Source organism: Hyperoodon ampullatus (assembly GCF_949752795.1).
Source record: "Hyperoodon ampullatus genome assembly, chromosome: 10".
Taxonomy (NCBI): domain Eukaryota; kingdom Metazoa; phylum Chordata; class Mammalia; order Artiodactyla; family Ziphiidae; genus Hyperoodon; species Hyperoodon ampullatus.
This window is the reverse complement of record NC_136923.1, coordinates 56,902,936-57,047,114: the sequence shown is the minus strand read 5'-3', so window position 1 is coordinate 57,047,114 and position 144,179 is coordinate 56,902,936. Positions and strand designations below refer to the sequence as shown.

General features: G+C 38.4%; 1 protein-coding gene across 2 annotated transcripts; it reads left to right on the top strand.

Moving 5' to 3' along the window:
* Positions 1-32,210: 32,210 nt before the first annotated feature.
* Positions 32,211-124,741, top strand: ZCWPW2 (zinc finger CW-type and PWWP domain containing 2; the record flags this gene model as incomplete). Of its 2 annotated transcripts, XM_079713518.1 has the most annotated exons (8): positions 32,211-32,551; positions 46,497-46,656; positions 65,458-65,572; positions 102,584-102,630; positions 112,878-112,936; positions 114,016-114,083; positions 120,731-120,855; positions 124,580-124,741. In XM_079713518.1, 8 exons carry the CDS (start codon positions 32,211-32,213, stop codon positions 124,739-124,741), a joined length of 1,077 nt encoding a protein of 358 aa, XP_079569644.1. The 2 variants fall into 2 exon arrangements, with proteins under 2 accessions (XP_079569644.1, XP_079569645.1); XM_079713519.1 differs by lacking the exons at positions 65,458-65,572; positions 114,016-114,083 and having other exon boundaries at positions 32,253-32,551.
* Positions 124,742-144,179: the final 19,438 nt, after the last annotated feature.

Here is a 144,179-nt window from a genome sequence, read left to right as displayed (position 1 = left end):
GACAGGACGGGTTTAAAGGAGCCGCTGATTCGGGGGCTCTGGCTCACTCAGGCAGAGGGGAGGGAGGGGCGCGCAGTGTGGGGCTGGCCTGCGGCGGCAGAGGCCGGCGTGACGTTGCACCAGACCGAGGCGCTCCGTGCGCTTTCCTGGGAAAGCCGTCCCCGGGTCCCGGGACCCCGGCAGTGGCGGGGTGCACAGGCCCCCCGGAAGGCGGGGCGGACGGTGACCCGCGCTCGCACACAGGCCCCGCGGCGGCAGCGGCAGCAGCAGCCCCAGCGTCCCACGCCCGTCTCCGGGTCCCGCGCCTTTAGCCGCGGCTCGCGCCTGTCTCCGGTGCTTCCCCAAGCAGCCCTCTTAATGCCCTCTCCTGGCGCACCAGGAAACAAAAGGGAAGAAAAAGTCTCTTGCCTCTTCGGCAGCTCCAGACCCTTTCCCCGGACTCCCTCCGGGCTAGCCGTGGTGCACTAACCCCTTCAGGCTCTCTTCCTGCCGCCAGCCCCAGTCCTCTCCCTGCACGCTCCGACTGAAACCCGATACCCGAGCCTCAGCTCCCAGCCCCGCCCGCCCCGGCGGCCGAGCAGACAAGCCTCTCGGGCTGGTGTGTGCCTGAGGGCACTGATCCTCTGTGCGGGAATCTCTCCGCTTTGCCCTCCACACCCCTGTTGCTGTGCTCTCCTCCGCTACTCCGAAGCTTTCCCCCTCCGCCACCCGCAGTCTCCGCCCGCGAAGGGGCTTGTAGTGTGTGGAAACCTTTCCTCCTTCACGGCTCCCTCCCACTGGTGCAGGTCCCGTCCCTATCCTTTTGTCTCTGTTTATTCTTTTTTCTTTTGCTCTACCCAGGTATGTGGGGAGTTTCTTGCCTTTTGGGGGGTCTGAGGTCTTCTGTCAGCGTTCAGTAGGTGTTCTGTAGGAGTTGTTCCACGTGTAGATGAATTTCTGATGTGTCTGGCTTAGTTCCACAGGGACAGTTTCAGGAGGCAGTTGAGGGGTAAGATCTTGGACTGACGTATGAACGAGGTAATTATCAGCATACAAGTGGTAGTTGAAGGCAGACGGGTGGATGATGTCACCTGGGCAAAGCCTACCACTCTCTGCAAGGCTGTCAGCTCCGTGTCCGATGCTGGAACTGGAAGTCCTCAGGGGAGGCGGCTGGCCCAGGGTCCGAGAGGCTGGAGGAGGGTCCACGCTGGTGCGGTGGCAGGACTCGGGCTGCCTCACAGCAGCGCGGCAGCCAGCAAACTGGCGAGCATGCGTAGGAGCTGCAAACGCGCCGGCCTCCCGCGCAGGAAAACCAATAATTTACAGTTTTAAAAAATATAAATATCAACTTTATATTCTCATTATTATAAGCCTCTAGATCCTATAGATTCTTATTGCAATATAAATTTTTTTATAACTTTTCCATTTCATTTTTGAGTGTTCATTTGCCTATCAGAATGTTCAATGTTTGAAAATGCAAGAAACATGTTTCAAAAATTTTCTTCTTCAATAATGTATCTAGTCAAACTACAAGTAAATGCTTTTGTTGACATTTTTGTGCTGCTTCCTTTTCTAGAATTCAACTTTTACTTTAGTCATGTCAAGTTAAAAGCTGCAAGCCTTTTTTGTGTGTCACATTTTCTTTTGACTTACCAGAAATAATTTATATTAAAAAAATTAGTTCTCAATTGTTGCAGTTCATTATCCAGTAGTAGGTTATTGTTGCTGTAGACTTTGAAATAACACCTGGCTCGTTTTCTTTTAAGAAAAAGTTATAGTTTTGAACATAGAGACTATTCAGTTCTTATAGAACAATATTTAGAATAGTTCTAAATTTACATAACACTAATTATGGCCATTAGTAATTATAAGAATGCCAGTTAAATCATATCTAGAATTGTAAAGAGGTATTTAAAATTGCATATTGTATTATTATTTTATATATTAATCTTCCTATTTCTGTTAACTTACCATATTATGAACATATTAACAGGATACATATTCTAACAATACATTACCTATGATGTTAAGTTTTTAAAGTTAAGACTCACAAACATTAAATAGCCACAATACTAGTAAAGTTTAGTCTACTGTAATTTTTTTTATTAATCAAACTATTTTAAAATTTGTATCTTTAATGCCAGGTTCAGATAATTGTATAATATACATGATAAATAGATTTCAAGTATATTTTGCACGTAAGAGCAGAAGACTCTCTGATAGCTTGTCATTGTGATGGCATTATACAGAATATTGGAAAATACAGCACAGGAAGTATAATAAAAGGAAGATGAACAGTTCTGTTTTCACCACAAGAGGCTTAAATTTGTATATCTTAGCATTGACCTAGCCTGTGAGCTAAGCTCAAATCTTTGTGCGTGTGTATGTTTGTGTGCTTATGATTGATCCTAGATGAAAACAATAATTGAATGCATGGAAATATTTCCTATCTGGGGTCATTTGCTAAGGTGGGGAGGCAGAAGAGTGTGTTTTCAAGACAGAAATTGTCTGGGTGAGTGGGAAAGTAAACTTAAAGGGAATTGTGGTAGGATTATGGAGAAGTGTTGAGTATCCTTTTGAGGTTTGTCATCATAGAATTTAAAATCAAATCAGTCTGCCTTGATACCAAAACCAGACATAAAAAGAAAAAATAATAGACCATTATCTTTTATAAATGTAGACACAAAAATCCTCCACAAAATACTAGCAAACTGAATCCAGCAGCATATAAAAGACATTATACATAATGACTAAAGAAATTTGTCCTAGGAATTTAAAGTTAAACATCTGAAAATTAAGTAAAGTAGTATATCAATACAATAAAGAAAACCACATGATCATTTCAATAGATCCAGAAAAAGCATTTGACAAAATCCGACACATTTTCCTGATTTAAAAAGAAATTCAACAAACTAGGAATAGAAGGGAACTTCCTCAGTCTGAAAGGGCACCTACACGAAGCTCACAGATAATACCATACTTAATAATGAAAGAATGAGAGTGTTTCCTTTAAAATAAGAAACAAAACAAGAATGTCCACTCTTCCCAGTTGTATTCAACATTGTACTGAAGGGTCTAACAAGGGCAGTTAGGCAAGAAAGTGAAATTGAAAGTATTTAGATGGGAAATGGAAAAGTAAAATTATCTCTTGTTTGCAGATGACATGATTTTGTAAATAGAAAATCCTGAGGAATCCAGTAAAAAACTATTAGATGAAGATGAAGCCATATGTTTAATCTTTATTTCCTTATCCTATATGTCCCACCAAGTGTCCAGAATGCATTTAGATACTAAACATTCTTCAGCACCTTGTAATGCCAGTTACCTCCTCCACAACCATGGATTCTGCCCCTTCCTTGCTTTTGAAGCTCTGCTGTGTGCTGCTTCTTTGTTAGAAGCAAAACCAAAGACTCTCATGGAGAACCAGCTGCAGAAGACAGTCTCCCTAGATAAGGCAGTTGAGGAGGGAGGGCCTGGATGTGCGGTCGGGAATGTCCTGGTGTACACGCCACACCTTAGGAACGTTAACTGAGGATGGAATGGCAGCTTTTGGAAGACTGTTTCTAGAAGAAAAGATGTTGACTTTTACAAGCCAAAGATGTACTGAAGTATAGAAGGCTGCCATATTTGCAGAGCTAGGTTCTTCGGTTCTCACTTTAGTGACAGTAAATGCTGGAAGGACTTCTAGAGCTATTTGCAATTCCAGGAGACTCCTTCAGAGCACTTCTGCAGTGGCTGAGTGCTACTTGTGAAAAGACAGGAAAAGCTGCCAGCAGGATAGAAAACAAACTAGAGTCATGTGGTAGGTAAAAGGGCAGTCCCCAGTCTAGACTCTATCTTGAAGCCAAAGAAAGTGGAAACTGTATCTGGAAAGGGATAAAGAAGCCACCAGCTCAGTAAACGGCAGGAAGAACCTCAGTCTGTCGACTCTGATGCCCACAGCCCCACATCAAGCACTTCTCCAGCCCTTCCTTTTCGTGCGGTTACCACTCAAGATGACAGCTCTGATATGGATATGGCTTCTGGTTTTGACAAGACAACTGTCTTTCCCTTTCAATCTCACGTGTGGGAAAAGGCAGAAAATATGTTGTGGGTTTATCTCTAAAGGCATTTTGGGGAAGTCTTCCTTAACGCCCATCTGTTTAAGCCTTACTGCAACAATAAGAAAGCAGCATCTGAGAAGCTGGAGGAGCGGGGCCAGAGCCTCCACCCATTTCCACTGAGGGGTGATGACTGAGGCTTATAGAGAAGGGGAACAAAAATCTATTTAAATTTTGGAAAGACAGAAGTGGCTGTGTTTGTTTTCTGGAGCTGCCATAACAAAGTATTACAGACTAAGTGCCTTAAACAACAGAAACTTATTTTCTCACAGTTCTGGAAGCTAGAAGTCTGAAATCAAGGTGTTGGCAGGGTTGGCTCCTTCTGAGATCCTGGAGGTCAGGTTCTGCTCCTCGGTTTCTAGATGTTTGTCTTCTCCCTCTGTCTTCACATTGTCTTCCCTCTGTGCTTGTCTGTGTCCCAATTTCCTCTTGTGATAAGGACAGCATTCAGACTGGATGAAGACCCACCCTAATGACTTCATTTTAATTTAATTACCTCGTTAAAGACCCTGTCTCTAAATACAGTTTTATTCTGAGGTACTGGAGTTTAGGACTTCAACATGTAAATTGGGGGTCGGGGGAGACAATTTAGCCCCTAACAGTTCCTATCCTGTTTTTGATTTGGATAATTTGCTATTCTGCCAAAAGACAATTTCTAGGATGGTATTGAATTGGTTCTTCTTTTCTCCATTTCCACAAGCTCTAAAGCCAGTATCGAGTTTACTAAAAGAGAAAAAAGTATACATAATATTTAAAATAATGAGTATTTCATAGGAAGCTGAATGCTGCTATAAAGTGCTCTTAAAAGTCTTTAAACCCCCTTCTAATGAATGAAATTAGGGAAATATCAGGGGACAGAGATAGGGTTAATTATGTAGTTTTATCCTTCTATATTGAGAAGCAGTGGTTGAGGCATCTTTGAAAGATGATTGTTTTCCCTCATAATAATAAACTTGTAATAATTTCTTAGGCTTGTCACTAGAAGTATTTGTTAACAATTTTGAATTCAGGTTTTGCCAAGGTTCTGATCACTCAGACTTTTACCACTGAAATATTAATCAAGCCACACTAAGCTTTCTAGTGTAAATACCTTGAAGGAGAATGTAATAAATATACAGAGAGGTGACTTGCATCCTGTGTCACCTTCCTCTGTGTTACTATTTGATAGGGTGTTTAATTTATATGAGACTTCTAAAGCAGGAAGAAGAAAGAGGAGAAGAGGAGAAGAAAGCTCCTTTTTGGGAAAACTCACATCTTTTAAGATAAGGGATCCTGTACGAATAGTACCAAAGCATTAACCCCCAGTAGCTAATGAATTCTATTGAAATGTTACACTATATGAAAAAATAAAATGTGCATGTCTTCAAGATGGCACAAAATACAGGTTACTGCTTCTTGGGGTACATTTCTTAGAGGGCTTACTAAATATGTAAATAGTTGACTTTTGTTAGTATTGTATGACTGATGACTTCACTGAGAACCTGCACAATTCAGGCTTAGCTCTGGATTCAGTTGACTTTGTGAAGTATTTACCCATGCAGAGTGGGCATTTGGCTTGTTTTAACCTATTAGGATTTTATTTTCATTTTATATTAAAGAAATTCTATTAGAAGAAAAGAGGTATGTATTAATCCTGAGTGGGCTGGTTTGGGGATGACTTCTTTTAGTGAGGCTTTCTAAACATTGAGATTAGAAATTAGGTAATTAGTGAATCCTGAAAGTCTAGCTCTTCAATTCTAAAATCTTCATTTAAAGCCTCTCATTTCAGCTTTTCTAAAAGTTCAAGGAAAAAAGGTCTCCAGACTTCTTCTGATAAAGGAAGAACATTTTGCCTACCTTATAAAAATGTGACTCAGTGCTTAAATTTAAAACTAGATTTAAAAATTAGTACAAATAACAAGCAGTGAGCCATTTTTATGGGTATACTATAATTGTATAATTATTAATCTAAAATTAAAATTTTATACTTTGTCCTTCTGAAAAACCTACATACTACATGTCACAGTACACACAAACTACAAGGTGAAGTTGGGTGGGTGCTCCCGTAACCTTTGAGATATAGTATAGGAATCTTAGCCATTATCTTCTCTCTCCTGAGTAATATTTGGGTTTTATTTTGTATATTTTGGCTGGTCTTGGTATTGGTAGAATATACTCTAATGTGGATCATCTCTATTTCTGTATTTATTTGTTACTAGACGCAACCACGGTCTTCTTTTCCCCTTTCTACCTCTCTTGACTTGTGGAATGCACTATATATGGTCATACAATTTGTAATCATATATTAGAAATCACAAATCTGTTTTGTGCTTTTTATGTTGTTAGATACTGATACTTAGACTTTTACTAGGATATTAAATGCATTTAGTCTTACTACAAAATTTTAAAAACAGTATAAACAGAAAAGCACCCTTGAGGCTTCCCTGTTTTCATGAAGCTCTTCTACCAGGTACATTCACTTCATACTGTATGTATTCTGAATATTAATCCCTATGTCTGTGTATTGAAAATATTTCATCCTTGTTTTTTTCTTGCCTTTCAACTTATTTTATGGTTTTAACTTTTTTTTTACTTTTAGTTACACAGAACATTTAATCTCAACATGTTCAAGATTATCAATCTTTTATGACTTTTTTGTGTTTTATATACAAATATAAATATAATATACAAATGCATTTTTACTTCAATGCTATATATGTTGTTTGATACTTTTTACCTTAGTGTTTAGTCAGTCTGGAATTTATTTTTATAAATGGTGCTGGGTGGAGATTGAACTTTATTTTTTATTGTAAAAATCATGAGTGACTGTTAAATTTCTCACATGCTTTTGGGATCATCTTAAATATTAAGATGATCATAATGGTTTTCCTTCTCTAATCTGTAATGTGACATGTGCAAACAATGCAAGTGGCCAAGCAGCCCACATATCAGACTTGCCAGAGCAGTGTTTACTAGAGAACGCTCACGTGGATAGAGTCAGTAACTTAATGGTGAACCTCCATTGCCTCATTCCACTCTGAAGCAGAGCATAGCACAGTCTATTCAGGCCATAGGGCAGATGCCATTAGAGGGCCCTTTACCATTGAACTATGGAGCTTTTAATGAATAATTGGAGAAGCACCATGATTTCCCCTGGCATGATCAGGGACCAGACTATAGTAGTGATAAGATGTGGCAGAACTTTGATTCTAGCACTGTCCTGACAGCATGGCATTCAAGGTTGAAGGGAAATCTAAGACTGGTGGTTACATTTGTAAGATGCTGCAAGTTAGCCATAGGATTGCCATGCCTAACTCACAGTAGGCCACACCAGTATATACGACTGGGTTAGCACCATCCCCTTCCCTGGCATGAAGGGGGTTCAAGGTGGCACTGGGGTCCACATACTGTGGTTGACCAGTATTGATTGCCTTAGGCTCTGGGCCATTGCCAGTTTCATGGAGCTTTGAAAGATGCCACATTTTGGGGACACCAGCTTGGAGGGGACCAGTGTTAGACTAATTAACTCTGACTTCTCATTGCCTGTTTGGCCATGATCCATTTTTCTCTTAATATTCCAGCATATCTGATTTACTTTACAGATTTGATCTGCTTTAGCTAGGATTTTAAAAATCTACTTTCCTAAATGAGATTAAGATAGACTTTTCTTTTATTATACTCCCCCTATCTGACTTTAAAATTTCCTTTTATGTTAAATATGTATAAAGGTATCCTCTAGGAACTTGTAAATTTTTCTATAGTTCTACAGTTGTGTTTCTAATATGATTTATTTCTGAATTTTCTCCTTTTAAAGACCCAGCTTTGGTTTTATTGATTGTTATGGAGTGAATGTTTGTGTGCCCCCCAAACTCATATGTTGAAGCCCCAGTCTCCAGTGTGGCTGTATTTGGAGATGGGGTCTCTAAGGAAGTAGTTAAGGTTAAATGAGGTCATAAAAGTAGGGGCCTGATCTGATAGGATTAGTGACTTTATAGAAGAGCCACTAGAAAGCTCTTTCTCTTTCTCTCACTCTCCCTAGCTCTCTGCTCATGCACCAAGGAAAGGCTATGTGAGAGGGAACATAGTGAGAAGGTAACCGTCTACAATCCAGAAAGAGGGCTCTCAGCAGGTCAGCCAGAACCTTTATCTTGGACTTCCAACCTCCAAAATCAAGAGAAAATAAATTTTTGTTCTGTTCTTTAAGACTGTTGTTTAAGCCACCCAGTTTATCGGTTGTTTGTTTGTTTTAATGGCAGTCCATGATGATCAACTCTATTGCTTATTTATGTGTTAGATTTTCCCTTGCTTGTTTCCTAGCTTATTTGTTTCTCTTACACATAATTTTTTTTAATTAATTAATTAATTAATTTTATTTTTGGCTGTGTTGGGTCTTCATTGCTGCCCGCGGGCTTTCTCTAGTTGCGGCAAGCGGGGGCTACTCTTCGTTGCGGTGCGCGGGCTTCTCATTGTGGTGGCTTCTCTCATTGCTGAGCATGGGCTTTAGACGCGTAGTTGTGGCTTAGTTCTCTGCAGCATGTGGGATCTTCCCAGACCAGGGCTCGAACCTGTGTCCCCTGCACTGGCAGGCGGATTCTTAACCGTTGTGCCACCAGGGAAGTCCCTTACACATCATTTTTAAAGAATGGGTTGCATTCTTTGAAAAACCCTTGGCTCAATCTTATAGTTCATTTATTTTTATTTCGACCATTTTGATAGTGTATCAATTGATTTTTTAAAATTTCAGTTGTCAAAATTTAAATTTCCATGATATTCTGTTGATTCTTTTAAGAAATGAATATTCTTTCATATCTTTCTGAAGTTAGTGGATATTCTAAAATGCCATCCTATTTAATTTATTAAACTTGTGTTTTATAGGTAATGAATTTTTCCTTTTGTTAGGTTTGTTTCCTCTCTCTCATTATTGGATTTTGTCTTTGATTATTGTGATTGAGTGCTCAACTGCGTACTTGAGATTGTTTATGAATTTTGTTTGCTTTAGCTTTTTTCCAAATATGGAAGGAAGAGTGGTTAAGACAAAGCTCCTGGATGGGGTGAGCCAGTGGCTTCTTCTGGGTAGTGAGAACTCTCTATTTTTCCTGGGTGTTGCTAGCCTCCTGAAGCTTCTGTTTTACCCCTTCACCCCAGGATTAGCTATCTCCGCTCTCCCTGACGATAGATGTGTCTATTGCTTAAAGCCTGGCCCAAAGAGAGGTGACCCTGTATGCTCTACTTTAGTATTCCAGCCAGTCACTCTCTTAGTTTTCCCAGACCCCTCATGCATTCATTATCTTAGCACAGCCTTGGACCAGCTCCCATCTTTGTGGGAGTTTTTTTTCTGTGGGTGTTTGGGGCTGTGGTTTCCTTCTCTTCATTCCCATCTATTTTCTTTCATGAAAGGCTTCCTCATAGTTTCTGGAGACCTGGGGGTACTGCTTGCTTTTTTTTTAACTACATCTTTTAGGATATATACTCTTCTGAAATTTCCTGGCACCTGGGGTGGCATGAGAAAACTCTGGCATGTATTCAGTCTTCCATCTTGAACCAGTCTCCAAGGTAGCTACATTTTAAAAACCATTTTATTTTTATTTAATTTCAGACTCATAGAAAATTTTCAAGAATATAAGAAAGAATTTCCAGTTGCGTTACAGCAGATATCCCAAATATTCTCAATGTTAACATTTGAAAATAATGATTTGGGAATATATATTCAATATATATTTCGAAATATATATCGAATCATTTAAGAGTAAGTTGTGGTGATGTTACTGAAAATGGCACTAAAGCAGTGATTAAACTGGAAAAAACTGTTAGAATTAACTTTTTTGGATCTCTGGAATCTAATTTTGGAGTCTGATAAAAACTTGACAACACCCAGAAGAGTGCTTACTAAAGAAAGCAGCTGCTAAATTTCAGTAAGTGAGTTATGTGATGTTTTTACTTTCCCATGTGTTAGGGTAATTCTGGAGGAACAGAACCAACAGGATGTGTGTGTGTGTGTGTGTGTGTGTGTGTGTGTGTGTGTGTGTACAGAGAGAGAGAGAAAGAGAGATTTATTTTAAGGAGCTGGCTCATATGATTGTGGTATCTTAATAAGACCAAAATCTGATGGGGTAGGCCAGCAGGCTGGAGACTCAGGGGAGAGTTGCGTTTCAAGTCCAAAGGCAGTTCTGCTGGCAAAATTCCTTCTTGCTTGGAGGAGGTCAGTTTTTTTCTATTAAGGTCTTTGATAGATGAGACTCATCCACATTGTGAAGGTTAATCTGCTTTACTCAAAGCCCATCAATTTAAATGTTAATCTCATTTAAAAAACACTCCTTCACAGCAACATCCAGAATAATATTTGACCAAATATCTAGGTACCCTGACCCAGCCAAGCTGACACATAAAACTAACGATGGTTAGTTTTAACACCCAGCTACTATCCCCCGTTCCCAGATCACAGGTGCCATAGGAATGGCAGCTTGCATGTGTAGTGTGTTGGTGCCATAGGGGCTGACCACACACAGCAAAGAATACAATCTTTACAAAGAGTAAGTTGCAGACTCGATCTGTCTCTACCACTTGATACTTCAGTATACCAGTTGATATTTCAGTATGCTGTTTCCAAAAACAAGGAATTATTTTTATTATTACATGACTATAATGTAGTTATCCAAATCAGCAATTTACTTTGATGAAATACTGTTACTATATGGATGCATTTTAAAGGCTCTTGTTACATATTTCAAAATTTCCCTCCCAAAGTTTCTACCAATTTACACTTTTGTCAGTAGTATATGAGAATTTCAAATAATTCTTTACCATCTTAAAATTGTAGACTTAAATAGTTTTCAACTTTGCTAGATTGATATATAGTGTCTTCAGATTCATCCCAGTAGAACTCCTATCTTTTTTTGCTATTATGGATCTTAACTTCCTTCTCTGTATTTTGGGTTTTCTTCATGGAATCTTCCTAAGAATGAAAAAGAAAAAATTTACAACTCTGGAAGTACTGGGGGGACTTCCAAACTTGACTGTCCCTAGCACAAAAGCACTTTTGTTACTATCACTGTTCTTTATTACATATACTAATTTAAAAAAATTTAACTTTGTAACCTCTATAAAATAATAATTTTACAGATAAAATTATAAGAGATTAAATGTCTTTCCCAAAGTTATACAAGTAGTAATTGGTAGATTCTGGACTCCTTTTAGACTGCCTGACTTCAGAGCTGATAACATTATATTGGGCTGCTTAGGTGGGAAGGACAGTGAAACACTCTATGCACATTTGCCAAAGGGAATTCATATCTGCCATATTTAATTGTCTTGAAGATAGTGATCAAAGCATCTTTCATGAAAGATGATGGAAGGTATCAGACTGAAGACTCCAGATGGGAATTGAAAGTGATGAAGAGTGTTGGATGTTAATGATGGACAAGAAATACAGCTTTTAGACTAATACGATTGCTAAGTTAAGGGAGATTGTATGTGATCTGAAGACAGAATAAACACTGAAAACCAGCACATACTGCAAAGCTAATAAGGTTTAACAAATCTTCAGAGTTGACAAGACGTAACACAAATATGATGAAAGTGTGGCTGGTGAAATTTGGACTCTGATACATGGCTAAAAAGAATATAGCAGAGGAGCTGATAACCCAGTAAAGAGGAGTAGAGGACTTTCAACGAAGAACAGTCAGAATAGAAAAATCAAGAAATATGAAAGCTTGACAAATTTTTGGAGATCATCTAGCCCTACTCTCTTTACCTTACAGATAAGAACACTGAGGCCCTCTTGAAATTATAGAGCTAGGAAGTTGCATAGTCAAGATTAGAAACTACATTTTTGACTCTTAACTCCTGATCTTTTTCTGCTGTCTCTTGAATATTATGAAATTTTAATCCATAATATTAAAATTATATTATTTTCACTTCAACTTCTTTTTGGAAGTAGGCAGGTTCAGTGTTGTAGTCATTCAATTATTGGTTACAAGTGAGATATTTTCTAGAAATGGGAATGATGAAAATTGAAATTTTAATGCTGAAACACCCCAACTCTGAAGATAGTGATACAGATACTATTACTTTTCACAAACCAAAAAGAGTTGCATCATCTGGGTTAGTCTGTGGTTAAAAATATATGCACTTCCTGTAACAACAATGTTGGAGAACAAAAAAAGAATGGCAAGTTTTTTTTGTTTGAAGGAACAGTCATTATTTTTCTCATTCACATACAATAAAAACAATTTCTATTATAAGTAGCCATTTATCTTCATTCCTATTCTGTATTTGTTTATTCACACTGTCTTATTAAATTCTGAGCTTATTCAGAACTCCTTGGATATGTTGTAATTTTACCATCTGGGATACATCAGTCATAAAGTACATATACACTGTAATAAGTGATGCTTCATAAGAATTCACATTGGCTATACTCCATCTTTAAGACCTTTGTTCTGTTGAACAATGGAACTGTGTAATATTTCAGTTCAAGAAGAATTGATCTTATTTTCTAATTTTTTTCAGACTCTGCTATAACATTCTAAAATAACATTCATGAAATACAGAAATCTTTGGAGAATTTATGTAAAATCCATATTTTCTTTAGCTCATGAATTTCACTTTAATGCTACAAATATCTATAATAATTATACTATATTAAGTTATTTAGAACTGTTTAGTGGGATTCTACAGACCTTGGTGTTCTCTTTAATAAATTCCATTTAACTAGTAATGCATTGTAATGTATTGTTATAGATAAAAAATGGCTCATTAGCCCCTTTTGCATCCGTTAGTATATTTAACCAGTTCCAGATGCTCCACAGACACATAGAAGAAATTGAGGAAAATTAGGAAAGTGATATGAATGATTCCTGCATGTAAAGTACTATTTAGGCATTTGGGGATCAACAGACAGAGAACCATGTTTCCATCATCAACTCATTTATTGCTGTAGATTCAAAAATAAGTATCTCTGTCCTCAGAGAGGTTACAGTCTAGTGGTGGGAATTAGGCAGTAAACTTCATTATATTATGTCACAGTATGTTGTAAATACCAGAAGTTGAGAGGACATGAACGTCAAGCAGGGAGAAATTGCAGCTGGTTGAGGATATCCAGGAAGACTTCTTGAAAGACATGGTATCTGAAGTGGGTCTTGAAAGTAGGTAATTTATAGGTTCGGACAGAGTAAGGAGAATAACAAGAGCAAAGGTATAGAGACAGAATACATTGGATAACTTTGGGAAATATCAAATGATGTAAGTTGATGCTGTTTGGAAGATGAAGAGAAGAAAGTAATGCTAGCAACCATTTAATGAGCACCTACTACATGTGCTTCTTGCCACATACCCTGCATGCATTATTTTATTGAGCTTTCAGAACACTCTGAGATGGTGCTAGTATTATTCCTACTTTTCAGATGAAAAGATATTAAATGATTTGCCCAAGATGATACAGCTATTAAGTTGATGTTCTTAGATCTTAATCTAGGTCTGACTGATAATAAAATCTGTACTCTTAACTACTTCACTATAGAGTTACATTGTGGAGAATTCAAAAACAAAGTGGGGATCTTATTTCCCATTATGTTGGCAATGTCAAACAATATTTTTTTTAGCAAGAGGACCAATTATTGGGAGTTTATAAGATTAATCTGTTATCAATGAGTTGAAAGAATATGGGGAGAGAGAAAGTAGACAGACTGGTTAGTAGGCTGTTTATAGCAGTCTAAGTGAACTGATGAGGAACTGAGCTGGGTTGGTAGCAATAAGATTGGAAAGGTGGGAACACAACACAGAAACCTTTTTAGTTTTGTAACTTGTAACAAAACGACAACCATTTAAATGGAGGGGATGAGGAAGTAGGCAGTGTCAAAGTTGACCCTGGGTGAAATTTGAGTCTAGGTAACAGTATTGGGGAAGAGAAACTGTTTTGAAGGAAAAGAGAACCCAATTTGGCCCAAGTTCACTGTGCTTGAGTAAATCCAGGTGTCAAAATTATTTGAAATGTAGGTGATTGTGAGACTTGAGATGGAGTTCAAGGATGAGATATGGAGATTTGGCAGCTGTTTGCATGGCAGAGAGGGTCGCAGCTATTTGAGTGAAGTCCCCAAGGAAGAGAATGTAAAAAGAGAAGTTTGAAGACAGAACCTTGGAAAGGCCTACATTCAGGGACTAGGGAGAGAAAGAGCAACCAGTAAAGGAATCAGTAGTGGTTAGAGGTTTAAGAATAAGCCTTTGGATTAGGTGATTAGAAAATCTTTGGTCTCCTTTAAGAGAAACATTTGGTAAAAACCAGATGGTCAGGCATTTAAGAATTGAATAGATGCCTAGGGTTTCTTGTACCCAGTTTATACTCTGACTTTCTATTTGTGTGATTCTAAAATTTTTCTCTAGAGGAATAGACCCATATTTCATATTGCCTATTTAGCAGACTCACAAGTATTTTAAACTCAAGACTAAAAAGAACATATTATTTCTGTTCCCCAAACCCCAAACTTGCTCTGTATTTATGTCCCCTACTTGGTTATTAACTCCACTGTTCACTCATTTGCCCAGAATGGAAATCTAAAATTGATCTGCCACCATCTCCCCTTACCACTAAGAACCTTCCCCTCTCTTTCAAAACCAACATGTGTTTGATTGATTATTGCTATAGACTGAATGTTTGTGTCCCCCTAAAATGTGATGGTATTAAGAGGTGGAACCTTTGGGAGATGATTATGTAGTGAGGGCAGAGCTCTCATGAATGGAATTAATACACTTATAAGAGAGAGCCCGGGAAGTACCTTGCCCCTTCCTCCGAGTGAGGTTACCACAAAAAGGCGGCCATCTATGAACCAGCACGTGCATTCTTACCAGACACCAAATATGTCAGTGCCTTGATCTTGGACTTCCCAGCCTCCAGACCTGTGAGAAATAAATTTCTGTTGTTTATAAGTCACCTTGTTTATATGTCACCTGGTCTGGTATTTTTGTTATAGCAGCCCAAACAGACAAAGATAGAGATTGGTACTGGGAAGTGAGGGTTCTGCTGTAATAAATACCTAAAAATGTGGAAGTGGCTTTGGAACTGGGTGATGGGTAGAGGCTGGAAGAGTCTTGAGCTTCATGCTAGAAAAAGCCTACATTGCCACGAATGGATGGACCATTAAGGGCAATTCTGATGAGAGGCCAGAAAGAAAAGGCGAGAAATGTAGAAAAGCTTCAGTTTTCTTGGAGAATACCTAAGTAATCTTGAACAGAATTTTGGTAGAAATGTGGATGCAAAGGGGGCATTCTGATAAGGTCTCGTATGGAAATGAGGAACATGTTATTGAACAGTGGAGAAAAGGTGATCCTTGTTATAAAGTGACAAAAACTTGGCTGATTTGTGTTCATGTTTAGTGTTTTGTGGAAGGTAGAACTTGTAATGAAAGTGGATATTTGGCTGAGGAAATATCTAAGCAAAGATTTGAAGGTACAGCTTAGCCTCTCTTGACTAAGTAAAGTAAGTTTTCTTGACTTATCTCCATTGCCCAGTGGAGCTGTGGGTTGGAGCCGCCCTCATGACCCCAGGCCAGTAAAGCCCAGCTGAGCCACAGGCACCTGACTCTAACCTGTGAGAGCTACTGTGTGGGCTGCTCAAAGCCAAGGGGTAAGGCCACCTATAGCCTATGAGGCCCAGCCCCTACCTGGCAAAACTGTGGGGGTGGAACCCAAGCCCCAGTGGGTCTGGAAGGGGTCCACAGCCCATTGTGCCTAGAGGGCAGAGCACAGAGCCAAAGAAGGTTATTACCCAGCATTAATGTTTAGACTTGCTCAAGACCTGTCACTCCTTTCTTTCTTATTTCTCCCTGTGGAAGGGGAATGAGTATCCTGTGCCTGTCCCACCGTTGTATTTTGGAAGCATGGAACACATTTGATTTCACAGGTTCACAGCAGGAGAGGAATTTGCCTCAGGATGAACCCTGCCTTCAGTCTCTCTCATATCTGATTTAGGTGATATTTAGATAAGACTTTGGACTTCAGATTTTTGAGTTGATATTGGAAGGAGTTAAGACTTTTGGGAGTTGTTGGGAATGGAATAAATGTATTTTTCATGTGAGAGGAACATGAATTGTGGGGGGCCAGAGATGGAATGCTGTAGACTGAATATTTGTGTCCCCTCAAATTCTTACTGAAACCTAACACCCGGTGTGATGGCATTAGGAGGTAGAGCCATTAGGTGGTGATTAAATCATAAAGTCCGAGCCTTTATGAATAAGATTAGTATCCTTATAAAAGAGGTTCCAGAGTGGTAGTACTCTTATTATCCCCAGAGAAGCAGTTAACTAATTTGTGAAGTAAAAAATGGTAGTGCTGTCTGAATGTGTAGCCTGAACTTTTGGCTGTATGATTTTGAATAAACATTCAATGTTTTCTATTTTCCAAATGTAATTTTTAAATTTTCTTCTGAATTCTATAGCTTAATATGTTAGCTAAGTTATGAAATAAAAAATTAAAAACAGATGTTGATTAAAGCAAGTTTACTTAGCACAGCTTTGCTTTTGTCAATATCTTTATAAACTGAAGTGTGGGGCTTCCTTGGTGGCGCAGTGGTTGAGAGTCCGCCTGCCGATGCAGGGGACACGGGTTTGTGCCCCGGTCCAGGAAGATCCCATATGCCGCAGAGCGGCTGGGCCCGTGAGCCATGGCCACTGAGCCTGCGCGTCCGGAGCCTGTGCTCCGCAACGGGAGAGGCCACAGCAGTGAGAGGCCTGCCTACCGCAAAAAAAAAAAAAAAAACTGAAGTGTGGACTACTTAGGCATGATTGTATAGGGACCCCCCTCAAAGATTCTAGCACTCTCCTGACCACATTCTCTTTCTCCTCTTCATTTGCACCTTTTGGATGTGGCAGTAATTTTGAAAACCAACCAAGTGTTGGAGAAAAGGTAAAAGAAATAATGAGAATCTGGTTTGAAAAGACTAAGTATTTTATAATCTGTATTATAAATTCTATTAGCCTGGATAAACTGTGTCAAATCTAAAATACCAAGAGGTTTAAGTTCGATACAATTGAAAATGAGTATCACTATTTAAGTAATAATGACATTTTCTTGGTGTTACTTTATCTTCTCAGTATTATCCACTGTGAGACCTAACTTCCTAAGAAAATCTGAAAACGTTATCTACCATTTAAAAGTAATCTTTTAATCCCCTTAACATTTTATAATAGGCTATCATAATGGATTTTCCTAAGCTTTCCACTGATGCAGGTGCCAGTGAACTTAGAGTGCTTTCTCCGATGGTTCCAAGATGGACAGAATCCTAGGCAGTTGAGTAACAGATAGTAATGCTTTGCTTTCTTTTATATCTCTTCTACTTTAATTATTTGTATTATTAGTATTCTCTTCAATATGATGTTTCTTTGTAGAAATATTTTAAAGTGACTTCATTTTGTGGGGAATAGTTAATCTATATAATATAATCCATAAACTTGTTTAACTAGTTAAATATAACTTCAATATGGTAAAAATAAACGGATAAATGAAGGGCACCTCTGTGAAACACTCTGCATTGTGGTACCTCCCACCTTTTGAGCAGGAGGCCTCATGTCCCGTTTAGGACATATGACCTACTTATATGTGGTCTGAGTGAGGATTCTTGTGTCATTTGATATTAAATACTAATAAGGCCTATTTTTCTTATTAAATAATAAATATAAATAGAAGGTTCTTGAATGAACATGTAATGGATAATTTCACTGTTTGTAGAACTGTACCCCAACTCCTTACCCTCAGCTTAGTTGTCCCCAATACCTGCCTTGGACTTAGAATCTCCCTCATCTCTCTTTATATTTGAGTTTGGCCAGTGGTCAACATATCTCCTCCTACTACTACATTGTTTGCAGCGCACAGTGGGGGCTCATGGAGGATGGATGACGGTGTGACAGTGTTCTGGAACATAAAACTAGAGGAAAGCCTTGACAAAGATAACTTTAATTTCTTCCATTTTTGGTGACCAGATCTATGTTTCAGTTTTGTCAAAGTCAGAAGATAAAGATGTCTGCTATTAGTACTGTTGTTTTTCAGTTTTGTCAGAGTCACAAGATAAAGATGTCTGCTATTAGTACTATTGTTTAATATTTTCCTGGAGCTAATTAAAAGTAAAGAAAACAAAATACAAAGGACATCAGCAAGATAGCAGAATATGAGGCTCTGACTTTTCTGCCTCCCACAGATGCACTGAATGAACAGCTACACGCAAATCAATTCCTATGCAGAGAAATATAGAAACTAACTGAGGGACTTCCCTGGTTGCACAGTGGTTAAGAATCTGCCTGCCAATGCAGGGGACACAGATTTGAGCTCTGGTCCGGGAAGATCCCACAGGTCGCGGAGCAACTAAGCCCGCGCGCCACCACTACTGAGTCTGTGCTCTAGAGCCCACGAACCACAACTACCAAGCCCGCATGCCACAACTACTGAAGCCTGCATGCCTAGAGCCTGTGCTCCACAACAAGAGAAGCCACCACAGTGAGAAACCCGCACACTGCAACAAAGAGTAGCCCCCACTTGACGCAACTAGAGAAAGCATGTGTGCAGCAATGAAGACCCAATGCAGCCAAAAATAAATAAATAAAATAAATTAAAAAAAAAAAACTAATTGAGTTACTCTACACATTGGGTGACTGAGAAAATAACCTGCATTGAAACGAGTAGGAAAGCTAAGATACATTCATGCTGTAAACCTTCTTCTTGCAATCAGGAGGGAACCCCTAACTAGCAGCTTCTCCCTGAGGAGTAGAGGGTTTGGACCACATGGCTAGCTCCTCAACTTTTGTGGCTGCTACCTCAGGAACTGGCTCCCAAATTACCTAGCTCTGAGAGCCAGTGGGGATCAGCATTTGTGAGTCCCCCAGGACCACATTAAACAAACAGGTGGTTTTAAACAGAAGTGTAAGTACTTACCATGGCTATACCCCTGGGCTCAACACAGAGGGAACAGGATAAAGCACAAGGTTATTAGTTTCTCCCTGATACTCTCAGTATGAGTTTGACTGCATACTTTTCTAGTTGCTGCCCAAGGATTGAGAGTTTCTAATCAGCTTGTGTCTGGAAGCTGATTGTGCTCCTCCAGGAGCCTGAAAGTGCTGTGGGCACTTCCCTCCCTGTCTCTGCCCTCACCCACTCCAATGATAAAAGTGAGTGTCCAGCTTCTTCCTGGAAGGAGCTTGTCCATGCATCTAGCACCCCGACTTTTATGACTGCCACTCAAAGGACTGGCTCCCAAATCACCTAGCTTAGAGAGGCAAAAGGGCTTGGCACTCACAAGTCCCCATTCACCACAGAAAACTAGTAGGCAATTTCCAACAGATGTGTGAGCACTTCCTGCCATTGTCTCCCCAGGCTTATCACAGAGGGAGCAGGCAAAAACACAAGTCTCAGTTTCTACCTGGAAGGGATTTAAATATATACTTTTTTAGCTGCTGCCTAATGGTTCTGATTAGCCTGCATCTGGGAGCTCTTGGAGCACATAATTAAAAGTTCTGTGGGACCCTGAATGGACGTGTGGAAACTTCCTGTGCCTTCTTCTCCTGACTTACCCCAGTGATAAAAGCAAAGGAGATAAGTGATTTACATGTCAGGTAATTCAAAATGCTTGTCATCAAGATGCTCACTGAGATCAAGAGAGCAATGCATGAGCAAAGTGAGAATTTTAACCGAAAGAGGAAATATAAAAATACTAAAGAGAAATTGTAGAGCTGAAGAATAAGTGAAGTGAAAAACTCAAAAGAGCGGTTCAACAATAGACTTGATCAAACAGAAGAAAGGATCAATGAGCTTGAAGATAACTCACTGGAAGTCATCCAATCAGAGGAGGAAAAAGCAAAAAGAACAAAAAAGAGTGAAAATATGGAGTGGGATGATACATTCAAAGTTCTAAAAGAACTTATGAAAGAAAGAAAACTACCAACCAAGAATACTTTTCTGGCAAAGTTGTCCTTCAGAATTGAAGGGGAAATAAAGATATTCTTAAACAAACAAAAGCTGAAGGAATTCATCCCCAGTAAACCTGCATTACAAGAAATGCTAAAGGAGTTCTTAAGCTGAAATGAAAGGATGCTAATTAGGAATATGAAAACATAAAAGTATAAAGCTCTCTGGTAAAGGTAAATATAAAGTTGTATTCAAAATACCTAATAATGGTGGTGTGTAAGTCACATATAAATCTGGTATAAAGGTTAAAAGAAAAAAGTATTAAAAATCTCTATAGCTCCAATACTTTTTTAATGGACACATAATAGAAAAAGATGGAATTGTGACATCAAAAACATAAAATGTGGGAACAGAGTAAATGTGTGGAGATTTTGTATGTTATTGAAGTTATCAGCTTAAAATGGAATGTTATAACTATAGGATGTTTTAGGCAAGCCTCAAAGAAAAAATGTATAGTAAAAAGATACTGAGAAAGATAATGAGAAAAGAAGCAAATGGTACCACAGAAAATCATCAAATCATAAAAGGTGAGAGAAAGAGGAGAAAATAGGAACAAAGGATCTATAAAACACCCAGAAAAGAATTAACAGAAGGGCAATAGTAAGTCTTTACTTGTCAAAAATTACTTTAGATGTAAATGGACTAATTCTTTAGTTGTAGACTGAAAGTGAAGGGATGGGAAAATATATTCCACACAAGTGGAAAGCAAAAGAGAGCAGCAATAGCTATTCTTGTATCAGACAAAATAGAATTGAAGTAAAAAAACTGTAAAAAGAGTCAAGGTTGTTATATCATGAGAAAGGGGTCAGTTCATCAAGAGAATTTAACAGTTGAAAATATTTATGCACTCAATATTGGAGCATCTAAATTTATAAAGCAAATATTAACAGATTTGAAGGGAGAAATAGACAGCAATACAATAATAATAAGGGATCTCGGTAGTCCACTTTGAACAATGAATAGATCATCCAGACAGAAAATAAGGAAACACTGGACTTAAATTATACGTTAGATGAAAAGAATCTCACATACATATACAGAACATCCATCTAACAGCAGCAGAGTGCACATTCTTCTCAAATGTACATGGAACATCTTCCAGGATAGATCATATGTTAGACCACAAAACTAGTCTTCACAAATATAAGAAGATTGAAATCATATCAAGCATCTTTTCTGACAGTAATGGTATGAAACTGGAAATCAATTACAGGAGAAAAATTGGAAAATTCACAATATGTGGAGATTAAACAGCATGCTCCTGAACAAACAGTTGGTCAAAGAAGAAATCAAAAGAGAAGTCAAAAAATATTTTGAGACAAATGAAAATGAAATGCAACATAATAAAATTATGGGATATAGCAAAAGTGATTCTAAGAGGGAAGTTTATAGTGATAAATGTCTACATTAAGAAGAAAGATCTCAAACAAACTAACTTTACCCCAGAAAAAACTAGAAAAAGGAGAACTACTAAGCCTAAATTTAGTAGAAGGAGGAAATAGCACAGATCAGAGCAGAAATAAATAAGAGACTAGAAAGATAATAGAAAAGATCAGTGAAACTAAGAGTTGGTTTTTTTGAAAAGATAAACAAAATTGACAAACCTTTAACTAGACTTAACAGAAAAAAAGAAGACTCAAAATCAGAAATGAAAGAGGAAAATTTACAACTGATTAAAACTGATGCCTCAGAAATACAAAGGATCATAAGAGACTACTGTGAACAATTATATGCCAAAAAATTGGGTAACATAGAAGGTTGGAGAAATTGCTACTAGAAACATACAACCTTCCAAGACTGAATTGTGAAGAAATAGAAAATTTGAACAGACCAATAACAAGTAAGGTGATTGAATCAGTAATCAAAAATTCTCCCAACAAAGAAAAGTCTAGGACCAGATGGCTTTACTGATGAATTCTCCCAAGCATTTAAAGAATAATTAGTGGTAATTCCTTCTTAAACTCTTTCAAAAAGCTGAAGAGGAGGGAACAATTCCAAACTCATTTTACAAGCCCAGGATTACCTGATACGAAGATCAGAAAAGAACATTACTAGAAAAGAAAAGTACAGGCCAATATCCCTGATGAACATATATGCAAAAATCCTCAACAAAAATACTAGCAAACAGAATCAACAGCACATTAAAAAGGATCATATACCAGGATCAAGTGGAATTTATTCACAAGATTCATGGATAGTTTAACATAAACCATCCATTGATTTGACATTTATAGTCAAATCAGTAAACATGATACACCATAATGAAGGGGAAAATAATCATGTTATATCATCTCAATAGGTGCAAGAGAAAGAATTTGACAAAAGGCAGTACCCTTTGAGGACAAAAGCTCTTGACAAATGGGGTATGGAAGGAATGTAGGTCAACAAAATGATAGGCATGTATAACAAGCTCACAGTTAACATGCTCACTAGTGAAAACTGAAAGCTTTTCATCCAGGATCAGGAATAAGACAAGGGTAGCCGCTATCACCACTTTTTTTTTGTTTGTTTTGTTTTTTTTATTAGTTTCTGCTTTATAACAAAGTGAATCAGTCATACATATACATCTGTTCCCACATCCCTTCCCTCTTGCGTCTCCCTCCCTCCCACCCTCCCTATCCCACCCCTCCAGGCGGTCACAAAGCACCGAGCTGATCTCCCTGTGCTATGCGGCTGCTTCCCACTATCTATCTACCTTACGTTTGGTACTGTATATATGTCCATGCCTCTCTTTCGCTTTGTCACAGCTTACCCTCCCCCCTCCCCATATCCTCAAGTCCATTCTCAAGTAGGTCTGTGTCTTTATTCCTGTTTTAGCCCTAGGTTCTTCATGACATTTTTTTTTCTTAAATTCCATATATATGTGTTAGCATACGGTATTTGTCTTTCTCTTTCTGACTTACTTCACTCTGTATGACAGGCTCTAGGTCTATCCACCTCATTACAAATAGCTCAGTTTCATTTCTTTTTATGGCTGAGTAATATTCCATTGTATATATGTGCCACATCTTCTTTATCCATTCATCCGATGATGGACACTTAGGTTGTTTCCATCTCCGGGCTATTGTGAATAGAGCTGCAATGAACATTTTGGTACATGTCTCTTTTTGAATTATGGTTTTCTCAGGGTATATGCCTAGTAGTGGGATTGCTGGGTCATATGGTAGTTCTATTTGTAGTTTTTTAAGGAACCTCCATACTGTTCTCCATAGTGGCTGTACCAATTCACATTCCCACCAGCAGTGCAAGAGTGTTCCCTTTTCTCCACACCCTCTCCAGCATTTATTGTTTCTAGATTTCTTGATGATGGCCATTCTGACTGGTATCACCACTTTTATTCAACATAGTACTGGAAGTTCTAACCAGGGCAATTAGGCAAGGAAGATAAATAAAAGCATCCATATCAGAAACGAAGAAGTAAAATTGTCTCTGCAGAATACATGATCTCATATATAGAAAATCCTGAGAATGCCATCAAAAAATTGTTAAAACTAATAAATGAACTCAGTAAAGTTGCAAGATACAAAATCAACAAACAGAAATGAGTTGCATTTCTATACATTGACTACAAACTCTCTGGAAAAGAAATTAAGAAAACAATCTAATTTACAGTTGTGTTAAAAAAGAATAAAATCCTATGTAATAAATTTAACCTAGGAGGTGAAAGATCTGTAAACTTAAAACTATAAAATATTGATGAAAGGAACTGAAGAAGACACAAGTAAATGGAAAGATATTCCATGTTCATGGATTAGAATTAATATTGTTAAAATATCCATACAAACCAAAATAATCTGTAGATTCAATGCAATCCCTATGAAAATTCCAATGGCATTTTTCACAGAAATAGAAAAAATAATCCTAAAATTTATGTGGAATCATATGAAACCCCAAAGAGCTAAGCAGTCTTGAGCAAGAAGAGCAAAGTTGGAGGCATTCTACTTCCTGATTTCAAACTATCTTACAAAACTATAGTGATCAAAATGGTATGGTATTGACATAAAAGCAGACACAGATCAATGGAACAGAATAAGGAGACCAGAAATGAACCTACATATATATGGGTCAACTAATCTTAAACAAGGCATCAAGAATATACAATGCGGAAAGGATAGTCTCTTCAGTAAATTGTCTTGGAGAACTAGATGTCCACATGCAAAAGAATGAAATTGGATCCTTAACTCACACCATACACAAAAATCAACTCAAAATGGATTAAAGACTTAAATGTAAGACCTGAAACTAAAACTTCTGGAAGAAATCATAGAGGAAAACTTCCTTAAGACTGATCTTGTCAATGATTTTTTTTGGATCTGACACCAAAAGCAGAGGCAACAAAAATAAAAAATTAAGAAGTAGGGCTACATCAAACTGAATTGTTTCTGCATAACAAGGGAGACAATCAGTAAAATGAAAGGCAGCCTACAGAATGGGAGAAAATATTTGTAAACATAGATCCAATAAGGGGTTAATGTCCAAAATATGTAAGGAACTCTTACAAGTAACAGCCAAAGAAAAGGTTTAAGTTAAAAATGTGAAGTTTTTCTAAAGAAAATGTGTGGCCATCGGATATATGAAAAGATCCTTCACCTCACTAATCATCAGGGAAATTGTAAATCAAAACCACAGTTAACTATGTATCACTTCACACCTGTTAGGATGGCTCTTATCAAAAATTCAAAAGATAATAGATGTTGGTGAGGATGTAGATACCCTGGAAACTTGTACACTGTAGGTGGGAATGCAAAATGATGCAGCTGCTATGGGAAACAGTATGGAGGTTCTTCAAAAAATAAAAATAGAACCACCATATGATTCAGCCATCCCGCTTGTGGGTATTTATCCAAGAGAACTGAAATCAGGATCTCAAAGACACATTAGTACTCCTAGGTTTATAGCAGCACTATTCACAATACCCAAGGTATGGAAACAACATGTGTCCATTGATGGATGAATAGATAAATAAAATGTATAATGGAATACTATTCAGCCTTAAATAAAAAGGAAGTTCTGCAGTATGCAACAACATGGATGAACCTGGGGGACATTATGCTAAGTGAAAGAAGCCAGTCACAGAAAGACAAATACTATGTGATTCCACTTATATGTGGCATCTACAGTAGTCAAATTCATAGCATCAAAGAATGGAATGGTTTCCAGGGGCAAGGGAAATGGTGAAGTGGGGAGTTATAAATTAGCTGGCATAAAGTTTTAATGAAGAAAGATGAGTAAATAATAGAGATCTGCTCTACAACATTATACCTATAATCAACAATACTCTATTATGTACTTTAAAAAATTGTCAAGAGGGTAGATCTCATGTTAAGTATTCTTACCACAATATAAAAAAATTAATAAAGTTTTTTTTAAAAAAAAAGACTGAAAATGGACTTCCCTGGTGGCACAATGGTTAAGAATCCGCCTGCCAACACAGGGGACATGGGTTCAAGCCCTGGTCCGGGAAGATCCCACATGCTGTGGAGCAACTAAACCCATGCACCACAACTACTGAGCCTGTGCTCTAGGGCCTGTGAGCCACAACTACTGAGCCCGTGTGCCACAACTACTGAAGCCCGCGTGCCTAGAGCTTGTGCTCCACAGCAAGAGATGCCACCATTATGAGAAGCCCGCGCACTGCAACAAAGAGTAGCCTCCACTCTCTGCATCTAGAGGAAGCCTGCACACGGCAATGGAGACCCAACACAGCCAAAAAAAGACTGAAAATGAATTAACTAAGCATCAACTCAAGAAGAGAAAGATTAGCTCAACAAAGAATGCCCAAAGAAAGTAGAAGAAAGGAAAGATTAAAGTGCAGCTATCAATTATACAGAATTCAAAAGAATAAAAGAGAAGACTCAAGCTCTGGTTGTTTAAAAAACCCTGACAAGATAAATGAGGGGGAAAAGGCATGAACAAATAAAGAGTGAAAGAAACATAATGAGAAATATAGTAGATGCACTAGAATTCTTTTTTTTTTGTATTCTCACTTTTATTATTTACAAATTTGAAATTTATTACAAGAAACATTCTAAGTTTGTTTCATGATGAATTGTAGAAAATAAGCAACAAATTTGTATTTGTGCAAAACTTATATAGAATGCTTCTACATGATTCATAATTTTCTATCAATTTTACTAATTTATGTTTTTGTTAAATAATATTTTCAATTTTTGTTTTTTAATTATGAGAAATTTCCAACTTAGAGAAAAAATGAAATACCTATATACTCATTGCCTGGACTTAGTGGACATTAACATTTTATTCTATTTGCTTCTGGTTGCTTAATTTTTTTAAGAACTACAGTTGATTTACAATATTTTATTAGTTTTAGGTATACAACATAGTGATTCAGTATTTTTATAGATAACAGTCCTTTTAAATTACTATAAAATATTAGCTATATTCCATGTGCTGTATAATATATCCTTGTGGCTTATTTACTTTACACATTGTAGTTTGTGCCTCTTTAGAATTCTTAAATATTTGATAAAATTGGAAAATCCTCCCTTAAGCAAACTTTCCAAAAAAGGAGCACATTCTATATTTCGCTTTATGAGGCTGTTTTAATCTTGATGTCAAAAACAAAGACAAAACTAGAAATGAAAGTTGTAGAGCAATCTCATCTGTAAACACATATATGAACCAATCTTAACTAATTATTAATAAACTGATTGCAACAACATATGTTAAAGAAAAAGATGTTATGATGTGAACCCAGAATGCAAATATGGTTTATCATTAATTAAATCCATTAATACAACCTACTCATTCACATATTTAAAAAGAAAAACCTTGTGTTCACCTCAGTATACAGAAAAGCCTTTGATAAAATTCAACACCACTTCAGGTTTAACAACAACAACAAGAAAAATTCTCTTCATTAACTGGTAACTGAAGGAAAACAATTTTTTGTTACCTTTCAATGGTCTCTACCAAAAAAATTGCATATATGTTTGACTTTGTAGTCAAATAGTAGAATCATTCTCTTTAAAATTAGAAAAAAAAGTCAGGATAATGGCTTCTATTCAATATTATACCTGTCCTAGCCAGTGTAATAAAAGAAGACATAAGGATTGGAAATAGAGAAAGAAAAAGCTGTCATACACACACACACACAAACACGAGGAAGTACACCACATGTGAAGTGAAATGCAAAACAATGCCTTGCCCAAGGATATAGAGCTGGTGAGGAGCAGAGCCAGGAATTCACATTTCATTTGGTTCCAAAGTCTGGAGTCAACAGCTTCTAATCTACTGTCCAGTGACCCACTTCAACTGTAATATAAAATGCAGTATTATTCCTCATAAATTTCCTTGCCAAAGTATTAGCCAAATTAATATATATGTGTGTGTGTATATATATATATATATATATATCAGCAACATTTCATAATCTTCCTTTAGATTTTGTTTTCCCTGTTTTTAGATTTTTTCCACTCTTTCAATATGATAAACAGTGCACAGTGAATATTGTTGGTCTTTGTATGTATAAGTTAGTCACTTAAAAATTTTTTTTTAGTTTTTATATTTTATAATTAATTTTTATTGGAGTACAGATGTTTTACAATGTTGTATTAGTTTCTACTGTGTAGCAAAGTGAATCAGCTATACATATACATATATCCCCTCTTTTTTGGATTTCCTTCCCGTTTAGGTCACCACAGACCACTGAGTAGAGTTCCCTGAGCTATACAGTATGTTCTCACCAGTTATCTATTTTATACATAGTATCAATAGTGTGTATATGTCAATCCCAATCACCCAATTCATTCCACCCCCACTTCCCCCCTTGGTGTCCATACATTTGTTCTCTATGTCTGTGTCTCTATTTCAGTCCTGCAAATAAGATCATATATACCATTTTTCTAGATTCCACATATATGCGTTAATATATGATATTTGTTTTTCTCTTTCTGACTTAGTTCACTCTGTATGACACCCTCTAGGTCCATCCACATCTCTACAAATGACCCAATTTCATTCCTTTTTGTGGCTGAGTAATATTCCATTTTATATATGTACCACATCTTCTTTATCTATTCCTCTGTTGATGGACATTTAGGTTGCTTCCATGTCCTAGCTATTGTGAATAGTGCTGCAGTGAACACTGTGGTACATGACTTTTTTTTTTTTTTTTTGTGGTACACGGACCTCTCACTGTTGTGGCCTCTCCCGTTGCAGAGCACAGGCTCCAGACGCGCAGGCTCAGCGGCCATGGCTCACGGGCCCAGCCGCTCCGCAGCACATGGGATCCTCCCAGACCGGGGCACGGACCCGTGTCCCCTGCATCGGCAGGTGGACTCTCAACCACTGCACCACCAGGGAAGCCCTACATGACTTTGAATTACGGTTTTCTCTGGGTATATACCAAGTAGTAGGATTGCTGGGTCGTATGGTAGCTCTATTTTTAGTTTTTTAAGGAACCTCCATACTGTGCTCCATAGTGGCTGTATCAATTTACATTCCCACCAACAGCATAGGAGGGTTCTCTTTTCCCCACACCCTCTCCAGCATTTATTGTTTGTAGACTTTTTAATGATGTCCATTCTGACTGGTGCGAGGTGATACCTGGTTGTAGTTTTGATTTTCATTTCTATAATAATTAGTAATTTTGAGCATTTTTTCATGTATTTGTTGGCCATCTGTATGTCTTCTTTGGAAAAATGTCTATTAAGGTCTTCCGCCCATTATTTGATTGAGCTGCTTGTATATTTTGGAGATAATTCTTTGTCAATTGCTTCATTTGCAAATATTTTCTCCCATTCTGAGGGTAGTCTTTTCGTCTTGCTTATGGTTTCCTTTGCTGTGCACAGCTTTTAATTAGGTCCCATTTGTTTATTTTTGGTTTTGTTTTCATTATTCCAGGAGGTGGATCGAAGAAGATCTTACTGCGATTTATGTCAAAGAGTGTTGTGCCTATGTTCTCCTCTAAGAATTTTATAGTGTCTGGCCTTACATTTAGGTCTTTAATCCATTTTGAGTTTATTTTTGTATATGGTGTTAGGGAGTGTTCTAATTTCATTCTTTAACGTGTAGCTGTCCAGTTTTCTGAGCATCATTTATTGAAGAGGCTGTTTTTTCTCCATTGTATATTCTTGCCTCCTTTGTCATAGCTTAGGTGACCATAGGTGCCTGGGTTTATCTCTGGGCTTTCTATCCTGTTCCATTGATCTATATTTCTGTTTTTGTGCCAGTACCATGCTGTCTTGATTACTGTAGCTTTGTAGTATAGTCTGAAGTCAGGGGGCCTGATTCCTCCGGCTCTGTTTTTCTTTCTTAAGATTACTTTGGCTATTCAGGATCTTTTGCGTTTCCATAAATATCGTAAAATTTTCTGTTCTAGTTCTGTGGAAAATGCCGTTGGTAATTTGATAGGGATTGCATTGAATCTGTAGATTGCTTTGGGTAGTATGGTCATTTTCACAATATTGATTCTTCCAATCCAAGAACATGGTATATCTCTCCATCTGTTTCTGTCATCTTTGATTTCTTTCATCAGTATCTTATAATTTTCTGAGTACAGGTCTTTTGCCTCCTCAGGTAGGTTTATTCCTAGGTATTTTATCCTTTTTGTTGCAGTCGTAAATAGGATTGTTTTCTTAATTTCTCTTTCTGATCTTTCATTGTTAGTGTGCGGGAATGCAATAAATTTTTTTTTTTTTTGCAGTACGCGGGCCTCTCACTGTTGTGGCGTCTCCCATTGCGGAGCACAGGCTCCGGACGCTCTGGCCCAGCAGCCATGGCTCACGGGCCCAGCCACTCTGCAGCATGTGGGATCTTCCCGGACCAGGGCACGAACCCATGTCCCCTGCATTGGCAGGCGGACTCTCAACCACTGCGCCACCAGGGAAGCCCTGCAATAGATTTTTGTGTACTAATTTGGTATCCTGCAACTTTACTAAATTTATTGATTAGCTCTCATAGTTTTCTGTTAGCATCTTCAGGATTCTCTATGTATAGTATCATGTCATCTGCAAACAGAGACAGTTGTACTTCTTCTTTTCCAATTTGGATTCCTTTTATTTCTTTTTCTTTTTTGATTGCCGTGGCTAGCACTTCCAAGACTGTTGAATAATAGTCATGAAAGTGGACACCCTTGTCTTGTTCCTGATCTTAGAGGAAATGCTTTCAGTTTTTCACCATTGAGAATAACGTTTGCTGTGGGTTTTCCATATGTGGCCTTTATTATGTTGAGCTAGGTTCCCTCTCTGCCTACTTTCTGGAGAGTTTTTATCATATATCAGTGTTGAATTTTGTTAAAAAGCTTTTTCTGCATCTATTGAGATGATCATGTGGTTTTTATTCTTCAATTTGTTAATATGGTGTATCACATTGATTGATTTGCATATATTGAAGCATCCTTGCATCCCTGGGATAAATCCCACTTGATCATGGTGTATAATCCTTTTAATGTGTTGTTGGATTCTGTTTGCTAGTATTTTGTTGAGGGTTTTTGCGTCTATGTTCATCAGTGATATTGGCCTGCAGTTTTCCTTTTTGTGATATCTTTGTCTCATTTTGGTATCAGGGTGATGGTGGCGTCATAGAATGAGTTTGGGAGTGTTGCACCCTCTGCAATTGTTTGGAGGAGTTTGAGCAGGATAGGCATTAGCTCTTCTCTAAATGATTGATAGAATTCGCCTGGAAAGCCATCTGGTCCTGGACTTCATTTGTTGGAAGATTTTTAATTACAGTATCAATTTCATTACTTCTGATTGGTCAGTTCATATTTTCTGTTTCTTCTTAATTCAGTGTTCAAGGTTGTACTTTTCTAAGAATTTGTCCATTTCTTCCAGGTTGTCCATTTTACTGGCATATAGTTGCTTGTAGAAGTCTCTTATAATACCTTGTATTTCTGTGATGTCAGTTGTAACATCTCCTTTTTCATTTCTAATTTTTTTGATTTGAGTCCTCTCCCTTCTTGATGAGTCTGGCTAAAGGTTTATCAGTTTTGTTTAACTTCTCAAAGAACCAGCTTTTAGTTTTATTCATCTTTGCTATTGTTTTCCTCATTAGGTTAGTCTCTTTTAAGTTTATTTTCTTTGTATACATTCAAATGAGTGGGATTAATAGGTCAAAAATTGTGGCTATGGCTATTGAAATATATTGGCAGATTTTATTCTAAAGCGATTTGTAGTGATCATGGAAAGGTATATGATTATAAGTGTGTTTCTAATTATACAATTAACTCATGGATTAAGAGCTTCTTTAAATGGTGCTTATATTGGATAGTGGTTGTTATACTCATTTATTAATATGATATATGTAAGTCTTTTTTTAAAAAGTAGGTTTTATATTACAAAATAAGTTGCTGATAGTTTTTCTTGTATTTTAGCTATATTACTTATTTTTTAGTATACACGTAACTATTATTATTGATGCTAGAAGTCAGGGGCTAACTCATAATTCTAACGTTTTATATGTTTAAAATTTTCATAATAAAGAACCTCTGAGAAATTTTTTTCAAATCACATGAATTAATAATGGATAAAAGGCAAAGCTATATAAGCAAAAGAATCCTTTAATTTTTTTAAAATAAATTTCAAATTTTCACATGGTGAAATATTTTGCTACCTTTGGTTTTCCTCAGAATTAGAAAAGGGGATCAAGTCACACTATGTCCACCATATACCTAAGAGGCAGTACAGCCTAGTGGATAAGACCACACAATTAGGGAGAAAACTGCCTGCATTTAAATCCCAACTCTGTCACATAGTAGCTCTGGGACTTTAAATAAATTACTTTACTTTTCTAAGCTTTCCTTTTCTCTCTAAAAGTGCTCATACTGAGGTTGCTGGGAAGACTTTATAAGCTGTGTGCATAAGGCACTTAGAATAGTATTTGGCTCATAGTCAGCACTGAATAAGGCTTAGCTCTTATTATGGCAAAAGTACTGGATATATATCAGATATGTACTGACTGGTAATAGAATAGATATTATAGTAAACCTCTACTCCACTTCTGCTCCATCATACTTTTCTTATTTTTAATTTTGGAGGATTTTATGACCAGAGTGATTGATGCTTCTGTTTTGTTCCTTTGTTTCTGGGTAGGTGGAAACATAGCATGTTCAGCATGTACATAGAGAAGGTGGGCAAAAAAGATATAAAAGAGCTACTTCTCGGATTTTGGCTTAAACTTTCTCTCCTTTTACCCTCAAATCTTATTATTTTATTTTCCTGTTATTTATTTTCCAGATTAAATGCATTTATGGAAAAAGGAAAATTGAATAGTAAGATGATAGCAGAATATTGTAATACAGCAATGGATTCCTCAGTGGAAAACAACATGTATGTAAACAAAGTGTGGGTTCAGTGTGAGAATGAAAGTTGTTTGAAATGGAGATTGTTGTCAAGTGAGGACGCAGCCAAAGTTGATCACAATGAATCATGGTACTGCTTCATGAACACTGATTTAAGGTACAATAAGTGCTCTGTTTCTGAAGAAGACTTTCCTGAAGAGTCTCAGCTTCATCAAAGTGGATTTAAGATTGTCTATTCACAGCTCCCTCTTGGAAGCCTGGTTTTGGTAAAATTAAAGAATTGGCCAAGGTAAGATTTTTGTTGCTGTTTTATAGTAAACTATTGAGGTATAGTCTTGCTAAGTTTATTAACTTTCAAAACTTTTCAAAGAATCAGCTTCTTCCCTATTGTTGTCTAACTTCTTATTTATTATTTTTTGATCTCATTGTTATTCTTTCCCTGACTTCTTTGGGTTTAATTCTTCTTTTTCTAGTTTCTTAAACTGGAAACTTAGATAACTGACTCATATCTGTTTCCCTCCTTAATATGAGCAATTAAAGCTACAAATTTCTCTTATTAAGTACTACTTCAGTTATATCTCACTAATTTTAATATGTTGTATTTTATTACTATTCAGTTTGTGATTTTTTTCTTTGAAATGAGTTATTGGAAGTGTGTTTTTAAATTATAAAATATGCAGGGTTCTAAAATGTCTTATTTTTATTGATTCCTAATTTAACTGTTGTAGTCTGTTTCATTGAATCTTGATTTATGGCACAGCATGACCTATCCTGAAAAAAATTTATATTCTGTAACTGTTGCCTACATGCCTAAAAGGTTTTTTTCTTTTTCTTTAGGTATTTGTATATTTACTACTGTATGGCTCAGTTTTTCCTGTTCTGAGTTTATTTCCCAAGTATGCAATGTGCCTTTTCAGTGTATGGTTTCAAATCTTTTTATTTCAATAACATTTTTTAAAAATTTTAAGCAGTTTATTCAGTTGCATTGCTTTGATTTTATTTTGGGACTTCTGTAGTACTGATAGTGAATCTCCTTTGGTTAGATTTGGTATTACTTTTTTCTTAAACTGTTATCATCTTTTCATTTTTTTAATTTAAATGTTTCCCTTTCCATCTTTTATTTTTCTGAAGGAGTTACAAATTGAACTTATTTTTTCTGTGTTCCTTCCAGTATAGTCCTTATTGAAAACTTTATAATTTCTTTCATGAGTTTTGCTGCCTCTCTTTTTTATTTTTTTTAGTTTTTAAATTTTTTAAACATCTTTACTGGAGTATAATTGCTTTACAATGTTGTGTTAGTTTCGGCTGTATAACAAAGTAAATCAGCTCTATGTATACATATATCCCCATATGCGCTCCCTCTCGTGTCTCCCTCCCACCCTCCATATCCCACCCATCTAGGTGCTAACAAAGCATCAGGGTGATCTCCCTGTGCTGTGCGGCTGCTTACCACTAGCTATCTATTTTACATTTGGTAGAGTATATATGTCAGTGCCACTCTCTCACTTCTTCCTGGCTTACCCTTCCCCCTCCCCATGTCCTCAAGTCCATTCTCTATGTCTGCATCTTTATTCCTGTCCTGCCCTTAGATTGTTCAGAACCATTTTTTTTTTTTAGATTCCGTATATATGTGTTAGCATGCGATATTTGTTTTTCTCTTTCTCACTTACTTCATTCTGTATGACAGGCTCTAGGTCCATCCACCTCACTACAAATAACTCAATTTTGTTTCTTTTTATGGCTGAGTAATATTCCATTGTATATATGTGCCACATCTTCTTTATCCATTCATCTGTCAATAGACACTTAGGTTGCTTCCGTGTCTTGCCTATTGTAAATAGTGCTGCAATGAACATCGTGGTATATGACTCTTTTTGAATTATGGTTTCCTCAGGGTATATCCCCAGTACTGGAATTGCTGGGTCGTATGGTACTTCTATTTTTAGTTTTTTAAGGAACCTCCATACTGTTCTCCATAGTGGCTATTTCAATTTACATTCCTACCAACAATGCAAGAGGGTTTCCTTTTCTCCACACCCTCTTCAGCATTTGTTGTTTGTAGATTTTCTGATGATGCCTATTCTAACTGGTGTGAGGTGATACCTCATTGTAGTTTTGATTTGCATTTCTCTAATAATTAGTGATGTTGAGCAGCTTTTCATGTGCTTCTTGGCCATCTGTATGTCTTCTTTCGAGAAATGTCTATTTAGGTCTTCTGCCCATTTTTGTATTGGGTTGTTTGTTTTTTGATATTGAGCTGGATGAGCTGCTTGTAAATTTTGGAGACTAATCCTTTGTCAGTTGCTTCGTTTGCAAATATTTTCTCCCATTCTGAGGGTTGTATTTTAATCTTGTTTATGGTTTCCTTTGCTGTGCAAAAGTTTTTAAGTCTCATAAGGTCCCATTTCTTTATTTTTGTTTTTATTTCCATTTCTTTAGGAGGTGGGTCAAAACGGATGTTGCTGTGATTTATATCAAAGTGTGTTCTGCCTATGTTTTCCTCTAAGAGTTTTATAGTGTTTAGCCTTACACTTACGTCTTTAATCCATTTAGAGTTTATTTTTGTGTATGGTGTTAGGGAGTGTTCTATTTTCATTCTTTTCCATGTAGCTGTCCAGTTTTTCCAGCACCATTACTGAAAGCACTGTCTTTTCTCCATTGTGTATTCTTGCCTCCTTTCTCAAACATAAGGTGGCCATATGTGCATGGGTTTATTTCTGGGCTTTCTATCCTATTCCATGGATCTATATTTCTGTTTTTGTGCCAGTACCATACTGTCTTGATTACTGTAGCTTTGTAGTATAGTCTGAAGTTAGGAAGCCTGATTCCTCCAGCTCCATTTTTCTTTCTCAAGATTGCTTTGGCTATTTGGGGTTTTTTCTGTTTCCATATAAATTGTGAAATTTTCTGTTCTAGTTCTGTGAAAAATGCCATTGGTAATTTGATAGGGATTGCATTGAATCTGTAGATTGCTTTGGGTAGTATAGTCATTTTCACATTATGGATTCTTCCAATCGAAGAACATGGTATATCTCTACATCTGTTTGTATCATCTTTAATATCTTTCATCAGTGCCTTATAATTTTCTGCATACAGGTCTTTTGTCTCCTTAGGTAGGTTTATTCCTAGGTATTTTATTCTTTTTTTTACAGTGGTAAAAAGGAGTGTTTCCTTAATTTCTAGTTCAGATTTTTCATCATTAGTGTACAGGAATGCAAGAGATTTCTGTGCATCAATTTGTACCCTGCTACTTTACCAGATTCATTGATTAGCTCTAGTAGTTTTCTGGTAGCATCTTTAGGATTCTCTATGCATATTACCACGTCATCTGCACACAGTGACAGCTTTACTTCTTCTTTTCCTTTTTGGATTCCTTTTATTTCTTTTTCTTCTCTGATTGCTGTGGCTAAAACTTCCAAAACTATGTTGAATAATAGTGGTGAGAGTGGGAAACCTCGTATTGTTCCTTATCTTAGTGGATATGGTTTCAGTTTTTCACCATTGAGAACGATGTTGGCTGTGGGTTTTGTCATATATGACCTGTATTAGTATTAGGTTGATGTAAGTCCCCTGTATTCCTACTTTCTGCAGGGTTTTTATCATAAATAGGTTTAAGCTTTTGTTGAAGCTTTTTCAGCATCTATTGAGCGTTTCATATGGTTTTTGTTCTTCAGTTTGTTAACATGGTGTATCACATTGATTGATTTGCATATATTGAGTAATACTTTCATTCCTGAGACAAACCCCACTTGATCATATTGTATGATCCTTTTAATGTGCTGTTGGAATCTGTTCGCTAGTATTTTGTTGAGAATTTTTGCATCTATGCTCATCAGTGATATTGGCCTGTGTTTTCTTTTTTTGTGTGACATCTTTGTCTGGTTTTGGTATCAGGGTGATGGTGGCCTCGTAGAATGAGTTTGGGAGTGTTCCTGCCTCTGCTATATTTTGGAAGACTTTGAGAAGGATCAGTGTTAGCTCTTCTCTAAATGTTTGATAGATTTCACCTGGGAAGCCATCTTGTCCTGGGCTTTTGTTTGTTGGAAGATTTTTAATCACAGTCTCAATTTTAGTGCTTTTGATTGGTCAGTTTATATTTTCTATTTCTTCCTGGTTCAGTCTCAGAAGGTTGTGCTTTTCTAAGAATTTATCCATTTCTTCCCGGTTGTCTATTTTTTTGGCATATTGTTGCTTGTAGTAATCCCTTAACGATCCTTTGTATTTCTGCAGTGTCAGTTGTTACTTCTCCTTTTTCATTTCTAATTCTGTTGATTTGAGTCTTCTCCCTTTTTTTCTTGATGAGTCAGGCTAATGGTTTATCAATTTTGTTTATCTTCTCAAAGAACCAGCTTTTAGTTTTATTGATCTTTGCTATCATTTCCTTCATTTCTTTTTTATTTATTTCTGATCTGATTTCTATGATTTTTCTCCTTCTGCTAACTTTAGGGTTTTCTTGTTCTTTTTTCTCTAATTGCTTTAGGTGCAAAGTTAGGTTGTTTATTTGAGATGTTTCTTGTTTCTTGAGGTAGGATTGTATTGCTATAAACTTCCCTCTTAGAACTGCTTTTGCTGCATCTCATAGGTTTTAGGTCGTCGTGTTTTCATTGTCATTTGTTTCTGGGTATTTTTTGCTTTCCTCTTTGATTTCTTCAGTGATCTCTTAGTTATTTAATAGCATATTGTTTACCTTCTATGTGTTTGTATGTTTTACATTTTTTTTCTGTAATTGATTTCTAGTCTCTTTGCGTTTTGGTTGGAAAAGATACTTGATACAATTTCAATTTTCTTAAATTTACCAAGGCTTGATTTGTTGCCCAAGATATGATCTATCCTAAAGAATGTTCCACGAGCACTTGAGAAGAAAGATTATTTTGTTGTTTTGTATGGAATGTCCTATAGTTATCAATTAAGTCCATCTTGTTTAATGTATCATTTAAAGCTTGTGTTTCCTTATTTATTTTCATTTTGGATGATCTGTCCATTGGTGAAAGTGGGGTGTTAAAGTCCCCTACTATCATTGTCTTACTGTCGATTTCCCCTTTTATGGCTGTTAGGATTTGCCTTATGTATTGAGGTGCTCCTATTTTCGGTTAATAAATATTTACACTTGTTACATCTTCTTGGATTGAACCCTTGATCATTATATAGTGTCCTTCTTTGTCTCTTGTAATAGTCTTTATTTTAAAGTCTGTTTTGTCTGATATGAGAGTTGCTCCTCCAGCTTTCATTTGATTTCCATTTGCATGGAATATCTTTTTCCATCCTCTCACTTTCAGTCTGTATGTGTTCCTAGGTCTGAAATGGATCTCTTGTAGACAGCATATATATGGGTCTTTTTTTTGTATCCATTCATCCAGTCTGTTCCTTTTGGTTGGAGCATTTCATCTATTTACATTTAAAGTAATTATCGATATGCATGTTCCTATAACCATATTCTTAATTGTTTTGGGCTTGTTATTGTTGGTGTTTTCCTTCTCTTTTCTTTCCTGCCTAGAGAAGTTCCTTTAGCATTTGTTGTAAAGCTGGTTTGGTGGTGCTGAATTCTCTTAGCTTTTGCTTGTTTGTATAGCTTTTAATTTCTCCATCGAATCTGAATGACATCTGTGCTGAGTATAGTAGTCTTGGTTGTAGGTTTTTCCCTTTCTTTAGATGTGTCATGCCGCTCCCTTCTGGCTTGCAGAGTTTCTGCTGAAAGATCAGCTCTTAACCTTATGGCAGTTCCCTTGTATGTTATTCGTTGCTTTTCCCTTGCTGCTTTTAATATTTTTTTTTGTATTTAATTTTTGATGGTTTGGTTAATATGTGTCTTGGCATGTTTCTCCTTGGATTTATCCTGTATGGGACTCTCTGTGCTTCCTGGACTTTATTGACTATATTCTTTTCCATACTAGGGAAGTTTTTAAGGATAATCTCTTCAAATATTTTCTCAGTCCCTTTCTTATTTCTTCTTCTTCCTGGAACCCTATAATTTTTCTTTTCTTTTTTTTTTTTTTGAGGTACGCAGGCCTCTCACTGTTGTGGCCTCTCCCGTTGCGGAGCACAGGCTCCGGACGCGCAGGCTCAGCGGCCATGGCTCACGGGCCCAGCCACTCCACGGCATGTGGGATCTTCCCAGACCGGGGCACGAACCCGTGTGCCCTGCATCGGCAGGCGGACTCTCAACCACTGCGCCACCAGGGAAGCCCTGGAACCCTATAATTTGAATGTTGATGCATTTAATGTTGTCCCAGAGGTCTCTGGGACTATCCTCCATTCTTCTCATTCTTTTTTCTTTAGCCTGCTCTGCAGTAGTTATTTCCACTATTTTATCTTCCAGGTCTCTTATCAGTTATGCTGCTATTGATGCCTTGTAGAGAATTTTTAATTTCATTTATTGTGTTCTTCATCATTGTTTATTTGCTCTTTCATGCTTCTAGGTCTTTGTTAAACGTTTTATGTATTTTCTCCATTCTATTTCCAAAATTTTGGATCATCTTTACTATCATTACTCTGAATTCTTTTTTTTGTTTGTTTTTTTTGTGGTACGCGGGCCTCTCACTGTTGTGGCCTCTCCCGTTGCAGAGCACAGGCTCTGGATGCGCAGGCTCAGCAGCCATGGTTCATGGGCCTAGCGGCTCCACGGCATGTGGGATCTTCCCGGACTGGGGCACTGTGCTACCAGGGAAGCCCTGAATTCTTTTTCATGTAGCTATTTCCTTTCCATTTCTTTGGTCTGGTGGGATTTTACTTTGCTCCTTCATCTGCTGCGTATTTCTCTGTCTTCTCATTTTGCTTAACTTACTGTGTTTGGCATCTCCTTTTCGCAGCCCGCAGGTTCACAGTTCCCGTTGTTTTTTGTGTGTGCCCCCAGTGGGTAAAGTTGGTTCAGTGGGTTGTGTAGGCTTCCTGGTTGAGGGGACTGGTGCCTGTGTTCTGGTGGATGAGGCTGGATCTTGTCTTTCTGGAGGGCAGGATCGTGTCCGATTGTGTGTTTTGGGGTGTCTGTGGAGTTAGTATGATTTTAGGCAGCCTCTCTGCTAATGAGTGGGGTTGTGTTCCTGTCTTGTTAGTTGTTTGGCATGGGCCGTCCAGCACTGGAGCTTGCTGGTCGTTGAGTGGAGCTGGGTCTTAGCATTGAGACTGAGATCTCTGGGAGAGCTCTCACTGATTGATATTACATGGAGCCAGGAGGTCTCCAGTGGTCCGATGTACTGAACTCGGCTTTCCCACCTCAGAGGCTCAGTACTGACACCCAGCTGGAGCACCAAGACCCTGTCAGCCACATGGTTCAGAAGATAAGAGAGAAAAAAAAGAAAAAAAGAAAAGTAAAATACAGTAAATAAGTTATTAAAGTAAAAGATAAAAACAATATTATTAAAATAAAAACATAAAAAAGTAATAAAAAAGAGTAGAGCAACCAAAGCAATAAACAAATCCACCAATGATAACAAGTGCTAAAAACTATACTAAGATATACATGAATTTCAGAAACTTATCAGTCACATACAGCAAACCCCAAGTCTACAGTTGCTCCCAATGTCCACAGCCTCAATTTTGGGATGATTTGTTGTCTATTCAGGTATTCCACAGATGCAGGGTTCATCAAGTTGATTTTGGAGATTTAATCCGCTGCTCCTGTGACTACACGGAGAAATTTCCCTTTCTCTTCTTTGTTCGCACAGCTCCTGGTGTTCAGCTTTGTATTTGGCCCCGCCTCTGTGTGTAGGTCACCCTCTGGCATCTGTTCTTCGCCCAGACAGGATGGGGTTAGAGGAGTGGCTGTTTAAGGGGCACTGGCTCACTCAGGCCAGGGGGAGGGAGGGTATGGAATGCAGGGCAAGCCTGCGGTGGCAGAGGCTGGGGTAATGTTGCAACAGCCTGAGGCGTGCCGTGTGTTCCCCTGGGGAAGCTGTCCCTGGATCACAGGACCCTGGCAGTGGTGGGCTGCACATGCTCCTGGGAGGGGAGGTGTGGATAGTGACCTATGCTTGCACACAGGCTTCTTGGTGGCTGCAGCAGCAGTGTTACCATTTCATTCCTGTCTCTAGTGTTCGCGCTGATAGCTGCGGTTCACGCCCTTCCCTGAAGCTCGTTTAGGCGGTGTTCTGTATCTCCTCTCCTCGCGCACCCCCAAACAGTAGTCTCTTGCCTCTTAGGAAGGTCCAGACTTTTTCCAGGACTACCTCCTGGCCAGCTGTGGCGCTCTAGCCCCCTTAAGGCTGTGTTCACGCCGCCAACCCCAGTCCTCTCCCTGCGATCCGACCGAAGCCCGAGCCTCAGCTCCCAGCCCCCGCCCGCCCCGGCAGGTGAGCAGACAAGCCTTTTTGGGCTGGTCGGCACCGACCCTCAGTGCAGGAATCTCTCCGCTTTGCCCTCTGCACCCCTGTTGCTGCGCTCTCCTCTTTGGCTCTGAAGCTTCCCCGCACCCCCACCCCCCGAGCCTCTGTCTCCACCAGTGAAGGAGCTTCCTAGTGTGTAGAAACTTTTCCTCCTTCACAGCTCCCTCCCACTGGTGCAGGTCCCGTCCCTTTTCTTTTGTCTTTGTTTTTTCTTTTTTCTTTTGCCCTACCGAGGTACGTGGGGATTTTCTTGCCTTTTGGGAGGTCTGAGGTCTTCTGCCAGCATCAGTAGGTGTTCTGTAGGAGTTGTTCCACATGTAGATGTATTTCTGATGTATTTGTGGAGAGGAAGTTGATCTCCACGTCTTACTCCTCTGCCGTCTTGAAGGTCCTCTCCCTCCTCTTCCTTTTCTCCCGTCATCTTGTTTTCATTTATATTCATCTATTCTCCATGAAAAATATCAGATGTTTGCTTTCATTGGGAGACTGTGATGGGCTCATGTAACACACACACAGAACACACATGAGAGGCCTTCAAGTCAGTGCCTAGATTTGTGCTCTTGCTCTGTCACTTACCGTTGTGGGCTGAATTGTGTTCCCCCAAAGGTCATAAGTTAAAATTCTAACCTCAGAATGTGACTGTATTTGGACTAAGGGCCTTTAAAGGGGTGATTAAGTTAAAAGAGGCCATTAGAGTGAGCCCTAATCCAATCTGACTGGTGTTCTTATAAGAAGAGAAAATTTGGATACACAGAGAGACTCCAGGGGTGCATGTGCACAGAGTAAAGGCCATGCAAAGACAGAGCACGAGGGCAGCAGTCTGCTGCCCAGGGAGAGACCTCAAGAGAAACCAGACCTGCTGACCTTGTTCTTGGACTTCTAGCCTTTAAAACTGTGAGAAAATAAGTTCCTGTTGTTCAAGCCACCCAATCTGTGGTATTTTCCTATGGCAGCCTTAGCAAACCAATACATTTAATATCTTTGCAGAGAGATTCAACCAATACACTTAATATCTACCTCATAGAGATTTCCACATCTCAGAGAGATTTGGAATGTTACACATCAGCTCTGAGTAACTTTTTGTTACTGAGAGTTTTTCTAAGGATCAAATATGAAATGTTGTAAAAAGATATATATATTAATTGACTTCTGTGTAACTAGGATGGGCATGAAGAGGAACTAGATGGTTATGTATATGAACACTCATTTTTGAAGTTATTTATGAAGGTATTTGTAGTCTCATTGTCATTTTTCATATCTCTAACATTTTGAAAGCAGAGTGTTTGTATTTTCTACTGGAAATTCTGAAGTTTCAATAACTCTCATTTAAGAAATGGTTTTGAATCTTGTCACTATATCTGAAATATTATGTTAGAAATTTGATTAGGAATTTCTTTTGCAGTTTTGTACTTATAGCTGAGGGTTAAGATTTGAAATACGAATGAAGCATGTTTTACTCTAGTCCCTAAATTATCTCCAATCTATGATTAGGACTGTCAAAATGCTGCAGAATACAGCTGTAACTACCTTCTTGTTGTTTGGAAAGAGTAGAATGCACTTGGCACGTAGTCACATTTATTTCTTTTTATAAACTAAGTACAAATGAGCACAGACTTAAAATACAGATTAAGAAGCTCAAATCTGTTGCTGTATAGCTTATTCAGTTCCACAAATACAATAGAAAGATGATAACAAGATAAATTGCAGTAGTAGAATATAAAGCTGAATTAGCCTACTAAAAGCAGCCAAACATCAATTTTTTTTTTTTTTTTTCGGTACGCAGGCCTCTCACTGTTGTGGCCTCTCCCGTTGTGGAGCACAGGCCCCAGATGCACAGGCTCAGCGGCCATGGCTCACGGGCCTAGCCGCTCCGCGGCATGTGGGATCTTCCCGGACCGGGGCACGAACCCGTGTCCCCTGCATCGGCAGGCGGATTCTCAACCACTGCGCCACCAGGGAAGCCCCAAACATCAATTCTTAATTAAGAAATGTTATAGACCCTGAAATTTCAAGTGGGAAGACCAGTCAGCTGGCTACAGAGACACTTAATGGTGTAGCATTATCTGGGTCAATTCTTATTAGCCCGTGTCCTTACACGAAGCTTTTGAAGGCTCAGAAATTCGATCTTATCAACATCTCAGTTATTCTTTCTCAGAAGAGTTCATACTTTCCAATAAAGCTAAAAAGCTAAAGAGAGACTGATACAGAGTCACGAAATGCCTGCTTAATCTTTGTATAATAAAAATAAATAATAGTTAAGAGAATATCATTTTCTTTGTCTATGGTCAAGCTCCATGGAAAATCAAATTATAATAGTTATATTTATCACCACATCATAAGATAGCACACACCTACATACTTATAAAATACTTATGCAGCCTCTTGCCTTTGAGTAGTGCCTATGTGAGCTTGAGGGTGGGGCTGTCTGCATCACTAGGAAGAGAAAAACTATCTCTACAATGTTTAAGAAGTCTTGATTTTTAAAGATTGATCAAATACATTGTATTTAGCTAGAAAGAGCAAAGAAATTAAAAGTAAAAATTAACAGTGCATCTCTACTTAGTATAGGAAAATATAGTATCAAGCAGAAACTAGGCATATTTACCAGACATTTTACAATGATTTCTCATAAGTATGAAAATTAATTTATACAGAATATATTTGCATTCTAAATACTGTAGTCTAAACAGTTTAGTAATCAAATATGCCTTTAAGTTAACTAACCAATCCAGTGATACTTTTTAGGTATAGTATATACATTTATAAATTGTGGTTTCTACTAGATCCTTTCAGTATTATAAAATAGTATTTGATTACTTCTCATTTGCATACTTTTGCTTATGGATTTATATGTGTGTGGATGAGAAATTTCCTCTTCCCAGCAGTCCCTGCAGTTAGGTATAGCAAAGAGATTTCTTGGAAAGTATGACATTAAGTTAGTGATGATTCCACCTCATCCATTTTGTTTCCCACAGATTAAGAATGAGGCCCAAGTAAATCTGCTACCTTCTTAAACATCCAGACCACAGTTTGAAAATAAAAGTTATATATTTCTTCTCATTCGGTATAAATACATGGCAGCTGTTATCATGCTTAAGCTTCAACTTATTGAAGGCAGTAGCCAACTCATTAAAGATCGTTTCTGCTGGATAAGGAATGTGTAAGACATCAGTTTCTTTGTAATGTATTTTCACTTTCCTTTGAAGTTTCTTGTCCTGCCAAAATTTCCATTTCCTCCTGCAAGTGGATTTCAACACCTGATGTCTGTTTGACCTTGTTGTGTTTGTACATTTTACCTTCCACCACCCACAGGTTCTGAGATTGACCATACACTTTCCTTGTAATTCTGACACCCTTCCATTGGGTGGCCTATTCTTACTGTCCCTCTCCACCTTTAAGCCCCCACACAACACTCAGAATTTCTCCTCAATATGAAAGTGAGAAATCAGGAAGTAGAAATGCACAATGCACTATCATCATTGACAGTTTGGGAACTCAAATTGAGGTCAGAGTGAGGGCAATAAATGGACATCAACTTCTTTCTTCAATCACAGGAAGTCAGAGGTGATGATGAATGTAGCAGCTGGAGAGAAGTAATCATGTTTTCTACATGTATTGCCTCTGCTCAGCTTTTCCTGTAGTTTGGTACATTCTGTTTTAGCTGATATGTACAGACTAGGAGTCAGACAATTCCTTTGCACAACCTGAAAGTACCCCAGTTACTTGGACATTTCATAATACTTTTCATAATTCATCTTTAAGTCAGTATGCAATACTTTCTGTAATAAACTATGTTTTAAATAATGAACCGAAGCTTTTTTCTTTTTTTGGTATCTAATTCTTTTTAGGAGTCATCTCTTTTTGTTTATATTTTATTGAGTAATAATTTAAATTGAATACTCTGGGACCCAATAGGTTCCACTTAAAAAATAGTTGTATCAGAATTTGTGTCAGAAAAGTAGTAGCTCATCTTACACATAATAACTGTAGAATCTTTCTTTCATGTGTTAAATATCAGAAATCCATTTTGTGAGACTGTTTTACACTGAATGGGGTAGGTACTGCTCATAAATTGGTATTGGGTTGACAGTAATCCTTATTAAAATTGCTGTGAAGTGCAAATCACCTAGTATTAAACATGAGCCCCTTACCTTTTATAAAGAGTTTAAACAAATATAATGTAACAATCGTAGTTTGGTTGTTTTTAAAATAGCTATTGATTATATTGAAGGACCCACTTGTTCCTTGACTTCTGATAAGTTGAGGGTCTCCATTGCAGCTACCACTCATTCTTAGTCATTCATTTGCCTGTTGAAGTCCCCGTCTTTTGAGTGTGTTCCCTCAGCAATGTAGATTTCCATTGTAGATTTAAAAGATAAACTGCACTCAAGTTTAACTCTTAAGCACAGCCCAGTGTAAGAGTCAGCAAATAGCAGTAAGATACCGTGAAGTGAGCCTGATAACAACCAGATGGTCCTCTTCATTTAGGTCCTGAACTTTCACTTGACTTTCCATTATCGTTTCCAATTCTTCTTTGGCTTACAGATTGTCTCACTCAATTTTTAATTTCTCTAGCCCTTATTTTCCCACGGTTCTGGGGGCTAAAATTCTGAGGTCAGTGTGTCAAGCGGGTTGATTTCTTCTCAGGCCTCTCCTTGGCTTGTAGGTGGGTCTCTCTTTTTGTGTCTTCTCGTGGTCTTCCCTCTGTGTGTGTCTGGGTCCTAATCTTCTCTTTTTATAAGGAAACTAGTCATGTTGGATTGGGGCTCACCTTTTAACTTAGTTACTTCCTTAAAGACCCCCTCTCCAAATACAGTCACATTCTGAGATACTGGCGGTCAGGACTTCAACATATGAATGTGGGTTGGTGGGATGACATAATTCAGTCCATAATGATGGCACTTTACAGTATTTTAATTTGCCAGAAACCAAAAATGTGTAAAGCACATGTTTGTTTGAACTTTGAAACAGCGCAGTGAGGAACCAGAGTTATAGTGAGGCCTAGTTACCTGCTTGAGGCCTCCTGTCTGGTAGAAGGCAGAACTAGAGCCTGGGCCTTCTAATTTGAACTTCTCTACCTTTTTCGCTCTGTGGTACTGCAAACTGAATTTGTTAATTGTACAGATAATTGAACTTGATAATTGTACAGATAATTATAATATTATAAATAATAGAACTTGATAATTGTACAGATTTTTGAATGCTTGGGTGTATTAGATATGCATATTTTGGATCTTGATCTGTAAAACTCAGTCAGATTTCTGCTGTACATTCCCCTAAGATTTATTTTTAGTAAAGAATAAACCTTATTTGCAGTATTGAGGATTTGTAACCATTTGGTCACTGCCAGTGGAACAGATGTGGTGGGGGAGGGATAACACAGAACCGCTGACTCTATTTCTACTTTTCTCACAGTTGTTACAAAGTTCAGTGTCAGAACAGCCCGAACCACTTTGGCAGTCCTGGCTCATGAATCGCTAGCTCTCTCCTACCCCATCAGAAGCCCTGTCAGTGGGTTAACATTTTAGTAGTTAATCATTCTGATTGGTGAGAGTTGATTCAAGCCTGCCATGAGTCTGATGACTCTTTTTTCTCTTATCTTTCCTATTAGCAGTGCCTAAATGTCTCTTATAGACCCTGGAAATCATTCTTTAGTCCTATGATTCTTTCTCCTCATATCTTATGAATGTCTTGAGTATGTGACTGTTTCAAAGCTTTCTATATCTACAAAGATACAAATGATCACTTGCATCACTTGAATATCCTGCTTTTAAAAGATACAAATATGACTATGTTTAAAATTTGTAAAGAAGTTATTAAAATTCAAAGGGCAAAGTTTGACAGATGATTGTGACAGATATATTAATGTCTACCTTTTTTAAGCATCAAAATAATAAAAATATTTTCTTTTGAAAGTTGGCCAGGGATACTTTGCCCTGATCCTTTTAAAGGGAAATATGTGACCTATGACCTGGATGGAGACGTTGAACAGTATCACATAGAATTCCTGGGTGATCCCCATTCAAGATCATGGATAGATGCAACGTTTGTTGGACATTGTAGTATCACATTAAAGGTAGGTACAGTAACATCAAGACTTTGTTCCTCTTGCACTTGTTTTTAATTATAGCCATCTTGTCTCAGATCCTAAAAGAGATATAATTTTTTACTTTTACGTTTATATAAACAAAATAGTATGTACTATTTGTTTAAACTCAAATATTTGTATTTTTAAAGCAGTTTTTTCAAAGGAAGTATGGATATAAAAATAGCCATGAGGTAGTTTTAAATTTTATTCCTCTAATGGCAATATAGTATAAATCAACTGAGGACTCTCCATAATTGCCTTTTGAAACAGTTTTACGATTCCATCATTTGGTAATTTTTTAATTCTCTTGAGAAGATTCTAAGTTATAGCCCTAGCTCACAGGGAAGATTAATTACGGAATGCAACCAGATTTTTCAAATTTCAAACAGTATTTCATTATACTAACTCCTTCAGTATTTTTTGATTCTTTTTAAACTTTAAATCACACACTACAATTAATGAATAGATTCAATTCTCAAGTTGATGAGAGTAAGTGAATTGGACCAGTTTTCCTGGGTTTGGTTTAATTGTTATAAATTAATTCAATTATCTGTATCTATATTCTAATATTGAAACTTTTCATCTACAAACCATGCTTTCATTAGAAATCTGATTAAAAAGTAGATGTCAGAAATGTGAATGCCTTTGACTCAATTTGGATGGTTCTTATTTTAGAAGTGAGAAGTATATATATATTCAAATATACATATACATGTATGTACATTTAAGGCATGCCATTTAATCCACAGTATAAGTAAATCTGTGGAAATCTGAGGTACTTGCACATGGACTTCTACTATTTCTCTGGCATAAACAGTACCTTTGTTCCATTCAGCTTGAAAGCAGCTGGAAGGGAAGGCTGTTTCAGTAGAAATATTTAAGTATGGAATAACATCACATACATTCATTTCATGGTAGTTGTGAGCCAGTCATTTTAGTATGAGGCACCTTCTCTGCTCGGACATTTCGGATGTGTCCCTGGGCACTTCTGATGGCAACCACAGAAGATAGGAAGGAGTGTTCTCCCTTATGTGCCCCTCCCCTTTTCTAAAAGATAGGGAAACCTAGCTTCTCATGAGGCAGAAATTAGAATCTTAAATATATGACAGTGTGTTAAAGAGCAGGGCATTCTTAAGAAACTGTATTTGAACATACATAAAAAATCAAAGTGTATTTTTAAGTTGTCTGAAGTAATGTTACTCTCAGGATTTGAGTTCTGTCAGGATAAATTTGAATAGTCTGATTCCATTGAGCATACCATTAATCCCTGGGACAAGGAAAAAATCTGACGCAAAACAAAACTAAACTCAAGAATCAGGAGCCATAAGGTTTTAACCTTCTGAAAACATTAAAACAAACAAATTCTTGCAAAGACCAGGAATCCAGGGCTGCTTAAATTAAATAGGCTCCTAAAGCAAGAATCAGAACAGAAAAAAATAAAGCATTTGTTTCACCTCTTCTGTCCACTACTCCCCCAGCTGGCTGGTTGCTCTGGGTGGATAACTCACTGGGTGACCACAGGCTCTGGGACAGGCTCTCTCCTCTACTGTCATACATGGTGTCTACCTACAGGCTTGTGTCTCTTACTGTCTTCTTGTTTGTATCTTTCTTCACTTCCTCTCTTGGAGCTAATATAATAGGGATGCCTTCTTCTGTGGGTCTCTTCATTCAAGGCTGAAATTTTAGTTCCCCTTTACCTCAGATTCAGCTGGCACATGCCCGGCTGCCCTGCTATGCTCCGATTCCCTACTCCTGGCTATCTAAGAGTCTCCACTTGCCAGGAAGGAAACTCACAGATGATTAAAGCCTCATTGCCCCAATGAGAAGTCAAGAAACAGAAAGCAAAGAGGTCAACTGACAACCAAGATAGAAAAATGGTCAAAATGGTACATATGAGAAATTGTTTGAAAATGAATAATATCAAACTATATCCCTTGGAGATGGAGATAGTATTGACTCCAACGTGCAGTTCAATTGCCTAGACGTCCCAGGAATTTAATCTGTTATGGTCCTCTCTGCACTGGAGCTCCTACTTCCTCAAATACTGTCTCTACACTGTACCAGGTTGATCCAGATATTAAATTCACACCCCTGCCCCCATAAAAATATCACTTACACAAAAATAAATAATGTGTATTAGACAATGTAGACCTTCTTAAAGATTTTTGTAGAAGAGATGGAGAACGGTTGCACATTGCATCTGTTGTCTGAGCTCCTTTTCTAAAAGTAGACAGAATGATAGGCATATACAGCTCTCACGGTTTAAGCTGACTATATCTTACTTCATATATATTATTTCAACATTACTTTCTCCTAATTTGTGTAAGCTTAGTTTAACAAATGATTAAATAATATTTCAGAGTTTTCACTGACTGTGGACTATATTTTGCAGTGTGTGTTTTACTGTGGGAGAGAAATAAGCTCTTCTAGAAAGACATATGCATTTATGAAAAAATAAAATATTTTTTAGTTTTAGATTCTGAAAATGTTAAGTCTTCTCTTTTAGTTCATGTTTGTCTAGTTTTTTCTTTTATTTTTTTTAGTAGTCACTGAAAAATTGATATGTTTATGGGACCAGTGACTTATTAATTTTCTTGTTGACAGCGCAACAGAGCTCTGTCACTGTGGATGAATATGTATATGAATATATAGGTGATAAGCTTTTCCCCAGTAAATAAAATTACTCATCAATATATTGGGATATACTTCAGAAAAAAGTTGAAGGCAATATTTAGATTTTGTATTTGTAATTTATATTAGTTTACTCATACATTTTATTTTTTCATTTACTATAAAATCAGTTGTATAAAGATAGCTGAAATTCCCTTCCCCTTTTAAAGAAACCTTGATTCTCTTATGGTATATATTCAAAATACATGTCACTCTGGTAATTACTTAGAGAAAATAGACATCAACATGTGCTAGATAGCTATTTAAGAGTTGATGCATGGAGTACAATTCTTTCCCCAGTTAGCACAAATGTTGTTTCTTTTATATTTAGTAGGTACATGTCTGCAGAATCCATTATTTGCAAGTTTATTTCTTTGCTTGATAGACTACATGACTTAGTTTAGTATTTCTTAAGCCTGGCTTTGCATTAGAAGGCTTTATAAAGCAATGACAGCAACCAAAACACAACAATGCCTGGGCTGTACTCTACTGGATCAATTAAATCAGAAGCTCTTGGAGTAGGGCCAGGCCTCAGCATTTCTAAGTCCCTCAAGTGAATCTGTTTGTATCCCAGAGAGAGAGAACCACTGACTAAGTTTTCTCAACTTGAGGCGTCAGACTTTTGTTGGTTTAGCTCTACTAGTGCAGTAATGTAACTGTGGTCATGGCTCACTGTTTCACGATGCCTTTCTCCTACTTCCTTTGTTAGTCTTTTACTCTGGTTTGCCTGGAGATGATGCTGACTGCCATAGGTTCACATGTCTAACCCAGAAGTAAGAGTTTCCCTGAACACAGCCTTAAAGTCAATCTTGTCATTCAACATTGTACATAATTTATAGATATTGCTGATAAAGCTGATGTATAATTTAAATGTAATATGTATAGCATGTTTTAGTTGATCATCTATAAGTTATATAGAGTCATTATAATTTTTATTGGACATAAATTGTGTACTCCAACCAGTGATCGCTTGGCCTACAATTTTCTAGTTCTTTATACTGCAAGAAAATGTAAGTAGTTCACCCCTGATGCTAGGAGGCTCCTGTGGTAAAATTTAGGGTTTTTTTCGTCCATGATGTGAGTGGATTTTTTTGTCTATGTATTTTAACAGTCTGCTCACTACTGTATGGAGGATATACCTGTAGATGTGTAAGCATTTCTTTGGGTACCAGATGTCATTTGGGTATTTACCCATTGTATTATGGAGCTGCCTCTGTTTTCCAGGGATATGAAAAGGGAGCAATGCTGTATTGCTAAACTTGAGCTCTGCAATTCCTAGAATTCTGCTTCCTAATTGGGGTGGTCATTAATACTGTTCACCAAAATGTTGCAGGTTACTGCCTTCCTGTTATAAAGTAGAGATGCACATTTGATACTCTTGAGGTGGGGTGAGACCAATGAGTTGTGAGTGAGTGATGAATATCTGAGCATATGACTGTGTCCAGTGCAACATCCTCCAGAGTTCTTTCTTTCTCTGTGGCTCTGTGACTGATAATTGAAATTTTGGTTTGCTACTCTCTCAGCCCAGATCCCTTGATCACTCTTAGCAAAGGCCTCCACTGCCAACAAATAACAGATCTGCAATGTGAAGAAGATATAGGCCTCACTTTAAGCCCCTAGGATTATTCTAACAGATACACTAATGATACTACAGAGGATGTTACAGTTCTTTGTAACCTGTATCTTTAGCAGGACCATTCCTGAAGCTTCAGTACTCTTCAGAATACGGCCAAACGACTGAAATCACATTACTCTTAATTTTTCCAGTCTGTAAGTAGAACTAACACAACCTGTAGTAATTTATCAAATAAGTTGATTTCTTTTATGTATTATGATAAACATATGATAGAAATTACCAGCATTGATGATACATTGAATCTAAATTTGGTCCAGTAAATATCCTCCAGCAAAGGGCTCTGATTGTCAGTATGTACTGCAGTGACTCCAATAACTAAACAAGCCTATAAATAACAATCATGTAATTGAACCCCTGCTACAGGCCAAGGATTGGGTAGATCCTTTTATAATAATATAACACAATAATATATAATATGTATATATAATATAATAAATATAATATTTAAAGTCTCATAGCAACCCCATGAAGATAGGCATCATCACTATTGACATATGGAAGAAACTGTGATTCAGGCTTCATGTCTAGCCCAAGGTCAATCAGCTGCTAAGTGATGGGGCAATGATTAGAATCAGGAAGTCTAACCCCAAGGTCCAATTCTTCTCTTCTATACCTTGCCAATTTACATATACATAAGCAATAGTTTAATTTATTGTTGAATGTTTTACCACATTGAAATGAGGAACATTTTCACCTTTTAATTCTAATATACATGTTGAATGATGGCAGTTTCTGGTAGACTTGTTTTTTATTTACTGCTTGATGTTCCCCTTTGGAGGAGGACTAGTGACCAAGCAGAACTCTTGATGTTTTCAAATTACATTTGCAGCAGTCGTTTGACAAGTGTGTCTGGATTAACATCTATTTGAGCAAGTGTTTTGCTTCTAAGATTTATTAGGATCCAGATTCTAAGAATGTAGTTTATAATAAGGATTAGCAAATTAGCTTATAACTAGATTATCAGGCAACATTTCACTCTTAGAGTAATAAAGTGAAACTGGATACAAATCTATTGAGCCAGCTCTCAGTGGAAAATCACATTTGCCAAAAAGAAAGTGTACATGTGTATATATGTGTGTGTTTTTGTACCATGTTCCTGCTGGAAAATAATCTGTATAGCTACCAACCTCTCAGCAAATTTTTATCATACCAATTCCATATTTGGTATAAAATTTGCTATAATTTTGGTATTATTGGATTAAGATTTTTTTGTTTGTTTGCTTGTTTTCTAAGCATCCTTTAGTTTTGGCCTGGAGAAAGTTTAAGGGAATTAGAACATGTTTTTATAACTGTGAACTATTTGGGATAATCTGCCAAGAAAACTTTTGTAGTAATGTATTAGGAAAAGAGTGAAGTTGTCATAGTGATTTAAAAAGGCAGGCTCTAGAGCCAGGTTCTTTGGGTTTGAAGGTTGGCTGTGCTACTTACTAGACATTTGACCTGAGGGAAGTCACTTACCTGTTACAAATTCCACACACCTCATCTTAAAATGGAGGTTATGATAGTATATGCCTCATAGAGTTGTTACAGGTTTAACTGAGATTATACATGTAAAGCACTTAGCACAGTGCTTGTCGTATAGTAGGCTCTTAATAATAGTAGTAATAGTTCATACTGTCATTGGAAGTACAGGAGAAATACATAGTTACATTACTTATTTCCTCTTCCTAGAAACCCACATCTACAGGAGAGAGTACCAAAAAACAAAAAAAACAAAAAAAAAGAAACCCAATAACAATCAGGTGGATAATAATATATTTTCTTTTGACTAAGATTATGTGTGAAAAATGACATGATTTTAGTGTTTTTTTTATCAGCCAATACATTGCTCCCAGAAATTGAGTGGCCATTGCTGCCCTGCTTTTCTAGTTTAGTGTAAGCAAAAGTGCTAAGACCTTTTGAAAGTAGGAGATAGGTTAGAGCCTTCTTAATCTGAGTACTTGGTGAATGAATAGTCCCTAATATCAGCAATGCCTCAAGATACTTTAAATTTCTTTGATGGAATTTGGAAGAGACTAGGAAATATTATCTTTCAAGTTCTTGGCAACTGAATAAAACCAGCTTTTTCCCATATCTCTCTTATGTCTTTAGGATTTACTTACGATTTCGATTTGTATATGCTGACTTTGCTGCTCCAAATTAATTCTTGAATTTACCTCTGTCATCTCTCGACTTAATCTCTTATGAATTTAGATATCTGAACTTGTATTGAAGTTAAAAGTCCAAATCCAAATAATATGACCAACTTTACTCAGTTGATAAAGGAAGGAACAGGTGGCTACCTTTCCCATCATCAAATGCATGAAAAATGTATTAAGTCAGCTAGATTTCTCATATTGACTCCTCAGTGGAACAACAATAATCTTTCCTAGAAACATTTAGCCTTATATAACCTTCTCAACTTTCTAGAAGTGCTTATTTTCTGTTAAAGAAACCAGAGTCAGATCATTGTCTTTAAGCCAAAATACAAGGCTCACTAAATTGCCTTCAGGGTCATATCCCTTATGAGTAAGGCATCCTTATATAATGAGTCTTCTATGTTGAGGTTCTTAAATTAGTAAACAGTTGCAGAGTAACTTTTTGGTACATTCTTCCATTAGGGAACGATGAAGTCCAAAACTCAGAGCCATATAACTGAAAGTGTACAATTGATAAATTAACTGTTCTTTAATTTCTCCACTTTAAAAAAAAATTTCTTCTAACCAATTACCAGGAACAGTCTGTGATTCAGACAAAACCCTAAACAATGCAGATTGAACTGACTTTGAAAATAAATTCCAGAGTTACCACTTCCTCACCATTTTGTTCAGCTCACAGGATGTGAACTGATTGTGTCACATATTTAACCATCCTCTTCTCCTGGCTCTCCCACCTGCTTGTATGATTCTATTTTTAAACAGAATCCGAGCATCTGTCTGTAATAAATATGACATTTGTTTTCCCATAAACACATATTCCCTAAAAAACAAGCAAATGTGGAGTAGAAAATAGCAGCCAAGTATGTTAACTGTCATTTAGGCTCAGGTCTTGATATCCATTCATACCGTTACTTAAAATCCTTTAAGCCAATCCTGACGTTTTTAAGGCTCAGAGCAAATGAGCACATGGCTGATATAAACCCATCTCCCATTTCTATTTAACATCCGCAGGTGGAGTAGGCAGCCTGGCTAGAGCTGTGGGAGACAGCAGCCCTGGAGATAAGCACGGGCCTTAAAAATTATCTATTGACCCAGTGCTCACTTGCTTCCTGTGCTTTATTTCATCAATATATTACTAATACTTTTACAGAACAATGAAATAATTTCTTGTGGCAGACTTAATGATACATTCAGTTTTGCAAAATAAAAATTCTACAACTTGAAATCAAAATATGTAAAATACTTTAAACTGTACACAATAAATAAAATTAAGTTTTTTTATTTTTTTAATTGTGCTAAAATATATGTAACAAAAAATTTACCATTTTAACTGTATATCCAGTGGTAATTTAAGTTTTTAACGGCTGATTAATAATCCTAGAAAAAATTTTCCTAAGAAATGTAACTATGACCTGGTACAGAAAATGCCAGATGGTAGTTTCTGATCATTTTCAACACAATTTATTTCTTATGATAATGACCTACAAGCTCTTCATAACACCATCTTGGAGATTTGTGCAACAGAATGCCTTTTGGTGAAATATCATTTTATAGTCATTGAGCCCGTGAATTCTGGAGCCAGGTTGCCTGTGTATGAATCCCAGCTCTATCACTTACTGGCTGTATGAACTTGGGCAATGTCTAAACTCAGTGCCTCAGTTTCTTTATGTGTAAAATGAGGATAATCATAGTACCTACCTTGTAAGCTTGTTGGGAAGTAAAAAAAGTTGTTTGTAAAGTGCTTCAAACTGTGCCTGACACTTAGTACTAAATAAGCATTGGATAAATTAGTAAATAAAAATAACAATGGACTCTTTAACAGTAGAATTCCTTTGGACATAAAGTACACACTCAGTCAACTCCTCCCTATTATAGGTAGAGTTTCTGTCTCATTTTCTTGGACTGCAGAGACTAAATGATAAATGTTTATATTCTGATCATTTATGACATTGATAACCAACATTTGAAAATGCTTTACATTTTATAAAGTACCTCTTACATATGCTATCTCATGTGATCTTCATTTATTGTTAAGAAAGTTAGGGCTCAGGTTAAGTGACTTGCCTGAGGTCACATAGCAGCAGAACTGGGACTGAAGCCCAGGTCTTCTGACTGCAAGCCCCAGGCTTTTACATTATATGTCAGCCTGCTTGAGGCTTACATTGGACCATCTGTTTCTAATCTTCATAAGCATACCAAATTCATAATAAGCTCTCATCTATAAACTGGAAAATCACAAAGCCTTTCTTATTGGTCTCCTGCTGTTAATTCAGCCAGCTTGATTAATTAACTTAACCTTTAACCAGGGCTTTTCAAAGTTGGACAAAGACGTGAAAGCTCTCTTCACGTTTAGTGCATTGATTCCCAGCCATAGATTTTGGGCCTCTTCGTGGCTGTCATTAAAACCTAGTATTTATTATTTCATTCCCTTGTAATTCTCTTAGAAGTAATTGGTTACTATTAACGTTGTTAATAGTTAACAACGTTAACTATTGATGCCAGGGTTTGTTTTGTTTTTTTGTTTTACTCTGTTTTTGGTTCCCAAACTTGCTCATCATCACATTCTCCCATAGAGCTCTTTAAAAATATATATTCCTGAACCTGCATACTGGGGAGTGTGCTGAGAATCTCTACAGTTCCTCAGTGAATCTCAAGAACCACTGTATAGCATATTTTCTCACCATAATACCTATTTTCTGGTTTACTAGAATTAGCTAAAAAAGAGATATATGAAACATACATTATTATGTTTACTTTGTGAAATTTATGAATGTATTTATGAGTTTGTGGTGCTAAAGAAGCCACGCAAATCTTTAGCAAAATTGTGATGTTAGATTCCCCTGTCCCTTTAATTAGTGTCTCTCTTTGGTGGTGACTGATTGTCTCCCTGCTGTGATATCTGGAGCCCTCTTTCCTTCTCTCCTTCTCTCAAAATCTGGTTTCAGGTCCACACACTAAATGACAACTGTATTGGTTGTATAAAAATTGTTTTCTAGGGGCTTCCCTGGTGGCGCAGTGGTTGAGAGTCCACCTGCCGATGCAGGGGATGCAGGTTTGTGCCCCGGTCCGGGAAGATCCCACATGCCGTGGAGCGGCTAGGCCCGTGAGCCATGGCTACTGGGCCTGCACATCTGGAGCCTGTGCTCTGCAACGGGAGAGGCCACAACAGTGAGAGGCCCGCGTACCACAAAAAAAAAAAAAAAAAAATTGTGTTCTAAATGATGTCAGTCGAGATAACAGACCAGCCTAAAATGTTAGACTAGGTCTTCTTTAAAATCAACATGCAGTGGCTGTTTATCCATCTTGGTAAGAAAAGAACTTAGATATTCAAAATACTTAGAAAACATATGTTAAAGTCTAGGTTAATAAAGAGCTTATCTAGTAGCCTGTGATTTTTCTGATTTGTCCATTGGGGCTGTTTTACCTAAAACTGCTTGGCTTCCTTCCCCTTCCCCACATCAAGGTTCAGCATATGCTCAGGCCCTGGCATTGGTAATTCCCAGTGTTTCAAGCCAAGTAATGGAATCACACTGTAAAGATTTGACTCTCACATTTTCTTATTCTTTCTTTTCTGCCTAATTTCTCTCCTAGTGCTCATTGCATTCTTGGTATTATCTTTCAAATTGATGTAAAGGATCAGACTAAACAGAGCTAGAACTTTTTTGGGGGGTGGTGGGTGGTCAACTTAACTGGTTCACACTTTCTAGTGGTATAGGAAGTGGGGGACCTAAGTTATTTTGATCTTAAAATCCTGCTGAGTTAGAGTAAGCAAATTCCTATTTATGATTTCAAAAGCATTATTGCTTCGAGTGTTCAATAATTTGAATGAGCTGTCTAAATAATGCAGAACCTGTGTTAAAGACAGCAGGTGAGAAGGGAGACAGGTGTTAGGAAGCCCAGGCGTGTGTGGTTCACAGGGGTGGCTGTGACTATCTTCTAGTTGGCATCAAAGGAATGGGAATGTTCTTACTGTCGAGATTACTGGTTGCTGTTGGAGAAATCCAATTTAAGGAAGACAAGATAGCCTTGTGATTAACTTTCTGTTGGATTGCTTTAAGTGAAAACGATAGCTTTGGCCCGATAGTAAATATTTAGAAGGGTGCGTCATGGGTAGAGCCAGCGAGGTGCACTGGAAGCTTGAATGTATAAATAGCAGCAGTCAACATGAATCCCCAGGCAGAGGACTTTATAATAGGTGGTGGTGTTGATCCTCAAACATTTAGGAGAGATGTATTACAAAGGAAAATTATTCTGTATTTCTTTAGGTTATGAAATCTGTGACTAATCTTCCCATGTTTTTAAAGGCATATTATAACTTAAAGTAATGAAATAACTTAAAGTAATTGTCAATATTTGAAGCCATTTCAATGAATTTATGAAGCCCAATAAAGCAATCTAGGTACTTATGATTCCAGTTTTCCAGATTTTAATAGATGCTCAACATTATGTCTGAAAGATAAATTTTCTGAATTGTAAATACTTTTATTTGCAGCTAACTTTTATGTCTATATAATCAAAATTTGAATTGATAATTTTGGATAGTAAATGCTATATTGTACCTACAGGATTTTAGTGAGGCTCTACTGTCCCCCCAAATAGGTCATATTAAGCGTTCGATTGAACTTAGTTTTAAAATTAAGTACTATTTTTTACATAACATTCAAAGTACTTGAAATTAGGCCCACTTTTTTTTTCAAGAAAAAATGCCTCTAATATCATAGGATAAATCAGTGGCTCATGAAGTACTTTAAAGATCTGCATCCTTATAAAAAATGAAGTTTAATATCATCTTAGTAGTCATATCACCATATTATAATGCTAGATAGTCATCATGCTTATACATTTTTCTTTTACCTTTCTAGGGATAATAACATAATTCAGGATTGTAGCCCAGCCTTTTAGTTTCATCCCCAATTTCCTGTCTGGGCTTTCCCCATGCCACCCTGAATAAAAAATGTCTATTTATAATACCCAAAATATTTACTGAGCTCCTATTATTTCTACCAATTCTAGGCTCTGAAGTGATCAAAACAGACAAAATTTAAATGCTGTCACGAGACTTATAGTGGGATGAGACACATAGTTAACAAGTAAATTTTTTTAAAAAAGATATGGTATGTTAGTTGTTGACGAGTGCCATGGGGAGAAATGAAGGGAGAGCCATAGGCAGGTAGAGTGAAGGAGCAGGGTTCCCAGGGGTGGGGAGGAAAGACTCCACCTGCAGAGTCTGTGCGCTAGGAAATCCTTCCCCACAGCCAGCCAGATACCAGTGGTCGGTTGATAATAATTCTTGTTTTGATTGTATTTTTCCCTTTCACTTATTCCAAAAAGTGGTCAGGCCCCTCATGTTCTCATGTCTCAGGGGCATTTTCTGTTGGGATCTAAAGCAGAGCTTGCCTGTCTTGACCTGAGTTCCCTGAGGGTGGGCAGTAATGGGAACAGGGCAGGCAGGAGCAGCTAGTCAGGGAAGAGATTCCCTCAGACACGGAAGAGGACAGAGGTCTGCCGGTGCCCTGGGGAGTGGAGCACCTTGGAGAAGAAGAGCACGAGGTGCACCAGGAGGTTGAAGCCACGCTGGCAAGGTTCCCAGCCTTGGAAAGGATCCTTTGGACCAGGCATGGCAAGGAAGCTGTTCGATTACCTGACTTCAAGGGACTTGAACAAAGATGTTATTCATGAAAGCCTTAAGGGTTGAGGAGTAATGATCTGTCCTTGCTCTTCGGGCACCATTTATTCCCTTCCAATTTACAGGAACCTAGAGATAGTAAGGGGTGGCCCAAAAATGGGCAAGATCAAATTTCTTATCCTTGTTGGACAACGGCTGTCACATTCAGTTTTATTTAGCAAAAAGAAGGTAATGTGACATTGCTTACACATTTGAGTTTGAGAAGTGAAACTTATCCTGCTACAGCTCCAGATGATTATATCTTGATTAATTTTTATGTGGAGAAGCAATCTTAAAATAGAAAGCAACAGATGATATGAATTTCTGCCAGATTGCAGATTTCTTTTTACTAGCCTTATTGGGTGGACAAATACATAGATATTCTTTTCTTTGAATGTGCCACTTCGTATTAGTATATGGTGATAGCACACAGCATGCTTAGTGAGTTAGAAGTTACTGAGAAGGGACATTCAGCCTCCTCCTCAGACCCTAGGAAATATGAAAATGGTGCTGAGGCTCTCAGTCAGCCAGTGATGCTTGATTGGAACAAGATCACGTAGGAAAGTAGTTTACAAACTTCAGTTTTGGATACAGCTAGGAATTTTCTCAGACATAGGGTACTATCTTTCCCTGCCTAACCATCTGTTTAGTCTCAAACCTCGTCCTTACTCCAAATATTTACATGCTTATTCATCTATCAAGAACACATCTATCAAGAATTATCTTATTTATGCTCATAAATTCACACAAATTTTTAGACTATATGTCTTCCTTCTCTTTCTATGATGATTATTTTCCCCCTCCACCCTAAATTTAATAAAACTGATTGAGAAAATTCAAGTTGCCAAAGCAATGTAAACATAATGAAAGATATGATATTCCCTCTTTTTAAAAAAAATTTTGTTTATTTTATCATTATTTTTTTGGCTGTGTCAGGTCTTAGTTGCGGCATGCAGGATCTTTGCAGCACGCGGGCTCTTCTTTGCAGAGCAGGGGCTCCTCTCTAGTTGTGGTGCGTGGGGTTCTCTCTAGTCGTGAACGCGGGCTCCAGAGCACACGGGCTCATTACTTGGGGTACGCAGGCTCTCTAGTTGTGGCGCGCAGGGTCCAGAGCACGTGGGCTCTCTAGTTGTGGCATGCAGGCTCCAGAGCCCATGGGCTCTGTAGTTGCCACACGCAGGCTTAGTTGCTCTGCAGCATGTGGGATCTTAGTTCCCCGACCGGGGATAGAACAGCGTCCCCTGCATTGCAAGATGGATTCTTAACCACTGGACCACCAGGGAAGTCCCTGATATTCTCTCTTGAGATCAAAGAATTTACTGGAACTTGAAGAATGCCCAGCCCTTCCTGTAGTCTTATCTGAAGTCATTGATCTTAATCCTTGACTTCATAAGCTTTTAGCTCCTTGGAAATCTGTTACAGAGCCGCCTTGAAGATTTCTTTCTTAAACAGGTATATTTAAAAGCTTGTCTGTGTTTTGTTTTGTTATTATTGTTTACCTGGAAAACCTGTAGAACTCAAATGGGAAAACTATTATAAATAAAACTATTATAAACAACAGAAGAACTGTTACAAACAATAGGGAGATTCAGTTATGTGGCAGTTGTAAAATTACTCTAAAGCAGTAACAAATGTGAAAATATGAAGGGATAAATAGCATTTATAATAGCAACAAAGCATATATAATGTACTGGAGTAAGTTTAAGGAGCACATACAAGATCTATATGAATAAAACTTTAAAATACTACCAAGAGACAGAAAATAAAACTTAAGGAAATGGAAAAATATAATCCTCTTCTTGGTTTGGAAGATTTAATATGGGAAGATGTCCATTCTCCCTAAATTAATTTTAATGCAATCTCAATTTTTATTTATTTTTATTTTTTAAATTTTATATTGGAGTATAGTTGATTAACAATGTTGTGTTGTTTCAGGTGTACAGCAGAGTGATTCAGTTATACATATACATGTATCTATTCTTTTTCAAATTCTTTTCCTATTTAAGTTATTACAGAGTATTGAGCAGAGTTCCCTGTGCTATACAGTAGGTCCTTGTTGGTTATTTTATATATAGCAGTGTATACATGTCAATCCCAAACTCCCAATCTGTTATCCCCCGCTTTCCCCAACGAGCAACCATAAGTTTGTTCTCTGAGTCTGTGAGTCTGTTTCTGTTTTATAAATAAGTTCATTTGTATCATTTTTTAAGTTTCTGCATATAAGCAATATCATATGATATTTGTCTTTCTCTGTCTGACTTACTTCACTTAATATGATAATCTCTAGGTCCATTCAGGTTGCTGCGAATGGCATTATTTCATTCTTTTTAATGGTTGAGTAATATTCTATTGTATATATGTACCACATCCATTAAAAAGGACTTAAAAACCCCCCTACAGTTGACCCCATGAACAACCTGGGGGTTAGGGATGCCAACTCCCTTTGCAGTCGAAAATCCACCTGTAACTTTTCAGTAATTTCACAGTGGCCATGAAAGTTCACCTGTTCTGTACCCACAGATTTAACCAACCGTGGATTGTGTAGTACAGCAGTACCTATTTAGTGAAAAACTCCACATATAAATGGAGCTGCAAAGTTTAAACCTGTGTTGTTCAAGGGTCAAATTCTAACATTTGTAAGAAAATAAAACATAGAAGAGGGAGTTAGACCTATAAAATATAAAATTATAGTAATACTCTAGTAGTTAAAGCAATTAGATATTAACAGTTATTTGACAGATTAATAGAACAATATACAGTCCAAAAGTACTTGAAAATAGTTAATGATAAGGTTGTATTCAAATAATTAAGGAAAAGTTGTATTGTTAATAAATTATGTATGTACAAATGGCTAGCTACTTGGGAAAAAATGAAGTAGAAGCTATACCTCACACCTCACATCCAAATTAGTTCTAGAAGGATGAAAAATTTAAATGAACAAAAAAGAAAATACAAACATACTAAAAGATAAACTATTAACAGGAGAAGATATTCTCAATACATATAGCAAAGGGCCATTTTTTAATATACAAAAATCTGTTACAAATCAATGAGAAAACAACCAATATAAATATTAACACAGGATTTGAACAGTCATTCCATAGAAAAGAAAATATAAATGGCTTTTTAAAATATGAAAAATTGATGAATAAGTTCTAGGGAATCTAATGTATAGCACGGTGACTATAGTTAACATTAATTACTGTGTTATATACTTGAAAGTTGCTAAGAGAGTAGATATTAAATGTTCTCACCACACATACAAATAAAGGTTTTAATGTGAGCTAATGGATATGTTAACTAACCCTATATGGTAATCATTTCCCAATGTGTATGTGTATCAAGTCATTGTGTAGTACTCCTTAAGTTTACACAGTTATTTGTCAATTATATCTCAGTAAAGCTGGAAAAAAATATGAAAACTTGCTCATATTACAGAATTCAAAAAATGAAAATGATAATAAAAAGGAAATACCAATCTTTTCCTTAAAAATATTGGCAGAGATCTAGGTTTGGTAACGGAAGTGTTCTCCAGAGTGTGAGGAAGCATTTGTTCATGGCGTTGTAAATTTTGACCACCTCACTCAAGAGTGATTTCACAAAAGCTTCCAAAATTTAAAATATGTATAAACCTGTCATTCAACATCTTAGGAATTTATGCTTCAATACACTTTCACATGGGTAAAGAGACATACAGACAAAAAATTTTTTATTGCAGCATTGTTTCATATTGCAAAATATTTGAAAAAACTTAAATCCATCACAAGGGTGTTTGTAAAATAAATAATGGTACATGCCATACTATGTATTTGGATATATATACATCTATATACTCATTCCCTTGGTTTTCTCATCTAATTTCTTGCCTTTAAATATGGTGTGCGTGTGTGTGTGTGTGTGTGTGTCTGTCTGTCTGTCTATGTTTCCTACATTTTATCTGCAGTTCAGTTCTCTCTCCCGAATTCCCTTACCAAACTGCTACTTGGTATCTTCGCTTGGGTGTCATAATGTGTACTCAGCATATCTGAACTCTTGATCTCCACCCCCCCATTTCACTTCCTTGACAGCCTTCCCCATCTCAGCGGATGGCAAATCACATCCTCCTCTCGCTCAGTCCCAAAGCCTTAGAGTCATCCTCTCTTTTTCTCTCTTAACCAATCTTCAGTTGGTCAAGAAATTATTTTTGCTCTACCTTTAGATTATATCCAGAATCCTACCACTTTTCACCACAGTGGCTGCTATGACCTGATCTATACCACCATTATTTCTTGCCTGGATGATTGCAGTAGCCAGTCATCCACATCTACACTTGCCTTTGTATAATCTGTTCTCATCAAAGCAAGCAGAGTGATTGTTGTAAAATGTTAAATCAAATCAAGTGTTATTCTTCTGCTCAGAACTCTGTAATGGCTCCTGTTTCACTCAGAGTAAAAGCCCAAATCCCTACAATGGCCTGCAAGGACCTCCATGACCTGGCCCCTGTTAATTTATTGGACATCATTCCCTATTACTCACTCACTTGCTCATTCACCCACAACCACCTTCCCTTCTTTGATGCCTCTTGAATAAACTTGTTTTCTCCCATCTTAAAGCCTTTTTTCTCTGCCTGCAGTGCTCTTTCCTTGAACATCTACAGGGCTAACTCCTTGACCTCCTTTAGGTCTTCACTCAGTTGTCACTTTTTCAATGACAGTTACCTTGACCACTTTATTGCCTCATCTTTTCTTTATTACATAGTATTTATAACCTCTTAAACTGTAGCCTTAACTTATTTGTTATGCTTATTGTGGATTGTCTGTTTCACTGGTTAGAATGTAAGCTTTGTCTGTTTTCTTCAGTGATTGATCCCAAGGGTCCAGAATATGTTGAATAAATCCATAGATGAAGCAATCTGAAATACAAATAGAAAAACTCAAAGTATATAACAATTCATAGCAGTCTGTAAAAGCAGATATTTAAATGATGTAAATGCCTGTAGGTACATACGGTGTCTCTGGAAGACTGTGAAAGAAACTGGTAATATTGGGTGTCTTGGGGAGAAACACTCAGTACTAGGGATGGATAGGGAGTCACATTCTACACTTCTAGAATCACTTCAATTAAAGAACAAACTACTTGGAAAAAATGCAATGCATAGCTGAGCCTTATTCTGGAATTCAAAATTCTTTATAAAGTTAAGAGTCTTTAACTTTTTGAGTTCTTTAGAGGATGTTTCATTGTATTACTACCACTAGGTGGCACATGCTTACTGATAAATTCTTAAAGATTCAGAGACACAGGTTTAAAATATGCTTTTTAGTTCCCCAAACTTGCCAGTTTATTTTAGCAATGTATCACATTGGTTTTCCTCAAGAAATTTCCTTAACTTCAGTTGTTTAGTGCTATAACAGCTTACAGGTGATTTTTCACTACCCATTAATTCTTAGCATCATTATAATATTTGAGTTGCAGAAATGTCTTAAATCTGTAAATGTTAGCTTAGATATTCTTAAATTAGTTTAAATTTTCTAATGTTTATTGAATTGTATCCGCCTATCTTTTCTTTTTCCTAAGAAATAATAAATGAAATTTAAATATTCTGTATACAAAACTAGGTTTTTGTTTGATAAGTTTTTTTCATTGCTTTTATGCCAGATAAATTAGTGTCCAGGACCACATGCAGTGTAACACCTGTATTCTTTTTGATGGTGAAGTTTTCAAAAAGAAAATGGTGGCATGTATTTTATAAATTGTAACATTTATAAACATTATAAAAACCTTTTTGGGACAAGCTCTAAAATAACATTGGCAAAATTACTGGGCCAGATAATATGATAAAAATGATCTTATTTACAAAACAGAAACAAATTCACAGACTTAGAGAACGAACTTATGGTTACCAGGGGGAAGGTGGGGGGGAGGGATAGTTAGGGAATTTGGGATTGACATGTACACACTGCTATACTTAAAGTGGATAACCAACAAGGACCAACTGTATAGCACAGGGAACTTTGCTCAATATTCTGTAACAACCTAATTGGGAAAAGAATTTGAAAAAGAATAGATGCATGTATATGTATAACTGAATCACTTTGTTGTACACCTGAAACTAACACAACATTGTTAATCAACTGTACTCCAATATAAAACAAAAAGTTTAAAAAATAAAAGAGAACTAAAAAAAAAACGAAATAAACATTTAGAAAAAGTACCGTATTCAAGTAGAATAACATTTATTGAGCGCTTACTATGCCTGAAAACAGTCATTTATTAGATGTGAATGGAATTAATTTTATTTACTACAATAAAAAACTAGGCTTTTCAGTTTTCATCGCTTCATTATCATTGCTATGTTACTTAAAAGGGAATCAACATTATTCTGATAAAATAGATTAATATTCACTACTTTGTTACACTGGTGGTCTTAACTTTTTGTAACTTTCTAAATATGAGATAAATCATATTAAAATATTATCTTAGTGAATTAAGACTCTGACCCTTTTGGCTATTAACATGCAAAATTTCCACAACTTTGCTATATTCTAAAATACTAATAAAATAATAATTAGATAACAAAATCTAAGGAATATATTGTACAATGCTTAAGATTTAGTTCCAGCTCAACAGCTAAATCAAGTCGATGTTAAAACAAAATTATATGCTTAAACATGAATCTTATTATTTTTTCTGTCTTTCATTAGCCAGAAAAATGTACGAATAAAAAGAAGTGGTATAAAAGTGCACTACAAGAAGCATACATCCTCTATGGATACTCTCATGAGCAAAGACTGGAAAGGTGCTGTCTATCAAAACAGGGTACGTGTGATTTTTTATTCTTTACCACCTCAAAATAAGGATTTATTCAGGTGCATGCTTTCCAAAATATGTTTGCCCATTTTAAAATTTCTCTCTCCTTTTCATAGGAAAATAGTATATCTTTGTCCAGTGAAAAATCATTCTTATATTGGTTCATAGTATGCATTTTTGCCCTCTGAAACTATTTTCCATGACTAAACATGCACTCTACTTAAATGTAGGTGTTTTAATTAGCGCTCTGTCATCTTTGTTCTTAGCCTTTCTACATAGGCCCTCTTGTGTATTTCAAAGCATGTATTTCAAAATTAGAAGCCATGGCTTTAAAATATATTCCTGGATTGAAACTTTTACTTGGATGTGCTATATTATTTCAGAACAAAGTATTTTTCAAAATGTTTTATTTTTAAATAAATTCAAGGCAGAGATAGAAAAGTAATCTTCAACTTTTTTAATTAGGTGAAAAAATATAATATTTCAAGTCGTTTTCAAGGAAAGTTCTCTTGAATCATAAATATTATGGTTTATGGATAGCTTTTTTAATGAATTGATCATAAGACATATAGCAGGTAGAACACATTTTTAACTCTAAAAAGAATGTAATAGTTGCATGGAAATGATTTTTCAATTAGCAAATATATTAAAAAAATTTTCTGCTTAGTGATCATAAGAATTTTTTTATCTTACAAGGCCCCTTCTCATTTTATCCACCTAAAGTTCTAAAACAGATTATTCTATGGGAGGATCTGGTCTTTGGTGCTAACTGAATTTTAAAGTAAGAGTGATATTTTTTATCCTGTGGAAAAGTTTAATATATATATTTTAAAAACTTATATGTAAAAACATTTTACTTGAAAAAAAGTTGGTGTTAACCTAGCCACCTAAGTTTAGATTTTAAAGCATATAAATAGGTTTGAAAAGAGTAGAAAAAGAATGACAAGCAAACTACTCTGGTCAAAAGACATTTCTTACCACAAATGTGATTTTATTCCTTGTGCTGAAAATATAATGTCTCTGTTTATTAGCCGTAAAGGTTGAACTCACTTTACTGTCACAAGTACAATTTTACACTTTGCATGGGCTGTACATTTCTCTTGTGTAACCAGAGTAAACTTTGAAATATTTAGTTTTTTTAAACATTAATATTTTGAAGTAATGTAGTCTGTTACTTTTAAAAGTTATATTACAGCCATTTTACACTAGCAATACCCTGCTTTCTCAGTAAGTTATGGAACTATGCCGTTGCCATTGTTGTGTGTGCCAGGGTGTTTATGTCTGGGTCCTTTGGCATTCTTACTTGTCCAAAGACTCTCGAGCTGGGTTATATCTGATCGGTTTTGCAGGAACAGACCATTTTCTAGCTGAAAGTCTGATGATTTTTGCATGCAGAGTTTGTGTAATTCGGCCTGATTATAGAGAGCCATATGCCTAAGGACTGTCATTTTGTGCCTGAAGTAGCCCAAATTGACAGGCACGAACAGACTTCCAGGAGCTCAGTCTTTGCCATCATGGGCTCACTCATTGCATACTCACTCTTCACCGTCTCCAAAATAAACAGTTTAGTCCCATGCCTGCTTAGCTTCCAGGGTGGATTCTAGGACGTATTCAGCTTCTTACTGTATTCAAAGTAGTTTTGAGAGGTAATTAACCATTATTCAGATATTTTACAAAAGCTTAGTTGCTTAGAGGCAAACCATTTATTTCATTCCAGCAACTTTGAGGATTTCTTTACCCCCAAAATTCATTCTTTCAACCTAGAAATAATTACTACTAATTTTTTTGGCCTAAATTCTTCCTACCCTGCAGAAATTGGCCCACTATTATGTTTGATGCAATTGTTTCATTGTTGAAATCTACAGGGTCAGTCAATGCTACATAAATATAGACCCAGTCATAGTATAACAAAATTCCATGTCCTATACACATGATTTGGTTACCATGTTTTTGTTCTATTAACTATTACTCCAAATCAGTGATTCTTCTGTTGGGTCTAGAAAACTTCTTCTTATATAGGAAATTCATTATTTTTTATTTTCAATTATATTTTTTAAATGAATAGGGTATTACTCATATAGTCTCTTCATAACTCAGCATTAGGATTTTGTATTATTTGTAGGATGAATATTTTTTATATATTCTACATTTTAGAGTAGATGTCCTTATCTCTACCCTTGTTTCTCAGAATTACTTATTTTTAAATATACTAATTTTTTAGAGCACTTTTAGGTTCCTAACGAAATTAAGCAGAAAGTACAGAGTTCCCATATACCCCCTGCCCTACGCACGCACAACATCACTCACTGTCAACATCCTGCACCACAGTGGTTCATTTGTTACAATCTATGGACCAACACTGACACATCATTATAACCCAAAGCCCATAGTTTACATTAGGGTTCACTCTTGGTGTTGGACATTCTATGGGTTTTGACAAATATACACAGTGACATGTATCTACCACTTTATTATCATACAGAATTGTTTCATTGTTCTAAAAATCCCCTGTGTTCCACCTATTTATTCCTCTCCCAGCCCAATCCCTACCCCTCTGATTGGCAACTACTGTCCTTTTTTTTTTCAAATTTATTTTTATTGGAGTATAGTTGCTTTATAATGTGGTGTTAGTTTCTACTGTACAGCAAAATGAATCATCTATGTGTATACATATATCCCCTCTTTTTTGGATTTCCTTCCCATTTAGGTCACCACAGAGCAAAAAGTAGAGTTCCCTTTGCTATACATTAAGTTCTCATTTGTTGTCTATTTTATACATGGTGTCAGTAGTGTATATGATCAATCCCAATCTAACCATTCCTCCCACACACATCACCCTTTCCCCCTCGGTATCCATACATTTGTTCTCTACTTCTGTATCTCTATTTCTGCTTTGCAAATAAGATCATCTATACCATTTTTCTAGATTTCACATATATGTGCTAATACACGATATTTGTTTTTCTCTTTCTGACTTCACTCTGTATGATACTCTCTAGGTCTATCCACATCTCTGCAAATGACCCAATTTCATTCCTTTTTATGGCTGAGTAATATTCTATTTTATATATGTACCACATCTTCTTTATCCATTCCTCTGTTGATGGGCATTTAGGTTGCCTCCATGTCCTGACTGTGGTAGATAGTGCTGCAGTGAACATTGGGTGCATGTGTCTTTTTGAATTATGGTTTTCTCTGGGTATATAATACCCAGTGGTGGGATTGATGGATCATATGGTAGTTCCATTTTTAGTTTTTTAAGGAACCTCCGTACTGTTCACCATAGTGGCTGTATTACATTCCCACAAACAGCATAGGAGGGTTCCCCTTTCTCCACACCCTCTCCAGCATTTATTGTTTGTAGATTTTTTGATGCTGGCCATTCTGACCGGTGTGAGATGATACCTCATTGTAGTTTTGATTTGCATTTCTCTAATAATTAGTGATGTTGAGCATCTTTTCATGTGCTTCTTGGCCATCTGTATGTCTTCTTTGGAGAAATGTCTATTTAGGTCTTCTGCCCGTTTTTGGATTGGGTTGCTTGTTTTTTTGATATTGAGCTCTATGTGCTGCTTGTATATTTTAGAGATTAATCCTTTGTCAGTTGCTTCATTTGCAAACACTTTCTCCCATCCTGAGGGTTATCTTTTTGTCTTGTTCATGGTTTCCTTTGCTGTGCAAAAGTTTTTAAGTTTCATTAGGTCCCATTTGTTTATTTTTGTTTTTATTTTCATTTTTTATTTTCATTACTTTAGGAGGTGGTTCAAAGAAGATCTTGCTGCAATTTATGTCAAAGAATGTTCTCTCTATGTTTTCCTCTAAGAGTTTTATAGTGTCTGGCCTTACATTTAGGTCTTTAATCCATTTTGAGTTTATTTTTGTGTGTGGTGTTGGAGAGTGTTCTAATTTCATTCTTGTACATGTAGCTGTCCAGTTTTCCCAGCACCACTTATTGAAGAGGCTGTCTATTCTCTGTTCTTGCCTCCTTTGTCATACCTTAGGTGACCATAGGTGCATGGGTTTATCTCTGGGCTTTCTATCCTGTTCCATTGATCTTCTGTTTTTGTGCCAGTACCATACTGTCTTGATTACTGTAGCTTTGTAGTATAGTCTAAAGTCAGGGAGCCTGATTCCTCCGTTTTTCTTTCTCAAGATTGCTTTGGCTATTTAGGGTCTTTTGTGTTTCCATACAAATCTTAAAATTTTCTCTTCTAGTTCTGTGAAAAATGCCATGGGTAATTTGGTAGGGATTGCATTGAATTTCGAGATTGCTTTGGGAAGTATAGTCATTTTCACAATATTGATTCTTCTAATTCAAGAACATGGTATAGCTCTCCATCTGTTTGTGTTGCCTTTGGATTCTTTCATCAGTTTCTTATAGTTTTCTGCATACAGGTTTTTGCTTCCTTAGGTAGGTTTATTCCTAGGTATTTTATTCTTTTTGGTGCAGTGGTAAATGGGATTGTTTCCTTAATTTCTCTTTCTGATCTTTTGCTGTTAGTGTATAAGAATGTAAGAAATTTCTGTTTATTAATTTTGTATCCTGCGACTTTACTAAATTCATTGATTAGCTATAGTACTTCTCTGGTGGTATCTTTAGGATTTTCTGTGTATAGTATCATGTCATCTGCAAACAGTGACAGTTGTACTTCTTCTTTTCCAATTTGGATTCCTTTTATTTCTTTTTCTTTTCTGATTGCCATGGCTAGGACTTCCAAAACTGTGTTGAATAATAATGGCGAGAGTGGACACCCTTGTCTTGTTCCTGATCTTAGAGGAAATGCTTTCAGTTTTTCACCATTGAGAATAATGTTTGCTGTGGGTTTATCATATATGGCCTTTATTATGTTGAGCTAGGTTCCCTCTATGCCCACTTTCTGGAGAGTTTTTATCATAAATGTGTGTTGGATTATCTATTGAGATGATCATATGTTTTTATTCTTCAATTTGTTAATATGGAGTATCAGATTGATTGATATGCATATATTGAAGAATCCTTGCATCGCTGGGATAAATCCTACTTGATCATGGTGTATGGTCCTTTTAATGTGTTGTTGGATTCTGTTTGCTAGTATTTTGTTGAGGATTTGTTCATCAGTGATATTGGCTTGTTGTTGCTTTTTTTGTAGTATCTTTGTCTGGTTTTGGTATCAGGATGATGGTGGCTTTGTAGAATGAGTTTGGGAATGTTCTACCCTCTGCAATTTTTTGGAAGAGTTGGAGAAGGATAGGTATTAGCTCTTCTCTAAATGTTTGATAGAATTCACCTGGGAAACTATCTGGTCCTGGACTTTTATTCACTGGAAGATTTTAATCAGTTTCAATTTCATTACTTCTGATTGGTCAGTTCATATTTTCTATTTCTTCCTATTTCAGCCTTGGAAAGTTGTACTTTTCTAAGAATTTGTCCATTTCTTACAGGTTGTCCATTTTATTGGCATATAATTGCTTGTAGTAGTCTCTTATGATCCTTTGTATTTCTGTGATGTCAGTTGTAACTTCTTTTTCATTTCTAATTTTATTGATTTGAGTCCTCTCCCTTTTTTCTTGATGAGTCTGCTAAAGGTTTATCAATTTTGTTTATCTTCTCAGAGAACCAGCTTTTAGTTTTATTGACATTTGCTATTATTTTCTTCATTTCTATTTTCATTTATTTCTGCTCTGACCTTTATGATTTCTTTCCTTCTACTGTCTTTGGGTTTTGTTTGATCATCTTTCTTTAGTTGCTTTAGGTGTGAGGTTAGGTTGTTTATTTGAAATTTTTCTTATGTTTTGAGGTAGGAATGTATTGCTATACACTTCCCTCTTAGAGCTTCTTTTGCTGCATCCCAAAGGTTTTGGGTCATTGTGTTTTCATTGTCATTTGTTTCTAGGTATTTTTTTATTTCCTCTTTGATTTCTTCAGTGATCTCTTGGTTATGTAGTAGTGTATTGCTTAGCCTCCATGTTTTTATATTTTTCACAATTTTTTTCCTGTAATTTAGTTCTAATCTCATAGTGTTATGGTTGGAAAAGATGCTTGATACAATTTCAATTTTCTAAAACTTACCAAGGCTTGATTTGTGACCCATGATGTCCATCTATCCTGGAGAATGTTCCATAAGCACTTGAGAAGAAAGTGTATTCTTCTGCTTTCAGGTGGAATGTCCTATAAATATCAGTTAAGTCTATTTGTTCTATTGCGTCATTTACAGCTTGTGTTACCTTATTTATTTTCTGCCTGGATGACCTGTCCATTGGTGTAAGTGGGGTGTTAAGGTCCCCAACTCTTATTGTGTTACTGTTGATTTCCTCTTTTAAGGCTGTTTGCATTTGTCTTATGTATTCAAGTGCTCCTATGTTAAGGTGCATAAATGTTTACAATTGTGATATCTTCTTCTTGGATTGATCCCTTGATCGTTATGATTGTAATAGTCATATGATCGTTGTCTCTTGTAATAGTCTTTATTTTAAAGTCTATTTGGTCTGATATGCGTATTGCTATTCCAGCTTTCTTTTGATTCCCATTTGCATGGAATATCTTTTTTCATCCCCTCACTTTCAGTCTGCATGTGTCCCTAGGTCTGAAGTGGATCTCTTGTAGACAGCGTATATATTGGTCTTGTTTTTGTATCCATTCAGGTAGTCTGTGTCTTTTGGTTGGAGCATTTAATCCATTGACATTTAAGATTATTATCAATATGTATGTTCCTGTTATCATTTTCTTAATTATTTTTGGTTTGTTCTTGTAGGTCTTTTTCTTCTCTTCTGTTTCCCGGCTAGAGAAGTTCCTTTAGCATTTGTTTTAAAGCTGGTTTGGTGATGCTGAATTCTTTTAGTTCTTGCCTGTCTGTAAAGCTTTTGATTTCTCTGTCAAATCTGAATGAGATCCTTGCTAGGTAGAGTAACCTTGGTTATAGGTTTTTCCCTTTCATCACTTTAAATATGTCCTCCTGCCACTCCTTTCTGGCCTGCAGAGTTTCTGCTGAAAAATCAGCTGATAACCTTATGGGGTTCCCCTTGTAGGTTATTTGTTGATTTTCCCTTGCTGCTTTTAGTATTTTTTTCTGTATATTTAATTTTTTTTTTGTTACCCTTTCCCCTCCCCATATCCTCAAATCCATTCTCTACTAGGTCTGTGTCTTTATTCCTGTCTTACCCCTATGTTCTTCATGACATTTTTTTTTCTTAAATTCCATATATATGTGTCAGCATACAGTATTTGTCTTTCTCTTTCTGACTTACTTCACTCTGTATGACAGACTCTAGGTCAATCCACCTCATTACAAATAGCTCAATTTCATTTCTTTTTATGACTGAGTAATATTCCATTATATATATGTGCCACATCTTCTTTACCCATTCATCCGATGATGGACACTTAGGTTGTTTCCATCTCCGGGCTATTGTAAATAGGGCTGCTATGAACATTTTGGTACATGTCTCTTTTTGAATTATGGTTTTCTCAGGGTATATGCCCAGTAGTGGGATTGCTGGGTCATATGGTAGTTCTATTTGTAGTTTTTTAAGGAACCTCCATATTGTTCTCCATAGTGGCTGTACCAATTCACATTCCCACCAGCAGTGCAAGAGTGTTCCCTTTTCTCCACACCCTCTCCAGCATTTCTTGTTTTTAGATTTTTTGATGATGGCCATTCTGACTGGTGTGAGATGATATCTCATTGTAGTTTTGATTTGCATTTCTCTAATGATTAGTGATGTTGAGCATCCTTTCATGTGTTTGTTGGCAGTCTGTATATCTTCTGTGGAGAAATGTATATTTAGGTCTTCTGCCCATTTTTGGATTGGGTTGTTTATTTTTTTGTTATTGAGCTGCATGAGCTGCTTATAAATTTTGGAGATTAATCCTTTGTCAGTTGCTTCATTTGCAAATATTTTCTCCCATTCTGAGGGTTCTCTTTTGGTCTTGTTTATGGTTTCTTTTGCTGTGCAAAAGCTTTGAAGTTTCATTAGGTCCCATGTGTTTATTTTTGTCTTTATTTCCATTTCTCTAGGAGGTGGGTCAAAAAGGATCTTGCTGTGATTTATGTCATAGAGTGCTCTGCCTATGTTTTCCTCTAAGAGTTTGATAGTGTCTGCCCTTATATTTAGGTCTTTAATCCATTTTGAGCTTATTTTTGTGTATGGTGTTAGGGAGTGATCTAATCTCATACTTTTACATGTCCCTATCCAGTTTTCCCAGCACCATTTATTGAAGAGACTGTCCTTTCTCCACTATACATTCCTGCCTCGTTTATCAAAGATAAGGTGACCATATGTGCGTGGGTTTATCTCTGGGCTTTCTATCCTGTTCCATTGATCTATCTTTCTGTTTTTGTGCCAGTACCATACTGTCTTGATTACTGTAGCTTTGTAGTATAGTCTGAAGTCAGGGAGCCTGATTCTTCCAGCCCCATTTTTCGTTCTCAAGATTGCTTTGGCTATTCGGGGTCTTTTGTGTTTCCATACAAATTGTGAAATTTTTTGTTCTAGTTCTGTGAAAAATGCCAGTGGTAGTTTGATAGGGATTGCATTGAACCTGTAGATTGCTTTGGGTAGTAGAGTCATTTTCACAATGTTGATTCTTCCAATCCAAGAACATGGTACATCTCTCCATCTATTTGTATCATCTTTAATTTCTTTCATCAGTGTCTTATAATTTTCTGCATACAGGTCTTTTGTCTCCTTAGGTAGGTTTATTCTTAGATATTTTATTCTTTTTGTTGCAATGGTAAATGGGAGTGTTTCCTTGATTTCACTTTCATATTTTTCATCATTAGTATATAGAAATGCCAGAGATTTCTGTGCATTAATTTTGTATCCTGGAACTTTACCAAATTCATTGATTAGCTCTAGTAGTTTTCTGGTAGCATCTTTAGGATTCTCTATGTATAGGATCATGTCATCTGCAAACAGTGACAGCTTTACTTCTTCTTTTCCGATTTGGATTCCTTTTATTTCCTTTTCTTCTCTGATTGCTGTGGCTAAAACTTCCAAAACTATGTTGAATAAGAGTGGTGAGAGTGGGCAGCCTTGTCTTGTTCCTGATCTTAGTGGAAATGGTTTCAGTTTTTCACCATTCAGGACGATGCTGACTGTGGGTTTGTCATATATGGCCTTTATTATGTTGAGGAAAGTTCCCTCTATGCCTACTTTCTGCAGGGCTTTTATCATAAATGGGTGTTGAATTTTGTCGAAAGCTTTCTCTGCACCTATTGAAATGATCATATGGTTTTTCTCCTTCAATTTGTTAATATGGTGTATCACGTTGATGGATTTGTGTATATTGAAGAATCCTTGCATTCCTGGAATAAACCCCACTTGATCATGGTGTATGATCCTTTTAATGTGCTGTTGGATTCTGTTTCTTAGTATTTTGTTGAGGATTTTTGCATCTATGTTCATCAGTGATATTGGCCTGTAGTTTTCTTTGTTTGTGACATCCTTGTCTGGTTTTGCTATCAAGGTGATGGTGGCCTCGTAGAATGAGTTTGGGAGTGTTCCTCCCTCTGCTATATTTTGGAAGAGTTTGAGAAGGATAGGTGTTAGTTCTTCTCTAAATGCTTGATAGAATTCGCCTGTGAAGCCATCTGGCCCTGGGCTTTTGTTTGTTGGAAGATTTTTAATCACAGTTTCAATTTCAGTGCTTGTGATTGGTCTGTTCATATTTTCTATTTCTTCCTGATTCAGTCTTGGCAGGTTGTGCATTTCTAAGAATTTGTCCATTTCTTCCAGGTTGTCCATTTTATTGGCATAGAGTTGCTTATAGTAATCTCTCATGATCTTTTGTATTTCTGCAGTGTCAGTTGTTACTTCTCCTTTTTCATTTCTAATTCTATTGATTTGAGTCTTCTCCCTTTTTTTCTTGATGAGTCTGGCTAATGGTTTATCAATTTTGTTTATCTTCTCAAAGAACCAGCTTTTAATTTTATTGATCTTTGCTATTGTTTCCTTCATTTCTTTTTCATTTATTTCCGATCTGATTTTTATGATTTCTTTCCTTGTGCTAACTTTGGGATGTTTTTGTTCTTCTTTCTCTAATTGCTTTAGGTGCAGGGTTAGGTTGTTTATTCGAGATGTTTCCTGTTTCTTAAGGTGGGATTGTATTGCTATAAACTTCCCTCTTAGAACTGCTTTTGCTGCATCCCATCGGTTTTGGGTCGTCGTGTCTCCATTGTCATTTGTTTCTAGGTATTTTTTAATTTCCTCTTTGATTTCTTCAGTGATCACTTCGTTATTAAGTAGTATATTGTTTAGCCTCCATGTGTTTGTATTTTTTACAGCTCTTTTCCTGTAATTGATATCTAGTCTCATAGCATTGTGGTCGCAAAAGATACTTGATACAATTTCAATTTTCTTAAATTTACCAAGGCTTGATTTGTGACCCAAGATATGATCTATCCTAGAGAATGTTCCATGAGCACTTGAGAAAAATGTGTATTCTGTTGTTTTTGGATGGAATGTCCTATAAATATCAATTAAGTCCATCTTGTTTAATGTATCATTTGAAGCTTGTGTTTCCTTATTTATTTTCAATTTGATTGATCTGTCCATTGGTGAAAGTGGGGTGTTAAAGTCCGCTACTATGATTGTGTTACTGTCGATTTCTCCTTTTATGGCTGTTAGTATTTGCCTCATGTATTGAGGTGCTCCTATGTTTGGTGCATAAATATTTACAATTCTTATATCTTCTTCTTGGATCGATCCCTTGATCTTTATGTAGTGTCCTTCTTTGTCTCTTCTAGCAGTCTTTATTTTAAAGTCTATTTTGTCTGATATAAGAATTGCTACTCCAGCTTTCTTTTGGTTTCCATTTGCATGGTATATCTTTTTCCATCCCCTTGCTTTCAGTCTGTATGTGTCTCTAGGTCTGAAGTGGGTCTCTTGTCGACAGCATATATATGGGTCTTGTTTTTGTATCCATTCAGCCAATCTGTGTCTTTTGGTGGGAGCATTTAGTCCATTTACATTTAAGGTAATTATCGATATGTATGTTCCTATTCCCATTTTCTTAATTGCTTTGGGTTCGTTATTGTAGGTCTTTTCCTTCTGTTGTGTTTCTTGCCTAGAGAAGTTCCTTTAGCATTTGTTGTAATGCTGGTTTGGTGGTGCTGAACTCTCTCTGCTTTTGCTTGTCTTTAAACGTTTTAATTTCTCCATCAAATCTGAATGAGATCCTTGCTGGGTAGAGTAATCTTGGTTGTAGGTTTTTCTCCTTCATCACTTTAATTATGTCCTGCCACTCCCTTCTGGCTTGTAGAGTTTCTGCTGAGAGATCAGCTGTTAACCTGATGGGGATTCCCTTGTGTGTTATTTGTTGTTTTTCCCTTGCTGCTTTTAATATGATTTCTTTGTGTTTAATTTTTGACACTTTGATTAATATGTGTCTTGGTGTATTTCTCCTTGGATTTATTCTGTATGGGACTCTCTGTGCCTCCTGGACTTGATTAACTATTTCCTTTCCCATATTAGGGAAGTTTTCAACTATAATCTCTTCAAATATTTTCTCAGTCCCTTTCTTTTTCTCTTCTTCTTCTGGAACCCCTATAATTCGAATGTTGGTGCGTTTAATGTTGACCCAGAGGTCTCTGAGACTGTCCTCTGTGCTTTTCATTCTTTTTTCTTTATTTTGCTCTGCAGCAGTTATTTCCACTATTTTATCTTCCACCTCACTTATCCGTTCTTCTGCCTCAGTTATTCTGATATTGATCCCATCTAGAGTATTTTTTATTTCATTTATTGTGTTTTTAATCGATGCTTGATTCATCTTTAGTTCTTGTAGGTCCTTGTTAACTGTTTCTTGCATTTTGTCTTTTCTATTTCCAAGATTTTGGATCTTGGATCATCTTTACTATCATTATTCTGAATTCTTTTTCAGGTAGACTGCCTATTACCTCTTCATTTGTTAGGTCTGGTGGGTTTTTATCTTGCTCCGTCTCCTGCTGTGTGTTTTTCTGTCTTCTCATTTTGCTTATGTTACTGTGTTTGGGGTCTCCTTTTTGCAGGCTGCAGGTTTGTAGTTCCCGTTGTTTTTGGTGTCTGTCCCCAGTGGCTAAGGTTGGTTTAGTGGGTTGTGTAGGCTTCCTGCTGGAGGGGACTAGTGCCTGTGTTCTGGTGGATGAGGCTGGATCTTGTCTTTCTGGTGGGCAGGTCCACGTCTGGTGGTGTGTTTTGGGGTGTCTGCGGACTTTTTATGATTTTAGGCAGCCTCTCTGCTAACGGGTGGGGTTGTGTTCCTGTCTTGCTAGTTGTTTGACATAGGGTGTCCAGCACTGTAGCTTGCTGGTCTTTGAGTGAAGCTGGGTGCTGGTGTTGAGATGGAGATCTCTGGAAGATTTTCGCCGTTTGATACTATGTGGAGCTGGAGGTCTCTTGTGGACCAGTGTCCTGAAGTTGGCTCTCCCACCTCAGAGGCACAGCACTGACTCCTGGCTCCTCAATTTGGGATGATTTGTTGTCTGTTCATGTATTCCACAGATGCAGGGTACATCAAGTTGATTGTGGAGCTTTAATCTGCTGCTTCTGAGGCTGCTGGGAGAGGTTTCCCTTTCTCTTCTTTGTTCTCACAGCTCCTGGGTCTCAGCTTTGGATTTGGCCCCGCCTCTGCGTGTAGGTCGCCGGAGGGCATCTGTTCTTCGCTCAGACAGGACAGGGTTAAAGGAGCAGCCTCTTCGGGCACTCTGGCTCACTCAGGCCGGGCGGGAGGGAGGGGCACGGAGTGCGGGGTGAGCCTGCAGCGGCAGAGCCCGGCGTGACATTGCACCAGCCCGAGGGGCGCTGTGCGTTCTCCCAGGGAAGCCGCCCCTGGATCCCGGGACCCCGGCAGTGGCGGGCTGCACAGGCTCCCGGAAGGGCGGTGTGGACAGTGACCTGCGCTCGCACACAGGCTTCTTGGCGGCGGCAGCAGCAGCCCCAGCGTCCCACGCCCGTCTCTGGGCTCCGCGCTTTCAGCCGCGACTCGCGCCCGTCTGTGGAGCTCCTATAAGCAGCGCTCTTAATCCCCTCTCCTCGCCTACCAGGAAACCAAGAGGGAAGAAAAAGTCTCTTGCCTCTTCGGCAGCTCCAGAGTTTTCCCGGACTCCTTCCCAGCTAGCTGTGGCACATTAGCCCCCTTCAGGCTGAGTTCTCGCCGCCAGCCCCAGTCCTCTCCCTGCGCTCTGACCGAAGCCCGAGCCTCAACTTCCAGTGCCGCCCGCCCCGGCGGGCGAGCAGACAAGCCTCTCGTGCTGGTGAGTGCCGCTCGGCACCGATCCTCTGTGCGGGAATCTCTCCACTTTGTCCTACCCAGGTACGTGGGGAGTTTCTTGCCTTTTGGGAAGTCTGGGGTCTTCTGCCAGCGTTCAGTAGGTGTTCTGTAGGAGTTGTTCCACGTGTAGCTGTATTTCTGGTGTATATGTGGGGAGGAAGGTGATCTCCGCGTCTTACTCTTCCGCCATCTTCCCCGGAACACACTCTGTATATTTTATTTTTGTTAGTTTGATTAATATATGTCTCGGCATGTTTCTACTTGGGTTTATCCTTTATAGAGCTGTCTGTACCTCCTGGATTTGATTGACTATTTCCTTTCCCATGTTAGGGAAGTTTTCCACTATAATCTCTTCAAATATTTTCCCAGGCCCTTTCCCTTTCTCTTCTTCTTCTGGACCCCTATAATTTGAATGTTGGTGTGTTTAATGTTGTCCCAGAGGTCTCTGTCCTCATTTCTTTTCATTCTTTTTTCTTTATTCTGCTCCTCGGCAGTTATTTCCACCATTCTGTCTTCCAGCTCACTTATCCATTCGTCTGCCTCAGTTATTCTGCCCTTGATTCCTTCTATTGTATTTTTCATTTCAGTTATTGTATTGTATATCACTGATTGTTTGTTCTTTAGTTCTTCTAAGTCCTTGTTAAACATTTCTTGTATTTTCTGGATCCATGCCTCCATTCTGTTTCCAAGATCTTGGATCATCTTTACTTTCATTACCCTGAATTCTTTTTCAGGTATATTGCCTATTTCCTCTTCATTTATTTGGTCTTGTGGGCTTTTACTTTGCTCCTTCATCTGCAACATATTTCTCTGTCATCTCATTATGTCTAACCTACTGTGTTTATGGTCTCCTTTCTGCAGGCTGCAAGGTTATAGTTCCTTTTGCATCTGCTGTCTTTCCCATCATGAGTGAGGCTGATCTGGGGGCTCGTGTAGGCTTCCTGGTGGAAGGGACTGGTGCCTGCACTCTGGTGGTTGAAGCTGAATCTTTTCCGTCTGACGGGCAGGACCGTGTCAGGTGGTATGTTTGGCGTGTTTGTCAGCTTACTATGACTTTAGGCAGCCTGTCTGCTGATGGGTGGGGCTGTGTTCCTGTCTTGCTGGTTGTTTGTTGTGAGGTGTCCAGCACTGAATCCTGCAGGCAGTTGTGTGGGGCCAGCTCTTGGTGTTGATATGCATACCTCCAGTAGTGCACATGCCAATTAATCTTCCCTGGGCCCGGGAATTGTCTGGTGGTCCAGAGGCCTGGACCTGTCACCCCCCCACCAAAAGGCCCAGGCCCAACCCCTGGCCAGTGAACCAAGAGCCCGCAAGCTGCACATTGCAGCCAGAGAGAAAAGAAAGAAAAGAAAAAGAAAGCAAACAGACAAAACCCAAGACAAATACCAAAAACAACAGCAAACAAACAGCGGCAACACGCAGGCACAGAATGAATGAATGAATGAATGAATGAATGAATGAATGAATAAATAAATAAATAAATAAAAAAGAGAACAAACAGCTCAAAAATGAGAACAGTCAATAAGGACTAAACTAACAAAAACAAAAAATGAAAAATGAAACAAAAACAGAAAGCAAACAAACAACAAAAGAAGCAAAGAAAACATAAAATATACACATAAAAACAATCAAAAATAAAGAAAAACCGCGAAACGGCAAAAAAGTGAAGTAAAAATAGAAAAGTAAAAAATATATATATTAAAAAAAGAAAAATAATAAAAAGAAAATATAAAGAAAAATAAAAGCAACAATACCAACAACTGAACAAAACGAAACAAAGAAGAAAAGAATAACGGTAATAATAATATTTCCTGGAGCCTCCTCTGTCAGTGTCCTTGCTCGCACCGTGAGCCAGAGCCATCCCTGACCTGCCCAGGAGGCCTTCCAGTACTTCTAAGTAGGTCTGGACCTGCTTTGAGCACTGTGGGGCCAGCTCAGACTCTGACCTGGCTCAACTCCCACGTGTGCTTGCCCCCAAAGTCCACTGCTGCAAAGGCTAGATTGGTCTCAATTGTGGGAACACTCGTCTATTCAGGTATTCCACAGACGCAGGATTTACCAAGCCATTCTCAGAGATTTAATCTACTTATGTAGCTGCACAGAGAGATTTTCATTCCTCTTCCCTAGTCACACCACCCCTGGGGCTCAGCTTTGGTTTTGGCCCCACCTCTGCATTTGGGCCACCCTCAGGCGTCTGTTCCTTGCCCAAGCAAGAGGGAGCAAAAGAAGTGGCTGCTTGGGGCACACTTACTCACTCAGGCTGGGGAGGGGTACAACAGCTACAATTGGGTTGTGCGTGAGTTGCCTGCAGTGGCGTGGACCAGCAGGCAGTTGCAACAGACTGTGGTGCACACGTTCTGGTGGGAATCCCTCCCAGTGCCCACGGAGGCAGGCACTGATATGTGGGGGTGGTGGCGGCCCTGCCCCCCACATGCCTCTCAACTATGGCACCTCGCTTTCCAGGCAGGCCATACTTCTTCTAGGGGCATTCCTGGCCATGTATCCCCTCACTTCTGTCCCCTCTGCTGTATCTGCACAGCCAACAGTGCTCCTCTCCCCATATCCGTTCTACCAACCCCTCACTTTAGCACTCAGGCCCTGCCAGCATCAGCAGACTGTTGTCCCAGTGGCATGGGTGCCGAGGGCTGATTCCCAAGGAGGCTTTGGGATGGGCAGCGCTCAGGCCCCAAGAACCCACACGGGCAAAGGAGACCCTGGCCCGAGGGGCACGCAGGCCCACTTAGACGGGGGCCCCTCCCAGTGCCCCCAGAGGCTGAAGAAGCCAGTGGGTGGGGAAAGGGGTTGTAATGGCGGCTCTGCCCCTTGCGCACTACTCAACAATACGCCTTGCTTCCGTGGTGTCCCGGGCTTTTTCCACAGACTTTCCTGGTTGTGGAGCTCTTTACTCCTGTCCCTTCTGGCTACCTTTTCACAGCTAACAGCTGTCCCCTCCCTGGGTGCATGCTCCAAATCCCACTTTCCAGCACCCAGCCCCCCTTTGCAACTGGCGACTCATGACTCAGAGTGGAATGCGCAGAGCTGTGGTGTAGATCATGCATGCAGTTCTTACTTTGTCCTGTCTTCCACAAACCATCGACTGCATTCTCCTTTGATCCCCCGAAGTTCCTTTTCTGTCCCAGCTGATTTCCCCACCATGAGGGAGTTTTTCTGAGTGTGGAAACCTCCCCTCACCTTCAGCTTTCCGAAGGGTCTGCTGGTCCCTTTTTTGATTCCTCTTTTCTTTTTTTCTTCTTTCTTTCATGTTACCTGGTTGTTGAGGGGATTTTTCTTGGCCTTTTAGGTGTCTGAAGTCTTCCGCTCATGTTCAGCAGGTGCTGTGTGAGAATTGTTCCATTTGTAGGTGTATTCTTTTTTTTGTTAAGTTGCTCTCAAAGAAATTTTATTTATTTATTTATTTTTTATTAGTTTCTACTCTATACCAAAGTGAGTCAGTTATACATATACATCTGTTCCCACATCCCTTCCCTCTTGCGTCTCCCTCCCTCCCACCCTCCCTATCCCACCCCTCCAGGCGGTCACAAAGCACCGAGCTGATCTCCCTGTGCTATGCGGCTGCTTCCCACTATCTATCTACCTTACGTTTGGTAGTGTATATATGTCCATGCCTCTCTCTCACTTTGTCACAGCTTACCCTTCCCCCTCCCTGTATCCTCAAGTCCATTCTCAAGTAGGTCTGTGTCTTTATTCCTGTTTCACCCCTAGGTTCTTCATGACTTTTTTTTTTTTAATTCCATATATATGTGTTAGCATACGGTATTTGTCTTTCTCTTTCTGACTTACTTCACTCTGTATGACAGGCTCTAGGTCTATCCACCTCATTACAAATAGCTCAGTTTCGTTTCTTTTTATGGCTGAGTAATATTCCATTGTATATATGTGCCACATCTTCTTTATCCATTCATCCGATGATGGACACTTAGGTTGTTTCCATCTCCGGGCTATTGTGAATAGAGCTGCAATGAACATTTTGGTACCTGTCTCTTTGAATTATGGTTTTCTCAGGGTATATGCCGAGTAGTGGGATTGCTGGGTTATATGGTAGTTCTATTTTTAGTTTTTTAAGGAACCTCCATATTGTTCTCCATAGTGGCTGTACCAATTCACATTCCCACCAGCAGTGCAAGAGTGTTCCCTTTTCTCCACACCCTCTCCAGCATTTATTGTTTTTAGATTTTTTGATGATGGCCATTCTGACTGGTGTGAGATGATATCTCATTGTAGTTTTGATTTGCATTTCTCTAATGATTAATGATGTTGAGCATTCTTTCATGTGTTTGTTGGCGGTCTGTTTATCTTCTTTGGAGAAATGTCTATTTACGGCTTCTGCCCATTTTTGGATTGGGCTCTTTGTTTTTTTGCTATTGAGTTGCATGAGCTGCTTATAAATTTTGGAGATTAATCCTTTGTCAGTTGCTTCATTTGCAAATATTTTCTCCCATTCTGAGGGTTCTCTTTTGGTCTTGTTTATGGTTTCCTTTGCTGTGCAAAAGCTTTGAAGTTTCATTAGGTCCCATTTGTGTATTTTGGTTTTTGTTTCCATTTCTCTAGGAGGTGAGTCCAAAAGGATCTTGCTGTGATTTATGTCATAGAGTGTTCTGCTTATGTTTTCCTCTAAGAGTTTGATATTTTCTGGCCTTACATTTAGGTCTTTAATCCATTTTGAGCTTATTTTTTTTTTTTTTTTTTTTTTTTTTTGTGGTACGCGGGCCTCTCACTGCTGTGGCCTCTCCCGTTGCGGAGCACAGGCTCCGGACGCGCAGGCTCAGCAGCCATGGCTCACGGGCCCAGCCGCTCCGCGGCATATGGGATCCTCCCAGACCGGGGCACGAACCCGTATCCCCTGCATCGGCAGGCGGACTCTCAACCACTGCGCCACCAGGGAGGCCCCATTTTGAGCTTATTTTTGTGTATGGTGTTAGGGAGTGATCTAATCTCATACTTTTACATGTCCCTGTCCAGTTTTCCCAGCACCACTTATTGAAGAGGCTGTCCTTTCCCCACTGTACATTCCTGCCTCCGTTATCAAAGATAAGGTGACCATATGTGCGTGGGTTTACCTCTGGGCTTTCTATCCTGTTCCATTGATCTATCTTTCTGTTTCTGTGCCAGTACCACACTGTCTTGATTACTGTAGCTTTGTAGTATAATCTGAAGTCACGGAGCCTGATTCCTCCAGCTCCGTTTTTCGTTCTCCAGATTCTTTGGCTCTTCGGGGTCTTTTGTTTTTCCAAACAAATTTAAAAATTTTTTGTTCTAGTTCTGTGAAAAATGCCAGTGGTAGTTTGATAGGGATTGCATTGAACCTGTAGATTGCTTTGGGTAGTAGAGTCATTTTCACAATATTGATTCTTCCAATCCAGGAACATGGTATATCTCTCCATCTATTTGTATCATCTCTAATTTCTTTCATCAGTGTCTTATAATTTTCTGCATACAGGTCTTTTGTCTCCTTAGGTAGGTTTATTCCTAGATATTTTATTCTTTTTGTTGCAATGGTAAATGGGAGTGTTTTCTTGATTTCACTATCAGATTTTTCATCATTAGTGTACAGGAATGCCAGGGATTTCTGTGCATTAATTTTGTATCCTGCTACTTTACCGAATTCTTTGATTAGCTCTAGTAGTTTTCTGGTAGCATCTTTAGGATTCTCTATGTATAGTATCATGTCATCTGCAAACAGTGACAGCTTTACGTCTTCTTTTCCAATTTGGATTCCTTTTATTTCCTTTTCTTCTCTGATTGCTGTGGCTAAAACTTCCAAAACTAAGTTGAATAAGAGTGGTGAGAGTGGGCAGCCTTGTCTTGTTCCTGATCTTAGTGGAAATGCTTTCAGTTTTTCACCATTGAGGATGATGTTGGCTGTGGGTTTGTCATATATGGCCTTTATTATGTTGAGGAAAGTTCCCTCTGTGCCTACTTTCTGCAGGGTTTTTATCATAAATGGGTGTTGAATTTTGTCAAAAGCTTTTTCTGCATCTATTGAGATGATCATATGGTTTTTCTCCTTCCAATTTGTTAATATGTATCACATTGATTGATTTGCGTATATTGAAGAATCCTTGCATTCCTGGAATAAACCCCACTTGATCATGGTGTATGACCCTTTTAATGTGCTGTTGGATTCTGTTTGCTAGTATTTTGTTGAGGATTTTTGCATCTATATTCATCAGTGATATCGGCCTGTAGTTTTCTTTCTTTATGACATCCTTGTCTGATTTTGCTATCAAGGTGATGGTGGCCTCATAGAATGAGTTTGGGAGTGTTCCTCCCTCTGCTATATTTTGGAAGAGTTTGAGAAGGATAGGTGTTAGTTCTTCTCTAAATGTTTGATAGAATTTGCCTGTGAAGGCATCTGGTTCTGTGCTTTTGTTTGTTGGAAGATTTTTAATCACAGTTTCAATTTCAGTGCTTGTGATTGGTCTGTTCATATTTTCTATTTCTTCCTGATTCAGTCTTGGCAGCTTGTGCATTTCTAAGAACTTGTCCATTTCTTACAGGTTGACCATTTTATTGGCATAGAGTTGCTTGTAGTAATCTCTCATGATCTTTTGTATTTCTGCAGTGTCAGTTGTTACTTCTCCTTTTTCATTTCTAATTCTATTGATTTGAGTCTTCTTCTGTTTTTTCTTGTGAGTCTGGCTAATGGTTTATCAATTTTGTTTATCTTCTCAAAGAACCAGCTTTTAGTTTTATGGATCTTTGCTATCGTTTCCTTCATTTCTTTTTCATTTATTTCTGATCTGATCTTTATGATTTCTTTCCTTCTGCTAACTTTGGGGTTTTTTGTTCTTCTTTCTCTAATTGCTTTAGGTGCAGGGTCAGGTTGTTTACTCGAGATGTTTCCTGTTTCTTAAGGTGGGATTGTATTGCTATATACTTCCCCCTTAGAACTGCTTTTGCTGCATCCCATAGGTTTTGGGTCGTCGTGTCTCCATTGTCATTTGTTTCTAGGTATTTTTTAATTTCCTCTTTGATTTCTTCAGTGATCACTTCGTTATTAGGTAGTGTATTGTTTAGCCTCCATGTGTTTGTATTTTTTACAGATCTTTTCCTGTAATTGATATGTAGTCTCATAGCATTGTGGTCGGATAAGATACTTGGTACAATTTCAATTTTCTTAAATTTACCAAGGCTTGATTTGTGACCCACGATATGATCTATCCTGGAGAATGTTCCATGAGCACTTGAGAAAAATGTGTATTCTGTTGTTTTTGGATGGAATGTCCTATAAATATCAAGTCAGTCTTGTTTAATGTATCATTTAAAGCTTGTGTTTCCTTATTTATTTTCATTTTGGATGATCTGTCCATTGGTGAAAGTGGGGTGTTGAAGTCCCCTACTATGAGTGTGTTACTGTCGATTTCCTCTTTTATGGCTGTTAGTATTTGCCTTATGCATTGAGGTGCTCCTATGTTGGGTGCATAAATATTTACAATTGTTATATCTTCTTCTTGGATCGATCCCTTTATCATTATGTAGTGTCCTTCTTTGTCTCTTCTAGTAGTCTTTATTTTAAAGTCTATTTTGTCTGATATGAGAATTGCTACTGCAGCTTTCTTTTGGTTTCCTTTTGCATGGAATATCTTTTTCCGTCCCCTTACTTTCAATCTGTATGTGTCTGTAGGTCTGAAGTGGGTCTCTTGTAGACAGCATATATATGGCTCTTGTTTTTGTATCCATTCAGCCAATCTGTGTCTTTTGGTGGGAGCATTTACTCCATTTACATTTAAGGTAATTATCGATACGTATGTTCCTATTCCCATTTTCTTAATTGTTCTGGGTCCATTAATGTAGGTCTTTTCCTTCTGTTGTGTTTCTTGCCTAGAGAAGTTCCTTTAGCATTTGTTGTAAAGCTGGTTTGGTTGTGCTGAACTCTCTCAGCTTTTGCTTGTCTGTAAAGATTTTCACTTCTCCAACAAATCTGAATGAGATCCTTGCTGGGTAGAGTAATCTTGGTTGTGGTTTTTTTCTCCTTCATCACTTTGAATATGTTCTGCCACTCCCTTCTGGCTTGTAGAGTTTCTGCTGAGAGATCAGCTGTTAACCTGATGGGGATTCCCTTGTGTGTTATTTGTTGTTTTGCCCTTGCTGCTTTTAATATGTTTTCTTTGTGTTTAATTTTTGACACTTTGATTAATATGTGTCTTGGTGTATTTCTCCTTGGATTTATTCTGTATGGGACTCTCTGTGCCTCCTGGACTTGATTAACTATTTCCTTTCCCATATTAGGGAAGTTTTCAACTATAATCTCTTCAAGTATTTTCTCAGTCCCTTTCTTTTTCTCTTCTTCTTCTGGAACCCCTATGATTCGAATGTTGGTGCGTTTAATGTTGTCCCAGAGGTCTCTGAGACTGTCCTCAGTTCTTTTCATTCTTTTTTCTTTATTCTGCTCTGCAGCAGTTATTTCCACTATTTTGTCTTCCACGTCACTTATCCGTTCTTCTGCCTCAGTTATTCTGCTGTTGATCCCATCTAGAGTATTTTTAATTTCATTTACTGTGTTTCTAATCATTGCTTCATTCATCTTTAGTTCTTCTAGGTCCTTGTTAACTGTTTCTTCCACTTTGTCTATTCTATTTCCAAGATTTTGGATCATCTTTACTATCATTATTCTGAATTCTTTTTTAGGTAGACTGCCTATTTCCTCTTCATTTGTTAGGTCTGGTGGGTTTTATCTTGCTCCTTCACCTGCTGTGTGTTTTTCTGTCTTCTCATTTTGCTTAACTTACTGTATTTGGGGTCTCCTTTTTGCAGGCTGCAGGTTTGTAGTTCCCGTTGTTTTTGGTGTCTGTCCCCAGTGGCTAAGGTTGTTTCAGTGGGTTGTGTAGGCTTCCTGTTGGAGGGGACTGCTGCCTGTGTTCTGGTGGATGAGGCTCGATCTTGTCTTTCTGGTGGACAGCTCCACGTCTGGTGGTGTGTTTTGTGGTGTCTGTGGCCTTATTATATTTTTAGGCAGCCTCCCTAGTATTTGCTCATTTACTCAAGTAAGCTGAAACCTTATGCCCACAAAAAATTCTGCACACGGATGCTTACAGCAGCTTTATTAATAATCGCCAAAACATGGAAGCAACCAGGATATCCTTCAGTGGGTGAATGGATAAATGAACTGTGGTACACACAAACAATAGAATATAATTCAGTGCTTAAAAAAGAGTTATAAAGACATGGGGAAACATAAATGCATATTACTAAATGCATATTGCTAATGGGTGGTTTTGTGTTCCTGTCTTGCTAGTTGCTTGGCATAGGGTGACCAGCACTGTAGCTTGCTGGTCGTTGAGTGAAGCTGGGTGCTGGTGTTGAGATGGAGATCTCTGGGAGATTTTCGCCATTTGATATTATGTGGAGCTGGGAGGTCTCTTGTGGACCAGTGTCCTGAAGGTGGCTCTCCCACCTCAGAGGCACAGCTCTGACTCCTGGCTGCAGCACCAAGAGCCTTTCATTCACCCGGCTCAGAATAAAAGGGAGAAAAAGTAGAAAGAAAGAATTAGTAGAAGAAGAAAGAAGGAAAGAAAAGAAAGAAAGAAAGAAAGAAAAAGAAAGTGGAAGGAAGGAAGGAAGGAAAGAAGGGAGGGATGGAGGGAGGGAGGAAGGAGGGAAGGTAGGAAAAAGAGAAAGAGAGAAGATGAAGTAAATATAATAAAGTATGATAAAATATAATAGCATTATTAAAATTAAAAAAATTTTTTTTAATTTTTTTAAAAATTAAAGAAAAAGTATGGACGGATAGAACCCTGGGACAAATGGTGGAAGCAAAGCTATAGAGACAAAATCTCACACAGAAGCATACACATGCACATTCACAAAAAGAGAAAAAGGGGGAAAAATCGTAAATCTTGCTCTCATAGTCCACCTCCTCAATTTGGGATAATTCGTTGTAAAAAGAGGAAAAGGGGAAAATATCATAAATCTTGTTCTCAAAGTCCACCTCCTCAATTTGGGATGATTCGCTGTCTGTTTATGTATTCCACAGATGCAGGGTACATCAGATTGATTGTGGAGTTTTAATCTGCTGCTCCTGAGACTGCTGGGAGAGATTTCCCTTTCTCTTCTTTATTCTCACAGCTCCCGGGTCTCAGCTTTGGATTTGGCCCCACCTCTGCGTGTAGGTCGCCGGAGGGCGTCTGTTCTTTGCTCAGATAGGACGGGTTTAAAGGAGCAGCTGCTTCGGGGACTCTGGCTCACTCAGGCCGGGGGAAGGGAGGGGTACGGAGTGCGGGACGAGCCTGCGGCGGAAGAGGCCGGCTTGATGTTGCACCAGCCTGAGGTGCGCCATGCTCTCTCCCAGGGAAGCCGTCTCTGGATCCCGGGACCCCAGCAGTGGCAGGCTGCACAGGCTCTCCGGAGGGGGGTCGTGGACAGTGCCCTGTGCTCGCACACAGGCTTCTTGGCGGCGGCAGCAGCAGCCCCAGCAACCCACGCCCGTCTCTGGGCTCCGCGCTGTTAGCCGCGGCTCGCGCCCGTCTCTGGAGCTCCTTTAAGCAGCGCTCTTAATCCCCTCTCCTCGCGCACCAGGAAACAAAGAGGGAAGAAAAAGTCTCTTGCCTCTTCAGCAGGTCCAGACTTTTTCCAGGACTGCCTCCCGGCTAGCCGTGGTACACTAACCCCTTCAGGCTGTGTTCACACCGCCAACCCCAGTCCTCTCCCTGCGCTCCAACCGAAACCCGATACCCAAGCCTCAGCTCCTAGCCCCGCCCGCCCCGGCGGCGGAGCAGACAAGCCTCTGGGGCTGGTGAGTGCCGGTCGGCACCGATCCTCTGTGCGGGGATCTCTCCGCTTTGCCCTCCGCACCCCTGTTGCTGTGCTCTCCTCTGCTACTCCGAAGCTTCCCCCTCCGCCACCCGCAGTCTCCGCCCGCGAAGGGGCTTCTGGTGTGTGGAAACCGTTCCTCCTTCACGGCTCCCTCCCACTGGTGCAGGTCCCGTCCCTATCATTTTGTCTCTGTTTATTCTTTTTTCTTTTGCCCTACCCAGATATGTTGGGAGTTTCTTGCCTTTTGGGAGGTCTGAGGTCTTCTGCCAGCGTTCAGTAGGTGTTCTGTAGGAGTTGTTCCACGTGTAGATGAATTTCTGGTGTATCTGTGGGGAGGAAGGTGATCTCCGTGTCTTACTCTTCCGCCATCTTCCCCCAAGTCCGCCTGTAGGTGTATTCTTGATGTACTTGTGAGGAACGACGAATTCCATGTCCTCGTATTCCACCGTCTTGACTCCTCTACTGTTCTTTTTACTGTCACCATAGTTTTGCCTTTTCTAGAATGTGATATAGTTGGAATCATATGGTATGTAGCTTTTCAAATTGGCTTTTTTCACTTAGTAATATGCATTTATGTTTCCCCATGTCTTTATAACTCTTTTTTAAGCACTGAATTATATTCTATTGTTTGTGTACACCACAGTTCATTTATCCATTCACCCACTGAAGGATATCCTGGTTGCTTCCATGTTTTGGCGATTATTAATAAAGCTGCTGTAAGCATCCGTGTGCAGGATTTTTTGTGGGCATGTTTTCAGCTTACTTGAGTAAATGAGCAAATACTAGGGAGTGCGGTTGCTGGATTACATAGTAAGAATATGTTTAGTGTTGTAAGAAACTGTCAAAGTATCTTCCAAAGTGGCTGTACCATTTTGCATTCCCACCAGGAATAAATGAGAATTCCTGTTGCTCCACATCCTTGATGTGGGTCATTCTAATAGGTGTGTAGAGGTATCTTATTGTTTTAATTGCAGTTCTCTAATGACATGTGATGATGAATATCCTTTCATATACTTATTGGCCATCTTTGAGTCTTCTTTTGTGAGTTGTCTGTTTATTGCTCATTTTGTAATCCAGTTCATTTTCTTATTCCTTTATCAGATATGTATTTTGTAAATATTTTCTCTCACTCTGTGGATTGTCTTATTCTCTTGAGAGTGTTCTTTGTGGAATATAAGTTTTTAATTTTAATGAAATCCAGCTTATCAGTTACTTCTTTCATGCATCTTGCCTTTGGTATTATATCTAAAAAGTTATCAGCATGTCCAAAATCATCTAGATTTTCTCCTATGTTACTCTCTAGGAGTTTTATAGTTTTGCATTTTACATTTAGATGTGTGGTCTATTTTGAGTTAATTTTTGTGAAAGGTGTAAGGTCTGTGTCTAGATTCTTTGTGTATGTGTGTGTGTGTGCACGCCATGTGGATATTTAGTTGTTCCGACATCATTTGTTGAAAACATTAGCTTTTCTCCATTATATTGTCTTTGCTCCTTTGTCAAAGATCAGTTGACTTTATTTGTTGGGTCTGTTTCTGGGCTCTGTATTCTGTTCCATTGGTCTATTTTTATTATTTTCCCAATATTATACTGTCTTGATCATTGTAGCTTTTTAGTAAGTCTTGAAGTCAGGTAGGATCAGTTCTTCAACTTTGCCCTTCAATATTGTGTTAGCTTTTCTGGGTCTTTGTCTCTCCATAAAAACTTTAGAATCAGCTTGATATCTGCAAAATAACTTGTTGAGATTTTGATTGAGATTGCCTTGAATCTATAGATCAAGTTTGGAAGAACAGAGATCTTGACAATATTGAGTTTTCCTATCCATGAACATGGAATCTCTCTCCATTTATTTAGATCTTCTTTCATTTTTTATCAGAGTTTTATAGCTTCCCTGGTATAGATCTTGTCCATATTTTGTTAGATTTATGGCTAAGTATTTCATTTTGGGGGCTGTCTACATAAATGATAATGTGTTTTCAATTTCAAATTCCACTTGTTCATTGCTGGTAAATAGGAAAACAATTGATTTTTGTGTTAATATTAACCTTGTATCCTGCAACTTTGCTCTAATCACTTATTTCTTTCAGGAGTATTTTCCTTGATTCTTTTGGATTTTCTACTTAGATGATCATGTTATGTGCAAACAAAGATAGTTTTATTTATTTCTTCTCAACTTGTATCTTTTATTTCTTTTATTGTCCTATTTCATTAGTTAGGAGTTCCAGTACAATATTGAAAGGAGTGGTGAGGAGGGAATGTCTTTGACTTGCTCCTGATCTTAGTGGGAAAGCTTTGCATTTCTCACCATTAAGGATGATGTTAGCTGTAGATTTTTTGTAGATTCTCCTCAAATTGAGGAAGTTTCCCTCTATTCCTAGTTTGCTGTGAGTTTTTATCATGAATGGGTGTTGTATTTTGTCAAGTGCTTTATCTGCTTCTATTGATACGATCATGTGACTTTTCTTCTTTAGCCTATTGATGTCATGGATTACATTAATTGATTTTGAATGTTGAACCAGCCTCGTATACCTGGAATAAATCTCACTTGATTGTGGTATGTAATTCTTTTTTATACATTGGTGGATTTGGTTTGCTAATAGTTTGTTGAGGATTTTTGCATCTATGTTCATGAGAAATATTGATTGTGGTTTTCATGTAATGTCTTTATTTGGTTTGGGTATTTCAGGTGATACTGGCTTCATTGAATGAATTAGGAAATATTCTGTTCGCTTCTATCTTCTGAAGGAGTTTATAGAGAATGGGTATAGTTCCTTCCTTAAATGTTTGGTAGAATTCACCAGAGAACTCACCTGGGCTTGATGCTTTCTGTTTTGGAAGTTTATTATATTGATTCAATTTTTAAACAGATACATGCTCTTCAGATTGTCTGTTTCTCCTGTGTGACTTTTGGCAGATTGTGTTTTTCAAGGAATTTGTCCATTTCATCTAGGTTATCAAATTTGTGGGCATGGAGTTATTCATAACATTTATTTATTATCCTTTTAAAGTCCATGGGAGCTGTAATGATGCCCTCTCTTTCATTTTTTGTCACTAGTATTTCTGTTTTCTCTTTTCTTAGTTATCCTAGCTAGAGGCTTACTGATTTTATTGATTTTTCAAAGAAACAGCTTTTGGTTTTATTAATATTCTCTATTGACTTCCTATTTCCAATTTCATTTGTTTCTCCTCTAATTTTTATTTCTTTTCTCATGTTTACTTTAGATTTAACTGGCTCTTCTTTTTCTAGCTTCCTAAGGTGGAAGCTTAGCATACTGGTTTTAGATCTCTGGTCTTTCATAATATATGCATTTAATGCTATAAATTCCCCTCTAAACACTGCTTTCATTGTATCTCACAAATTTTGATAAGCCATATTTATTTTTTCATCTCATTCAAAATATTTTAAAATTTCTTTTGAGATTTTTTGTGACCCATATGTTATTTAGAAATGTGTTGTTAAAGCTCCAAGTATTTTGGGATCTTCCAGTTATCCTTCTGTTTTTGATTTCTACTTTTATTCCATTGTGATATGAGAGCAGATTATTGGATTGGTCAAAAAGTTCGTTCAGGTTTTTCCGAAACATCTTACAGAAAAACCCGAGTGAACTTTTTGGCCAACCCTATATGATATCTATTTCTTTAACTTTTTAAGGTATGTTTTGTGGCCCAGAATGTAGTCTATCATGGTGAATGTTCCAAGCAAGCTTGAGAAGAATGTGTATCTGCTGTTGTTAAATGAAGTAGTCTATAGTCTGTTCTGCCTTTTGTAGTGTTAATTGAGCACTTCATATAATTCTGTTTTCTCTCCTTTCTTAGCATATCAATTATTCTTTCTTTTTAATTTTTCTAGTGGTTTTCCTACAGTTTGCAATATTCATTTACAGTTATCCAAGTCCACTTTCAAATAACACTTTATAACTTCATGAGTAATGAATGTACCTTATATTAACAAAAATTTCCTGATTTCTCTTCTGTCCATTGTATCATTGTTGTCATTCATTTCGTACATACACACACACACACACACACACACACACACACATAATATATAATTGAATATATTGTTGCTATCATTTTGAACAAAGTATTTTCTGTTAGATACATTAAGAATGAGAAAAATAAAAGTTTTTACCTTTACTTAGTCATTCTCTGCTGCTTTTCCTTTATGTAGATCCAAATTTCTGGTTTATACCATTTTCTATCTCTTTTATAACTTTTTTAATAGATTTATTTATTTTTATTTATTTATTTTTGGCTGTGTTGGGTCTTCATTTCTGCTCGTGGGCATTCTCTAGTTGTGGTGAGCAGGAGCTACTCTTAGTTGCGGTGCATGGGCTTCTCATTGCAGTGACTTCTCTTGTTGCAGAGCATGGACTCTAGGCACACAGGCTCTAGAGTGCAGGCTCAGTAGTTGTGGTGGATGGGCTTAGTTGCTCCACGGCATGTGAGATCTTCCCAGACCAGGGCTCAAACCCGTGTCCCCTGCATTGGCAGGCAGATTCTTAACCACTGCACCACCAGGGAAGTCCCTCTATCTCTCTTTTAACATTTCTTGTAAGGCAGGACTTCTAGCAATAAATTCCCCCAATTTTTCTTCGTCTCACAATTTGTATATTCCTTTACTTTTTTTTTTGCTGTACGCAGGCCTCTCACTGTTGTGGCCTCTCCCGTTGCGGAGCACAGGCTCCGGGCGCGCAGGCTCAGCAGCCATGGCTCACGGGCCCAGCCACTCCATGGCATGTGGGATCTTCCCGGACCGGGGCACGAACCCGTGTCCCCTGCATCAGCAGGTGGACTCTCAACCACTGCGCCACCAGGGAATCCCTATTTCTTTACTTTTGAAGAATAATTTTACAGGGTAGAGAATTCTAATTTTGTGGGGGGTTTTCCCTCAACACTTTAAATATTTCACTCCACTCTCCTCTCACTTGCACGGTTTCTGAGAGGAATTGGATGAAATTCTTATCTTCCCTCCTTTATAGGTAAGGAGCAAAGATAAGAATTTCCCCTCTCTGGCTTCTTTCAAGAAGTTTCTTTATTTTTGATTTTCTGCAGTTTAAATAGGACATGCCTAAGTGTAGTTTTTATTGGCATTTGTCCTGCTTGGTGTTCTCTGAGCTTCCTGGGGCTATGGTTTGGTGTCTGACATTAATTTGGGGAAATTGTCAGTCATTATTAATTCAAATATTTCTTCTGTCCCTTTCTCTCTCTCTTTTCCTTCTGGTATTCCCATTACACGCATGTTACACTTTTGTAGTTGTCCCATAGAGCTTGGGTATTCTGTTCAGTTTTTTTTTTTTCAGTCTTTTTTCTCTTTGCTTTATCAGTTTTAGAAGTTTCTATTGATGTATCCTCAAGGTCAGAGAGTCTTTTCTCAGCTGTGTCCAGTCTACTGATGAGCCCATCAAAGGCATTCTTCGTTTCTGTTACAGTGTTTTGATCTCTAGTATTTCTTTTTTATTATTTCTTAGAATTTCTATATCTCTGCTTACATTGCACACCTGTTCTTGCAAGTTGTCTGCTTTTAACGTTAGAGCCCTTGGTATATTAACTGTAGTTGTTTTAAATTCACAGTCTGATAATTCCAACATCTATGCCATATCTGGGTCTGCTTACAGTGGTTGCTCTGTCACTTCAAACTGTGATTTCCCTTTTAGTATGCCTTGTAATTTTTTGTGGAAAGGTGAGTATGATGTACTAGGTAAAAAGAATTGTGGTAAAGAGGACTTTACTAGTGCAGTGGTAAGGTGTGTGGGGTTGGGGAGGCATTTTGTAGTCCTGTGATTAGGTCTCAGTCCTGGGCTTTGAGTTTCATGAGTGCTTCTCATTTTTTTTTTTACCGCTTAGGTGGTCCATGATGGCTAAAGGGGGCTGGAGTTGGAATTCCCTTCCCCCACATGGAAGGCTACAGCAGACTGGATTTGGGCATTTCCCTTCCCCCAGACTGATTAGGCTCTGAAAAAAACCCAGTAGGTTAGGTTCTGGTAAAATAGTTTCTCTTGAGGGCAGGTGTTGTTAGAAGAATTGAAAGCTCTGGCATATTTCAGAACCGTTACTTTTTTCCTCCCACTGCCTGAAGCACAGGGAATAATTTTCCCAGTTGGCACTGTGAGAACTTGATGGAGTTCCTGGAGGTAAATTCACCAAAGTACATCTCCCTCCCCCAGGACTGGATCCCTCTGGGGTTTTTCTCTCTCAGGCTTGTTCACACTGAGCCTCCAGCACTTCGTGAATTTCAGTTCCTATTTCCCTCCCAGGCATTGGCTCTTGGTGAGGTTTCAACTCCAGTAAATTGTGGTTCTTTTAATTTGCCAGTAAGCAATTTGTCTCTCCAAATTTGGGGGCAGTGGTTTGCCCTGTGAACTCACTCCCTGAGGGATCTAAGAAGAGTTATTGATTTTCATTCTGTTCATCTTTTTACTTGTTGTTAGGACGGAGTGGTGACTTCTAAGCTCTTTACTGACAGACAAGAAACTGGACTGTCCTTTCTGTTTTTAAGAAAATGCTCTCAGCTGTCATGTTTAAAGAACATACTGACAGTTTTTCTGAGGCCATGAATGGACAAGCTTTAGAAAAATTATTTAAAGAAGAGAAGCCATTGATTTATATTAATATTTGTACCCCTCTCTAATATGGTTGTAAATAAAAATTTTTAACATCTGTTATGAGTCATGAGGCATAACCATCTCTACTCATTTGGAACATTTTCATTTTCTACCTGCAGCTTCTCTTTTATACTTTAAAAATATGATTTGGATGTAGCTCAGAAGAGGCCCTTTTAATTATCCAAATCTACATTTCCTGTTAACTACTTTTCACTCTGTGTGTGAGGGTCCTTACATGCAGAGATTTCTGAAGGGAGGAAATTAAACTTTTCTCACTAGGGAGAATGCAGCTCTTGGAAAGTAGTTAATGCTGCTGAAGTTGAACATGGACCTACTGTTACTATCAGAGAAACCACTAGTTATTGTTTTGTTTTTAAGTATTACATTAAAATTTCCCTTTGGCATTTGAAATTAGAGTGGTTCTCTTGCACTGGAAGATGATTCTGCAACTTTTGAGCATAAAATGTTCCTTGAACAACAGTTTGGATATTTCTGTTCCCAATTCATCTCCCTACTGGAAATTTTACATAAGAATGACTTACGTTCTGAGGAGAAACATAAATTTCTATTCTGTTATCATTAACTCTCAATATATGATCAGGGTCCTTTGGATCCAATTTTAGTTTCTGTGTTTCTTTTTGTGCAGTTTTAGCTATTCGTACAGATTAATATTTCATTGTGATTTTTATTGTTATCAGAGGTCTTCAAAAGGACAGGGAGAAAAAAATTTTTAGATACAACAAAACTTATTCTATCTTGTAACTGCTATCAGGTTTCACTGGGCCACAATCTTATTTTTTCCTCTCTTTTGAAACATTTTGCTACTTTATCATTACTCATCAATTATTCCCAACTATGTTTGAAAGACAAATAATTATTTAAATGGAATAATGATGGAATCACTTAAAAAGAGACAATAGTGAAATATATCATCAATGAACTATTTTTCCTAGTACTACAAGGAGGTCTCTCTCTTTCTCTAACACACATACCAATTAGCTAAATGGAAGAGAACATTTTTGATTATCTAAAATCCACCAGACATTGTTTTAGGAGCTTTATTTATATAGATTATATTATTTAAATCTCACAGTATACCAGTATATTACTCCTGGGTTATCAGTAAAGAAACTGAAGGTCTGAGAACATACAGTGTTTTATATTTTACACTGTCTAGTATAGTAACTTATGCCTTGTAAATATTCTATGTATTTCAATTAATAAATTATACTAATTTGTTCAGGTACAGTATATATTTCAGATCCATATAATATTTTGAATAAAATACATATATATTTAATTAAGTATAAAAAATTGAGCACCTATGCATATGAAAAATGGTCCCTGCCTTGAGGCACATCTTAGCCTTGCAGAGTGCTTACACATATATAGAAGTAACCATAATATCAGTACAAGTTAGAAAGTTCTGTGGCCTAAGGTGACTATGGATTTGCAAAAGAGGTGGGAATTTCTCCTAGTTGAAGAATCATCTGTGTCGGTAGATGGTCTTGTACATTCATCAGTAGGGAAAAAGTGTACTCCAGAAGAAGGGATTATTTCAAGCACACAGCTGAGCACAGGAAAAAGGACAGTTTACATGTGGCCAGCCAGTTGTAGGTATAAATATAATAACCTGCTCCTCTAGATTTCTATGTTTTATGAAAAATAGTTTTTTTACTACAAAATTTGCTTTTAGATAGCAAGCATTTACTTTCTCTTATATTCATGGGTATTTATCCTTTTTGTTTGTTTTACATGTTCATTGTGAATTATAATTCTATATTGATAAATTAAATTTCTATGCATTTTTCTTTAATGTTAAATGTAACCCTAAAACTTTACAATTAATGTCCATAGCTCTTTCCATTTTTCATTACCACAATATTAAGGTTTCTAAAACATATCTATGAATAAATATTTACATATAGTCTATTCAATAATGGAATTCCAGATTGAACATTTTTTAAAAATCCAACAGTTGTGCCAATGATTTTTACTAATATACACACATACATACTTTTGCTCATATCAAAATGATATCTTGAAATAATTTTCTATACAGTTGACCCTTGAACAACATGGGTTGGAACTGTGTGAGTCCACTTACACGCAGATTTCAACGAATTCACTTAATAAATATATGGAAAATTTTGGGAAGATTTGTGACAACTTGAAAAAATTCACAGATGAACTGCATAGCCTAGAAATATTGAAAAAATTAAGAAAAAGGTATGTCATGAATGATTAAAATATATGTAGATACTAGTCTATTTTATCATTTACTACCATGAAATATGCACAAATCTGTTATAAAAAGTTAAAATTTATCAAAATGTATGCAAACACAGGTTGTATGTGGAACCATTCATAGTCGAGAGAAATGTAAACAAGCATAAAAATGCAGTATTAAACCATGATTGCATAAAGATAACTGTGATACACACTGTACTACGGTAATACTTTCCTAGCCATCTCCTGCTGCTGTAGCAGTGAGCCCAAATGTAGTGCACATCTGCTTAAAACGCTGTGACACCAGTCACCTCTGCACGAGCACTTCGTCTTTCCACTAAGTTGCATATCACAGTAGAAAGTTCTTTCTCGTGGTTCTCATGTACTTGGTTGGCCAAAAAGTTCGTTCGGTTTTAAGTAACAATAAAAGACGCGTTTTTCATTTTTACCAAGAATTTTATTGAACAATGTATTCACTAACTGAACGAATTTTTTGGCCAGCCCAATATTTTCCATAATATTTAGTGCAATACCATAAACCCTGAATAACACCATGGGACCCACAAAGTGCCACTCGTGATGTTGGAAGTGCTCCCAAGAAATAAGTCATGCTTGGTGTGTACCATAGATTGAGGTCTGCAGCTGAAGTTGCCACCATTTCAAGATGGATGAATCCAACCATTGTTTAAAAATAAAAAAAGAGAAGGAAAGGAAATTTGTGAAGCCATCACTGTGGTTACACCAGCATGTGCAAAAACCTTGCACTTTTTGTGCAGTACCTTTTTATCTTGAAGTTGTGGCCTTAATGTGGGTGCAGGTTTGCTATCAGAAGGACATACATTAGACTCTAATATGATTCAAGAAAAAGTGAGGTCATTATTTGACAACTTAAAGCAAATGGAAGGTGAAGGATCTAAAGTTGGAGAATTTAATGCCTGCAAAGGATGGTTTGATAATTTTAGAAAGAGGTTTGACTTAAATGTCAAGATAACAGGAGAAGCAGCTTCTGCTGACCAAGAGGCAGGAGACAAGTTCCCAGACACCATTAAATCACTGAGGAGAAAGGATGTCTGCCTGAACAGATTTTTAATGCAAACAAAAGTGCATTCTGGAAAAAAATGCCACGGAGGGTATTTGTTAGTAAGCAAAAGAAGCTAGTATCAGGATTTAAAGCAGGAAGGAATAGGCTAACTGTATGATTTTGTGCAAATGCAGTTGGGTTTATGATCAGGACTGCCCTTATCCATAAAGCTGCAAACCCATAAGACTTGAAGGGAAAAGATAAACAGCAGCTGCCAGTCTTTTGGTTGTACTACAAGAAGAAGGCCTGGATGACAAGAAGCCTTTCCCCCCACCCCCCCGCCCCAGTACGCGGGCCTCTCCCATTGCGGAGCACAGGCTCCGGACGCGCAGGCTCAGCAGCCATGGCTCACGGGCCTAGCTGCTCTGCGGCATGTGGGATCTTCCCGGACCGGGGCACGAACCCATGTCCCCTGCATCGGCAGGCGGACTGTCAACCACTGCGCCAGGGAAGCCCGATAAGAAGCCTTTTTCTGGATTGGTTTCATCTGTGCTTTGTCCCTGAAGTCAGGAAGCACTTTGCCAGGAAGGGACTGCCTTTTAAAGTTCTTCTGATATTAGACAATACCCCTGGCCACCCAAAACCCCATGAGTTCAACACTGAAGGCGTCAAAGTGGCCTACTTGTCCCCCAAACACAACGTCTCTAATTCAGGGGGTCATAAGGACCTTGTAAGGCTCATTACTCACAGTGCTCTATGGAAGGAATTGTCAGCACTGTGGAAGAGAATACTGATAGAACGTCGTGAAAGTCTGGAAGGATTATACCATTGAAGATGCCATTGTTGTTATAGAAAAAGTTGTGAAAGCCATCAAGCCTGAAACAATAAATCCCTGCTGAAGAAGACTGTGACCAGATGTTGTGCATGACTTCACAGGATTTACGATGGAGCCAGTCAAGGAAATCATGAAAGAGATTGTAGATAAGGCAAAAAGGGTGGGGGGCGAAGAGTTTCAAGATATGGATCTTGGAGAAATTCAAGAGCTAAGAGACACCACACCAGAGGAATTAACAGATGAGTGCTTCTGAACCAGGGCTAGATGAGGAAGAGGATGTAGAAGAAGCAGTGCCAGAAAACAAATTGACATCAGACAAGCTGGCAGAAGGTTTCCGAATATTCAAGACGGGTTTTGACTTTTTATGACATGGACTCTTCTATGATATGGGCTAAAGCAAAACAACAGGAACCCTTCTACGATACAGGCACTGAAACTAAAGCAAACGGTGGAAGGGTTGGTACCATATAGAAACATTTTTGGAGAAATGAAAAAGCAAAAAAAGCAGACAGAAATTAATATGTACTTCTGTAAAGCTACACCAAATGTGCCTGCCTCTCCTGTCTCCCCTTCCATCTCCTCCACTTTGTCTGCCTCTGCCACCCCTGAGACAGCAAGTCCAACCCCTCCTTCTCGTCCTTCTCCTCGGCCTAGTCAGCGTGAAGTTGACGAGGCTGAAGACCTTTATGATGATCCACTTCTACTCAATCAATAGTAAATAATCATCTTGACATACAGTTAATAAACTTATCTGTTGTGTATTATGAGAGTATCTTCGTGTGAAAATCGAATACCTGTATGGCAAGTACTGTATGAGACTTTTTGTGTCCTCATCAGCACCCAAGCATTCGTCATGTAGAACATTGTGTGCAAGGTGTGTATTGAAGTGGATAGCCTAACCTTATATAGGCATAAGGTGAGTGATATTTAACATAAAAGTAATAACATGTTAGTTTTCTTACTATCTTATAACTTTGCTTTCAAAGAATTATATTACCATCCAGTATGTCTCACTTTCTCTCTCTCATAATTGGAGATACTGCATATCAACCTATCATCACAGGTAAGGGGTTTTTAACAAAATGTAACAGTGTTTCCCATCCTGTCTTATGAGTATGACTGTACTACTCTATGCCATAAAAATGTGATAACCATTTATTCATTAGTGTATAGGAAAGGCTACTGTGAAACAATCATATCTATTGCACTAGGCAACCATAAGGCAGTCATGTTGCTGTTTCTTTGTTAAACATGAATTTCTTTTTCACATTATCTTTTAATTTTTGATGTCTAGTGTTATTAATACATATGACATCTACAGTGTTTTGTATCATAGAAGACATTATTGCTGTAGGTACCGACAGGCAGATGATTCATCTTGCAAACAGATAACTTACAGCACTGATATATACAGTACAGTACTGTAAATGTTTTTTCTCTTACTATTTGCTTAATAACATTTTCTTTTCTCTGGCTTACTTTATTGTAAGAATACAGTGTATAATACATATAACATACAAAATATGTGTTACTCGACTGTTTATGTTATCACTAAGGCTTCCATTCAACAGTAGGCTATTGTTAAGTTTTAGGGTAGTCAAAAATTATATGTGGATTTTTCACTGTGCAAGGGGTCGGCACTTTTAATCCACATGTTGTTCAAAGGTCATCTGTTCTCTATTTGATTAGACTCTTCATTCTGTCTGAGTCTTTCTCTGATGCACTGTTGGCAGCTCAGGGACCCCAGATGGAGGCAGCAGGCATAAAGCTTAGGGACTTGTAGTTGAATGGATCTGCCCCCACTGCATGACCTCATGCTGTGAAGTGCGGATGGAGTACGCCTCTTTTAAAACTATCACGGGGATTAAATAAGATATTGTCTCTATGAAGTCTTTATTACGTGTCTGGCTGGTAGTATAGGGTTGGCCAAAAAGTTCATTAGAGTTTTTTCAAACTTTTTGGCCAGCCCAATAGATGTACACGTAGAGGTAGCTGGGATTTAATTCCAGATCCTACATACTCTAGAGCACATAAGCTGACCAGAGTCTAGAAATGAGAGACACTAGATGCTAGCTGGTGGACATCCAACCAGCCATCAGATTTAAGGGAGGAGGTTTGTCAAATAAGTATACCAATCCCTGATGTTATTACTTTTGGATTACTTCGTTTTACTCAACTCTGGGAGCTGAGTTTGTTAGCATTTTGATCAAAAGAACCACTGAAAACACATATCATGGTATGAGAAAGTAGAAAATTCTAACTGTGTAATGTTGCATTTATTTGAACAGGAGTGTAGTTCACTTTTTTGAAGCATCCATACCTTATTATCTTACAGGCAAATCCAAAGCAGATGGCAGAGTTGCTGTGGTGGCCAAGAAAAGGGTAAGATCATGTTTTATTAAATCAAATATACAGACTTCAAATTCAATCTGATTAACACTATTTTTAAAAGAAAATTAAATTAATATTTTAAATCAAAATGACATATAATCAAATTTTTCTTCTAAATGTTAATTGACACTAGGAATTTAATATTTATGGTTACTTGTATCAATGTTATAAAATTATCAAATATTAGAATAATGGAAAATATTGTAAGTTAACAAATAAACAATTGCTTTTATTTGTACATACTCTCATATACTAAAATATTTTTAATATGTCATGTTATTATAATGTATGCAATCTTCATAGAAAATTCAAATAATTAAAATTCACAGCTTAATATGGACTTTACCTTAAAGTTAAGTAGAGAACAATATCAGACATCTGTATGAATCCTTTTAATGAAAATTTATAAAGTTAATAGCATTTTAAAAGAATTTTTAAATTTTAACATGTCGTTCTATACATTGTGTGTGGAGATATGTTTAACTCTAGTTACTGTCAAAACTGTGATTGGGGTAGGTTGAGCCTTGACAGTCTTCTTAAGTGACAGTATTCTCGAATAGTAGTTTCTCTCCTTGTGTCCACCACTACCAATGCTTTTCCCACTCCCTTGCCAGCTTTAGATATCACCAATTTTTACATATTTGCCAATATTTGAAAGGAGAAAAATATGCCATTGTTATTTCAATCTGCTGTTATTTATTCTTTTATTTTAGTGAGGTTGAGCATTTTTCATGTATTTATTGGACATATTTCTTCTGAAAACTGCCTATGCATATCCTTGCCCATTTCTTCCATGGGCTTTTTTTTACTTTGATTGATTGATTTATAGGTTGAACTGCTTCTTTGGATCTTCATTTCCTTATGAAGGCTCCCCTGTCACATAAAACTTACCTTAGATAAATCTGTATGCTTTTCTCTTTTTAATCTATCTTTTGTTACAGGGGCCCCAACCGAGAGCTTAGAAGATAGAGGAAAAAGACATTTTTCCTCCCCTACACTAAAACCATTTAAATCCGAATACCGTTTATTGACTAATAAATAATCTTTCCCTTCCTTACTTTACTGTTTTTCTTTTGTTATCTTCTTTATAGTATATAGTATACCTTCTTCATAACATAACATACGGCATTTAACATGTCAAAATATCTGTTTCTATATCACGTATCTAGTCTTAAAAATAATTCTAAATTGCTGTAATTATTGTTTCTCTATCTTTTCTTTAATGTGTGGATTGGTGATCCTTCATTACCCTACTTTTTCAAAAATTGTTTTCATAGTTCTTGCATGTTTAGTTTTTCCGATAGTATGTATGTATGTATATTATGATGAATTGACATTTTAAAAACCCTTTCTGTTTGGGGAGGGACTGTCCCTCCCAAGACTAGCCAGTTCTTCTAGATGGCACAGGGTACATCTTTCATATGCACCAACTAATTCCAAACCCACATCACCCAACTACCTTCTTATCAAATTCTGAAATACCAAGCCAGTATTGCCCCTGCCCTAAATTATCCCAGGCCCAGGTTCCAGCCAATGGAGACCACCCCTCTAGACCAAAGCCTTCCAGAATTATTCAAAGTAGCCAGTCCTAAACTGTTTACCCTACCCTACCTTTCCTTTCCCATGGAAACCTCAATAAAGGCACAATTTAAATAGTTTTAACAACACACAGATGAACTTTAGAAATATTTAGTTAAGTCTCCCAAGAAAAATTCTGTTGAGGTGATGATTGGTATTGTAGAAAATCTGTATTAATTTGGAGAGAAATTACATGTTTATAAAGTGAATGCACACACGTAGAAATGTCTATCATTTTTTCTTTAGTTTTTTTAATGTAGAATTTTACATATTTCTAACTAAGGCCTTCCCACATTATTTGTTACTAATTGGATAAGGATCTCTTTTTTATTTTTTCTAATTAAAAAAATCATTTATGGGGCTTCCCTGGTGGCGCAGTGGTTAAGAGTCCGCCTGCCGATGCAGGGGACATGGGTTCGTGCCCCGGTCCGGGAATATCCCACACGCCGCGGAGCGGCTGGGCCCATGAGCCATGGCCGCTGAGCCTGCGCGTCCGGAGCCTGTGCTCCACAACGGGAGAGGCCACAACAATGAGAGGCCCGCGTACCGCAAAAAAAAAAAAAAAAAAAAATCATTTATTTATTTTTGGTTGCATTGGGTCTTCGTTGCTGTGCATGGGCTTTCTCTAGTTGTGGCGAGTGGGGGCTACTCTTTGTTGCGGTGCGTGGGCTTCTCATTACAGTGGCTTCTCGTTGCAGAGCTTGGGTTCCAGCCGTGCAGGCTTCAGTAGTTGCAGCACGCAGGCTCAGTAGTTGCGGCACATGGGCCCTAGAGTGCAGGCTCAGTAGTTGTGGTGCACGGGCTTAGTTGCTCCATGGCATGTGGGATCTTCCCGGACCAGAGATTGAACCCTTGTCCCCTGCATTGGCAGGTAGATTCTTAACCACTGTGCCACCAGGAAGCCCCCTCTAAATTTTTTTAGTTTATATATAGAAAGTATGTATATATGCATATCTTTTTCTCTAACACTTTATTTTTATTAATGCCAAGAGTTTAACTTATACCTCTTGAAAGACAAAATTAATGACCACTTTCTTGATTTATACATTTATGTATGAGGAATTCAAGCTATTATATTTTCTGATAAAAAAATTTTCCCCCAAATTATTGCAGAAATTCTTAAGCAGGAAAATTTCATTAGCCCAATTGCAGAAGTCGCTTACATTTTATGAGTAGATATCTGGATATTTGTGCTAATTAATAAGCTTGCTTATTAATGTAGAATTCATGTACTGCAACTCACTTGATTCACTTAGCTTTATATGCATCTTTCCACAAAGATAAATATTATAATAGATCTCTACTGCTGGCTTCTAGCACCAGGCAGAGAGATACCTCAGGAAAGAATAGTAAGAAGAGGAACCCCTTGGGAAGAGTCACAGCCAGGTTTCAAATCTCATTTAATTTCCTTTTGGATTTTACTTTTCTTCACCTTTCCATAGACCAGTGTTCCCAAAACTTGAATCATTCAAGTATTCCATCGTCATTTGGCCATTTTCTCTGCTGTTAGTTACTATAGTTTTCTTTCACTTGATTAACCTTTTTAGTAATTTAATTTTTTTATTGAGGCAAAATTTAAACACCGTGAAATGCACAGATCTTAAGGGTGGAGTTTGATGAGTTTTTCTTAAGTGTATACACCCATGTAACTACCATTCCAGATTAAAATAGAGAACATTTTCGTTACCCCAAAAAGTTTCCTAACCAAAATTTTAAGATGTAAATGTACTCTTTTGATGTGAGTTGCATTTTCAAATATATAAATAAATATATATTAATATAGAAAATTGTCCATTTATCACTTTAAATCATCAGAGGAAACCTTCACATAGAAAGTTCTTTTTGTACTAATTTCAGTTTCCCTGTTCTCAAACTCTGTGCCACTCTATGGCAGTATTATGAAACAGCCTTCCAGGGGAATGATTTTTAACAAGATATTCTTTACTAACTTAAAAACTAAACCTGCCTGATTAGGTTGCAAGCTTTACCTCTTTTATCTTGAATTAAAATCTATAGGAATTCTGTAGGATAACTATTAGTAGGAAAGTAGTAAAATTAGGCAAAATGGATTAATTGTTGATAGTCAGAGACTTTTATATACATACCATTTATGAGAACAAGCAAAGACCCCTTGATTTAGAGTACCTCTTTTCTGGTGTGGATGATTATATTTGTTTCTTAAATAGAAAAGTCTACTATGGGACTTATATATTGGCTTAACCCTGTTTTTGACTTGACTTTCAGTTTATGGATCTGACTTCAGCCAAACTGACCTCTGACCTCCTTGTAGTTTTCTTAAGATGGGCAGTGGGAATGGGAGGAGCTGGGATAGAGGGGAAGTGGGCATCGGGGTGAGTATAGCAGGCGTGAAAATCCCTTTGTTTTTCTTCCCTGGAAGTAAAATGACAGCATCCTAGTGTGAGGGCCATGCTGGTCTCCAAGCTCTCAGGTTGTTGTCCAGCAGCCGGCTGATGGCTTGCAAAGGGTAGGTTTTCCACCCACAGGGCTGCGTTTTCATCCTAATTACTAAAAAACAAAATATCATTTTTAAAATGTCACCATTTATAATAATAGAAAATTGTATTAATTTTTGTTTCTCTACGCATTATACCCATTTGAAAATTCACTCAAGGTATTAATTCACTTGGAATTCAAGTTTAGTAATACTTAAAATCTAGTGTCACAGATTCCAGAAATTCAAAACTTTTCAACCATAACTCTCCACGTTTTCTACTCTATATTTTAACTTTGAGCCAGAAGGCAATAAAAAGAATTCTACAAAATGTGATTGCTCTTTTGTTAAGATACAAAAACCTTTTCAACTTGAGTCCTACTAATCACATGAAGAGCAGGTGTTGTCCTTTGTTACTTGGGACTAAAGGTTGTATTATGCAGCTTTCTTCAGTTTTGTTGATTATATTCATTACAAGTATAGTCCTTTCTCTCATCCAGACACACAAATTATGACTCCAACATCAAGCTACACACACAATGAATCTGGGTTTCTTCCAAAGTTTGGGATATTTCTCATTCACCATCACCTTCCTCATCCCATTCCATTAAAACCAAAACCAATCTTACTAATCCATAGAAAAGTGGATATAACATACAAAAGGAATAAAATAATAAAAATAATAAAAATGGATATAACATACAAAAGGAATTTGAATGTAGCTATTGCACTAGATATTAAAAATGATCTTTCTATGTCTAATAGAAATAGCTATTGTTTTCCTGTTTGCAGAGGGAAATTGTTATTATTGGAAAAAATATGCCAGTGAAAATTAGTAGAATTTACATATAACTTATTAGAATGAATCTATAATTTTAAATTTATAAACATTTGGCGTCTGCCCATAATAGCTTCTTCAAACTTTTTATTTATATTAGACAACATAAGCCTATTTCTTTTCTTTGAAGACCTATAAATTATTACTTTTAAATTCTTTAAAATTATAATGACTTTGGGGTGATATTTTTCTTTTTTTTATGTACTAATACCTTTACTTTGCTTCAAAAATAATTTTCTCTGTTATGAAATATGTATATTAGGTACACATCTTAAATCTGTACTCCCCCACATACTGGGAACACAGTCACCCAGATCAAAGGGAGGTGTATCTTGCATCTCCTTCCATGAATCTAGGTTCAAGAATGTCTTTCATTTCAACCTCTGGGATCCTCAGCTGATGTAAAGACTTGGATCCAGATAAAATATTTTAAAGAATAGTCTTTTTTTTTAAAAAAAAATTGTGCTGTTGTGCAGAGTCTGTCTATTCCTATGTAGGGGAGATCATCTTTTGCATGTTGCTGAGGATTAATGTTCAGAATTTGACAGTGATCGTGGGTTAAAGAATCAGGCCAATTATCCTTACTACTCAAGCTGATGGAGAGAAAAGTGGTAAAATAGATAATGAAGGTCTCAAAATTTGTTCTTTAGTCCAGAAAGAATAGTGTAATATGGGTACTATAATCATTGAATATTCTCTGTACATCAGCTTTTTAGAATTTAATTGAAATATGTAGATTCTAGAAAGTCTTCCTGAGAAATCTTACCTTTTCCCAACATTCCTCTTGCTAAAATATCTAGTGACTTAGGAAAAACTATACACAAATAGGAATTGTTTTTAACAGACTTGGATTTTTAGACAGTGTCCAATTGCAAGTCAAATAATCTAACTTACCAGCTTCATTCAATCAGATAAACAACTGATATAAGTTCTGCTTTCTTCTGATTTCCATGGAACTCTTTCCTCTCTGGACACCCTGTTCCTGTTAGTCCTTAGTATTCTGAAGCTCTATATAAATATGAGTATTTAAAAAAAAATAAACTTCCTGAATTTCTGTGTTGTATCACTGGTATAGCTAGATGGTCAAAGACTGTTAAAAAAAAAAATCAAGTGCAAGACTTCAGAATTTATCAGTGAAGTACATAGTCATATAGTTCCTTGAGGTGTCCTATTACTTCTGTCCTCAGCCAAGATTGGGAGGTGTTAATAGAAGGCCTTTTCATGCCTTCTGTTTAAGGTGGTCTAGTGGTCAATTTCTATTTTAGGGGAAAATATTCTCCTGTGTCTCACCTCACTGCTTGACCACACACTCCAGTACTTTTTCTAGTAAGCTCCTCAAAGCAGAGAAATCCACAGTGCTTTAGTGTGAACTTACACATGGCTGAAGAGAGTGCAAGGGACAACTAGATGTTTATAAGTCATGTTGCCAGGGACTGGTCTCTGATTGTCCAAATCTCACAGGAATACCCCTCTACTGAAGATTGACCAGAGTGAAGCATTGGTCATTAGCAGACATCTATGTAAGAAACACTGGATTTGTAGATGATCTGTTGAAATCATGTTTAAATAGGGCTAGAAAATGATCATTTCAACCTTCCCTCCTTTTCAAAGAAGTGTTAAAAACAAATATTATCTGGACCCGAAGACTTAACTTTATTATCGGTACTCTCCAGATACTCAGATTAAGTTATAACCATCTTTTACGATGTTGCATGAAAACAGTTTTCATCCTTTTCCAAGCATATATTTCCCAGCAGATTTACCAAAGGGGAATGAGAATATTGGCTTTTCCTTCTATATGATGACTTTTGACAAGGAGTTTATGTACATTATTCAAGGTACAGATTCATTCTTCTGTCAAAGTAGGCAACTCTTTAGTGATTACTGACTGACAATTATTCTCAAAAGGTTACAAAACATATTTATGTCTTCTGTGAGCATAGAATGCTGATCAAAATTTTACACCCTCAGATTTAGCACAGTTAACAAACTTGTTCTTCTTGCTTAAAGAGATTTTTAATTTTGGGACTTCCCTGGAGGTCCAGTGGTTAAGACTCCATGCCTCCACTGCAGGGGGCTTGGGTTCGATCGCTGGTTGGGGAACTAGATCCTGCATGCCACACGGCCAAAAAAAAAAGGTTTTTAATTTAGATGAATAGTGGCTTAAGGAAATGGGCAATATCAAGTCAGTTTATGCAGATTATATTAATCTGATGTAAATACAATTCTTATAGATTTTCTGTCCTTTGCAATAAAAGGCAGTTCTCTCATTTGCCATTCTAGTCCGCAATGCTAATTTTTTTTTTTCAGTAAATGGCATATGCTGTCTATACATACACCTCTTTGTTTTTATGTCCAACAAGAAAAGAATTAATACTTGCTTTGTTTTCTTTAAAATCAGTGACACTTGTATAGCAGTATATTTGTGTGGATGGGTGTGGGCTAGATCAGTGCCTGGAAAACTTTAGAGTCACTTTATTTAAGTACAGATTCCAGGCCCCACCCACAGAGTTTCTGATTTGGTACGCTTGGGATAGGCGTGAGTATTTGCATTTCTAACAAGCTCTCAGATGTTGCAGATTCTGTCATGTCATGGCTCTTGTTCTGAATAGCATTGGACTGGACAACATAGGAGAATCAGCTGTGCAAAACAGGAAGAGAAGAAGAGATAGATTAGATAAAGTAATCTTTAGTGTCTACTTGTACTGGGTTGGATAGTAGCCTCCGAAAGATATGTCCACCAGGACCCTCAGAATGTGACCTTATTTGAAATAAGGATCTTTGCAAATCCTTTGGGTAAGGATTTTGAGATGGGCTCATCCTGGATAATGTGGGCCCTCAATCCAACGATAAGTGTTTTTATGAGACAGACATCTATCCTTCAGAACTGTAAGACAATAATTTTCTGATGCATTACCAAATCTGTGGCAATTTGTTATGGGAGATTTGGGAAACTAATACACCACCAAAGTCCAGCCTTATCAAAGTGCCAAGTTCCCTCTGTCGTATGGTCTAAGGAAAAAGGATAGAGTTCTGACACTGACCCGGTGGACTGGTATAACAATGAAACAGTGACTGAACGTCAACTAATTGCCAAACACTGTTGGATACTTCCTGGCATGTTATGTAATTAATCTTCCCTCAAATACCTTGAGGTAGTTATTTTTTTAGCATTATTTAACAAAAGAAGACCCTGAAATGCAGAATGGTCATTTAATCAGAAAATATTTATTAAGTGTCTACTTTACGCCAGGCTCTTGCTGGATGTTAGAGTAGTCAGTGACTTACCAAAGGTGATCCCGCTTGTAGGTGCCAGAGTCAGTGTCCAGATCCAGACCCTCTCCTTCCAGGTACAGTGCCCTTCTCCATCCATCATACATTGTCAAAGGCTGGAGCAGGAAAGCACAGGGTGTTTGGCAAATATTGACTAGTCCATTTTGGCTGCTATGGAGTATTTAACAAAGGAGAAAAGGAATTTATTATGAACAGCACAACTCACCATAATTTATGGTAGTCGTCTAGCAGTATTTCTTTCTATTAGTACCTATAAAGCAGTTTGCACTTTGTTACCTGAATTTCATTTCCGCTTGTGACCAGCATTTCAATTCATACTCAAATATGCATGTAATATAAGCTGATCCTTAATAACAAGATAGAAATAATAGCGTTACATTATCTTTGGAGATATAGTTCAATGACTTAGACAACAATATTTCTATACATATTTTTTACCATATAGATATGTAACAGTCCTGGAAAAACTATTTGAATATTACCTGAGGTTGAAGATCACAAAAAGAAGATCACTTACTCTTTAGCATCATAATAATATGAATTCCCTGAATGTTTCATACAAACTTCCCCTGAGTGATTATTAGGATATAATTTTTTTTATGAGAAGTAAATTAAAATATCCCCTTTTAACTGTAAATTCGTCAGCTTCTACTTGTAATTCTGTTTCTCTGTGTATATTTTAAGGCTAAGATTTTGATATATACAGGTTCAGGACTATTATATTTTGGGGGTAAATTGTTTCTTTTAGCATCAAGTAATAACCTTTTTATCTCTGATTATGCTTTTTGTCTTAACATCTGCTTTTTTCTACCAGTAACACTGTAGCAGTATTCCCTTTGTTAATAATCATTGATATATTGTATCTATCTCCTTACTTTCAATTTTTCCATGTCACTGCATTTAAAAAATTTTTTTACCTTCATTGAGATATAACTTATTCAGTCCTTTAAATTGTAAAATCCAGTGTTTCTTAGTATATTCACAGTTGTCAACCAATACCACTATCTAATTTCAGAACACTTTTTCATACCACCAAAAGGGAACCTGATATTCATTAGGAATCGCTGCCCATTCCTACATCCCCTCAGTCCCTGGCAATCACTAATCTACTTTTGTCTCTATGGATTTGCCTTTTCTGGACATTTCAGATAAATGAAATCATACAACGTGGCGTTTTGTGTCTGACTTTTTTTCAACTTTTCACTTACCATAATTATTTCAAGATTCATCCACGTTGTAGTATGTGTCAGTACTTCACTATTTTTAAAGGCTGAGTAATATTTCATTTCATGGATATATCACATGTTATCTATCCACTAATGGATATTTGGGTTGTTTCTACTTTTTTGGCTATTATGAATAATGCTGTTATGCACATTCATAGTTCCATAATTATGACCAAACATAATTTTTTACATGGACGTATGTTTTCACTTCTCTTGGACATATACCTAGAAGTGGAATTGCTGCATCATGGGGTAACTCTATATTTAACATATTGAGGAACTGTCAAACAGTATTCCAAAATGGCTCCACCATTTCACATTCCCACCAGCAATGTATGAGGGTTCCAGTTCCTCCACATCCTTCATCTTGTCCTTGCTTAGACATTAAAACCCCAGTCCCAAGCCCTTTTGGCCCTTCTCTGGTATAAATTCTCTGTGGGTCTTCACCATGTCAGTTCCCACCTATACAGTTCCAATGTATAGCTTTGCATTCCACATGTTTCTGGCATCTGAATATTTCTTTTTCTTTCTTTAAAGATCATATATGAATTAAAATTTAAACGTAGTTTTACTTAGTATTTTTGTGTATTTGTAGAAGGAGAGGAAAGGAGAGTGGGTATAGGGGGTAGGCATTTGTACTGGATGAGTCGACCATTCCTAGAAGTTGAGGAGGTCAGTGGAATTGCAATGATGATGAAGTGGCTGACTTAGAATTACATATGTTGTTTAGGGCTGGGGGCCAGAGTTTTTCTTCTGGGCTAACTTACTCAGACCATATAGGATCCATTATTATTGCTGAGCTCATCATATCCCATATGAATTAACTGATCTTTTTGTTGTTATTTTACAGATGCAAGCTTCCAAAAATAATACTGAAAAGAAAAAGCCCAAATTTAGGAAAAGGAAAAGGTATGCTTTTTTAAATTAAAAACTATTATGATAAAATTGAAATATATATATATTGGTTTTAATTTTTATATGACATTTCCCCCTGGTTCTTAGTTTTGTTTCTCTAGGGAAATACGTTTTAAATTTTCTAAAAGAATTAATAAAATGATAAGTAGTAGTCTTAGAAGTATGGAGAAAGTTTTATGTGGGTACAAATGTGTTGAACTATAAGTTTCAAAGATTAATATCGTGAGCAACCAGATAAGAAGCAGGTTTTTAGTTTAAAAATAGGTAATGCAAACCAGAAATAAGCCTTTATAATAAGTCACTGATGACAAGTTTTAGTGTTTATCACTGAACCAGCCATACAGGTTATTTATTTTTTTAATGGATAGTAATCAGTGTTATGTGAAAAGGAGTCCTACTCAAAGACAAAGACTGGCCTAATATGATAGTTCTTCTCTTCTTCTTTGTCCTTTTTTAGAAGATGAATAATTAAATTTTTAAAAAGGACTTTCACTTCCTAATCTTGACACTTCACAGTAACCCCATCAAATAGATAAGGGTATATCATAATTATCTCCACCTAAAAGATGAAGAATTTGTGCCTTAAAGAAGTTAAGTGACTTTCTCAAGATCTTCTGGTTAGAGAAAATGCATTTGAACAGATGTTTTCTGACTCTAAATCAGCAACATGGTGTAGTGGGAAAAACATGGATTTTGCAGTCTGACAGAATTTAGTACTGTCACGTTCAACCATTTTCCTATGTTGTCAAATTTCTTAGTTCCTCTGAGCATCATTTTCTTTATGCTCAGAATGAGAGTAACAATTACTTGGTAGGTTTTTGGAGGGAGGATTACACGAAAAAGGCTGTGTAAGGTGCTGGGTAGATTATTAGTGGTTTTCACCTAGTGAGAGCTCAGATCAGTATTATTTTGTTTTTCACTGACTTATTACTGTGTACAACAACAAAGAAAAAGTACCCCAAGGTAGGAAATATATACTCATAATTTACAGTTACCAATGAATATACATGAACGGTCATTTAAATATACATGCTTGATCTTTTGAAAATAAATCTGTCAAATTCTTTTTCTAGGAAAGCTATTTTAAAATCATCTTTTGAAAGTGTTTGTTCAGATGATGCCTTATCAAAGGAAAACATGGGTATGTGAAGGCCTGTCCTGCTTTTAGTTCTTTTACCTGTATTTAATTCCACCAAATATAATTGTAGTCCTTTGAAGAAAAAAAAATGTACATGTATACATATATGAGAAGCATTAGTGGGTTTTTGGTATTGATTTACATACTAGGGCTTTTCAGTTGTCTTCAGGTTTCTATTCCCTCGAATTAAATTTTCTCTGGCTTTGTCATATATTTAATTTTTTAAAATAAAGCATCAGCAGTTGTGGGAGGAAATACCAGCATCAATACGCTTCAATCCAGACTTATCTATTCCACATTTATTGGGGTCCTAGGGGTTCCAAAGGGGGAGAAGGAAAAAAAGCAGCAGCCTAGGGCTGCCAGCTGAATTAATTGCCATTGGAGTTAGACCACAGTAGGGAGAATGTCACCTGCAGGGAGAAGTTCTTCACTTTCAAAAGCACTTTACTTTTCCTACATTTTCGTTGGTCTTGAAAAGCAGGCACATGCTTGTTTGCTAGGTGGAACTTTGGCAGCCATACAAAGAGGTTTCAAAGCCAGTTAAACCCAGAGAAGTCATTGTGCCACACTCCCTCTCCTTGAAGCCACCCCCAGATCCTACGGGGCTCTCATTTCCATTAGCTAAATACGCCATTTGTTTTCAGTCTCAGTAAAGGAAAGGAAAGCAAGCAGAGGAAGGACGAGGTAGTTATTTTTTAAAAAGAAATTTGTTTGGTTCCTCTCCTAAACCACTACAAAATTCTGTTGTTTCTATCTCTTCTTAAACTTATTCTGCTACTGCTTTCCCGCTATTTAAGGTGCTTTTTGGGTTTTTTTGGTTATTTTGTTCCTTTGCCTCACATGATCATTTCAGATATTCCTGTAGAAAGGCAAAAGTCATTTTATCCCTAGGCTGAGTTACCACCAGGTGACCCTGATACTACAGCTGGATCCTTCTCCTCTCCAACTAGCACTGGATCCTACAGAAGAAATTCATGGTTGCCAGGAATCCACTGACTGGAAATGACTCTTCCATGTAAATGAGTGAACACATCTCAGTAGTCTACCACTAAAGGGAAGCCGTGTCAGTAGTCTCATGTTCTGTATGGCTCTGAAAGTCTCAGTAGTTAATTGTTAAAATAGTTTACCTGATCAGTGTTCCACTCCTCAATCCCATTTGAACTAAAGAACAGAAACCTCTAGTCTTCTGTGTTCTTTGTAAGAGCTGACTACTTCCTGAAAGAGTAGTTCTTTTTCAGTAGTTTGTACCCTTCTCAAATTTTTTACCCACTACCCATATTTCTGTGGATGCCTTGATGCAGGCCTCTGAGATCTCTCATTTCTTCTTAGCTTAAGGTAAGATCAGTCCTAGATCGAGCAAGAGGAAAATTATACCTTCAGATTATTGAATCTCCACCCCACTTTTGAACCCTCTTTCCTTACACTCCCCGGTGCTAATGTGTCTCCTGTTAGTCTACTGCCCCCGCTGTGATATTCCATTATGGGTTTTATGCTCTACAGTTGCTTCTCTCTTTCCCTTAGTTAAAGATCCAAGGGAGAGTCAATTAAGTGCATCTACTTTACCTTTCCGAGTATCAGTTTCTTCATCTGTAATAAAGAAATGCAGTAGAAGCCCTCTTATCCAACAAAGAGAGGACTATTTCTGGAAAATAATAGAAAAAATTGAGGAATCATTAAATAAATTAAACCGTATATTCATGGCTGTATAAAGATTTAATCTAATGCCGGGAGGGAGAGATAAATTAGGAGTTTGGGATTAACATATACACACTACTATATATGTGAAATAGGTAAACAACAAGGACCTACTGTATAGCATAGGAAACTATATTTAATATCTTGTAATAACCTATAATGGAAAAGAATCTGGAAAAGAATATATATACACATATATATGTATATATATGTAAATCACTTTGCTGTACACCTGAAACTAACACAACATTGTAAATTAACTGTACTTCAATTTTAAAAAGTGGTTATAAAAAGAGATTTAATCAAAGAAATAGCTATTTGTGGAGCATGTCTGTATTTTTTTGGAGAATTGCTACCAGGAATATCTTATCTTATATATTTTTTTCAGTGTTTAGGGACGAAAAAGAAAATCCATTGATGATGATGAAATAATAGTACAATAATAATAATGATAACACCTGTAACAGTTAGTATGTGTCCTCACTTTTCGAAACATTTCATATATATTTATTTAACCCTCACAAGATCTATATGAGATAGATAAGGTAGATATTATTTTAACTCCCATTCTGTCAGTGGAGAAACTGAGGTACTTAATAGGTTACATGACTTTTCTAAGATCATATAGCTTCTTAAAATTAATCAAAGTTTGCAACAATTTCCTTGGTTGCTTTGAGTACCAGAAGCTTAAAGCTAAATTTATGGGTTTTCTTTACAGCACTTGTAGTTGGTCTAAGCATTTTTTAAATGTAATGCCTTTCGTATCTTCCTTAATGAATTGATTTTGACTTCTTTTATTTTCAGTCTTTGAGTTTTTGTCACTTGTTTTATTGTATCAGTGTTTTCTGTTGGTAAATACCTCACTTCTTTTTGGGGAGTAGACAGTGTATTAAACTTTTGATAGATAAAAGATTGACATAGTACCCTGGATTAACTAATAATCTACTAACATTAATTAATAAGTTAGCAAAGGATGTGTTCATTAGCTGCCTGAGATAGGTGAGCATGGCAGAGAATGGCTAATATAGGAAAGGTCTGGATGGTGGCTGAGCCCAGGTAGGAGATGAAAGCTTGAGACCTGGGTCTGGGGTGTAAAAGGCTAACGGGGAGAAGGGTGCTGTCTCCCATTCAAGGCAAACTTTGCCCACCTGCTCTTGGTTTGGAGTCACCTTCAACCTCTCGGCCTTTGTGCCTCCTGTTTCTGTTTGTGTCCCAGAAAGGTGTCCTCTTCTTCATTCCACTTCAGCCTGTATTTCACTCATCTCTACATTTAAATCATGAACACACAGAGGAGGGTTTGTGGTTACTTGAAAACAAAACAAAACCAAGTGCTTTTTCCTCCTCTTCACCCTCCTTTTCTGTAAAAATGGCTTCAAAATTTCAGCATTGAAATGGCCCTGAAAGTTTATTTAAGATGCTATTTTTCAGTGCCAGGTTTGAAATAACCCAACCAGTAGCCTCTTTATATAAGGGAGGAAATAGCTTCTTTAGACATTTAGTAGAGAAATAGAGAGTAAAGAAAACTTCATAAATATACATTTGAAGGCTTTTAAAATAGTGACTGATTGGACTTCCCTGGTGGCGCAGTGGTTAAGAATCTGCCTGCCAACGCAGGGGACACCGGTTCGATCCCTGGTCTGAGAAGATCCCACATGCTGTGGAGCAACTAACCCTGTGCACCACAACTACTGAACCTGTGCTCTAGAGCCCGTGAGCCACAACTGCTGAGCCCACGTGCCACAACTACTGAAGCCCGCAGCCCTAGAGCCCGTGCTCCGCAACAAGAGAAGCCACCACAATGAGAACACACTGTGGGATAGGGAGGGTGGGAGGGAGACTCAAGAGGGAGGAGATATGGGGATATATGTATATGTATAGCTGATTCACTTTGTTATAAAGCAGAAACTAACACACCATTGTAAAGTAATTATACTCCAATAAAGATGTTAAAAAAAAAAGCATGCACACCGCAACGAAGAGTAGCCCCCACTCTCTGCAACTAGAGAAAGCCCACGTGTGGCAACGAAGACCCAACACAGTGAAAAATAAATAAATAAAATATAAATAAATTTATTTTAAAAAGTGACTGATTTGGGCTTCCCTGGTGGCGCAGTGGTTGAGAGTCCGCCTGCCGATGCAGGGGAAACGGGTTCGTGCCCTGGTCTGGGAGGATCCCACATGCCGCGGAGCGGCTGGGCCCGTGAGCCATGGCCGCTGGGCCTGTGCGTCCGGAGCCTGTGCTCCACAACGGGAGAGGCCACAACAGTGAGAGGCCCACATACCACAAAAAAAAAAAAAAAAAAAAAAGTGACTGATTTATTGAGACAAACAGTAAGTTATTTCTTATCAGGAATGGAAAAAAACACTGATTTATTTTATAAAAAGTCATTTTTAAAAGCCAGATATGGACTTCAGTATGAGAGATACTTTTTTCTTTCCTTTTCTTTTTTTTTCCACTTTCTCTGCTTGATAGAGCAGCTATCACTCAACAACAAATTGAAGCAAGTCAGGAAAACTACAGGATAATGAGGACTGATAGAAGTTGATTGGTCATGCAGTTAGCACAGGCGTGCATTCTCTCTCTGTCTTTGGAGATCATTGACCAATTTTGATAACCTAGTTTGTAGATTACAGTAACTGCAATTTCTGAGAATTATTTTTGCACTCTCTGCCTTTACAGTATAGGAATACCTGTTTAGAAAAGCCTCCTGTTGCTCTGGAAGTAGAATTTGACATCAGTCAAGTTGGTGTTATGAACCCTGGTTGATTCATGAAGTCATCCATTACTTTGTCTTCCCTTTGATCGAAAGGCAGTGTACATACTTTTCCAGATCACTTGAAAACAGAGAGGCTGCAATGGCGCTTGGCAATGACATTCATTATCATAAATTGATTGTATTTTAGTCTAGCCTTAGAAATACAAAGAAGTTTGTGTGCCATTTTTCCTTTACAGCAGAGCTCAAAATACATCTTCTCAGCAGTGCACTGAATGTCAGTATCAATTTCCATAGACTCAGAATGTAAAGTAGGAAAACCCAACGTCTGTGAGTGGGACTGGGGAATTGGTGTGAAGATAGCCACACAGTTGTTATTAAGTGACAGGTTACTAAGTAAGAAATCGGTCATAAAGAGAGGTTAATCTCATTAACAAAACTGCTTCAATTAAAATGTACTTTCCTACAGAAAATTCTGATTCAGTAGACATGGTGTTGCATTCGTATTTTTTAATAAAGTCTCCAGGTGATCCTTGTGCCCCCAGATTTTGAATATCATTGTTCTAGAATGTTATAGCTTATACTCTGTGTTCTTAGGCTTTAGCAGTTACCACAGAACACAGATCTGTGTGCTTACAACTAACATGTCAGTTACGGTTTTTGTTTGTTTGTCTTTAAACATAGGAACTGGCTCTGAGGTATGGAATGGCTTATCAGAAAGCTTCTTTCAAACTGTTTTTGAGAGTTTTCCACAAAGAAAACCTAAGACTGGCTAGGTGGAGATGATGAACAGAAAGGCTCGTTGGTCTGTGGCTCTTCTCTGGGGCCCCTGACCCTTAGTAGGCACGCAATAAACATTTGTTGATTAAATAAAAGAAGATGGTAATAAAATATGAATTCTTTTGAGCTGGAACGTCTCATGTTAATAACCTCTGTTTTTACCTTATAACATGCTTAGTTTACAAGGATACCTGTGTGTGTAAACACACACAAACACAAATGGATGTGTATATCATGCACAATTAAATTAAAATTAATATTATTGCTGGGAACACCTTGATATATTCATATTTTAGCGCTGAAGGGTATGTCCTGCTTGGGTTCCATGAACTTTCAGCTGCTCTACCTCATGTGATTTTTGGTTACTTGCCAATGAGCAGTCCATAATAGGGGTGGTGTGTCAGATTTGTATAACCAGAGTGGAAGGTGATGGGGTGTGTGTTCGTGGCCTTTCTCTTTCAATCATGCTGCCCTTGGAAGACTTCTCAGGGGCCCCATCAGTCTGTTTTGCAGGAGCAGGCCACCCGAGTCTCCTTCGCCTTATCTTTATTTCAACAAGACTCGGTATCAAATGAAAATGTTTGCTTTATTTAAATCGGGAATTCAGTGGATATTGTTAATCAGTGATTGAGTCTGTAGACTTATAATAGGTGTTTATTTCTTTGATGGGGATATTATTTTATCTCAGCAAGTTCAATCAATTACCAGATTTTTTACATACTTACATATTTCTGTCACAGCACCAAAAAACCACAATTTTTATAAGTGTGTGTGTGTGTTTTTTTAAATCAGATTAGGCAGTTAAGATGCATTGATATTTTGATTAGGAATAGACTAGTCTGGATTTAGCCTTGCCACTTAATTACATGGCTTCCCCTTTTAAACAGTAGCTTTAATAGTTTATTGCAGGGATTGACAAGTTGTGGCCCATGGTCTACCAGTTGCTGCCTGTTCTTGTAAATAAAGTTTTATTGGGACACAGCCACTCTCATTTGGTTTAAGTGTATGTGTATGGTATGCATCCAACAGCAGTATTGAGTAGTTGTGAGAGAGACCATCTGGCCCACAAAGCCTGAAATATTTACTCTCTGGTCCTTCATAGAAAAAAAGTTGCTGACCCCCGGTCTATAAATAACAATTTAGTTTGGTGCCCTTGGCTCCTTATTTTAAAAATGCAAACTTCTAGTGAGCTTTTGATGTTTCAGGGATACTTTATAGTCTACACATAGCAAGAATGTAACCTACATTTTTCAAGGAATAATTATTCAATATAAAAGATTCACCTGGAAATCCATAGCAATTTCACATCAAGCAGAGGCCATATCTGAAAATTATACAAAGTATTTATTTTTTAATCTCATAACTTTAGAAAATGTCCTCTTTGGGGGTGGTTAATAGTATAAATTAGATTGAATTAATTAAGATATAACATTTTTGACTATATTAACGTTGTTTCTTTAGTTGTCTCTGAGACAGAACTTTTACTAAAAGAGCTGGAGCAAATGCTAGAGCAAGCGCGGGAGCCCACAGCCGCCCCTGATGAGTCTGAAGGGGAGCGCAGAGAGGAGACAGATACAGGAGAAAAGGTAGGGTCCATAGTGACCGTCAGGCCTAAACAGCAACTCCATACTCCTTAAACAGCAGAAATTGTTCCTGGATCTTCATTTTCACTATATGGAAAATGCTTTTCACTTCTGAAACTTGAGCCCTTGATTATCATGAGGTGAATAATGAACTAGTAGTAGCCTGTTGAGAAATCAAGATGCATCTATCAGTCTTTGAAAAAAAGTATATTTGAGCCAAGGAGCTCTTTTATTTTAGATATTTAAGGCTGGAATGAAGAGAGAGGGAGGGGCTCACTGTCATCGAGGGGGTGCCGATCTTTACAGTCAGGAGAAGGGCCAGGACAAGAGCAGCTCAGGAAACCTGCTCTGCCTGGTTCGTGCACAGGGTTGACCTCCATGGGGACAAACCTCATTAGTAACATCCTGGAGGTGGGGTTTTTCACTGGAATCTATTTCACCATTCTTAACTAAATTGTCTTTTTCTTTTGGTCAGCTATATTGGGCTGAGAAAGGCCATGTGTGCTTACTGTATTCAATATTTATATATGAAAACAGAAACTTTGAGTTGGTTGACACTGCTCAGCACATCAGCTCCATGTCTGTTCAAATAAAATGAGGTACAAGCCCAGCTCATTAACACAGAGCAGCAGTGTGGCAGGTGTGAGAAAAATAAGTCATGGGGCAGACACTTCCACAAGGTGGTACAGCTGTTCCCTATGTAGTTAGGAAGAAAAACAGCAGTGGGGAGCCCTGGAACCTTAAGGTTTCATTCCTTCTCTCATTCCCTCGTTTGGGTATACAGTGTGCCTGGAGTCAGGAGGGCAGTGGATAGGAGACAGGCTCAGGATACAGTGCCTACATGCCCATCCTGGTCCTGCCAGTGAGGACTTGAGGAACTTGGCAAGGTTGCCTAGCCAAGGGTGAAACAAGGCAAACCAGGAAAAGTGCTTTGCAGAGTAATTGACACCTAAGTTTGGCTGTTATTACAGATGAGAATTGTCAGTGGCAGCCGCTGGAGAGAGTAAGAGCTAAGAATTTGTCACTTTGTCTCTTTTCCCATATTTTCACTTTGCGGAACTACCCATCCGCAAGTCTGTCTGTTCTGAGATGCAGAAAAGGTGGATTTGTAAGTGGACAAGATTGTTTACCCACTTTGGCTGATTTCAGTCAGAACTTCAAGAAGAATAAAGATGATTCTTAAATACCTCCTTGACTGAGTTAGAAATGAAGAAAATATACAGAATTTACAGTTGAGATCAAAATGTCAAGGAAAATAAAATTAATGATCAAAACACTTGCTGAGCTGAAAAACATAATTGTTTTCTTGGTCAGCGATACCAACTTGTACTTGAATTTCCATGGGTTGTGAATGCCATTTTTCCAATTAGAGTTCCTTTGGAAAAAAAAAACAAAAACAAACAAAAAACTTGTTGTCCCTATATAGATCCTACCCTTTGTAGAACAAGAGCTATAGATTGGTGATATATATGTTGTATACATGTAGTTAATATACAAATTATTCTTTTCTAGCAAATGTGTGTTTTGTTTGAGCACCATATGGATTTTTGCAGTGGTTTTTTTTTCAGTCTTAGCAGTTTGTCTTTTCAAAAATACAGCCAGGTTGATTTTTATAGAAATGTCCTGGAGCTTTTACAGCCACAGAATTGGCTTCTATTTTGCCATTATAACTAGTAACTTCATACCACAGAAAATTACTTCTGATTTTTATTTCTTAAGGTAAAATACATAGTTTTTATACATCACCAGCCAGGAGCTTGCTCTTTGTTTTAGATTCTTGTAATATTTTATGCTTTCAAAGTCATTTAGAAATTATAAAAATTAACCATTTTAACTTGCTGGTAGGCAGGTGAGTGCTGCCTGCTGACTGGTTCATAAGCTTCTCTCCACACTGAGCTTTACAAGTCTGGAATTCATGCCAGGTTCAGGGTACTTAGGGGTTTGTTCACTTTTAAATAAGGAGAATAGCAATGAGACCAACTGTCAAAGCTGGAGCAATTTACAGCTTAAAAATAAAGAAATGATCACCTAAGGGATTTCTTTTGTTTTGTTTTGTTAGTAGGAAAAATTAATATGGGGCTTCCCTGGTGGCGCAGTGGTTGAGAGTCCACCTGCCGATGCAGGCAGGTTCGTGCCCCGGTCCGGGAAGATCCCACATGCCATGGAGCGGCTGGGCCCGTGAGCCATGGCTGCTGAGCCTGCGCGTCTGGAGCCTGTGCTCCGCAACAGGAGAGGCCACGACAGTGAGAGGCCCGCGTACCGCACAAACAAACAAACAAAAATTAATATGGCTTCCAAAGGTAATACCACTTAACACTGAAGATGTGTTTTGTTTTTAGGAGAAAGTGGCCTTTACAGGCTAACACATCAAAAGGAGCCATCTGATAATTTTAAAGTTCTGAGCATGTTTATTCTCTGGGCACATAGTGTTTGAGCTATTTTCAAAGTTGTAAATTTGATGATGTTTTCATCATTCATTTCATGTATGAGGTTTCAGGTTGGTTACTCTCAAGCATTTATACCAATGAATTGAGATTTGCAACATGAACAAAAAGCATACACACATGGATAATCAAAATCCATTTCTATTTGTCATTGAAATACTTTATGAGATTATTTTCCTCAGTAGAGTCACCTTTCTAATTAATTATGTTCTTAGCTAATATTAACACTAGTTGACATGCCCTGACGTGAAAAAGAATGGGAAGGAATTAATTTCAGATTATTAAAAGAATCCACCTGAATAATTCACAAATTAGATAGTCCATATACAGATAAGACAGAGTTTACTGAATAATAATTATTTTAATAATTATTGTAATAAAAGGTACATTTTTGATACATGAAAGCACTTGTCTAAACTGCATGCCTTTTTTAAAAATTTATTTATTTTTGGCTGCATCAGGGCTTCGTTGCTGCATGTGGGCTTTCTCTGGTTGCAGCGAGCTCTTTGTTGCAGTGCGCAGGCTTCTCATTGAGGTGGCTTCTCTTGTTGCGGAGCACGGGCCCTAGGTGTGTGGGCTTCAGTTGTTGTTGCACGCGGGCTCAGTAGTTGTGGCTCACGGGCTCAGTTGCCCTGCGGCACGTGGGATCTTCCCAGAGCAGGGCTCGAACCTGTGTCCCCTGCATTGGCAGACGGATTCTTAACCACCGCACCACCAGGGAAGTCCCATAAACTGCATGTATTTTTTTTCTTACATTGTGTGGGAAGTTACCTCTGCCTTTAATGAACCTTGAAGTTGTAAATCTCGTGTGTGTGTGTGTGTGTGTGTGTGTGTTTGTGTGTGTTTCCATTGTTTTTGCCTGTGTTCTTTCCCACTAAGCTAGCACACACTCTAACTGTTCGTAAGGAATGCAGATGCTTATGAGAAAATGAGAACAGAAAAGTGTGACTAAAACAGTTTTAACTTGTATTCCCCATAATAATCATTTTTTAAATAAACAAATATAGAAAACTCTCAGAAGTTTAATTTTAATGACAACATTTTTCCAAAGCATAAAATTAAAACTAACTAAAAATGTGTGATGTTGGAGAATAGAGACAGGACTAAATACTATGTTATTTTTACACTCACACACTGTACGTTATGCTTTATGTGGGGATCATTATTAGACCACCAGCAAATGGAACACCTTCTTAAGGAGTTACTGACAACTTTATGTTTTGTTCAAATAATTAAGCCTGGTCTTCAAGTAAATTTGATGACTTGTATGGTTATTTTTACAGTTATTGAAATGTGGCCCTGAAGCTCCTGTTGGCAGCTTGCTTGAGAACCACTGTGAAGAGGACTATCTTGTAATTGATGGGCTAAGATTTAAAGCTGGAGAATGTATTGAATATATAACTAACAGGTTTAAAGAAATAGATGCGTTGATGTCTGCATTTTAGGGCATTACAAATATTTTCAAAAGCTAATTATAAAAACATTTACATCTTTACATTTTCCCAAAGTCAAAACTTAAAAATGTTTAGTGAAATAGGTATACATTATACCAAAGTTGTTATTTCTAGTAACTTTCTACTTTGTGTTTTGAGAATATCCATTGTTTTGAGAGTCAATCAAATGGTAATTAAGTTAGTGTTATAAATTTAGAATCTGAGAAACCCTGATATTTGTATTTATAGGTTTTTTTTCTTGTTTGCCTTAATTTTAAAATGGCTTATGGAACCTACTTCACAAATACATGCTTTACAATGATTATTTAGGCCCTTTGTTCAAATGTGGCTAACTGTTAAAATGACTGCCAATGCTATTATAATTCTTACAGATATTTCAAATCTAATATACTTAGAGAATGTGAATTTGTAGTAGAAAGAAGCTACTGTAAAATAAAAGGAAATAATAAAAAAATGGTTGTGTAATAGAGTTGGAGCTTTTCTTAAAAAACAAAAATGTCAATTGCCTTATATTATACTGGAAACAATCTTTTCAGCTACTGTTCCCTAACTGACTGACAGAGTCTATGGAGGGTCTTTGGAAGATCAGAATCCTGGACCCTTTTCCACTGAATCAGTATCTCTGGAGGTGAGGATGGGAAAACGTAATTTAAAATATATAGAGGTAAGTTAAACGTATTCACTATAGAAAAATCAAAAGAATATACAAAAGTAAAAGGTACATCCTGCAGTACCACTTCCTTAGCATCCCCCCTGGAGCCCCATTCCTTAGGGGTCCCCATGAATGGTTTCGGTGAGTGTCCTTCTCACTCATGTTCTGTACTCATCAACTTGTGTGTCTGTACATCCATCTCCAGTTCTAGCTCTGGCTCCCTCTCTATACCTCCCTCTCCCTGGGGGCAGGGGTAGGGGAAAGGGCATTCCACGCACATAAAAACAAAAACCAAAGCTTAAGCAGAGAAGAAAAGAGAGCATCTGGGCCCTGGTGTTGGTTGAAGTAGCTGAAGTGGAGTGTGATGGGGGAAGGTTGAGCCACAGCAGTTGAGGAGGCTGTGTACCCAGGCTAAGCAACCTGGGGAAGAGGTTCAAACATCTGAGGAAACTCACAGCAGTGCAGTGTGGGTGAGTGAGCAGGAGGGACCGTGGAGTCAAGAGCATCAGCGGACAGGCTACTTGGTTATTTGGTTGTGAGATCATGGGGGCCTGTATTATGGTGGTGCCTTGATGGAGAGAAGCAGGTAGAGTCAGGCTCAATTAACATGAGTGGATGATTAGGACTTGGAGATTGGATATAGGCATGGGAGCAGGTTTCTGGTGTTCACAGTGCTGTTCACTGAGGTAGGAACACATGCATATTAGAAACGTAGGACACATGTCAACTTTGGGCCAAACTGTGTAAGTTCAGCTAAGAGTCTAGGCTGTTCGTGCTTTAACAAAATCTATGTTTCAACACCACACTATGAACCAGAGTGACTAGGAACAGTCTCTCCATACATCCTATTTCAATTCTAAGTGGTTTAAAACAGTGAAGGCTAAGGCTTCCTTTTTCTTGCAGCTGAATTTACTCCAGAGTATTTTAGAAAAACTCTTTCACTTCTCCTTAGTAGTGTGATTTTATATTCACAGCCTACGAAATATCTCAAGAAGTAATTGATCCTATTGTGTGTTACTCCTTAGAATCAACTATAAAAATGACTTCAACTGTATTTGCAAGACCTTATCCACAATTCAGGTGTTTAATCTGAACCCCAACTAGTAGGTCGGTTAGATCACTTATAGCTAATTCGTCTTGGTGGAGCAGCCGGTGCTCATCAAAGTGAGAGTCCGTACGTAAGATGCTGAAATTTCCAGACTGAATTCGACTCTGCAGTGGTCGAAGTGATAGAGTCTGGAATGTCCACTGGAGTCTTTGTGAGCTTGAGCAGCTCAAAATGATGCTGCGAACAAACATTTGAGTTGGCTCTTCGGCAGAGGAAACTGCAGTCTCCTTCCAAGAGGCTGGGGGAGCCTCTTCATGTGAAGATACAGGCTTTCAAATTTCCAGATGGGATGTGCCCAGGAAGAGGATGAAGGTGCAGTCAACTAACATCTCTGTCCTCAGGGCTGAGAATCACGCCTGGCTGAAGACCCTCCCCGCAGGTAACATCCCATGTGGAAACAGAATGCCTGCCTTCAGATCCCGGTGCTGCCATCTACTAGCTGCGAGACCCGAAACAGTTATTGAACTTCTCTGAGCCTAGGCTTCTTTCCGTCTGTAGAGTGGAGGTTACTGTGAAAGGAAACATAATCTACATAAAGTGTGTGTAACAGTCGGAACACATGGAAAAGATGCAAGTTATGACTATGAATGTCATTGGCTCAGAGCCTTTCCCCTCTGACTGCCCCTGCCATGCTCCTCTGGGTCCTAATAGACTAACATCTTCCTTTCAGCACAGCCACAGGTGACACCTGCTCCTGCGGGTCTGGGACCAAGGATCTGATTAGCTGCCTTCTAGGGCAGGCCTAGAGGTGAGCAGTACCCTACGTTTATAGCCAGAGCGTCTAGTTGTGCCCCAAGGAAAACAGTGTAAGGAAATTGCATCTGCCTTCCAAGGGAAGTTAAACTCTATGTACACTAGTTACACCAGGTTTGATATGTGAGGTGTAAGGCAATATGTCAGGGCCTCCTGCCCAAGCATTTGGATTCGAGTAAGAGCCCCTCTTTGTCCAGTTTGAGGAGGCTGCCTGATCCTTTTTGGAATGATTTGGGCCAAGTCATCCCAGTCTACAGCCTCCATGAACTTAGGGAGGGTCAGCACCCATTGGAAGCTGGGTCCCCAGTTAGACCTGCAGACCCTGGAGAGTTGAACACTGAAGCCAGCTCTGTTACCCTATATTCTAGGAAGACCTAGTCCATTTGCCCCATGCTAGAAGCCGAATTCATTCAGGGATTTCCATTGGTAAGAGGCTTAGCTCTATCTTTACTGGAGACAAACTGTGTACATTGAATGGATTAGTCTCTTTTTGCCTCCAGTGGGACAAAGTCTTGCAAGAGTCTGTAATGTCTATAGCCTTGGCCTTACTGGCTCTGCAGTGGAGGCCGATGGGCCACAGATAGTTAACCCATCTACTATAGACCTAGGCGCTGTCATAAACTTTGCAGATCGGTCTAGAGTCTTTGTGGGAAAAAATGGTGGTTTGCTCGTACGGACACCAGGGGGGTAAGTGGTGGGGGGGGAGGGGGGGTGGTGGTGGTGGGATGAACTGGGAGATTGGGATTGACATATATACACTAATATGTATAAAATGGATAACTAGTAACCTGTTGTATAAAAAAATATACAAAAAAAATGGTGGTTTGCTCTTTGTAGAAGAACCTTGCATTCATGTATCTGAGGTGACCTGTGTATTGCTTTAGGTCAGGGGTCCCCCGACCCCTGGGCCATGGACTGGTACCCGTTAGGACTGGGCCGCACAGCAGGAGGTGAGCGGCAGGTGATCTAGCGAAGCTTATCTGTATTTACAGCTGCTCCCCATAGCTTGCATTACCGCCTGAGCTCTGCTTCCTGTCAGCATTATGGTGAGTTGCCTAATTATTTCATTATATATTATAATGTAATAATAAGAGAAAGTGCACAATAAATGTAATGCGCTTGAATCATCCTGAAACCATCCCCCTCCCCGGGTCCGTGGAAAAAGTATCTTCCACGAGCCCGGTCCCTGGTGCCAAAAATGTTGGGGACTGCTGCTTTAAGTGGAACCAGATCATTCTGCCATCTACTGTCTCTACCAAATAGCTGGTAATCTATGACTCCACCATATTGGGGCTGACAAATGGTAGAGTTCTGTTCCAGGTACTTCCAGACCAGTAGAATTTGCTGTGGCCCTTCCAAAGGCTGAAGGTAAGATTTTGAAAATTTTTGAAATAATCAAGTCCTATTCTATCATTTTTCTCTCTATTGGGTTCCAACAGGAGACATAGTACAATTTAAAAATTCTAATATTTCTTTAGGGCTGAACCAGTTCTTGATACCTCTCAGTAGAGTTCTAGAAGAGTTGGTTAGTACAGATAAATTTGGTCTTAAGGTCCAAGTGGGACATTCTCTGTGAACAAATCTAAATATTAGGATTTTTCCATCCACTGATTTGTTGCATGGTAAAATCACTCAGAGAAGTGAGCAACATAATCAAAGGAAAGGGCAGACAGAGAAAATTTTTGAAAGAATGAGTTGTTTGCTTTTAAATGCATATAATAAGTTACTACAAGGAAGAGATGCGCTCAAACCAGAAACCAAACAAAAGAACAGTTTGCAAGCAGCCCAGAAGTTGCTACTTAGAAAATGAAACTGTTATCTTCAGCCAGTCTAGGCAGGAAAAGATTCTTAAATTAAGATACAGCCTGGGGACAAAGATTAAGTCCAGGGAATGGTTGTTGAATCATATAGCAGGAAAGACAAAGACCAAATTCAGGTGACTTGCAAGAAAACATGGCTTCAGGGCAAAGACCCAGTCAGGGGTGTGGCTGTAACACTGCAAAATATGACAAAATGACTTTTTGTAGCTCTTTCAGCTGGACAGAGGCATGGGTCCACAGCCACTGGATGTGCCCAAAGTGCTAGTTATTCAATCTGGAGAGAAACGTGTCTTGAAAAAAATTGTAATTTTGACACATGGAATGAACTGCAATCAAATCCATAGAAAGCCCACTAAGTTGTAGAGTGATATTACCAAAGTCCTACCAGCCTGAACTAAAGAGACTGAAACATTTTTTGAGAGACCAAAAGAAACTTCTGAGTGTCCAATTTTCTTCAGGTGGGAAGCAGGCTGGGAAAACGTAGCCACCAATGAAAGGTATAATTTTCAGTGTCCTCTTCAGAAGCAATGAGGAACATGATGGCAAGGGTATCTCGGGACAGAGCCAGGAGCTGTAGAGAGCATGGACTGTGGGTCCCAACCCTTACCCCCTCCCCCAACCACTCCTCCCTTTCCCATGGGAACAGAACCAAGATCCAATCAAGAAACACTTCCTATAATGGCCTATATGGGAAAAGAATCTTAAAAAAAAGTGGATATATGTATAACTGGTTCATTTTGTTGTATACCTGAAACTAACAGCATTATAAATCAACTGTACTCCAATAAATTTTTTTAAAAAGAATTAAAAATATATATATATTAAATTTTTTTAAAAAGAGAGAAAGAAACACTTCCCACTCACATGGCAGGGGAACTCCTAATTTGCCTAGAGGGACTTCAGATTTGCTGAAGATCAAGTTTCCTTGTTTTGAATAGGGGTGCCTATTGTGATTATCCTGTCTCTGTTACAATGTTGCTTGTTGTGTGGGTGTGGGAGGGGGTGGTCCAGTAGCTTGTGCTTTTAGTTCCCAGGTTCATTTCACATCTGGACCATATGTAATCATGGTGTCCTAAATGTTTCCTGATGCCACAATTGGGTGAGACTTCTGGATGCCCTTTGATGGAGGTAGGGATGTTTTTCGTACTGGAGGGATATAATAATGTGGCCATGGAGGTGGGCAGAGTTAATTGGATTACTGGCCCGAGTTAGTTCATTGAGTCTCCTGCATAATTACCACGGCCCTGTCATGGGCAGTGTCCTTCTCCGCTTGTGACATTGGGCTTGGCCTTTTGCTTTGCTCCATGAAATAGGGCTGAAGTGATAGTGCTAATTTTTAGTCAAGGCTTTACAAGGCTTGGCATGTTTCTTCTTTTCCTCTTGTGCCTCTGCCATCACCTTGAGAGGAATGTGCCCCCACAAGCCCTCTGGGAGAGGGAGAGACCGAGACCATGGCAAGGACTCAGACCTGTAGACCTGCAGAGTGAAGCAGAGCTGCCCCAGATGACCTCTAGAGCCATAGGATAAAGGAGTGTTGCTTTTAGCCACTCGATTTTGGGGTCATTTATTACACGGCATTATTGTGGCCCTAGTTAACCGACACACTTGGCTTCTTGGTCCCAGCAACAATCTCACAGACCAGCTGTGGTGTCAGCTTCCCAGCTGTACCTGCAACATTTTCTCCTTAGGCTGGAACTACTGTCACAATAGTCCTGCCTCCTGGGTGGACCCAGAGTGCTAGCCTGAGGCCTTCTGCCTGGACCTTCCCAGCTTTGCCTGAATCTGGCCCAGACTGGCCCCTCAGACTGGCTCAGCCCACCCCTGCACTGCCCACAGTGGTAAGTTTTATTGGAAACTTTATTGCTTTATCAAGGAGGCAGCATATGTATAGATATTACAAATAAATAGTATACCAACACCACCAACGTATCACTAAGGGCTTGTAAGAGTGAGTCACTTGTTCCTTGTAAGTAGTTTTAGACACTACAGTAATCACAGAGAGTAGAGATATGCCCATGATGGTGGAATGTCTCATTTGACAAAGAAAAGTAGGCATGTTTTTCCCTCCCCCTTGTGTTGCCTGTGTCTTCCTTAGCATTTTGGTATTGTGTCGTAGGATTGTGAGTTGCAAAATCTAAGTTTGGGTCCAGATTTTAACTATTAACTTGTCTAAGTCATATGACCAGTAAATGGAAGGGCCAGAATTTGAGTACATTTCTGTTTGGTTCCAGATCCCATGCCCTTAGTTATTGTCTATATTGTTTAATAACCTGGTTACTAGCTGGGTGGTAGAATGCTCATCTGGTTTCCTCTTATGTAAAATGGGGGTGGAACTTTCTAAAGCAAAGCATTGTGAGGAAAAAATGAGAAATTTTATTTGAAAGTGCTTTGTAAATCAACTTTATCTTCTATTCTTTTAGAAGGAAATCAAGTATGTGTTTAAGGACTTGCAGTTATAGTTATTGAGATTAAATGTAACTATGCATTTGACATGATCACTTGTCTTAGTTTTGTATTACTCCATCTGCTAGTCATCAATATCAGATTTCCTTTTTTCTCTTTTTTAAATTAATCTTTGGAAATCATCGCTAGCAGCATCACCATTTTCTCTCTAATGGGTATGTGAAGAGCAACGTCTGTCTTCTAAGGGACATCTCACTGTTGAACTTTAGCTGTGGGTTTAAATCACCTTGCCTTCCTCACAGACTTTCAGTTAAAGACAGTGGAGGGGGAGGGTCTTAATACTGATGGGCAGTGTCAGGATTCTTTGTCTCTTTAGATGCATTCCAGTAAATGTGTGAATGCCTTTCACAGGGAGCCCATGTGTGTTTAAGCACACCCTCAACCAGCAAGGTGGAATTTGGACCATGGCTCCAAAGACCTTTTGAAAGCCAGGAAGCTGACCAAAATATTTGATCAGAATTAGTCTGTTTTAGCAGTGACACTTGCTTATTATGACAGACAATTAAATTGCATACATTTAAATATTTTAAAATAACCCTCTTGCAATTTGCAGAGGGAAAGGAGCTGGCAGGAGAGAAATGTGTGTGGCTATACCCCTCTCTTCTGGAATTTTCTATCTAGTGATGGAGCAACAGAAAAATATAGGGGGTCCTCCAAGCAGAAAGTACATTTGAAAACTGAATGTCTCAAAGCAGAGGGAGTTCTCTTTCCAGATAGCTACAAAGTCCCTTCATACAATTCCTTCCCTCTTAGGTGTCCCCTGCCAGAGGTGAGATGCCATACCTCACAGACTGTGAGGTCAACAGACAGCTTTAGACCTGGGCTGTCAATAGCTATTCAACAGCTATTCAGCTATTCATTTGGAGGGGGTTAAGCAAAAACTAGGACTCCCCTCTTAAATCCCTTTTTTTGTTCCTCTTGAATTGCAGAGAAGGCCAATGACAGCAACACCTGATGTTTAAACCCCACTAGGTCTTGACGTGAGGGGACTCAATGCTTCCACCACACAATTGGCTCAGACTCTAGGTGCTCCCATGACCACCGTTTCCTCTCTCCCCTTCCTGCTGAGCTGTCTGCCTGCAGCCCATTGCCCCTGTTCCTCTACAACCACCACAACCTCACCTACTGCTGTGGTTGAAGCTAAAATGTGGGAGGCATAGGAGGGGAGGTTGGCAGGGGACCTGCATCTTGGATGGTGGTTCTAAGTGAACCAGCAAGCTCTTGGAGCCCCTTCATCAGAGGGGGAAAGGCTATGCTTCTTCATGGTGAGGGCTGCCCACAGCCCTTCTGCCCACCTCTCCTGTGGTCTCCTGGGCCTGTCTCAGGAGCAGCTGCCGTCCGGCAGTGCCAGAGCTGGAGGTCACCTGATCTATGCAAGCCTGACTTCTTTCCGGCAAAGGAGGTCTAAGGTGTGAATGCACAGCAATGCATGACAGTGCGGATTATTTGGAAACTGGGCTCCAGTTTTATGAGGTAGAATGTGTTAAGGTGGAGATTTGAAAGCCAAGGAGAGTGCGATTAATTCTGCCTGCAGGAACAGCCTCAAAGAGAGGTTTCATTCGTTCCTTCATTCAGTGTGATGGGCACTGGTAATATTATAGTGAACATGTGACCTCCAGACCCACTGGTACTGGTGCTCTGGGCAAGTTGCTTCAGCCTCTTCATGCCTCACTTTCCTTATCTGAAAACTAGGATACGTGGTGATGATAATAATAATAGTAATGATGCTAATCTCCTAGAGTTGTAGAACAGGATAAAATGAGCTAAGACAGGCAAAGCACCTAACAAAGTGCCTGGCTTGTTGCATATTATGTGATGATCGTTTTTATTATTTTTTTAAAATTTATTCATGATATTTTTTTTGGCTGTGTTGGGTCTTCATTGCTGCACACAGGCTTTTTCTAGTTGCAGCGAGCAGGGGCTACTCTTCGTTGCGGTGCGCAGGGTTCTCATTGTGGTGGCTTCTCATTGCAGAGCACGGGCTCTAGGCGCGTGGGCTTCAGTAGTTGTGGCACGCAAACTCAGTTGTTGTGGCACACGGGCTTCAGTAGTTGTGGCTCATGGGCTCTAGAGTGTAGGCTCAGTAGTTGTGGTGCATGGGCTTAGTTGCTCCATGGCATGTGGGATCTTCCTGGACCAGGGCTCGAACCCGTGTCCCCTGCATTGGCAGGTGGATTCTTAACCACTGGGCCACCAGGGAAGTCCCTTAATGATCGTTTTTACAGTCTAGTTGGGGAGCGAGTCCTAGGAAGCAAAGCCCAAACTGGAAGATAGAAGAGGAGGAGGCTGGAGGGGATGAGAGTCACAGGCTGAAAGAGCACAGAGGTGAGAAAAGCAGGAACAGCAGATACTTAACCTGGGTAAGCGGAGTGCAGGGGGTGGAGGGGAAGGATCTTGGGAGTTAGGGCTGGCCAGGCAGGCTGGGCTCTGCTCGAGGAAAGATTTGTCCGTCACACCAAAGGCAGCACTTCATTCCACAGGACAGCCGGGCTCGGCAACACCCCCAGCATCTCCAGGATGAACACATAAGGGTGCTGGGTGCTGGATGAGTTTGGGATGTCATACCATTCTGTGATCTTCAGGCACCGGGGGGAGGGAGGGACCAGTGGGCGGACATCACTGTGCCAGCCTGTGCCCCGTGTCTGAGCATCTCCATGCCCTGATGTTAGCTCAGATTGTCAGCTTCTAAAGTGAGCGCCTTGGGGCTGCCAGCAGGCGGCCTTGGACTGGAAGGTTTGGTGTCTCTGCGATGTCTTATTAAACTCTCGGCTGCCTGGGAATGATGCACCCCAGCCGCGGAATTTTCGATGGCAGTGGGTCTCTGGCTGTCAGAAAGGTTACAGGTAGATAAGTTCATTTGTCCTCCTTGAAAACGTAATATCATTTTCTTCTGTTCGAGTCAACTTAGAGACCTCATTACTTTAAGTTCATCCAGTTGTTGGAGCAGCCTTTTTGATTTCATGATGCTCTCAGCATCAGGTTGGGGAAGAGCTGATGTATTTTTAACTACCTTCAAGTTTAAAGCTCTTGAGTGCAGTGGCACGTGCATCCAGTCATTGGTGACTGTCTGAGAGCCGGGTCTGTGCCAGGAGGGTCCCCGATTGCAGTGTGTGTTCCAGGAGGGGGGCAGGGTGTGTCCTTGCACTTGGTGACCCACCCAGACCGTGGCACAGTGCCTTGCACATGTTAGAACATCAGTTCCACTTTTATATTGATTTCAAACTTTCTTCCAGTCTAGCCTGTTCAGAAATGTCTTCTGGCAAGTTCTATACTACAACTTTGGTTTGAACCTGAGCTGGTTGTTGATTTTTCTTCCAGCTCCCATTGTGCTCTACTGGTTGCCTGTGGCTACATGAATGCAGGGCAGCCAGCAAACACGAAATGCCAGCAGCAGACAACAAAGCATGTGATTGAGTTAGGGACCCTGCAAGGCTGGGGGTGTGGCTACCTTCCTCTGGTCTCACGCCCTGGGCCAGTTGTTGGCAAGTCTGCCTGAGCAGGACTCTGCTGATCTTCTGGGCTCACTCAGGATCTGGGGACTGGCCGGCCCTTGAGGAGCTGGGGCAGTCTCGGGGAAAACGGGCAGCTCAGCTCTGCCTCACTCACCCATCACCTTTCATCTGCCAATGGACATGTCCTTGTGGACACAGCAGAGGGGCAAGAGTGAGAGTAAGTCTATCGTGCCAGTGCTTTCCAAGCCTCTGCCCGCACCATGCCTGCTCACATCCTGCTGGCCAAACAAGTCACTCAGCCTACCCCAGAGCCCAAGTCGTTGAGGGTAGGGATGAGCATTTGATGTGATGCATCCACTAAGTGTGCTTGTGGAAAAAGAAGAGAAAATCTCGATAAGAAAATGCAAATCGGGATTTCTCTGGCTGTCCAGTGGTTAGGGCTCCGCATTTCCACTGCCAAGGGCCCCTGGGCGGGAAACTAGATCCTGCAAGCTGAGCAGCATGACCAAAAAAAAAAGGAAAAAGAAAATGCAAATCACCTACAATCCTACCAACTACAGATAAATCATTGCTGACACTGTAAAAATCCTTCCAACCTCATTTCCAAGTAAATATGTACTCTTAAAAGCACATATGTAATATCAATCACACAATTGTTTCCATTGCTTTTTTATGTACTTAGATATTTATATCCACACAATGAAATACTCTCTTGATGAGCATTTAATTTGTTTCTGTTTTCACAAATATAAATCACTCTGCCATGAACATCCTTATCATTCCATCTTTGGGTCCATTCACATTTTTGTCTTTCCTAGAAGAGGAATTAGTAAGTCAGTGTGTCTGTACAGTTGTCAGGCTCTTACGTCTGTCCTTGGTTCCACCACAGGTATAGAGGGTCTATTTCTCTGCTATGCTAGATTTTTTTTTTTTTCATGTTCTTAAATTTATTTTATTTTTTTTTGATCCTTCAATCCTATGACTGTTTGGGGTTTGGTTTCTGCTTGAATTTTATGTTACCTGTAACAGTGCATTGGGTTAATCTCTGTATTAAAGAATATTGACCAAATGACTGAGATGGTAGTTTTTCTCTAATTCCTTAGAGAGGGAGGAAAATTAACATTAACGTAGGCCATAAACTTGGGCCTGAAAGTGAGATAAGAATAATAAATCAGGCAATGGATAGGGAGAAGAGAAAATGTTAAAAGAATCAGTGGTCACTTAATTTAGATGCTAAATGTCCTTTTGGTCAATCACTGTTGTGATAAATACTAGTGGAGAGTCATTGGTCTTGAACATGTTTTGGTGGCCTGATAAATTAAAAACCCATAAAAATCAGTTGCATTCCCATTTGGGCATGGGAGGGGAAGTAGAGGTGCTTTAGAGAATAAGATGAGTTTCTACTGATTCCTTTTGCTAAGGTGGTCATGTGGCTTCCCTTCACATTTTGTAATCATGTTTGGTGACATTTTTTCTTTTTCTTTATTTTTTTTTTGCGGTGCGTGGGCCTCTCACTGCTGTGGCCTCTCCTGTTGTGGAGCACAGGCTCCGGACATGCAGGCTCAGCGGCCATGGCTCACAGGCCCAGCCGCTCCGCGGCATGTGGGATCTTTCCGGACCGGGGCACGAACCCTTGTCCCCTGCATCGGCAGGCGGACTCTCAACCACTGCGCCACCAGGGGAGCCCAGATTGGTGAATTTTTTGATGTTAGATTACTTAGCTGATTATTTCCAAAATCCACCTTTCTTCTATTAAATTGAAATTGCTTATACTGACAGCATGATGACAATTTTATTTTCCATTCACATAATGTGAATATGAAATGGAGCAGGACCCTATGGTCCTTGCCCCCCCCCATGTCTTCAGCCCGCCTTTTGTCTGTGGAAAAACTTTAGCCAAAGAATTAGTTTAATTAGAAAAGTGAGAAACTGCAGAAACAAAGGAAAACAGTCCAACAAGACTAAATAATAATAGTTTAGTCATGAAGCAAAGAGGAACCTTTAGTTCCTCTTCATGGGCTAGAGATAATATTCTGAGCCATATCCTGCGAGCTGTCTTATAGATACTGAAACCCCCACCAGGTGGAAGACATTAACTGCATGATGACCAGACTGTAGCCATGACATAAGCTGACACAATTCCAAGAACTGGCCTCAGAGAAATGGGAACAAACCAACCCTGGAACTGAAGATTAACTGTACCTAAAACAATCAAGATGACGGTGGTCAGACCATTGGTGGATGACCAGTTTCAAGATGACTGTCCGAGCTGACTGTACTGTTTCTGCATGTAGCCCCCTCCCTCCGCCTATAAAAGCTCTTGCCCACTGATTGTCAGTGTGGGGAGTGGCCTTTGGACATGATTCTGCACCCCCCCGACCCCCACCCTTGTTGCCAGCATCCGAAATAAAGCAAATTTTCCTTTCTACCAACTTCAGCTCTTTATTTGCTTTTGAGCAGTGAGCAGCCAGACCCCACTTTTGGTAACAGATATTTTGTGTATTTGTAATTTCTGTTTTTAGTGTCCAGAGAAAAACTGGCTTTGGATGATGGTCCTTGCCCCACTGCACAAAGTATTAAATTCACTCAAAACCATTATGGCTCCAAAGTTTGGACCTTATACACCCTGGACTGTGAGTTCCCCCTTCCCAGGATCTGAGCTTTATTCATAACCCTGGACCTAGCACAGCAAGCAGTGGCTTAATAAATATTATGTATAAATATTTATTTAATGAATAATTATTTAATAAATATTTACTGAATAAATAAATGAATGGGGTTTATGTTATGAAAATATCTGGAACCTTTGTGCAGATGAGGTTTAAATTTGCCGTCTAACTAAGCCTTTCCAACTATGTAAGTCCAAGTTCTCAAAACAGATTGAATCTAGAATGTTTTCACAGTATAGCACTTAATTATACATGGACACATATGCTTCGTTATTTATTCCATGTGTGTGATAGCCAGTCTCCAAGGTCATTCTCACCTCCTGGTATTCACACTCTTGCAGATTAGGGCTCACCTGTATGACCATAAGGGAGTTACAAATGTGGCAGAGGGCGACCTCCAAGGCAGGTCAGAAGAGACATTGAGGATTTCACTTGGCTGTCTTCTGGGTCACTCATCTGGAAGAATGCCGCTGCAGGTCATGAGGACACTCAAGCAGCCTTCTGGAGAGGTCCATGTGGTGAGCAACTGAAGCCTGCCACCAAAAACCAGCTCTAACTTGACAGCATGTGGCTGAGCTCGCTTGGAAGTGGCCCTTCAGCCCCAGGCAACCTTCAGATGACCAGCTCCGGCCGATGTCTTGGCTCTGACCCCATGAGACACCCTGAGCCAGGACCACCCAGTCAAGCCACTCCTAGATTCTGATCCACAGAAACTGTGTGTTATAATAAACATTTATTGTTTTAAGCTACTGGTGTTTGGGGTAATTTGTTACACAGTAGTAGATAGCTAAAAAAATATGTGACAGGCTTGTCTCACCAAATAGATTATAAGCATCTTGAAGAAAAGGACCATGTCTTTCATTTGTCACAGTGACTTGCATGGTATTGAGATGATATTAGTCAAGGAAAATGATGTTAATGCTTCACAATTACCTTCTAGTCAAGTCAACAAATATTTATTTGATGCCCTTCAGACACCCTTCTAGGAGCTAAGAAAAGCAGTAAACAAAAAGGAATAAATTCTAGTGGATAAAATATATAGTAATAAAACTAAAGTTATGGACCAGGCCAATGAAGATAGGAAGCTAAGAAGAAAATAAAACGAAGATGAAGGATGCTATTTTGTATATTTGACTTAGGGTGTCAGGACAGCTTTCTCCATAGACATTTGGGCCGAGAGCCATGCGTGCATCTGGGAAACACCAGCCCAGGCAGAGGGAACCACAAGTTCAAAGGCCATCGAAGTAGAAAGTGGAGTGCGGCCAGTGTGGCTGAGGCTGCAGTTGCTGTTGCAGATTTCACTAGTCAGTTGCTTGAGTGTCTCACAGGTCCAACTTCACATTTAAATCTCTCTCTTGGGAGCTTGGACCCCTCTTTCCTTGTTTCCTGAACTTGTACAGGGCACTGGATATTGGTCTACTTTACACAGACCTGCTTATGTAAATAAATCACTATGTAAACAGATAAACATGGCTAATGAGTCAAAATAGGTTAATATTTTTAGCCAGAATGAAAAATTAGAAAATTCATAGATTGCAGTCTGCCTTACATTACGTCTGCTACTCGAAACTTTCTGACTTCATTAAAGCCATCAGTGCCCTCCAATAAATTATATAGATAGTAACACAAATATGTCTGAATGTTTCTGACCCAGCAAAAAGTAATCTGTTCAATCAATATAAGTTTATCAAGACATAAGGTCGCAAATCGACATGTAATTAGCTCTCCCAACAGAAGAGCAAATAAAATTCTGTTTCTGAAATGTTCTGTCATTCTCTGCTGTGGATTTCACCACTCCTTCCTCTCGCTGGAAGAAACACAGTGACTGGAAGGATCTCTGGACGGTGAGTCCTGTCTGGATCGCAGGGTGACAGTGATGTCTGCGGTTCAAAGCCACCTGAATCTGTCACTCTTGCATCTCACCTGGGAGAGACAGGCTTGTCCTTTTTGAATAAGCTAACGCCCCTCAGAGAGGCATAATGCAGAACTGCAACACATTTAACATGTTAAATGATCGAGCTCCTGTATTGTTCTGTGGCAGCAGCTGGTGTTCACTCTTTATAAAACTGATTGATTTGCTTGCTTTTATCACTTGCTATCATCATTTATTATTTGCTCCCTTTTATCAACATAATCTTGGCAAATTAATTATTTTATTTTTGCTTTAATTCTGAAGAGTAAGTTTCTTTGAGAGGTTTACATAGGGAAGTAGGGAAGAGAGAAAGAATCAAACAGAGGAGGCCAGAGAGAGAGACACACAGAGACAGAAGAACCCCTGGCAGAGGTGTGATGTATGTGGTTTGTGTGTATGGTATGTGTGTGTATGTGTGGTGTGGTATGTGGTGTGTGTGTGATGTATGTGGTATGTGTGGGGTGTGTGTGTGATGTATGTGGTATGTATGTGGGGGGGGGTGATGTATGTGATATATGTGGGGTGTGTAGGGGCAAGAGACAGGAAAGGTCACCATTGAGATGTAACCAGAAGGGAAAAAAGGACAACTAGACTAGGATTTGTTTGTGAAAAGGAAGAAGAGTACTTTTTAAAAATACATATATCTATAAATTGAAAAAGTAATTCCTGTCTGTGTTTTTCTTCTTAAAAATAATAGACCATTCGGGCTTCCCTGGTGGCGCGGTGGTTGAGAGTCCACCTGCCAATGCAGGGGACGCGGGTTCGTGCCCCGGTCTGGGAGGATCCCACATGCCGCGGAGTGGCTGGGCCCGTGAGCCATGGCCGCTGAGCCTGCACGTCCGGAGCCTGTGCTCCGCAACGGGAGAGGCCACAACAGTGAGAGGCCCGCGTACCGCAAAAAATAAATAAATAAAATAATAATAATAATAATAATAGACGATTCAAACTATGAGAGGCAAAATATTAGAAATACCTAAGAGGAAATGCTCTTAGTGAATAGGTTACCCAGAAACCCACTATTGTACATTTTTATCAAAGCAAGTTAATTTAAAATATTTGAGGACCAGGCATGTGTTGTATCATTTATAATTAATTTTTCTCAGGTCTAACTGCATCTACTCTATAGCACAGGTTATGAAAACAATGAGTTTTTTAAATCCCGTTTAACATTTTTACACGTTAGCCTAGTCATGCATAGGCAAAAGTATTTTTTTAAAAAATCTTTCTTTGGTGCATATTTAATTACGATGAAGTGTTTAAAACATGGAGACATTTGGATATGATAATAATTTACCAAAAAATTTTTTTAGCTTTGATGGAAGTCAAGCAAATGAATTTGCAAAATGTAAAGGAATTTCAATCTTTCTTACAAGTTGTTTTTCATGAGCTGTAATGCTGATGACTTTATAAATTTGGCATAAACGTAAATATATGCTGAAGTCTATTCATGTTAGATTGCCCAGTCCTTAAAGATGTTTCATTTTAGGATATTAAAACAATTTTGCGGGCATTGACAGAACCTCTAGAATTTTGTTCTCTAAGTAACAAGAACTTTAAATATTTATTGCCCATAGAAATGATTGTCTCTTAACAGCAATTTTAAGAGAATTCAGGGGTATTTTTATTGAAGAGAAAAATTTCAACAGTCTTTCAAATGTTTAACAAAATGAAACAACAAGTAAACAAAACAAAGCAGTAAATCCTTATAACTATTTTCTCCCAAGGATTCCTTTCTTTTGAAAACTCTATTTCAAGGGAAACTTAATCTGTGTGTTCCTGATTCATTTATACACCTTAGACTCATTTCAAACACCAACACATCTTATGAACCCTTTAATGAGCCTTTTCAAAGATATTTTTATTTGAAATATAAAGTCATGTTTTGTTGGCACTAAATGGAGCTTGGGGTGTGGGAGAGAAAGCTTGGAGCCCAAGGGTGAAAGGTGTCTCTGAACAAGGTCAAAGTCACTCTTCCAGTCTCAAATGAGATCAAAGTAAAGAACAGAATGTTCACTGTGTGATAGCATTTGTGAGCCAAAGATTTTAAAAAGAAGTAAAGTTCTCCTGAAACCCTTAAATATCTAAAGCCCCAAACAAATTCTACATAAAGTAGAATTATTACATGTACTTATTACATGAGTAATAATAGCTAATATTTATTAAACTCTTAGTATATGCCTGGCACTGTGCTAGGTGTCTAAGCTCATAATAGAACATGTAATCCTCAAGACCACTCTGTGGGGTGCATTTTTAAAGGTTGTGATAAGGCTTTCTGATGAGTAAGTTGGAGTTTCTTGAATTCGATTGGTGTGTGTCTTAGTAGTTTTTTAATTTGGAGACAAATATGTTTAAAGCCCAATTTTTTTAGCTTGTTTATTTATGTTGCTGACTGTCTGAGTTGGGGTTTTCCCCAGAATCAGACAAGATTAGGGCTCAAGTGGTTTATTTGGACGGTGATTCCAGACAACACATTCTGGTGGTCGTGGAAGGGTGCACTGACAGTGTGTTGTTGGCAGGTCTCCACCATGGTCACCTGGAGCTCAGTTTTGCTGGGAGCTCTGGGAGCTGCTGCCCCCCACCAGGGGTGAGGAGGCTGGGGGATTTCTATACCAGTTGCCACTGGTCATTGGTTGAGGGCCACTCCTGGAGACGGTATCCCCAAGCCCCTGTCCCATCCTGCACACCAGAATGGACTGAGACGGTGGGAACCATGGAGACGTGGGCTGTGCAGATAACATCTGCTCCTCTGCCACACCTTCTGTTTATTTCAGAGTGAAAAGCGTAGGAGGTTCATGGTGGGAAATTGAGAAAGCTTTATCTAAGCCATTTTTCAAGCAAAAGACAGTCTGTGATTGATGCAAGTAATATGAGGGCCTTAATTACTCAGAGTTTAAAAACCAAGCTCAATGTGTATTTGCTTAGACACTCCACTTTCCTTTACATGAGTAATAATAGCTAACATTTATTAAACTCTTAGTATGTGCCTGGCACTGTGCTAGGTGTCTAAGCTCATAATAGAACATGTAATCCTCAAGACCACTCTGTGGGGTGCATTTTTAAAGGTTGTGATAAGGCTTTCTGATGAACCTGTGAAGGGGTGCAGAGCCTCTGGGATGGGGCTTAAGCCCACAGGGCACAGAGCAACTGCCTTTCCAGGTAGAAGGACCAGGTCCCAGCTTGTCCGTGGAAGCCACCTTTTATAAGAGGATGTAAGTGTCCAGTGATCACAGTTCACCATGATAAATGGGTGGTAAACATCTATGCAGCGGGGAAAAATTGGCTAATAGAAATTCCAGGAATGGGTCAGCGGGCAGCAGAGATGATGACAGATTTTGGTCTCATCATCATTTACTTTTCTTGATGCCGACAGTGTATTTGGAACCGAGTGAGATGTTTACTAATAGGCAGTACAAGGAGGTATAGGTTGAAGGAGGAACCACTCACAGTGTATGACCTGGGGGTGGGGGGGACCTGGCACTGGCAGCCACCTTTGGGGAGGCTTTCTGGCTCCTGAACACAGATCTATGTGTCCCGAGACTGCTGCCTGCTCCACTGGCTGTTTGTCCCTGACTAGGGCTGATTTGATCTGCCCAGAGGAATGGGGACTTTCTCTAATTCACACACAGGTATCACATAAGTCAATAGTAGCCCTGACTTTTCTCCTCTGGCCATAATCCTAATGCTGCATGCTTTTCTTCAAAGTTGGGACAAACTGGAGATGCTTTTGTGGTTCAAATTATTCAAAGAAACAACTTTACCGTCTAGTATAACTTGTAGTCACCGGTTGGTCTTAAACTGATCTATTTTTTTCTGACTCTCCTTGTGTTTTGGTGCAACCCTATTTTCCCTTAGAATGTTACCTCTACTTAGTTCTCAAGTACTTGAGAAATACACTTGAACTTGAGTATACCAATATATGTTATCTTCAGTTTTACTGTCACTCTCTCGCTGTGACTGACTCTGTTTGCTTGTAGCAAAAGGACCTTAACTAATACATTAGCCTAAGAAGTTGTACAAAGAAACACCAGGATTGCTTAATCAACATGGCAGCTCTAGCTGCAAAAGTATTTTAAAAAATGCCAAAGTAGTCTTGGCAGTATTAGCAGCATCAGGCAATTACGGAATCTACTACAATAAATGGCCAAGGTTATGGCACCCATAAAGTTTAATTTGCATTCTGAATATTACGATGTGTTCACCGAGAATGCAAAGCAGGCTCCACAGGACATGAGCAGCTAAATTACAGAGCATTTCAGGATGTCTTGATTCATGCAAAGTCAGGAGGGTGGCTTGCTGGTGTGTGGTCGGCCTCACCTTTGCCTCCTTCACCAGGACATAAGGAGCATTGGAGCAGATGGCCCTTCTGGGCTGCTCCTGGAGGAGACCCTGTCACCAGATGGTCTGTTGTAAATTGGGACTGGGCTGCACTGCAGCTAATCGGATTAACCGGGTCATTTGGGGGATTTATGTAGATGGCCAGGAGATTGATCAGGTTGCCATGACTGGAACCTGCTGGTAAGAGGATGTAAATGATTTAGCCACTTGTGCCAAGTGTGTGTTATTCCAAGTCACTCCCTGAGAGACTGAGTGGGCGTCTTGC